General features: G+C 43.8%; 1 protein-coding gene across 1 annotated transcript; it reads left to right on the forward strand.

The window, feature by feature from the left end:
* The first annotated feature begins 19041 nt into the window (after positions 1–19041).
* Positions 19042–80040, forward strand: LOC128061243 (nuclear body protein SP140-like protein). Its single transcript, XM_052653543.1, has 21 exons — positions 19042–19203; positions 20526–20694; positions 22716–22799; positions 28852–29001; positions 29519–29602; positions 32703–32849; positions 33545–33625; positions 38605–38658; positions 39281–39364; positions 39824–39846; positions 45111–45197; positions 59174–59198; positions 59332–59379; positions 60637–60741; positions 63219–63361; positions 65878–65916; positions 71674–71789; positions 77329–77449; positions 77733–77804; positions 78314–78457; positions 79939–80040. The coding sequence occupies exons 1-21, from the start codon at positions 19042–19044 to the stop codon at positions 80038–80040; spliced, it is 2040 nt and encodes a 679-aa protein (XP_052509503.1).
* The last annotated feature ends 64139 nt before the right edge of the window (positions 80041–144179 follow it).

The raw sequence follows: 144179 nt of genomic DNA on the forward strand, positions 1-144179 counted from the left end.
CTAAGTGTAAAAAGCCTGCTGGCATCATCACAGTGGAGATTATTGTTGTCTTTTAATCACTGTTATGTCCAATTCTTTGCAACCCTATGGACTGCAGCATGCCAGGCTCCTCTCTCTATGGGATTTCACAGGCAGGAATGCTTGAGTGGGTTGCCATTTCCTGCTCCAGGGGATCTTCCGGACCTAGGGATTAAACCCACATCTCTTGTATCAGCAGGCAGATTCTTTACCACTGAGCCACCAGGAAAGCCCAAACATGCCTACTCCGTTATCAATGTTCCCCAACAGACTGGTACATTTTTTACAATTTTATGAACTTACATTGACACTTCACTGGTGCCTCAGCTGGTAAAGAATCCGCCTGCAATGTAGGAGACCTGGGTTTGACCCCTGGGTTGGGGACATCCCCTGGAGAAGGGAAAGGCTACCCGCTCCAGTATTCTTGCCTAGAGAATTCCATGGACTGTATAGTCCATGGGGTCACAAAGAGTCGGACACAACTGAGCAACTTTCACTTTCAACCTACACAGACACATCATCATCACTCAGAGTTCGTAGATTACATGAGGATTCATCCTTGTACACTGCTGTTGCTGTTCAGGCACTAAGTCATGTCCAACTCTTTGTGACCGCATGGACTGCAGCATGTCAAGCCACTCTTTTACTATCTCCCAGAGTTTGCTCAAATTCAAGTCCACTGTGCACTGTGGGCTTAGACAAATATATAATGACATGTGACCACCATCACGGTATCATAGAGAGTCATTTCTCTGCACTAAAAATGCTCTGTACTCTGCCTACTTATCCCTTCCCCGAATCCCTGGCAAGAACTGATCTTCTTACTGTCTCCCTTATTTTGCCTTTTCCAGACTATCGTATGGCTGGAATCATACAGTATGTAGCCTTTTCAGATTATCTTCTTTTACTTAATAATGTGTATTTTCTTTTGGCCTGAATAGTATTCTCTTCTCTAAATGTACCACAATTTATTTATCCATTCACTCCCTGGGGGACATTTTGGTTGCTTCCAAATTTTGGCAATTATTTATAGATTTTAAAAATTTATATATAATTGGCATATAACATTATATTAATATCAGGGGTATATCATAGCAATTTGATATTATGAAATGATCACCACAATAAGTCCACTTAACATTCAGTACCATACATAGCTACAAATATTTTTCTTGTGATGAAAACTTGAAAATATACTTTCTTAGTATTTTTAAGCATACAATACAGTATCATTATCAATAGTCCCCATGCTCTGTGCTGCAGAGCACAGAGTGCTGCAATAGTTTCAGGTCTTACAGTTAAGTTAAGTTAGGTCTTACAGTTAAGTCTTTAATGCATTTTGACTTAATTTTTGTATATGGTAAGAGAGGTCCAATTAGGTTTCTCATCCCTTCACTCTGTGAAGCTGGCTACCACCTGGGCTTCCCCAGTGAGTCAGTAGTAAAAGAATCTGCCTGAAATGCAGGAGATGCTGAGAAGACCAGGATCCAGTTCCTAGAGTGGGACGATCCCCTGGCGAAGGAAATGACAACCCACTCCAGTATTCTTGCCTGAAAAATCTCATGGACAGAGGAGCCTAGCAGGCTACAGTCCATGGGGTTTCGAAGGGTTGGACACGACTGAGTGACTTAACAACAGCAATATACATCCACACCTCATCTTCAGAAGTGTCCGCTTAACGTGTGTTCAGTGTCCTTCCTTCCTTCCATTCTCTCATCCTTGCTTTCTGCCATGTCACTTTCTGACAGATGATCTCATGTTAGAAGGACATAATGCAGGTATGTTCAATCTGCCAGGTTTAACCAAAAGCACAGAAAGATTTTCTAACCTGTCCTGTCCTAGAATTCCTGAGATGATTCTTATGTGGTCATATCACACTATGTTTTCATCTACCCTTGGACTGAGCTCACTAATATCTTATGAGGGGATTTAATAGTACATGTTTATAAGCAATATTAACCTACAGTTATCACTTATCTTGTGTTTACCTGGATTTGATAGCAGAAATGTGGCAGCCTCATGATGATTTGTGGTGATTTAAATTTTTTTTTAACTTATTTTAATGATTGAAGACAAATATGTTCTGATCTTTGAAGGATGACTGGAAATTTCTCATTAAACTCTTTGAAACCGATTTCTGGGAGGGAAATGAGGAGAGGGCAGGTTTAGGACAGGTCCGGAAGGATATTATACATTTCTCCTATTTGTTTTAGTTCTATTTATTTCTCAAGTTTTCTCAGTTTTGATCATTTCTGTTTTCTTAAAAAGTAACAATTTTTCCTAGATTGTCAATTTATTGGTAGGAAATTATATAAGAATTTCTTTTATAAAATTTTAATCTTTTCTTTAACTAAAGACATATCCCTTTCCTTATTCCTAGCATTGTTCATTTATGTCTTTTCTTTCATTCTCTTGATCAAATGTTCTATTTTGCTGTTCTTATCCAAGAACCTTTTGATTCTTTTGGTTCCATTACTCTTATTTTTTGTTTGAGATTTAATTAAATACTTTTTTAAAAACAAAATTTATAAAAAATTATATTTATATATTTTTCTCTTCTTTATTCTAGTCTTCAGATTTCTTGGGGGATTATCTTGATTTCTTATTCTAACACCTTGATTTAAAGTTTAATTTACTTTTCAATAGAGGAGAAATATCGTATGACATCCCTTGTATGTGGAATCTAAAAGAGAAGTTATACAAATGAACTACTTACAAGACAGAAAAAACTGACAGACTTAAGAACATATGGTTGCCAGGGGGAAGGGCTGGGGGAAAGGATAGTTAGGGAGTTTGGGATGGGCATGTAAACACCGCTGTATTTAAAATGGATAACCAACAAGGATCTACTGTATAGCACAGGGAAGTCTGCTCAATTTTATGTGGCAGCCTGGATGGGAATGGGGTTTGGGGGAGGATGGATATGTGTATATGTACATACGTGTATATGTATGGCGGAGTCCCTTCGCTGTTCATCTGAAACCATCACAACATTGTTAGCTGGCTACCAGTTCAGTTCAGTTGTTCAGTTGTTCAGTTCAGTAATTGGCTATACCCCAATACAAAATAAAAAGTTCAAAAAAATCAAGTTTAACTTAGTATATAGTGTTTCCTATTTTTTAATAAATGCATTTTAGGCCATGAATGTTCACCTTTGTGCCACTTTGAGTATGTTTGTGGTTTTGTATGTATTGTTTTCATCAGCGTTTATTGCTCAACCATGTGTAATCTATATATTTTTAAAATTTCATTTCATTTTGTTTATTTATTTACTTCTGTCTGCACTAAGTCATCGCTGCATGTGGGCTTTCTCTAGTTGCAATGTGCAGACTTCTCATTGCAGTGGCTTCTCTCCTTGCGGAGCACGGGCTCCGGGCACTCAGACTCAGTAGTCGTGGGGCACCGACTTATTGCCCCTTAGCATTTGGGATATTCCCGTGGCCCTTGCATTGGTAGGCGGATTCTTTAGCACTGGACCACAGAAATCCCTGTAATTTATATTTTTATTTTCTTTTTAACTTTTTTTTTAAAAAATTGGAATATGGTTGTTTTACAATGCTTTGTTAGTTTCTGCTGTACAGTGAAGTGAATCAGCTGTATGTACACATATATCCCCTTCCTCTTGGACCTCCTTCCCACCCTCCCCACATCCTACCCATCTAAATCATCACAGAGCAAAAGCTGAGCTCCCAGCTAAGGACTGTTGAGGAGGAGCTTTTTTTTAATATAAATTTATTTATTTTAATTGGAGGTTAATTACTTTACAATATTGTATTGGTGTTGCCATACATCATCATGAATCCGCCACAGGTATACACGTGTTCCCCATTCTGAACCCCCCTCCCTCCTCCCCTCCCCGCCCCCCCGTACCATCCCTCTGGGTCGTCCCAGTGCACCAGCCCCAAGCATCCAGTATCCTGTATCGAACCTGGACTGGCAATTCGTTTCATATATGATATTATACATGTTTCAGTGCCATTCTCCCAAATCATCCCACCCTCGTCCTCTCCCACAGAGTCCAAAAGCCTGTTCTATACATCTGTGTCTCTTTTGCTGTCTCGCATATATGGAATTTAGAAAGATGGTTAACGATAACCCTGTATGCGAAGAGGAGCTTTGAAATTTTCTCAGAGGAGCTTTGAAATTTTCTCAGAGGATGATTAGGAAAGGTCTTTCTTTGCCTAGTTACTTATTCTGATCTTTTCACATATGATTAAGATTTTTTCACTTAATAGTCTACTGTTATTTCTTTTGTAGTCTAATGCTCGTCATCTTTGAGGCTTCTCCGTGTTTGAAAGACAGTATTGTGTAATGATTAATAGTGTAGTGTCTAACGCCAGATAGAGGAAGGGTAGGTGAAGGGATAGGTACAAGGTTGGGAGGGATGTTTTGAACCCCAGGTCTGCCATTGTGGAGGTAGGGCAGCCTGAGTTTCCTACCTGTAGAATGTTGCTGTTCAAAAAAAGTACCCATTGCATGGAAGAGTTAAAGTGTGTTAAACCACATACAGGAGAAGGCAATAGCAACCCACTCCAGTACTCTTGCCTGGAAAATCCCATGGACGGAGGAGCCTGGTAGGCTGCAGTCCATGGGGTCGCTAAGAGTCGGACACGACTAAGCGACTTCACTTTGACTTTTCACGTTCATGCATTGGAGAAGGAAATGGCAACCCACTCCAGTGTTCTTGGCTGGAGAATCCCAGGGACGGTGGAGCCTAGTGGGCTGCCGTCTATGGGGTCGCACAGAGTCAGACACAACTGAAGCGACTCAGCAGCAGCAGCAGCAGCAGCAGCAGCAGCAAACCACATACAAAGCCCTTAGAAGAGTGCTAATAGTGAGCATTCAAAAATATCAAATGCTTACTTACAAAACAGAAACAAAGATATAGAAAACAAACTTTTGGTTACCAAAGGGAAAGAGGGGGAGGGATAAAACAGGGAGATAAGGATCCACATATAAACACTACTATACATAAAATAGACAACTAATGAGAGCCTACGGTATAGCACAGGGAACTCTGCTCAATACTCAGTGCTCCTTAGCTTTGTAATTGTTCGGTGTATCTATTCCAGTCCCTTGGGTTTGAATCCCATTGAGTGGTTTCATTCACATGTCCCTTAAAAATAGAATATAACTGGATTTTGTTTTCTACTCTACACACATATTTCTATATTTTGTCAGTTTTTACATTAAAATTTATTTTGACCATTAGTGTGTTTGTATTTATTCTTGCTATTATTAGTGCTTTGTGTGCATAAGGTACTCAAGAAAAATCGAAGGACAAAGCAGACAAAATTCCTATGCTTGTGGCATATGTATTTTGGGAGAAGATAGTCAGAGAATAAGATAATAAGCACTATTTAAAATAAATAAGTAATTTAGTATGTTAGGGAGTGATAAGGACATGGACAATAAAAATAGAGCCAGATTAAGAGGTTGTGAGTATGTAGTTTGGGTGGGAGGGCTGCGGTTGTGGTTTTGAGTAGGTTGATCAAAACGGTCCTAATTGAAGTGACACAGAATAAAGATTTTAAAAAGATGAGAGAGTCATTCATTATATAAATGTCTGGACAAAGAACATATCACATGGAGGAAAGAGCCAGCATCTCATTCCTAGAACTGTAGTATGCCTGGTATAGTCAAGAAATAACAAAAAGGATGGTGAGGTACCCCAGACAGAAGTGAGATAGAGGAGAGGAGAGAAGGGCTGGATCATTTTAGGTCCTCTGAGCACTGTAAGGACTTGGCTTTTACTCTGGGGGGAAGTATGGAGCCATTGAAAGTTGTGGAGCTTTTTATATGCATAATGGTGCTTTTATTTCCACAGGATAGGTTCCAACAGTATGATGGACTTCTGGGTCAATCTACGTGTCTTAAAATTTACTAAATATTGCTAAATCTTTTCTGAAAAGGCTATAGCAATTCTTGCTCATTCCAGCAATGCATGTATGTTTCTTTGAATCTTCTCCCACATTGCAAGGTCATTTAAGAAGTTATTTTTGCCAATCTAAGGGGTGAAAAATGGTTTCTCATTACCATTTTAGTTTGTATGTATTCATATGTTTATTGGAGGCTTTTACTGTCTCTTCTCTAAACTGTTCAAGTCCATTTTCTTTGGAATTATTTGTCATATTTTATCAACAGGCTGGAGCCTTTGTATATCATATATATTAAGCCTTTGTCATATTGGTTGAAAATATATTTATACATTGTATTTTAATGTCTATATTTTTTTTTACATTTAAACGTATTAAATCTTTTTCTACTTTCTTTTTTTAAATTGTTATTGGGATAGAGTTGATTTACAATGTTGTTAGTTTCTGCTGTATAGCAAAGGGAATCAGTGATACATATCCACATACCCACTCTGTTAAATTATTTTCCCATATACTAATAGGTCATTGCAGAGAACTGAGTAGAGTTCCCTGTGCTATACAGCAGGTCCTTCTTAGTTATCTAGGCTTCTTGGTGGCCCAGTGATAAGAATCCGCCTGCCAGTACAGGAGATGCAAGAGAAGTGGGTTTGATCCCTGGGTTGGGAAGGTCCCTTGATTTGAAAATGACAACCCACGCCAGTATTCTTGCCTGGAAAATTCCATGAACAGAGGAACCTGGTGGGATACAGTCCAGGGTGTCAGAAAGAGTCAGACACGGGCTGAGTGACCAGGCATACACACAAACACACATTAGTTTTCTACTGTATACAGTCATTTGTATACGTTAATCTCAATCTCCCACTTTATTCCTCCCCTCTTTCCTGGCATTGTGTTTGTTTTCTACATCTGTGACTCTGTTTCAGTTTTGTAAATAAGTTCATTTGTACCATTTTCTTAGATTTCACATATAACTGATATCATATAGTAGGTATCTTTGTCTGACTTACTTCACTCAGTATAGCAATCTCTAGGTCCATCTATGATGCTGCAAACGGCATTATTTTGTCCTTTTTAATGGATGGGTGATATTCCATTGTGTATATGCGCATATATGTACGTACAAATGTGTGTATATATATATGTATATATATGTATTTTCTTTATCCATTCCTCTGTTGATGGATGTTTAAGTTGCTTCCATGTCCTGGTTATTGTAAATAGTGCTGCAATGTATGTTTTCAAATTACAGTTTTCTCTGGATATATGCCCAGGGGTGGAATCACTAGATTATACGATAGCTCCATTTTTAGTTTTTTCAAGAAACCTCTGTACTGTTCTCCATAGAGGCTGTACAAATTTATATTTCCACCAAGACTTGCATCCTCCACACCCTCTCCAGCGTTTAATATTTGTAGATTTTTGATGATGGACATTCTGACCAGTGTCAGGCGATACCTCAAGGTAGTTTTGATTTGCATTTCTCTAACAGTGATGTTGAGCCTCTTTTCCTGTACCTTTAGGCCATCTGTCTGTCTTCTTAGGAGAAATGTCTATTTAAATCACATACGATTTCAATGGGATTACAAGCTGCAAGTGTACCACACTTTTACAATAATTTTGGAAGGATTGACATTTTAAAATTATTATGCTTTCCTGATTGGAAGCAAGTTATATTATCTCTATATATTTAGATCTTGTTTTAATACCTTCATTAAGATTTTATATAAATCTTATATTTTATATGAATCAATAATAAGATTTTATAGTTTTTCTTCATATTTTCAGGTGTTTATACACACATATATACTTGCTATTACATTTGAAATATTACTTTATTTCTTTTCAATTTATGGTGTTCCAAATAACACATATAAATTTTGTTCATGCACATTAACAAATTCTTTTTCTAGTTCTTATGGACTTTAGTTAGAACTCTGGGGTTTCTATGTATGTATGTTTTTAGTATTTATACCAATCACTTCATCTTCTTATCAAAACTTCTAAAAATATGTACATATATAATATACATATAACAATGATGGTAATAGTAGGCATCCCTGTCTTTTTTTCTATTAAAATTATTTCATCATTTCAATGTCTATGGTAATATTTGTTATTTTTGTAGACTTAATATTGTGTTCAGTATCTGTATATTTCATGTAGATTTTACAAAATGGCTGTTAGGTCTTAAAAAATTCCCTTTTAAAATTATTATGGATATATTTATATACTTTTTCTCCTTTTGTTTGTTGAGGTAATAAATTGCATAAAGAGATTTCCTGATGCTAAACTATTTTCACTCATTCTCAGTGTACTATTTTCCATTTTCTTCCACTTTTTAAAAAAATAACCTCTAAACCACAAAATATCATCTTTGACCCAACAGAGTAATTTTTGTTTTGTTTCATAAACCTCTGGGTGGTTTATTTTCCTTACTATGCAGTCTATTTAGCTTCTACTGCTTATAACTTTTTGTGACATCAATTTATGTTCAAGACTGTGATCTGTATTGATCTGCATTTAAAGGACACTGGAGGGAAATGTTCTGTTTTCAGGTTATAAGATTAAATAATAAAATATTTTTGCTAATTTATCCAGAGCTTATATATTTTGATCATTTTTAAATATGTGAAGAGTCAAAAGCTAGAAGTGAACTGTTTCTCAATATTCATGAAACCTTTGCCCCATTATTTGTCTTTTGAATTTTGCTTTGAATTGGTATTAATACCTTTATTTTTTGTTTTGTTTATATTTGAATACCATAACTTGCCTATCTTTGATTTAACAAATTTTGTGTCACTTTTTTTGTCTCTTGTTGGATTCTATTTTCGATCCTGTGCCTTTCAATATAATTTTTCATTTACATCTAGTGTTCTTAATGATACATTTTTCATGCTTTTTTCTTAGTTTTTAGAATTCCATTGTTTTTCTTGTTTTGTCTTCTCTAAAAATGCAAACAATATTTCCATTTTATGTTATCTTTTAGTGCTTCACAAGGCTCTGTAAGAGTCTGATTTCACTCAACCAGTGGTTACTTTCAGCTTTTCAAAATAATTTAAATCTATATTTCTATATTTTTAGTGTTGAATTTGAAATCATATATTCAGATTTTTCATATTTAAAAGAAATAATACAAATTTTCCTTTACCAGTAAAGTCAACACTGTTTGTTTATATAACTCAAAATTTTACATCAAACCAGTTACAGTTATGTTTTTATGCCAAGTTAAATTTGTCTCCTTCTAGAATAATTTTCTGTTTATTTCAATTCTGTATATATTTTGTTAGATTCATACCTAAATATTTTAAATTTCAATTAAATTAATTTTAAAAATACTTAGATATAAATCTAATAAAATACATACAGAATTGCTCCTTGGAAGGAAAGCTATGACAGATCTAGACAGCATATTTATAGGCAGAGACATCACTTTGCTGACAAAGGTCCATCTAGTCAAAGCTGTAGTTTTTCCAGTAGTTGTGTGTGGTTGTGAGAGTTGGATCATAAAGAAGGCTGAGCATTGAAGAACTGGTGCTTTCGAAGTGTGGTGTTGGAGAAGACTCTTGAAAGTCTCTTGGACTGTAAGGAGATCAAACCAGTCAATCTTCAAGGAAATCAACTCTCAATATTGATTGGAAAGACTTCCATATCAGCTTGGGAGGCCAAAGATGAAGCTCCAATACTTTGGCCACCTGATGTGAAGAGCTGACTCACTGGAAAAGACCCTGATGATGAGAAAGACTGAGCAGGAGGAGAAGCGGCAACAGAGGATGAGATGGTTGGATGGCATCACCTACTTAATTGATGTGAGTTTGAGCAAACTTAGGGAGATGGCGAAGGACAGGGAAGCCTAGCATGCTGCTGTCCATGGGATCGCAAAGAGCTGGACACGACTTAACGACTGAACAACAGCAAATACCTAAATATTTTATATTTTTGGTGCTATTGTAAATGGTGTTGTCTTCAGTTCAGTTCAGTGTTCAGTCGTGTCCGACTCTTTGCAACCCCATGAATCGCAGCACGCCAGGCCTCCCTGTCCGTCACCCACTCCCAGAGTTCTCTAACTCACGTCCATCGAGTCAGTGATGCCATCCAGCCATCCCATCCTCTGTCGTCCCCTTTTCCTCCTGCCCCCAATCCCGCCCAGCATCAGAGTCTTTTCCAATGAGTCAACTCTTCGCATAAGGTGGCCGAAGTACTGGAGTTTCAGCTTTAGCATCATTCCTTCCAAAGAAATTCCAGGGCTGATCTCCTTCAGAATGGACTGGTTGGATCTCCTTGCAGTCCGAGGGACTCTCAGGAGTCTTCTCCAACACCACAGTTCAAAAGCATCATTTCTTCGGCGCTCAGCTTTCTTCACAGCCGAACTCTCACATCCATACATGACTACTGGAAAAACCATAGCCTTGACTAGATGGACCTTTGTTGGCAAAATAATGTCTCTGCTTCTCAATATGCTGTATAGGTGTTGTCTTACTGCATTTCAAATTCCAAATTTGCAATGCTGGTATATACAAAAGCAATTGATCTTTGTCCAGCAACCTTGCTATACTTAACTATTAGTTTCAGATTTTGTGTGCATGTGAATTTTGGGGATTTTATACATAGACAAACATCTTATCTGCAAAGTTAGTTTTATTCCTTCCCTAACTCTGTACCTTGAATTTCCTTTGTTTCTTCTTCTTCTTCTTCTTCTTTTTTTTTTTTTTTGGTGCTAGCTGTCTCTTCCAGCACAGTGTTGAATAAGAATAGTGAAAGAGGGGATCTCTCCCTTATTTCTGATCCTAGGAGGAAAATGTGCAGATTTTCAGCAGTAAGTATGATACTAGCAACAGAGTTTTTATTAGATTTGCTTCCTCATTTTGAAGATGTTCCTATCTCTAGTGTTCTAGGGAATTCTACATGAAAAAGTGATAGAATTTGTCAAATGACTTTACTGCATCAATTAATAAGATCATTCAGTTTTTTTCTTTTACCTTGATTGATATCAAATGTTACATTGATTGATATCAAATATTGAACCAGCCATGCATATCTGGAATAAGTTATACTTGGTCATGCTGTAATTTGCTAATGCTTTCTTGAAAATTTTTACATCTATGTTCATGAGAGATATTGACATGTAGCTTGTCTTTATCTGCTTTGGGTATTGCAGTAGTTCTGAGCTCAGAGAAGAAATTAAGTGTTCCTTCTGCTTCTATTTTCTGCACAAGAATGTGGAAAATTGGTATCATTTCTTCCTTAAATATTTGGTAGGATTAACCAGTGAAATTCTCTGGGCCTAGTACTTAGTTTTTTCACAAGTTATTAATTACTAATTCAATTTTGTAATGAATATAGGCCTATTTAAATTATCCATTTCTCCTTGTGTGAGTTTTGGTAGTTTGTGTCTTTCTAGGGTTTGGTCAATTTTATTTATCAAATTAGTGGGAATAGATTTGTTCATACTAATCCTTTGTTATCCTCTTAATATTCATAAATCAGTTGTGAAAATCCTACTGTCATTTCTGATATTGGTAATTTGTGATTTCTTTCTCTTCTTTTCCTTAGTTAGCCTGGGTAGAAGTTTATCAATTTTATTGATCTTTTCCAAGAACAAGCTTTAGGTTTTGTGGAATTTTCTCTTTTGTTTCCTATTTCCAATTTCATTGATTTTTGCTCCTTTATTTCATTTCTTCTACTGTTTTAGGCTTAAGCTTTCTTCCCCCACATTCCAGTTGGAGAAACATATTGTTGATTTTACATCTTTCTTCTTTTCTCAATGGAATATATTTCTTTGTAGTCACTGCTTTTTCAGCATCCCACAAATATTGATAAGTTGTGGGTTTATTTTTATTCAGTTCAAAATATTTTAAAATTTCTCTTAAGACTTCTCCTTTGACTTCTGTGTTACCTGAATGTATTTTTAACTCTCCAAGTATTTGGGGGAATTTTTCATTTCTTTCTGTTATTTATTTGTAGTTTAATTTCTTTTTGTCTAAGAATGTACTTTTATGATTTCTATTCTCTTACATTTAAGATGTGTTTTATAGCCCAGAGTGGATTCTCTCTTGGTAAGGGTGATTATTCCATGTGATCTTTTTTAAAATTTATTTATTTTTTAGTTGAAGGATCATTGCTTTACTGATTTTTGCTGTTTTCTGCCAAACCTCAACATGAATCAGCCAGAGGAGTATGTATATTCTGCTATGGTTGCATGGAGTATTCTAAAAGTATCAAATAGATCAAGTTGATTGGTAATGGATGTTCAGGTCAGCTATATTCTGATGGCTTCTCTACCTGCTTGATCTATAAATTACTTTAAAGAAAAAAAAGGGGGGCTGTTTGTGTATCAAACTGAAATAGTGGATTTGTCTATTTCTGTCACTGTTCCATCAATTTTTACCATACACAATTTGATGCTATGTGTTTACCATGTGTAAATAACATATTAAGGATTGTTATGTCTTCTTGAAAAACTGATCCCTTTGTCATATGTAATGCTCTCTTTCTCTTAATTAGTATTTTTTCTTGTCCTAAAGTCTTTTTTTCCTTGGAAATAATATAGCTACTCTTTGTTTTGATTAGTGTTGACATGGTATCTCCTTCTCCATTCTTTTTTTAAGATTCTTTTTTCTAACTGTGGACTATTTTTAAAGCCTTTATTGAATTTGTTGCAACACTGTTTCTGTTTTGTGTTTCAATTTTTTGGCCATGAGACATATGGGATTTTAGCTCCCTGACCAGGAATTTAACCCCCACCCTCTACTTGGAAGGTGAAGTCTTAACCACTGGACCACCAGGGAGGTCCCTCCTTCTCCATTCTTAGCATGTGTCTTTATATTTATGGTTTTTTTTCTTATTGACAATATAAGATAAGATCTCATTTTCTCAGTCATTTTAACAATCTCTTTTTTTATGGAAATATAATTGCTTTACAATGATGTGTTCATTTCTGTGATACAATGAAGTTAATCAGCCATATGTACGCATATGTCCCCTCCCTCTGGACCTTCTTCCCACCACCTTCCCCTTCCCACCCATGTAGGTCATCACAGAGCACCAAGCTGAGCTTCCTGTGCTTTATAGACAACCTCTGCTTTTAATTGGAATATTTAGGCCATTCACTCTGAAAGTAATTATTGATATACTGGATTACATTACCATGTTTTAACTCTTCTTTATTTATTGCATTTGTTTGTTCTGTGTCTCTTTTTTCCCCGCTCTTTTTCTGCCTTCTCTAATTTTAATTAACATTTTATATGATTCCATCTTAGTCTTCTATTAACATACTAATTATACTTCTTTTAAAATATTTTTGATCGTTGTCTAGAGATTATAATACACGTTTTATAGCTCTTCCTCTGTAGCACACGTACCTTATAGCAGAGTATATGCAGTTCCCTTCTCCCTTCGCTTATGACATTGTTGTCATTCGTGGCACTTTTCTGTATTGGCCTTCCCGGTGGCACAGTGGTGTGAATGGAAAGGAAAATAATGATTGTATAGAAATTTTAGAGCATGTGTAAATTGTGCTTTTTAAATCTTAAATCTATGTATTGACATAAGCATAAAGGAAATAAAGAAAATTTTAGGAACAACACTCAAAATGGATGTTTGTAGAGTGAAATTTCTCAGCCCTGCATGGCTGGAGTTGTCCTGATTCACTCTGCATTTTGAAGGCCTAGATCTGTTACTGATGAGAGGTCTCAAGTTATTCTTGCCATCATCCTCAATAACTGACCAATTTCTTAATTCCTTCTGGAATATTTTAAGTTCTTCTCTGGTTTTTTAGGTGTTGGCATTTCATCACTATGTGCCTTGGTTTGGTTCTCTTTCTTAAAATTTTATTTATTTATTTATTTTCGACTGTGTTGGGTCTTCTCTGTGGCGTGTGGGCTTCTTGGTAGCTTCTGGTTTGGTTCTTTTAAAATTCATTTTTCTAAGTCCTTTGAAGAAATCCACGTTATTCCACTCTATAAAGATCATATCTCCTTAAATAATTCTCCTGGTACGGCCCTCCTCTGCGTTTTCGTATCTTCCCTGACCCGAAGAAGGTTGCTGTTCGGCCTCTGAAGTCATCTTGGACTCCTGTGTGCTGTGCTGTGCTTAGTCGCTCAGCTGTGTCTGCCTTTTTGTGACTCCATGGACTATAGCTCTCCACGCCTCTCTGTCCATGGGGATATTCCAGGCAGGAATACTGGGACAGGTAGACTATCCCTTCTCCAGTGGATCTTCCTGACCCAGCAATCAAACCTAGGGTCTCCTGCATTGTAGGTGGATTCTTTAAAGCTGAGTTACACTGGGAGCCCTAGACTCCTGTACTGTCTCTCAAATTTGCTCTTTTGTGTTCTTTTAATCTCTTTATTTTGGACTTCCCTGCTGGCTCAGTGGTAAAGAATCTGCCTACAATGTAGGTCGGGTCGGGAAGATCCCATGGAAAAGAAAATGGCAACCAACTCCAGTATTCTTGCCTGGGAAATCCCATGGAGAGAGGAGCCTGGCGGGCTGCAATACATGGGGTCACAAAAGGGTCAGACATGACTTAGCAACTAAACAAGAACAACAATCTATTTAATTTTCTGGGGAATTCCCCCAACTTTATTTTATAACCATTTTAGTAAATTTAGTAAATTTCTAAAAATCAATTTTTAAAAAACATCTAATACCACTGTCTCTTTCTCTGTTATTTCCTTTTTCTTTGTAAACAGAAGTACAATGTGTGTTCTCAAATCCTATAAAGATTTTAGAGGTTTTGCAAGCTTCTCCTACAATATCTCTGTTTCTCCTGGGGTAACCTTTTTCTCTTTTTAGTGTTATTATTTCTTCCTGAAGTTGAAGAATTTCCTCAAAAGTCTGCTGACCTGTGGTTATCTGTTCCTACTTAAGAGGAGGCTCTTGAAATCAATGCATCTGACTCACCAAATTAAAGAATAAAGAAGGAAAACTGTTGCAGGAACGGGGACCCCTTCCAAGGCCCAAAACTGGGCTCTTGTCTAACACCAGAAATGAATTGTCTGAGGAGACACATGTGCTGACAAAGCAAAAGATTTTATTGGGAAAGGGCACCCGGGTGGAGAGCAGTAGGGTAAGGGAACCCAGGAGAACTGCTCTGGCTCGCAGTCTTGGGTTTTATGGTGATAGGGTTAGTTTCCGGGTTGTCTTTAGCCAATTATTCTGACTCAGAGTCATTCCTGGTGGTGCATGCCTTGTTCAGCCAAGATGGATGGATGCTAGAGAGGATTCTGGGAGGTGGTCAGACCTGTGGGGTCTCCTTTTGACCTTTCCCAAACTCTTCTGGTTGGTGGAGGCTTATTAGTTCTGTGTTCCTTACCTGGACCTCCTGTCATAAAACAACTTATGTAAATGGTTACTACGGTGCCTGGCCAGGGTGGAAGGTTTCAATCAGTGTGCTTCCCCTAACAAAACCATATGAACACCTCAATAGATGCATTTCATAATAATCAACATCTGACCATGGTAAAACTCTCAGTAAACTAGTAACAAACAGAAACTTCCTCTGTCACGTGTGTGTATCTGTGTGCATATGACATCATACTTGATGCATACATTAAATGCATTTTCTCTAAGGCTAGAAACAATGTAAGGAAGAAAGAAAAAGGAAACAATTTTTGGAAAGGAAGAAGCAGAGGAGTTTTATTTTCTGATGCCATGGTTATTTTTTCTATAAAATCCAAAAGCAGTCTACAAATATATTACTAGAATATGTGAATTTAGAAAGGTCATGAATACATGGTTACTGTTTCTTAAAAATCAATTCTATGTTCATACAATTGTTAGAAATAATTTAAAAAGCAGAATCACTTAAAGTAGCCCCACAAAGAATAAAATAGCTAAGAATAAGTTTAAGGAAAGAAGTGTATGACTCCTGTGTGTGTGTGTGTGTGTATTCAGTCATGTTTGACTCTTTGCGACCCTATGGACTGCAGCCCGCCAGGCTCCTCCGTCCATGGAATTTCCCAGGCAAGAATACTGGAGTGGATTGACATTTCTTACTCCAGGAGATCTTCCTGACCCAGGGATCGAGCGCACATCTCTTGCTTCTCCTGCTTTGGCAAGCAGATCCTTTACCACTGCACCACCTGATACTGAAAGCTATAAACACTTCTGGCAAGACTAAGGAAAATTAAATAAATGGGTTGAACTCAGTGTTGTTAAGATGTCACTTTTCACCAAATGAGTCTAAAAGTTCGATGCAAACCCTATAAAACTCAAAAAGGCTTTTCTTGTAAAAACTGACAAATCAATTTTAAAAGACATGTGGAAAACCAAAAGACGTAGAAAATCCAAGGTAACATTTTCCTAATAGACTTCAAGTCTTTCTATATGCTGTAGATTCAGATCAATATACTGTTGGCACAAGGGTAGGCAAACAGACAAATGGCACAGAGTAGAAAATCTAGAAATAGAACCAGGATTACACTTTAAATTAATTTTTGAATATTTTAATTAGCTTGGGGGAGGCAAAGATTTCTCAGATAGTACCCTAAAGTTGTTAGCCACAGGGGGAAAAAAAATGATAGCTTTGGCTTTGTCAAAATTAAAAATTTCTCCTCATCAAAATACATGGTTAAGAAAATGAAGGCAAACCACAAAATGGGTGAAAATGTTCACAATACATTTCTGTTGCTGTTCAGAGGCTCAGTCGTGTCTAACTCTTTGTGACCCCATGGACTGTAGCATGCCAGGATTCCCTGTCCTTCACTATCTCCTGGAATTTGCTCAAACTCATGTCCATTGAGTCAATGATGCCATCCAACCATCTCATCTTCTGTCATCCCCTTCTCCTCCTGCCCTCAATCTTTCCCAGCATCAGGGTCTTTTCCAATCAGTTGGCTCTTCAAATCAGGTGGCTTAAGTGTTGGAGCTTCAGCTTTAGCATCAGTCCTTCCAATGAATATTCAGAGTTGATTTCCTTTAAGATTGACTGATTTGATTTCCTTGCAGCCCAAGGGACTCTCAAGAGTCTTCTCCAGCACCACAGTTCAAAGCATCAATTCTTTGATGCTCAGCCTTCTTTATGGTCCAACTCTCACCTCCATACATGACTACTGGAAAAACCGTAGTTTTGACTATACAGACCTTTGTTGGTAAAGTGATATCTCTGCTTTTTTAATACATTGTCTAAGTTTGTCATAGATTTTCTTCCAAGGAGCAAACGTCTTTTAATTTTGTAGCTGCTGTCATTGTCCGCAGTGATTTTGGCGCTCAAGAAAATAAAGTCTGTCACTGTTTCCACTGTTTCCCCATCTATTTGCCATGAAATGATGGGACTGGATGCCATGATCTTAGTTTTTGAATGTTGAGTTTTAAGCCAGCTTTTTCACTCACAGTACGTATATTAAACAAAACATTTCTTTTATAATATATACAAACTCCTACACATCAACAAATAATAAAAGACAACCCAGTAATATAAATGGGCCAAAGGCTTGAAAAGGCACTTCAAAAAAGAAGATTATGAATAGCCAATGAGCATATGGAAGTGTGCTCAATATTATCAGTCATTAAAAAAATACAGGTTAAAACTGTATGAAATACCATATTATATATTATAGACTAAAATGGCTAAAACTAGAAAGCTTATTTCTAACAGACTTTGGAATAGTTTGATAGATTCTAAAACTATTAAACATACTCCTACACAATGACCCAACAATTCCACTTCTAGTTATTTGCTAAAGGGAAATTAAAACATCTTGTCACCAAAAGCCTATACAAGAACCACAGCTTTATCCAAACGAGTCCCGAACTAGAATACACCCAAATGTCCATAAATAGGAAAATGAATAAGTAGATTGTGGTTGGTCCACACAATGGAATATCTTCAACAATAAAAGAACCAAATTTCTGTTCATCTAACATGGATGATGAGCAAAAGAAGTCAGACACAAAGCACACGTGATGTATGTTTTCATGTATACAGTGTTAAAGTGTTAGTCACTCAGTCATGTCCAACTCTGCAAACCCATGGACCAAGGCCCTCCAGGTTCCTCTGTCATGGAATTTCCTAGCCAAGAATACTGAAGTGGGTAGCCATTCCATTCTCCAGGGGATCTTCCCAACCCAGGTCTCCTGCATTGCAGACACATTCTTTATCATCTGAGCCACCAGGGAATATGAAGTCCAATCATGCCTGCATGCTCAGTCATGTCTGACTCTTTGCAACCTTGTGGATGATAGCCCATCAGGCTCCTTGGTCAATGGAATTTTCCAGGCAAGAATATTGGAGTGGGTTGCCATGCCCTTCTCCAGGGGATCTTCCCAACCCAGGGATTGAACCCACAGCTCTTGCATCTCCTGCACTGACAGACAGGTTCTTTACCACTACTGCCACCTGGGAAGACTGTGTGAAGTTCAGTAACAAGTAAAATTAACGTATGGTTACAAAAAGGATAGCACTGTTTCCCTCTGAGTGGCTGTCTGGGTACAAGTGGTCAGGATGAAAACTGAGGGTGGAAGGTGTGATGTTCTGTTCTTAATTTTTCAAATAACGCAACAGTTTTCCACAACATGTCTCCCTTGTGATCTCCACTGGGTCTCCAGGGTCCTGCAGGACTCACTGGTTGCTTTCCTGACCTCTGGGAGTATTTTCCACCTACAACAGTGGTTAGCGATCCTCTGATCACTTTTTGTCTCATAAATTTTGGTAGAACCCTCTTATCTGCTCATTGCCCCTGCCATTGCCCTTGTCATTGTGAATCCAATCCCTTTATTAGCATTTTTAGTAGGGAGGTGGTGGCAATAATAAAAAGAAGATAAATTATTTTCTTTAATTGGCAGTATTTAACCAGAAACATTTTTTACAGGATGTTGATGCAATAAAGTGATTATTTTCCAATGCATTTTGGGTACTGAAAAGTATCCAAATATACCAGACAAAGGTGGATATCTTTATGATGGTTTTGATTGGGACAGACCGGAATGGACTGCTTTAGTCCTGTGCTTCAGTCTTTCTTAACTTCCACACTTCTCTTCAATTATATCATTGTTTGTTGTTTCCATTGCTTTTATTTCTTTACTGAAACCACTTATTTTATATATGTTGGTTCTTCACAGTCTATCCTTTATATATAAAATGTTACAGCCTTCACAAGCATCTCGGAATCTTGATGACCATTTTCACATGATATTCTTCTTCCTTAGGATGTCCACAGAAAATCAGAACGTGGAAGAAAGGCTTGTCTTTGAGACTGCACTCAGGCACTTCAAAAGACATAAAGTGGAGATTTCAACTGCAATTAAAAAGACATTTCCTTTCTTAGAAGGCCTTCGTGACCGCGAACTCATCACCAATAAAATGTATGAAGTAAGTGAGGTTTCTTATGTAACCATCTGGTAAACCATCCCCAAACTAAGTTATCCTTTGATATCCTGAGCACAGCTAGCTAACTGAGGAGTGTCCTACGAATAGAAGACTTCTTACTATTGTTGCAAATGTTTAAGTATTGTTGTGAGGTAGAAAGGGAAAAAGGGTGGAAACAGGCATCATTGGAGAAAGTCCTTCCTCTGATTGAAGGGACGGTGCTCTTGGCAGCCACTGGAGTCAGGCAGGCTGGATCTAAAACAGTTGTGTTCCACAGATGTTTAATACACCACAGTACAGCATAAACTAAGAATTAAAAGTAAGTGTATAAATTCATGAATAATTTAAATGAGATGATTTAGTGAAATAATAATTAACACAGCATTCCTTTTTGAAGAACATCAATTTAAACAGTTGGGCTTCCCTCGTAGCTCAGTGGGTAAAGAATCTGCCTGCAATGCAGGAGACCTGGGTTTGATCCCTGGGTTGGGAAGATCCCCTGGAGAAGGAAATGGCTACCCACTCCAGTATTCTTGCCTGGAGAATCCCATGGACAGAGGAGCCTGGCAGGCTACAGTCCATGGGGTCACAAGAGTCGGACATGACTTAGTGACCAAAGCAACCAATTTAGATCTGAGAACATTAAAACCCACAGGGAACTGATGTATTGTTAGAACAAACTTGGGAGTAGATGCTTGCTATTCTTTCTCCGACAGTTTTCTTTTTCCAACAGGGGTTTTTCTTTTTCCATTTATTTATTTTCTTATTTATGTGTTTATCTGTACTTTCTGGAGTCTTGGACTTTGAGCTAACTTTAGTGATAGGCATTGTTGGAGATACAGGGGTGCAGGTCCTCAGCTTGTCCTCCGAACATGCTTTCCCTGTGGCCAAGTTCACAAAATGGAGCACTGTCCCCTGGCTTCCTTGAGCTCTTCCAGGCGAAGTCAGGATTGGTGAAGGGGCAGGGGCTGTCCAGTCAACAGAATAGTGGCTCATCACCTGCCAAGTCCATTCCTCCAAGAGTTGACCAGGCTCTTAGCTACATATTCATTAACTTTGAACCCACTTTTAATCTTCAGAATTGTGCCTTCTTACATCTAATGTAAGTTAGGATGAGCAGATCAGATTCACAAATGGATAGTTTTAAGAAGAGAGGATTTATCGTTTCACTTAGTAGTCATACAAATATACAGAAATGCTAAATCTCTACGTGAAAAGATACCTATGTATGGAAATCGGAATGCGTTAACTTGACATCTCTTTCTAGGGCTCTCTTGTAACCTGGAAGTCTGTATTTATACTTTTCTTCATTCATTGTTTTTAAGGACTGTCAAGATTCTTGTAGAAACCTGGTCCCTGTACCAAAAGTGGTGTACAATGTTCTCAGTAAGCTGGAGAAGACATTTAACCTGTCGCTTCTGGAAGCATTGTTCAGCGACGTCAACATGCAGGAATATCCTGATTTAAATCATGTTCGCAAAAGCTTTGAAAATGGTAATTAGCTTATTTTCTACCTTTTGATGTTCAAGGTCAATTCTGTTCAACAAGTATATATTGAGCTCCCATCACGTGCCATACCTGGTGCTGAGCAGTGGGGATATAACAGTTAACAAAGCACACTTAAGTCTTCTCAAATCAAACCTAGGTCTTCTACATTTCAGGCAGATTCTTCACCATCTGAGCCACCAAGTTCTTCTCAAAGCTCATGTTATAAAGGCTATGGTACAACACCCACCTGGAGGTCTGCTTAACTAGACACTTAGGCTCACGGGAGGACCAGAGCCACAGTGCCATCCAATTTAGATAGAAGGACAAGTGACAGGCTGGCAGTGGCCTGCACAGCAGTCCGCTGAGTTGATTACTACCCATCTGAAGCTTAGCTATGGGTATAGGATCCATCCTGGCTTAGAAACAGCAGATCAACAGGGTCAGTATCTCAACAACTCCAGAATCATAGCTTTCAGGGACCCCCTAGAGGGACAAGCCAGATTATAAGAATCACCACAGCCCAAGAATGTGGTGATTCAAAGAAGATCCAAGAACAGTCCATAAGTAGACCCTACCAGTCTCATGTAATTTTAAGCCCTCAAACCCTGGGTTGACCTGGTAACACAGAAGAAAGGCCACTTTCATCAGATTTCTAGAGTAATTAGCACAAAAGTTAACTTATATCAAATTTCCCCTTAAAGGAAAAATGGTTTTAATCATATTTTCTCCTCAAATAATCACAAAGGCTATTCTCTTCCAGGGCTTATTTTTGGTGCCACATATAACTAAATGTTGCCTTTTTCCTAAGAAGGTATAATTTATCCTTTTTAAATGCTAGTGACTCACATCTACACTTGCTGCCAACCCCTTGACCCTGGCAGAGGTCACTGCTGTCCACAAGAGCTTGGGTCAGTGACTAAACTCCAGAGGATGGGGACTGTGTTCAGGGCATGATATCTCTCCTGTTTCTAGGTTCCCCCTTCATCCCTGTCTCATGTGCTGAAGTCCTCCGGCCCTTAGGCCTCCTTCACCTTTTCTGGGCTTTGGGCCACTGTCCTCCTCATACCTGCCATCTGATTTTGCTGGAACTTGACCCATGCTCTGGGGAAGACAAAGTAGTACCCGTGGCTCCCACAGTCCTGTCCATCTCACCCCGTAGTGGGCATTTTCCCAGGAGGCGCTCCTGCCATCAGCTCTGAGGCAGCGTCCCACCATGTCTCCTTCCTAGACTCCTGGCAGTGATCTACCCACTAGGCTCCTTGGTTTATTTCCTTCCTCCTACATCTGCTAAGTTACCTACATGCAGGGTCTCTGGACTGGTGTCCTGGCCTCCTCTTGTTGGCAGCCTCTTGGGTCCGTGGTCCAGGGGTCGTGGGGATGCCCTGCAGTACCGCAATAGGCAATCCCTGCATGCAGCTTCAGAGTTTCCTTTTTTGTGGGATCTGGACCACTCTGGGAGCTCCGACTAGGAACCCCAGCATGCCCCCACCCCCTCTGGTTTGTCTCTTTGGAAACTGAGCATCCTCTCCAACACAGTTAAGCCCAAACCTCCTCTTATCTAGAGCTCTCTTTAAAGTCTTTGGGCTTTCTCTTTCACACACACACACACACACACACACACACACACACACACCTCTCTAGGATCCTAGTCATTCTCCAGAAGAAATTTGTTTCTTTCTTACATTTTGAACAGTGCAGTTAACACATTTCACTTCCCTTATTTATTTTGACATGTGTTGTCTGCATGGTGTGACATTTATTGTACATGACTGACAGCCTCAGGATGTTCCCAGGACTCCTTTGTCCTTATATTTGAGTGGCTTATTTCTATGCAGGGAACATAACTGCCCCCTTGCTGGGGTTTCTCTTTTATGTCCAAGGATGATGGGGGAACTTTACCATGAAGGTTGGGATCCACTGAGCTCTAAGTGACCCAAGAGCTGGAAATACCTAAATGTATAATTCTGAGATGATGTTCCTGGTCTCTGGTGGAGATCTCTAATTGTGTTTTCTCTTCCTCTCTTCAGCAATCCAAGAGAAACTTAGTTATGAAGAAACTGATGGAGAAGAGAGGGAGGAGAGGCCTGCCATCCAACTGAGCCTTGAGCAAGGTGATTGAGACTAAGAACAAACCAATTCTCCCTTGCTAAGAGGGAAAAGAGAAGGGGAGGTGGAGGCCCGAGTCCTGTGCAAAGATTGAGAATCAGGGAAGAAACGATGAAGGACCACGGAGAAGGCAGGCAGGGATGTTTGTATGAGCATCTAACCAGAGGCTAAGTCCTGGAAGAGCAGCTATGACAAGAGGTTTTTGCCCCAAATACCAAGACAAAGGAAGAGGAACCCAAGGTGTCAGTAACCAGATTTAAAGAGAATGACTGCCTGGAAGTCATTGTGATTTAGAAAGAATCCTATAGGAGAAGATCAATGTCAAGTTGTGATGGGCTAATCACTATGGGCCCAAGGTCAATGTAAGAGAGGAGGCCATTGATGATGGCAGAAGAAAGGACTGATTTAAATGTGGGGGAGGTGGTTCAAGAGCAGAATATTCAAGGAGAAAGGTGGTCATATGGATTCAGTGGTGAGGAATGGTAAAGATGCGGAGGAGAAAATGTGGGTATTTGAGAGAGAGGGGAGAAGAAAAAGAAGAAATGAAAGGAGAAAGGGGTCAAGGACACAACAAAAACAAGCAAATTAATAACAGCTCACTTGATTGAAAGTTTCTTCCGGCAGTTGTGGGTTTAGTGCCATTGGATGGTATTATCACTTATGTGCCCATTTTGCAGATAAGGAAGTTGAAATCTAGAAAGACCATGTATATAGTTGGCCTGGGATCAAATGAGCAAGGATGGAACCAGGCATTCTGAACCCAGAGCCTGTGTTTTCAACCCTGGATACTCCCTGGTAGCCTAATGGGACAGACAGAACCCAGAAACAAAAGGAGGGAAATACACAAAGAGGGAAGTGAAGTGAAAGTCACTCTCTCATGTCTGACTCTTTTCGACTCCATGGACTGTAGCCCACCAGGCTCCTCTATCCATGGGATTTCCCAAGCAAGAATACTGGAGTGCGTTGCCATTCTGGAGAAAGCAGAGGGGAATCAGACGTTGAATCCTCAGGGAGAGGCTAACAAGACAGATTAAACAGATTTGTACAGGGAGGGAGTGGACGAAGAGAGGGTGGGGACTTTGTAGGAAGTAAGGTAAGGTCACCAGTCAGGGCAACTCTAGGGACGAAGGCCGGTTCACCATGGCTGTGGAAGTCAAGATAAGCCATCGCTAGGTACTGAATGGCTGGTGGAGATCATGCAGTGAGATGGCCTGGCCAAAGCCCTCTCAGCCAGGAGTGCCCCTGACCTGCCTTCCACTCGAGGATTTGGGGTCAGGCTACAAGAGTTGGATGAGATCCATCAGACCCAGATGGCCTCTGTATTGTTGTCTACCGGGGGTCTCAAGCTTCTTATTTATAAAAAAAAAGAAAAAGAAAGAAAAGAAAAGGGGAATTAGGGGAGGGTGGCTCTTCATTCCCTACTTCAATTTCTGAAACAAATTTTAAATTTTCCCCCTAGGAACTTCCAGAGGCCTGACTTGGTCTGGTGGAGAATCCTCATCTTCTGATGGTCTGTTGCTGACCCTGTTGTGTGTGATGCTCTGCTGCTTGTGCCCCTTCTAGGCTGTGCTGGGGGCAGAGCGGCTGCTTCTTTGTGTCAGAAATCTGTTAGTCTTTGCACCTGCAGTTTCTCCAAGGGTCAGTACTCTGAGTTGCTGGGAGGTCGCTGCTTCTGGGCTCCTTAAATGCACTTGCTGCCAGTCCCCAGGGACTCTGGGCCTGACTGTTTTGCCCCAGCATCCGGCCTCACCATTTTCTGTTCTGTTTTTTTGATCAGGCAGTGATCTTGGTGCTTCGATGTCATGTCTGGCAGAGACCAGTGCTACAACCAGAGCGGTGGAAGAAGCAGGTGATGGGCATTCCTCGGGGCAGGGGGTGGGGGTGGGGGAGGGGGAGTCCTCCCGTAACTTCAATTAACACATAACATTCTTAATGATGTTATTATTTAAATTTTATTGCTCAGCTTTCTCATTTGTAATATAGAGATATTACACGCAGATTGTCATGAGGTTATGAAATGGAACAAGGATGGGAATGCATTCAACAGTCACTAGGTATTCACTGGGTTTCCCTGGTGGCTCAGTAGCACTGTTGACAATAGCTAGGACGTGGAAACAACCTAGATGTCCATCGGCAGATGAATGGATAAGGAAGTTGTGGTACAAATACACGATGAAATATTGCTCAACTTTAAAAAAAAGAACACATTTGAGCCAGTTTTAATGAGGTGGATGAAACTGGAGCCTATTATACAGAGTGAAGTAAGCCAGAAAGAGAAACACCAATACAGTATATTAACGCATATATATGGAATTTAGAAAGAGGGTAACGACGACCTATATGCAAGACAGCAAAAGAGACACAGATATAGAGAACAGACTTTTGGACTATGGAGGAGAAGGCAAGGGTGGGACAATATGAGAGAACAGCATTGAAACATGTATAACACCATATGTAAAATAGATGACCAGCGCAAGTTCAATGATGAAGCAGGGCACTCAAAGCTGGTGCTCTAAGACAACCCAGAGGGATGGGGTGGGGAGGAAGGTGGGGGGGGGGGTTCAGGATGGTGGGACACATGTGCACCCATGGTTGATTCATGTCAATGTATGGCAAAAACCATCGAAATATTGTAAAGTAATTAGCCTCCAATTAAAGTTAATAAGTTAATTAAAAAAAAAAAAGAAGAAGAATCTGCCTGCAATGCCGGAGACCCAGGTTCAGTCCCTGGGTCAGGAAGATCCTCTGGAGAAGGGAATGACTACCTACTCCAGTATTCTTGCCTGGTAAATCCCATGGACAGAGGAGCCTGGCAGGCTACAGTCCATGGGGTTGCAAAAGAATAGGACACACCTTAGCAACTAAACAACAACAAGGTACTCAGTACATGTTTGTTCCCTGAATAAAAAGTACTGGTACAAAAAGTATACGTAATGATTTGATTTTTTTGATCATGGTATCCCATATAGTGATGCAGCCAGTAGTTCATTTAATCTTCCCCCAAACCTGAAAAAGTGTATATATTATCCTTGTTTCTCAGATGAAAAAGAATCAGCTTAGAGAATTTGGTTATTTGTACAAGTTCACCCAGCTGAAAATTAGGATTGAGCGCTGCTCTATGCAGTGTCACAGCAGGAACTCAGGGGCCCGTAGCCTGGCTTCAGCTTCTACCTCAAGATCTTGGGGTAGTGACTAGCCCTCTTTGTTCCTCAGTTTCATCATCTGTAAAATGGACATGATAATAGCACCTATTTCAGAAAGTGATGGATTTTAAACAAGTTACATCATATAAAGCGTTCACAGTCTTGTCTGGGGCTATATCGGTGTTCCATGCATTTGTCGTTATTACTGCCTTTAATCATCATCTTTATTTGTGTCTGGTGCCAGAGTCCATGCTTTTAACTGTTACATTCATAGTACACTTTGAGATTTTTCCCTCTCATAGGTGTTCATTGGATTTACTGATTCCCCAGGCTGGGAAAGCAGTGAGAATAGCAATGCCACCTTCTGGCCCAGGAAGATAGATTGAAGGTTATAGTTTTCCCTGCTTACAGCACACTACTCTATAGCAAATTTTAAGTCTTTATTCCATGACTCACCTTAGTAAGTAAGGAACATAGAAGAGCCTTAGGAAACTACGTACAACATGAAAGGCTCTTACTATGTAGCTTCCCTTAGGGATGTATTATTTTAAAAAGAATGTTCTAAATTAGTAATATGTTTCTATAAAAGAACTTTCTAAGTGATTTTTCAAAGCACAGTGATACTTTTTTGATACTTTAGCTTTTTTGAATTGAAGGATATTTGCTTTACAGAACTTTGTGGTTTTCTGTCAAATACTAACAAGAATCAGCCATAGGTACACCCATGTCCCCTCCCTCCCATTTTCCTCCCCATCCCACTCTTCTAGATTGCCACAGAGCCCATTTGAGTTCCCTGAGTCACATAGCAAATTCCCATTGGCCATCTGTATTATATACAGTATTGTGAGTTTCCATTTTACTCTCTCCTTTATTTCATCCTTTCCCTCCTCCTCACTCCATGTCCACATGTCTGTTTCTCTCCTGCTGCCCTGAAAATTTATTGATCAGTGTAATCTTTCTAGATTCCATATGTAGGTGTCAATATACAATATTTATATTTCTCTTTCTGACTTACTTCACTCTGTATAACAGGCCCTAGGTTCATCCACCTCATTAGAACTGACTCAAATGCATTTCTTTGCATGGCCGAGTAATACTCCACTGTTATCTGTAGATGGACACCCAGATTGTTTCCATGTTCTAGCTATTGTAAAAAAATGACACAGTGGACATTAGGGTACATGTGTCTTTTTCAATTTTGGTTTCCTCAGGGTATATGCCTAGGAATGGGATTGCTGGGTCATATGATGGTTTCATTCCTAGCTTTTTCAGGAATCTCCATACCGTCTTCCATAGTGGCTGTATCAATTTACATTCCCACCAGCAATGTGAGAGGGTTCCCTTTTCTCCACACCCTCTCCAGCATTTATCATTTGTAGACTTTCTGGCGTTGGCCATTCTGACTGGTGTGAGGTGATATCTCATTGTAGTTTCAATTTGCATTTCTCTAATAATGAGCAATGTTGAGGAGCGTATTTTCATATGTTTGTTAGCTATTTGTATGTCTTCTTTGGAGAAATGTCCGTTTTGGTCTTATTCCCACTTTTTGATTGTTTTTTTTTTTTTTTTCTGGTATTGAGTTGTACTAGCTGCTTGTATATTTTGGAAATTAATTCTTTGTCAGTTGTTTCCTTTGAGATTATTTTCTCCCATTCTTGTTTATAGTTTCCTTTGCTGAAAAACACAGTAATACTTTTAACAAATCACATTTATTCAAAACGTTGAGTTAAAAATACATATGGATGAATATATATTGCCCATTCATCTGCTATTACAGCTGATGGAAACAGGGAAGGATAAGCGGATGGAATTGTGACAAGCAATGAGCAGAAGAGAAAGGATTCAGTGTGTGTGTGTGTGTGTGTGTGTGTGTGTGTGTAGGGTGTGGAGAGAGGAGGCAATGAAGTTCTCTGAAATTCACAGCATGGTCTGGGAGCACCCTTACCAGGAAATGAAATCCCAGAGCATCTTGATGTTGGGGAACAAGGAATATAAAGAGAGAAACTTCAACCTAGGACCCAAATGATACACAGCAAGTCACCAGTAAATGTGTTCGAGCGTCTGACCTGACAAGGTGGGCTGACGTGCCCAGGTGAGAGGAGCACTGTGTCTCACGCCCGCCCCCCACCCCAAGGGGAGGCTCCCAGTCCTGAGGATATGGCACAAAACAGGCACCAGGACCCACATTCCATACTAAAACTTTGGGAAATAATTTTAAATCATGCTTCATGTAAATTACTTTGTTCAGAAAAATAACACTAAGAGAGAAAAATCCAAACTGCAGTGAAAAACATGTCTGTGTGTTCACACATTATTGAGGCTGGAGGGGACAGAGTGGGAGGGGTTGATGGAATCAGTGAGGACCAGAGATGGTTGCCATGGAGGAAGGGCGTGTGTGCTGGTCCTGGGTAGTTTGCCCAGGATTCAGTCCTTCCCCTCCCCTGCTCTGCTCGGCCCTCTGTCTCTGGCCACTGGCCCCTGCGGACTTGTTTGTCAGCTCCCCTTGCTGCTGACTCCCTGCTGGGTTCCTAACATGGAGACCCTGGCAGGAGAGTGGGAGTAAGGGAGCACCCAGGTGTTTCTCCATCACTGCCTCCAGCCGCAATTCTGGCAGCAGCTGCATCTCAGCCTTGACTGCACCTTCCACAAAGCAGGCAAATCATGGTCCAGCCTCTGCCTGCCCAGTGACCTCAGCCCGTGACCTCCTCTATCCCTCCAGTAGCTTCCTGATGACTCTTCTTTATGTTGTCACATTCTTCCCCTTGATCTTCTGTGCTCTTCTGTCAGCTGTGTAGCCAATCCCTGGATTAAATATCCTCTGCTCTAAAAACTTAAGAGTGCTTTGTATTTTCCTGTTGGATTCTGCTGGACGTTGGAGGAAAATAAAATATTTATAAATCAAAATGTGGTTTAGGTACAGCCTCCCCTGAAAATAGACTCTCAGATTACCTCAGTGAAACAGAAGAGATAAATACAAAGAGGAATGATACACCCAGCAACCAGAACGATGCACTGGAAAGCCAACAAGCAAATGAACAATGTGACCAAGAATCTGAACCAGCAGGTAAGGCTGGCTGGCTTTGCCTGGGGAGTAGAGATGCTTACCACGGGGGAAGGGTACGTCCAGGACGTGCTGGTCCTGGGAGGTTTGCCCAGGGATTCAGTCCTTACCCTCTTAAAGGGGTCAGCAGGGCCTGACTGGTGGCAGAGAATGAATTCATGCACCACTTAAGGAAACATCTATTAACAAAGAAAGGGGAAATTACACGGACACTGAGGGCAGGAACTGAGCCTGATGTACTGATGGGAAAGACCTGGACGAAGAAAGGGAGAAAAGAAAAACTAGGAAGGTGAAGTGTCCCAGACCCACCGAGGAAGAGAAACAGAAACAAGAGTCAGGGAGAGACTGGCTCCAGAATCAGTGCAGCGCGGCACTTTCGTGGGGTAAAGTAGCAATAAATGCAGACAGGCTCAAAGCAAACACATAAGAAGGAAAGAGAAGTTGGGGAAGAGGCAAGAAAATGGAAATAGGGCAAAGCAAAGCTCTGCTGGATGTCAGCTGTGGTCTTCTTTATTTTCAGAGTTCTGTGAACCAGCACCTATCCAATCAAATGATGCAGATGCCGGGGAGGAGACACCCGACCCATTGCCTTCTAACAAAGAAAGTAATTATTACTTACCTTACCTATTTTCTTTCTTTTTTTAATTTTTATTTTATCCTTTTTTTTTTTTTTAATGGCCATGTTACATGCACGTGAAATCTTAGTTTCCTGAACAGGATTGAGCCCATGTCCCCTGCATTGGAAACGCAGTCTTAACCATTGAATTGCCAGGGAAGTGTCATATCTTACCAATTTTCTAATTATAGTTTTGTTTTTCTAAGAGCCTAAAAGCTTTCCTTTGCTCTCCCATATACCTCACCCCTTCCAGATCCTAACACCATCCAAGACAATGCAGCCTTACCCACAAGCTCTAGCTGATTTAGCAGGTGTAAATTGCAATGGAGAAGGAAACCTGAACTCTTTGGTGGACAGGGTGTCCCTGAGAAGATGGTGCAAAAAGGAAGAATAGGAAAAGGTGGACTGGGAGCATCAAATAACAAAGTACAAGAATGAGATAGATTTTAGATACCTTGACATGGAATCCAAATAACGCCATGTTGTGGAGTTGATGAAAAGAATTAAGTTGCAACTTCCTTTTCAGAGGTTATAGCAAAAACACAGAAATCACGTAAGATGCTGCAGGTCAGATTTGCATGAAAGGAAGCTCAGATGAAGGGCCTTCTAGAAAGACAGTGACAGGTAGAGGGATGTGGTGCTTTGGACACTGGCAAAAGAGGGAGAACTTTGGTGATGGTCTGAGAGCTTAAATGAGGAAAATATATAGAATGACATAATTGACACAGAGGAGACATACAGAGGCCATATTAATGTGATCTCTGAGAACAGGAGAATAGGAGAAAGTAGGGAACTTAATAGAGAATGGATACATTGAAAAAGCAAGTAGGGGACAGCAGGGTCAGGTCAAGGGTGAGACTCTGGGGCACACCTAAGGACTGTCCTACTGTTGGCACCTTCGTGAGTCCTGGGCACCTCCTTTGCCTCATCCTAAACACTGATAGGTCTTGGGGACAGTGATTTTGAAAATGCAGAGGAAAAGAGATGAATAGAGAAAGATATTAATGAAAAAGAATACCCCCCCCCAAAAAAACAGGAAACTGGAGGTGGCAGGGGCACAAAGAGGATAACTTGACAACAAATGAAAAACTGGTAGAGAGTGGACCATACAGAGAGAGGAGACAAACCAAGACGCTATCCCATTAGAGGAGACTGTCACCAAAGAGGAGGTGCAAGGAGTCTGTAATGATCGAAATAGCCCTGGAACCCCCTAGATAAAAACAGACCTCTCCCCAGTCACCTTCACCCTCCCCACAGTCTCCACAACACCCATGAGCTAGTGTTTCTTGGACGTACATCTTCAGCCTCCACTTGATCTCTAGACTCATTCCGCCAGGTGCCTGGAGATCTTTATTCAAAGATCTGTTGGAAGGATTTCCCTAGTAGTCCAGGGGTTAGGGCTCCGTGCTTCCACTGCAGGGGGCGAAGGTTAGATCCCTGGTTGGGGAATTGAGATCCCACATGCCACACAGCATGGCCACAAAAAAAAGGTCTGTTGGACATCTCAATTCAGAAGCCATATCTATAACTATCTATTGCTGTGTAACTAACAGTCACACAACTGAGCGGATTCAACCAATCATGGTTTTCCTTCTCACTTCCATTGATTCTAACTTTAAAATCTTTCCAGCTTGTGCAATTGTTCTCCAGTCTTTGCCGTGCCCGTGCTAAGTCGCTTCAGTCGTGTCCGACTCTGCTACCCCATGGGCTGTAGCCCACCAGACTTCTCTGTCCCTGGGATTTCCCAGGCAAGAATACTGGAGTAGGTGGTCATGCCCTCCTCCAGGGGACCTTCCCGACGCAGGGATTGATTCAGAGTCTTTACAAGTCTCGTGCATTGGCGGGCGAGTTCTTTACCACAAGGCTCGCTGTGAGCCATGTCTTGTCATTTCTCACTTCAAATAGAACAGTCTCCTGCCCGTTCCTTCCCTCCTGTCTCACTTCCTTCAGATTCACCCTCTGCATTTTAGCTCAGTAGACCTTTCCAAAATGCAGACCAGTTCATAAGGTTCTCCTGTTTAAAGCCCAATGCCATCCCTGGGTTGGGAAGATCTCCTGGGGGAGGGCATGGCAACCCACCCCAGTATTCTTGCCTGGGAAATCCCATGGACAGAGGATCCTGGCGGGCTACAGTCCATGGGATTGCCAAGAGTCAGACATGACTTGGCACGCATGCACGCACCTTCTTGTGGCCCTCAGCATGAAGTCAAAGCTGCAGGTGTGGAGTACTGACACATACCTACCAGTTGTGTATTTCCCCATTAAACTACATTCCCATCACACCAAACTCCTTCTAGTTACTTAAATGTGACAAGCTCTCTCAACCATCCCTGCCTTTTCATATGCTTTTGGAAAACAGTTTTGTATAATCTTTCAAAGTAGAAAATACAGGTAGCTTATGACTTAGCAATTACACTCTTCAACAAATCAACAGAAATGTATATTATCACCACACACACAAAAGAATGTTCACCATAGCATTATTTGTCATAGTCTAAAACTTGAGCCAGCACAAATGGAGATTTTTTAGTTTTATTTTTTAATGAATAATTTCTGTAATGGAATGTTATACAGCAGTGAGAAAATACATATAACTGGATACAGATGACTATTGCACACATAATGTTCATAAAAGAAGCTAAATCCATATCCACCCTGCCCCCAAAAGAACAGACAGAACAAGAGTGAATGATTCCACTTAAGAGTGTTAGTCACTCAGTCATGTCGGACTCTTTGCAACCACCTGGACTGTAGCCCATCAGGTTCCTCTCTCCAAGGAATTTCCTAGGAAAGAATACTAGCGTGGGCTGTCTTTCCCTTCTTCAGGGGACCTTCCTGACCCAACGATCAAACCCAGACTCCTGCATTGCAAGCAGATTCTTTACCATCTGAGCCACTAGGGAAGCTCTGATTCCACTTAGAGTTGAGAGGGGCATGAAGGAAGGGACAGAGTTGAGCAGCAAACAGGAAAAGGGTGGGGTGGAGCCTCCCTCTGTAGTAAGATGACAGGAAGAAGACTTCTTAATGCTAGTGAGCTCCTTTTGGGGGAGACAAATTAAAATTTTTCATTCGTTAAAATTTGATCTAGGAGCAAAGGCATCCAACTATGGACTACAAATCAATTCCTGTTCTGTCCATCTAGTGGATATAAAGAAGGAAAAGCCATTTTTTAACTCAGAAGTTCGACTGCGAGCCCAAGCAAGGACTGGCTATAACCGAGTATCTGACATAATAGGTAAGGCTGACAAAGAGAAAGTGGAGTTGGGGGTCACGGGAACCAGGCAAGAGGCTGGGGCATCAGGGTCCAGCCAGCCAGTCCAGGTGGCCTTGGGCAGAGGAAAGAAGGGCAGGGAACCAGCACCCTGTGCTGTGAGTTTAGCAGAAGAGATTCCCCAGGGACCCAAAAAATATCAGAAGACAGATGATGGGTAATAAATATTGATGTCCAGGAGATTATTTCCAAAGTAAGAGAGGAAAGTATGAGAAAGAAAGAAAAGGGGGGAAAAAGTAGAGAGCCAAGATATTCAAGAGAGTAGATGGAAAAGAAACACATGAAGGCAAAGTGAGGTATCAAGAGATACCGTCCCTGGAATGAGAGGCATAAGTAAGGAAAAGGGGCCAATTGCAAAGTGAAGAAGTAAAATGAGAATGGAAGAAAGAGGTAGAATGGAGTAGAGGGTCAGAGGTAGATCTAGGGTGGGGGTGAGGGGTAGCAGGAGGGTGGGGCATGGAAGTGTGGGCCCTCTGCGTGTGAGCGTCATCACTGTTCATGCAGGACCAGGGGCAACCTGCAGCTCACCCACATTCAAGCACAGACCACGTGCCTTGAATTAACTTAGCTTCTAGTTCTCCCCGGTGCTCTCATTCTGGGGTTTCCTGCTGTGTGGGCTCCACCCTGAGATCCTAAGGGGAAGTTGTTCCTCTGTGCAGTGATCAGCAGTGAGGACTCTGCAGAATCCAGTGATGGAGACGAGTTCCCAGAACCCTCCACGTCAACACCAAGGATAACTGGTAAGGAAGTGGGAGAGCAAGGCCAGGGCTGCAGGAATCTGCACAAGAGCTTCTGTTTCTGGAGCATCTTACTCGGACCCCTTTCTGAACCATGGATCCAATTTTTCTTGGAATCGTATCCTCTGAATTTTACTGTTATGGGAAATGCAGGATGATATGAAATCTCTATCTGAGGATGAGGTCTATTAACTGATGGTTGTTGCCATTTAGTCACTCAGTAGTGTCCAAAACTTTTGCGATTCCAAGGACTTTAGTCCATCAGGCTCTTCTGTCCATGGGATTTCCCAGGCAAGAATACTGGAATGGGTTGCTATTTCTTTCTCCACTATTCATTGATGGGTCCCATTAATTAATACATGTTTTCTATTTTATTACATAAAGAAATAAATTTTAAAAGTAATGGGTGTGTTTAAAACTACTAGTTGCTGTGTCTATAAAATGTTAGATTTTTTCAATGATTTTATTTATTACTTATGTCTTCCTGGCCGTGCTGGATCTCCATTGCTGCCATGGGTTTTCTCTGCTTGTAGCGAGCAGGGGCTACTCTAGTGATGGGCCTTAGGCTCTCTCATTGCAGTGGCTTCTCTTGTTGGGGAGCACAGGCTCTAGGACACGTGGACTTCAGTAATTGTGGCCCATGGGCTCAGCAGGTTAGGCTCCTCTAGAGCATGGGCTCAGCGACTGAAGCACATGGGTTCAGTTGCTCCGCTGCATTTGGGATCTTTCTGGATCAGGGATTGAACCCGAGTCTCCTGCTTGGCAGATGGATTCTTTACCACTGAGCCTCCAGGGAAGCCCCCAAATGTTGGATTTATATGGTGATTTCTACCAAGAACAGAAAGTTAAATGTGGTTGGCAATGCACGGGTTAAGTGCACCAACTCTCAGCGCAGTTGAAAATCTGCTCATCACTTATACTCAGCCTCTATATACACAGGTCCTCATCCATGTTGTTGTTGTTCAGTTACTCAGTCATGTCCGACTCTTTGCGACCCCTTGGACTGCAGCACACCAGGCTTCCCTGTCCATCACTCACTCCCAGAGCTTGCTCAAACTCATATCCATTGAGTCAGTGATGCCATCCAACCATCTCATCTTCTGTCGTCCCCTTCTCCTGCCTTCACTCTTTCCCAGCATCAGGGCCTTTTCTAACGAGTCAGCTCTTCACATCAGGTGGCCAAAGTATTCGAGTTTCCGTTTCTCAATCCATGAATTCCACCAACTGTGGATTGTCTAGTGATATAGTGTTTACTATGGAAAAAAAAAAAATCTGAGTCTCATCTGGACCTGTGTAGCTCAAATCCATATTGTTCAAGTGTGAACTGTATTCCTTTATTGGAAAGTCATATTATTATCTGGATAAGGAAACGGCAACCCACTCCAGTATTCTTGCCTAGAAAATCCCATGGACGGAGGAACCTGATAGTCCATGGGGTCGCAAAGAGTCGGACATGACTGAGCTACTTCACTTTCACTTTCATATTATTATCTGATCACAAACTTGAATCGTGTCACAAGATAACTCATCTAGCTATCTATTATTACCAGAAATAAAGACTTCTGGTATTCTGAAATCCAAAGTGTTTTTGACAATTCTTCAGCAAGTCATGGCATATATAGTGATTTTTCAAAGGACTTTTTGCAAACAATCTTACAACAACCTTAAAGGGTAAGCAGGACAGACATTGCTATCATTGTTTCTAGATGAGAAAACACAATCACATAAATGTTTCAAGCTCTCTAATAAGTCTCATGAGAGATGAAAGGGAATAACAAAGCTGGCATTCTGGATTCTACATTATTTCCTTTGTAAAACTGGAGCTCCAAATGATTATCTAAATGTTGTTTCCTCAGTCCCGGAGACAGCCAGATTTGCCATAAGATCTGTATCTCTGTAGTGTACAAACTGGTGATTTTTCTCCTCCCTTTCCACTTTCTAGACACAGACAATATTAGAAACATACCTATTTATAGAAACACACTAGGAAAAGTGCTAAAAAGAAGCAAAAATATTCCTTGATCTTGATGCTACAGAAGAGTAATATTTTAAATAAAACGTTCAATCTACTTACTCACTAGATTTACCAAGTATATGTTAGTTGCTCAGTTGTGTCCAACTCTGTGCGACTCTATGGACTGTAGCCTGCCAGGCTCCTCTGTCCATGGAATTCTGTAGGCAAGAATACTGGAGTGGGTCGCCATTCCCTTCTCCAGGGAATCTTTCCAACCCAGGGATCAAACCTGTGTCTCCCACATTGCAGGCAGAGTCTTTACCATCTGAGCCACCAGGGAAGCCCCAAGTAAAATATAAATTTGCTTCAGTTTTTGGGGAGTCCACCTTCTACTTTCATCTTAGTTGAGTAGGTAAATGGCTCTAAAAGATAGTCCCCAAACATATCTATGGGATCTATCTTCAGACACATGAGAAGATTATTTTCCAGGCTTGCAAATAGTTCAAGGGCAGCAGGTTGGCAGAGGGTAGGAGGAGGTGGGAAGAGGAGACTCAGTCTTCAACAGGTTTCCAAGGCACCCTACATGAGAAATAGCAGATGAATGACGTGTGAAAAAGACAGTAGAAGGGGTCAGAAGTAGAAGGCAGAGAAGGGTAGGATGGTTAAGTTTCAAGCAGAGCAAAGTCTCCCCTTGCATTTGAATTGTCTCTGCTGTGGGGATAAGGGATGGAGCATCACTAACCTAAATGGCAGGCGACTTAAATGAACAGACCAGACTTTCCTTGGCTTTTCAAGACTTCGTGAGTTTTCTTATTAGGGAATTTCCTGATCAGTGGGTTCCTTGGTCACACACCCAGACTCTTCAAGAAGTTCCTTTGTGCAGAGGCCAATAACCTTGAGTCTTTAGGATCAAGTGAGGGAGGAGAGGCCCAAGAAGCCACCGTCTCTCCATCCTAGATGGTTCAAGTAGGAAGATCAGGATTGCAGCCCTGGACCACAAATATCCAGAGTCTAAATCCAGAGTTCTGTTTTCCTGATGAATCTTATTCTGACCATTCTCCATATGCCTTGATTTAATTACTTCTAGGATATCATTTTCCACATTTAACTTCTCTGGCCATGTTGGGAAGTGGAAAGAGGCAAGAAGGTGTTATATATAAACTGTTGTTTAACTGGGTGAACCCAATCTGTTGCTATATTGAAACTATACTAAAAATATGTTAGTAAAATGATATTTTTAGTACACACTGTCACAGCTACTAATACTAAAGAGTGGAAATCGTATTCTCCAGCATGCTTTTATTCTATAGAGCATACTAAGCAAAGTATTCCTCTATGCATTGTTAATATTGTCTTTAGTCCCCACTTTAGAAAGTCTTCACAGAGTAATTTGTGCTTCTGTTAAATTATTGCTGCAAAATGGCTTCAGACTAAATGCTCTCAAACCCTAATTATAGTTAAACCATTGGCTAACAGTGATTTCTCATAGGGTTTTTGTAAATAAAGCTTCACCTTGTTTTTACAAAAACCTTAACAGGGAGTGAGGGTAACCAGCTTCTCCCAGGTTTATAGATGAGGAAACTGGAATTGGTCATGTTTGAGCGTCTTATGATCTTCCCAGTTGGCCCTAGTGGTAAAGAACCCACGTGCTAATGGGGGAGATGTGGGAGACTCAGGTTCAATCGCTGGGTCAGGAAAGGTCTCCTGGAGGAGGGCATGGCAACCCACTCCAGCATTCTTGCCTGGAGAATGCCATGGACAGAGGAGCCTTGTGGGCTGTGGTCCACAGGGTCCCATAGCGTCAGACAAGACTGAAGTGACTCAGCACGCATGCAAGCTCTCACGAGTATTTTTTGTGGATTCGCATGGAGAGCACAAGGCAGTCCTGGGTAGGACTCCAACACGACCTACCTGCAACATGACATGGGCCTACAGTCAATTCAAAAATATCTTCAGAAATAAAGTAGCCTTTTATGTTCATAACAGCCTAAAATGTCAGTCAGAAGACTATTGTTCCCTCATTTCACAGGTGAGAAAACTCCAGCACATGAACATTTAAGGGTCTTTTACACGTCATAGTGATAAAAGCAAAAATGTTAGTCGCTCAGTCATGTCCAACTCTTTATGAACCCAAGAACTGTAGCCCACCAGGCTCCTCACTCCATGGAATTCTCCAGGCAAGAATATTGGAGTGGGTGGCCATTTCCTTCTCCAGGGGATCTTCCCGACCTAGGGATCAAACCCAGGTCTACCACATTGCAGGCAGATTCTTTATCATCCTGAGCCACCAGGAAAGCCCCAAGAATACTGAAGTGGGTAGCCATTCGCTTCCCCAGGGGATCTTCTCAACCCAAGGCCTGAATCCACATCTCCTCCTTGGCACGTGGATTCTTTATCATCTGAGCCACCAGGGATGCCCATTACACATCATATATGGAAACTTACAGAAACTCACCAGAAGAGACAGAACTAACAATCTGGACTCTTAGGAAACATTTGTAATCCTTTATTCAAAATCTTTAACACAACATTATAAAGCAACTACACCCCAATAAAAATTGATAAAAATTTTAAAACCAGATATAAAATAATAATGCTTTATTATTTTAGAATGGCAGTGTGGTGTATATCCTATAGCTTACAAGACAACCCAATAAGTTTGGGACAGAATCTCATTCTCAAATAGACTGTGTTGGTGTTCCTGCAACAAACTGTGTGAATTCACATCAACTGTGATAAATATTTATTGAATTCATGGCCGCCAAAGTCCAAGTTCGTTGCCAAATTAGTTAGCTGCAAGCCTATGAAAAAATACTGGTTTCCAAAACTTCTTTGACTTTGCAACTAAAATTGAAGGATTGGGGGTCTTCACTCCATTTGGTAGTGATCTTTTTCCCTTAGATGAGACAAGACAGTAATGTTCATCATTGCATCTTTATAGCCTACATCCTGTCTGTAATGTGAGTAGTCATAAGTTCATAACTCTTTTTGATATAGATTGCTGGTTGTATTTTCCTTTGCTTACTAGATCCATCAGCCATTGGAAGCACGTCTATCTTCAGAACGAGCAGTAGGAAGAGACGTAAGAACAATTAAAACTCTTGCAATAACAAATATCTTTCTTTGCTACAAAACCCCCCTTCAACTTTTTGGTTATATCATTGAAAATGAAGCGATAGATTTATAAGTATTTTAGATGATTTACATTTATTTTGAATTAGGTGAGCTGGGCTAATTGATGTAACACATAGACCTCAAGAAGTTGAGTGTCGCAGTGCAATACAAGTTTACTCTTCACTCATATGAAAGGATAAAGCGGTTCCCAGGTTGGAGGGGTGCTCATTGAGGGCCCAGCTGATGGAGGTTCTGATGTTGAAATTGTTGCTTCCATGGTCTCTTTGGATAAGAGACAGAGTGGAAGAAGGAATGTTAATATGTACAGACAAGAGAAAAGGGTAAAAGCTAGAGACCAAAGGGAGTGCCTTCCATAGCAAAAGTTGTGCCCACTTCCAGCCTTGGGGGTGGTTCCTGGAGCAACTTTGACCGCCAGGTCAGATGGAGCCATAGGGTGGCCTGGTGGAAGAATTATCCTTAACCCTCTTACACAAGCTTCCCTTTTCCAAATTTCCTTTTAAAGAATTCCATGCTATATTGGTCCTAGGACACAGACTGAGATTATAAAGGACTTTTATTTCTTTCGGCAGGGATGAGCGGTGGTGACTCTTCAGACTTGAGTAACGAAGGAGAGCCTCAGGCAACATCTAGTTCAGCCCTAAGAGATGGGTCAGGTAAAGAAGATTAGGATGTCCAGCCTTGGCCTGCAGCATGTCAGGAGTCTGAATTTAAAGCTACTGCTTCCAGATGCATTTCATTCTGAGCTCCCTGACTACCTTGTATCCAGTTAATCCTGGGAACTACTTCTGGGATTTTTAAAAAATGGAAGGAGTCAGGAAATTATTATAAACTCACACTTAACAAAATGAGTATAATAATATAATATAATAATGTGTGTGTGCTCAGTCATGTCCAACTCTTTGTGACCCCATGAACTGTAGCCTGCCACGTTCCTCTGTCCATGGGATTTCCCAGGCAAGAATACTGGACTGGTTTGCCTTTTCCTACTCCAAGGGAACTTCCCCATTCAGGGATTGAACCCACAGTTCCTGCACTGGCAGGTGGATTCTTTCCCACTGCACCATCTGGGAAGCCCTAGTAACTAAATGTGTACTTTTGTATTTGTATTTTAGCAAAAACAATTACCACAATGATGGTATCTTTTTAAGCACTTACTGTCATGTCTACTAACACCGAGATCCTAGATTTCTATAGTGCTATACTGGTTGGCACTAATGCCATTTGTAATTATAAAAACATCAAAAGACAACTGGTCCTGCTGTGTAATTATAGGCAGAAATAAAAGCTTCAGATGAACCATTGTAAAACTTTAGCATAGATTTTGTCAGATACTCAATGTATTGTGTTTGGATTGTCTGGCAGTATTTTAAACTCCTTTGGCAAATAAGACCTTACTCTGTCATTGCAAAGTCTTTAAGACTTAGGCAGAATAGCTATTGCTTCCGCATTTGGGGATGAGGAAATATTAATGGATGTACAGATGTTTAAGGATAAAAACGAGTGACTATTTTATGTCACAGGAAGACAATAGCTGTGTTGTGTGATCAGAGTCCAAAGAGGAGATACAGGGATCTGGCATAGTCACAGGGGAATGTATCAGTGTCTGATGCAAGAAAGTATATTTAACAATAATAAATGCATGTCATCCAGTCCCATTACTTCATGGCAAATAGATGGGGAAACAATGGAAACAGTCAGAAACTTTATTTTCTTGGACTCCAAAATCACTGCAGATGATGACTGCAACCATGAAATTAAATGACACCTGCTTCTTGGAAGAAAAGCTATGACAAGCCTAGACAGCATATTAAAAAGCAGAGACATTAATTTGCCAGCAAAGGTCCATATAGTCAAAGCTATGGTTTTTCCAGTAGTTATGTATGTATGTGAAAGTTGGACCATAAAGAAGGCTCAGCACCGAAGGACTGATGCTTTTGAACTGTGGTGTGGGAGAAGACTCTTTGAGAGTCCTTTGGACTGCAAGGAGGTCAAACCAGTCAATCCAAAAGGAAATCAACCCTGAATGTTCATTGGAAGGACTGATGCTGAAGCTGAAGCTCTGATACTCAGGCCACCTGATGTGAAGATCTGGCTCATTAGAAAAGACTCCAATGCTGGGAAAGATTGAAGGCAGGAGGAGAAGGGGATGACAGAGGATGAGATGGTTGGATGGCATCACTGACTCGATGGACAAGAGTTTGAGCAGACTCCAGGAGTTGCTGATGAACAGGGAAGCCTGGTGTGCTGCAGTCCATGGGGTTGCAGAGTCAGACACGACTGAGCAACTGAACAACAAAAAAATGCATGTGTATATATGTATGTGTGTATATGTGACATATACACACATATATGCATATATATGTGTATATATGGATGAATATATTTAACCACCAGTATTAGTGTGAATATTGAAATATATATATCCAGATTGAGAGGGAAAAAGCAAAAGCCATAAACAAAGAGGGTGGGAATGGAACCAGCTATATGGCGCACAAAACACCTAAAAAGATAAGACGAAAAAGGATGAACAGAGAAATTTTTCAAAAGACAGATGTTAACAATGTGACTGGACTTCCCTGGTAGTCCAGTGGTTAAAAGTCTGCCTTGCAATGCAGGAGACACAGGCTTGATCCCTGATCCGGGAAGATCCCACCTGACGTGGAGCAACCAAGTCTGGGTGCTGTAACTACTGAGCCCAGGCACTCTGGAACCCATGTGCCACAGTTAACACCCAATGCAGCCAAATAAATAAACATTAAAAGTACAGGAGCTGCAATTAAATTTGAATTTCAAATAAACAATGAATAATTCTTTAAAAAAAAAAAGAGAGTATCACTGATGAAATGAGAGAAATCAACACAGAAGATAAGAGAAATCGGGGCAGAGAAGCTCACAGAATCAAAGTGATGGAGATAAATTTTCTAAGGAGACCATAAAGGGGAAGAGAAGGAGGAGGTGTGTCTAGGTAGAAAGAGAGCAAATCTCTGTTGGATATGAAGAGTGGTCATCAGAGCAGATGTATTTCTCCTCAGCCCATCTGAGGTGTGGATGTTTGAGTATGTTTCAAGTTTCACAAGACCCAAATGTCACCAGATTGGGAAGTGTTATAGAGGAAGATGGGTAATTTTCAAGGTATCTCTAGGAACTTTCCCATAAACATAATAAAGTCTGTGATTGATAGGCCTGTGATGCAGGAAACTCATAGAGAACTGGCAGAAGTAATAATAACAGAGTGGCCAGCGTCAAAAGAAGCAAATGGTGACGATGAAAGTGATATACTGTGAGATGAAGCTAAATATCACTGAAGAAAAAAACAGATAAATGCAAAGACTGTAATATTCTAAAGCCAGAAGATCAAGGTAAAATTGAAAGAAAAGAAAAATTAGAAAGGGATGTGACAGTATAGAGAGGATCACTTCAATAATAACACTAGCTCCAGAGACTGAAGCATAGAAAACCAGATGGAATAAGATACATACAGGAAGTAATCAGTGGATGGGGATAAAGATGAGGCACAGAGATGGTTGGATGGCATCACTGACTCAATGGGCATGTATCTGAGTAAGCTCCAGGAGTTGGTGATGGACAGGCAAGCCTGGTGTGCTGCAGTCCATGGGGTCGCAAAGAGTCAGACATGACTGAGTGACTGAACTGAAATGAACAGAGAGATAAATGGTTAAAAGATAAGGGGAAAAAAATGGTAGAGAGAGAAGCAGGGTAGTGCAAAAGAAAGAGAGGAGAGAAATGGAGAAGTTGTGGATCTGAGATGCTCATGAGACCAAAGCAACTTTGTTCACAGTGGCAGTAAGTTTTCAGGGTAAGGTGTCCCCAGGTATCAAAATGGCTCCTGTAACTCACCCAGTTCATAAGAGACATCGCCAATGGAGTTTCATGCACTCTTACAGTTTCAATAACCATCTACAATCAAATTGTTCCTAAACCCACATTTCCAGTCCAGCCTGACTCTGTCTTCTGTGCTTTCAAACTCAGTTATACAAATATCAGAAAGACCTGGCCAAGGTCCTAAGGTTTTAGACTTCTCCACTTAGATATCTCTCAAAGACCTTCAAACTCAACACTTTCAGAACTGAGCACATCATCTTTCCCCTGAAAACCAGAATCTGCTCCTCCAATGTTCTCTATCTCTAAAACACTTACTAACTGACTCATTCTTTAACTTGAACTTCTCAGTCATCCATGACAGAGACATCTCAATTGATATAATCCATCTGTCACCTGAGCTTCCCTAGTGGCTCAGAGATAAAGAATTCGCCTGCCAGGGCAGGAGATGCAGGTTCGATCTCTGGGTTGAGAAGATCCCCTGGAGAAGGAAATGGCAACCCACTCCAGTATTCTTGCCTGGGAAATCCCATCGACAGACAAGGCTGGTGGGCTACAGTCCATGGGGGTCACAAAACAATCAGACCTGACTTAGCAACTAAACACCAACAATCTGTCACCTAACTCTATCAGTTATTCCTTTTAAATGTCTCCAGCCTGTCCACTTGTTTCCATCTCCATGTCGGTACCCTTATCCATGTCTGTATCACTTCTCACTTGATCCAGTTCTATGGGCTCCTGTTTGTTCTCCTTCTTCTAACATTGTTCCCACCAAACACAGTCTAAGTGATTTAGCTAAGCTGATCTTTCAAAAATGTGAATGTGTTCACGCTGCTCTCCTATGTAATAGCCGAATGTCCTTTAATTTTCCTTTGGAATAAATTAATTCTTCTTTGAGGGACTTCCAAACTCCCTACCTGAGGCCCCTGCACCTTTCTCCATCCTCATCATTGCCTCTTCTTGTCTCACTCGGTGTTCAGACCCACTGAACCCTTCTTGGTTTCCTGCATTTGCTGAATCCAGACTTTGGTATGTGCACTTCCATCCATTTGGGGCTGTCATCTTAGTCACCTTGCTCCCTAATCTGTTTACCTCCTTCTTCCATGATTCTTCCGCTAGAAAAGGTCCCTCATTTCAAACCAGGCTAGTTCTTCCTGCCTTCTGCATCCCCAGAGTGGACTGTACAGTGTGTCTTAACAGTCTCCGTGTTTCAACGTGCATCCGTCTTTGTGCATCAGTTCCCTGGTTGCTCCTAAGATTGATAAGCACTGATGCGCCAGTAGTCTTCTGCCCTGCGTCGTCACCATCAGTCACCTCAGCACCTGACACGTGAGAGATGCGCAGCAACCTTGTTGAGTGAATAGAAAAAAAAAGTCTACCTTCTGTGTTTCAACATTTGGAAATTTGTCTGGCAAAAATTCATTTATTACAGTATTTATATGAGAATATCTACTAAAGTTACTTTAATAGTTGAATATGTGTATAGAGGAACTAAAAAGCCTCTTGATGAAAGTGAAAGAGGAGAGTGAAAAAGTTGGCTTAAAGCTCAACATTCAGAAAACGAAGATCATGGCATCCGGTCCCATCACTTCATGGGAAATAGATGGGCAAACAGTGGAAACAGTGGCAGACTTTATTTTTGGGGGCTCCAAAAATCACTGCAGATGGTGACTGCAGCCATGAAATTAAAAGATGCTTACTCCTTGGAAGGAAAGTTATGATCAACCTAGATAGCATATTCAAAAGCAGAGACATTACTTTGTCAACAAACGTCCATCCAGTCAAGGTTATGGTTTTTCCAGTGGTCATGTATGGATGTGAGAGTTGGACTGTAAAGAAAGCTGAGCACTGAGGAATTGAGGCGTTTGAACTGTGGTGTTGGAGAAGACTCTTGCGAGTCCCTTGGACTGCAAGGAGATCCAACCAGTCCATTCTAAAGGAGATCAGTGCTGGGTGTTCTTTGGAAGGACTGATGCTAAAGCTGAAACTCCAGTACTTTGGCCACCTCATGCGAAGAGTTGACTCATGGGAAAAGACTCTGATGCTGGGAGGGACTGGGGGCAGGAGGAGAAGGGGACGACAGAGGATGAGATGGCTGGATGGCATCACCGACTTGATGGATGTGAGTTTGAGTGAACTCCGGGAGTTGGTGATGGACAGGGGAGCCTGGCGTGCTGCAATTCATGGGGTCGCAAAGAGTCGGACACGACTGAGTGACTGAACTGAACTGAACTGAATATATATAAATGTAACAAACAGTATTTTTGGAAAAGAATAATGTCACATAAAAGTACAAATGTATGTAAAAATGTCATCAATGAGTGGATTGGAGAAGTATATAAAGAAAAAAAATAGAAAAATAAAAATGCGTATTTGGGGTGAAGAGTAAAAACAGATTAAAACGAAGGGACAAGGACAGTGAGGAGCAGCAAGAAGAGAAAGAGATGTCAGAGGCAGAGTCACCCTGTGATGTGGGAGTCAGGGAAAGAGGAGGGGAGGAGGTGTAAGTGAAAATTTCTTTACAAGCCATAACTTAGGAGCAGAGCTCCAAGGGCTTAGAAGTGCTCCTGTGTCATGTATTCTTCAAAGAGTGTTCCAAGAGGCCAAGAAGCAATGACTGAAAGTCACCAAGCATTGATAGGATGGGTAAGGCCACCCAAGGTCAGGGTAGAGGTGGTTGAATAGATACCCCAGACCCAGGAGCAGCTGTGAAAGGTGATCAGTGTTCAAGGAGAACTTCAAGCAGCTCCCAACAGGGCGTGGACCAGTTACAGAAGGTGCAGGTCACAGGACCTTGGGCTGCAGGATGTCAGGAGTCTGAAATTAGAGCTCCCAGTCCTGATGCACTTGAGTCTAAACACACTTTGACAGGGAGTGCACTCAGTTCACGTCGCAACCTTATTCTCTGCACTTACTTGACCTGACCCTTTGGGGAACTGCAGGGAGGAAAGAATTCTATTTAACAGAATGGGTCCAACTGATTATACCTGTATGATATAGTTGAAATACACTGATGAAATCAACAATATCATGGGGCAAAGAAATAAATGTGTTCTTCTGCTGGAAGATACTAGCGTCATTTTGTCACAACCTTGGAAAGACCTCAAAAGACAAACAATCCTTTACGCTATCAGAAAAAAAAGACCTCAGACAACTATTTGTAAACTCATTAGATAGTTTTGAAGGAGGCCTTTTAACATATTACTGATTTATATAGTGATTTCTCATTAGCTTTTGCAAATAAAATCTTATTTAATCTTCATAAAAGATGTAAAACCTGAGTGGCATACCTGTTGCTATCCCTGTTTCATAAATGAGGAAACTGATGCGCATAAGTAGTGAAGAGATTTTTCAGGTTTACAGTTTTTTTAAGTTTCTGACCACCACCTGTTACTTTCTAGATTCCACGGATATTGGAAGCAATTCTACTTTGGGAAAACACAGTGGGAAAAGAAGTAAGACTATATAAGAATTTACTCGATTTTCATGTTACAAATTTTTTAATTTATTTTAATTGGAGGTTAATTACTTTACAATATTGTATTGGTTTTGCCATACATCATCATGAAGTTTATTATATTTTCTGTACCTTTAATAAGAAAAAGATTAATGCCTTTTAAAGTAATTATTTTTCAAAATGCTCATATCTTCATGTGAATATCTTGCTTTTTATTCTTACTTTAAAATGTTTCTGGTAAATATTAACATATACATTTCCACAATTTTTCTATGCATGTGTTAACACCTTTTGTAATACAGTTTTATTTATCTAAATAGAGTAATTCTATGCATACTCTCTCTCTTAAAAACTATATCATCTCTAGAAAATTAAAATACATAACATTTTAAGTTGAACTACAAAAAACCTTTTTTAAAGGATGCTTTAACATGCACTCTTTCCATTTTTAGTGTGGTTGAGTATTTTCCATTTGTTATTGGTCATTTTTTTTCCTTCTTCATAGAATGCTTTGTCATGGAATGCTCGGTCAGTGTTTCCTGTTATGATCTTTTTCTTTTTCTTACTATACTGCATAACTATAGAGATCTTTGTATCAGATACATGCACACTAAATCTTGGTCCTATATGTTCCTAATATTTTGTCCCATTTGTTGTTTTTCTTTTAGGTTTGTTAACGGAATATTTTGTCTTAAAGAAGTTATAAATTTTTAGGAGGTCAAATTTGTTAGCCCTTTTCTCTCTAGTTCTTTGGTTTCCTATCATATTTATAATAGCCATTTCTAGATTTTTAAAAATATTGCTCTGTATTTGATTCTAGAATATTTGAAGTACCTGATAATTTTTATTATTTTCATAAAAATAAAGTTTTGCCATGAGTTTTGCCTATTTGTATATAGGCACTTTGATCACACAGCACCTTTACTTGTCTGAATATTAGTTTTTCTTTTATGAAAACACTGCAGGAGAAAAGGGAGAGCTCAGAAATAGCAACAGACTGATGCTAGGGGTGAATTTTAGAATTCGCTCAAGAAGATGCCCTCCCCATCTCCTTCCCAAGTTCTTTGGAAACTCTAATTAAAAATACATTGATTTTGCAGAATGATTTAGGGAGAACAGAGACATACCCATTTGTTTATGTCTTATTTAATGTTCTTCCACTAAGAATTTTCTTAACACTTAAAAAAAATTTATATACTGTACACATTTGTTTCCATCTATAAATATCTTTTTCCCATTACAAAAGAGCTGGGATAAATTTAAATGAGATAAGACTCTCGAAATCTTTTTAAGTAGGAAATCTATGGTCATTTTATTGCCTATTTGCATATGAGGAAATCAGAATGCCAGGTATCTTTTTCTGATTTAATATAAAATCTTAGGAGCATCTATATAATAGTTTAAGGATCTACCTGCCACTTAAAATATTAGGGCCAGGCCTCCAAATGATCAAGACAACCAATCAGAATTAAGTTTCTTAAGAAATTTGTAATAAGTGGCAATACTTTCTAATGAGGAGAGTATTACAAGACCCTTCCAAATAACTCTTTCAAGGCAAATTTATATCACAGAGAACAGAACAAATTGGTAATGGTTACAAACAGACATGTCTTACCTTCTTATGAAAATTCTCAATACTGTCAAGGCAATTCTTGTTTTGAATTTATTTATTTATTTTAATTGGAGGATAATTACTTTACAATATTATGATGTTTTTGCCTTACATCAATATGAATTGGCCATAGATATACATATGTCCCCTCCATTCATATGCTTTATGTGGGACATCTCCTCCATGAATTCTTTGTGTTAGTTTTATGGTAGAGAATTCTGTCTCTCCTTCTAAAGCTATGGGTTGAGAGGGCTTCCCCTTGTTCTCTTTGTGTAATTCTTTGTTAGGTACAAAGACTTACATTTAAAAAATCTGGTCTCTGGAATTTGACTAGTTAGCCCTATACAAAACACAGACCCATAGAGTTGGATTTTGTTGGCAGAAATAGAGAAAGTATTTGTAAAGAATCTTACCTAAAAACAGTAAAATATGATAAATATAGATTTTTCTACTACAGTCTCCAATCTGGTTGCTAAATCTGAACTAGTTTGAGATCCTTTATCTTTTTTCTATTCAGATTTCCTTTCTTGTCTTCACCTAAAGATATAACGTAAATGATTTGTTCAGTGATTTAAGCGAGGATATTTACAACATCCTTTTTAAGACTATCTCTCTCATATAGTATTTATAAGTATTTACTACTTATAGGTTAATTATTATTCCCAGCATTGTCAAAATATTTTCTGTAATGTTCTTTGATCTCCAAATACTGAGGACCCTTCTTTATACACCTTCTATTTATCAGACCTCATCCTTATGGGCCTCGTCCCATTTCCACACCTCTCAACTTACCCATTTCACACTCTCAACCTTTCTACAACTTCTCCTTCCTGAAAAATCAGAACACATCTCTACTAATGGCTGCTGAAACTCAGTCTTTCCTCATGGTACTCATATTGGGTGAAGATATGTAAACAGACTTCAAAAGTGAGCATTATTACTGGTGTTGTGTGGGAATTTAGCATAATTGAAGGAAAAGCCAGATTTGGGGTGTCCCCGAAAACAAAAGTATAGAAGGCTTCCAAGATTTTGAAAGACTTTGGCCAAGCTTGCACTCATGCTAAAGACCGAGTTGCTGTTGGCTGTAGATAAAATTCCCATAGCTCATCCTATAGAACATGGCAGGATAATTTATAATGATTCCCTACTTCCACAGAATAAAGAAGTGAACTCAGAGCTTCCCTTTTTAAAAAAATTCTGAGTTTCACCCAGAGGCAAAGAGTCAAGCATCTCATTTGCAACATAGCCCAGGGTCCGGTCACAATAGAGGTTCCCAGTGACAAATAAACATATTGACACAGCCTCACAATCTAGCAACCTTAGGTGCTAAATGTAAGGTGGGAACCTCCATATTTTTCCACCATGATGAAACCAAGAAGGACTAATTCCACAAGATTAAGCCAATGACATACCGCAAATACTTGGAGTGATTTATGCCTCCAACTATACTTGGCCCAGGTTAAAAGTACTAGCACCATGTGGCAGGTGAGAAGAAACTCTGCATTAGAAATAGTTAAGCTTCTGTATATTGATGCATCTAAGAATGTGTTGGAAGAGTAATTTAAATGACTCATTCTATCAGTCTGTGAAAAGTTTAATCCAAGTATATGATTGTATACTTAAATCTGGGGGAAAAATGTTGAAATAAAGGGAGGGATAAGGAAATGTTAGGAAACTACAAATTAGAAGGTTGGTCAGTTTTCATTGTTGGTTCTTTGTCATGTACAGTGATGTAATCAGTGTTGTTGGCTAAGGAAGATTCTCTGTAGATCTCATTGCAATGGTAAGGATGCCTCTACACCACATGCTCCCAAGAAGACTATACATATTGACCATAGATGAGCAGCTCTGCTGACCTCATGGGTGAGGCAGGAGTAGGCAGCAGGCGTGGGGAGCATTGAGGATGGGGAGGCAGACCTCCTCCCAGGAGCCTGGGCTTTAGACCTGAAGGGATCTCTTTCTAACAAGCTCGTTTCTCCAGTCAAGAGGATGAAGCTGGTTGGCCTATCAGAGGGAGGTCTGATCATGGTCTTTCTGACTGGGAGGTTGTTGGTTGCTTCTTGCTTCCTAACACCTGGTGGGTCTTGGCATCACTGTGATCAGGTGAGTAAGCTGGGAGAATGTGATGCATTCTCTTGTCTGCTAAAGTATCATGATCTCCTACTTGCTTATAGCTCCTTCCTGGTCATTCATTGGTAATGTTGATCAGAGAGTTGATAGTTGTGGTACTGTTGGTGGTGATGGTCCCTTAATGGCTTCCTGTATCTACATGTTGGAGTGTAGCTGAAATAGCATCCCTAGATATTTCATCCAGTCTGGTAGCTGTAAATTCTATCCATATGTTAATGACCACCAATTTTATTTCACCTCCTTTGGTCCCTCTATTGAACTGCCAAGTCATAAGTTCAACTTCTGACTCCAAACTTCCACTTGGAGTCTCAGATTTGACACATGAAACCCATTTCTTTATTTCACTCCCAAACCTGTCATCCACCACCTTTCTCTCACTAAATGGCATTATTTCTACTCAGTTTGCTTGAGTCAAAAGTATAAAATAATGTGCTTGATTCCTCTTTTTTTCCCTAGTTCCTCCACATCCATTCACAAAAATGTTTCAAAACTATATATATATATTTTTAAAAAAAGAACCAAATATACATAAAGTATAACATCTGAAATCAAAAACAATGAAAAAATTGGGCGGACTCTGAAAATACATTGTGTGTGTGTGCATGTGTATACAAATACAGCCAGTTCTCATTATTCATGGTATAGAGGTTATATGAAGTCATCCCAAACCCAAAGTAGCTAATAGCAAAACTTTGCTTCCAAAAGAAATAGAGGGTTTGGTTCCTGTGAGCCTCTGGTCCTATTTTTGTAAACCAATAAACATAGATCTTTGTTTCATGAGTGTTTCTGTTTAAAGACACTTAATTTATTATACACGTTGATTCGTTAATGTTGAACTCACATCCAACGGCGCTGTAACTCATGCCTGATTGGAGCTCGTCTAACACACGTGTTTTCTCCGTAAGACATGTCACAGTCTTAAGAACGCTAGACAGCACTTCAGCACTAGGCTTGAGGCCATTTTAAGCAGCATAATTACCAACAAAAAGCACAAAAATGAGAACAACATGGAAGTAAGTGGATGGCAAAAGGATGCTTGTTTACAAAATGAGCTGAAACGAGCAGGCAGAGCTTTGTCTTATTCAGCCTCTGCTCGGAACACATGTGTCTGGCAACACAAATTTTTCACTGCTCTGCACACCACCATGAATGACCATGGAAACGCCATGAGAACTGACTTGGGAGTTTCAGATAAATTTTAGAGAGTGGGTGACTTCACAAATTTGGAATATGTGAGTAATGAAGATTGGCTGTATATATACATATTTTCATTCTTTCTAGATTAGTTTTTTAAATTAAATAATACATAGGTTCTCACAGGCAATATTTTATTATTGTTGCTTGCCAGACAGCCTGCAATTTGGATTTATATTTACTCTCTGACCCAAGAGTTGTTTAACAGAGGGTGGGAGAAAATGTACATTCTCTATTTCCATTTTCTAGGTGTGAAGTTGAATGTATATCAGCAATATCAACCTTGTTAAAATGTATTATTTGGGTCTTTCATACCCTTCTCATTCTGTCCACTTGATCATTTGTGGACTGAGGGTGATAAAAAATAAGATTGTCTACTAGTAGAGTGTTTTTACCTCTTATGATATTTCCTGTAATTTCTATTTGCTTAAAATATTTTGTCTTGGATTATACTTTTTTTGATAATCATATCAGGATTCCCTGGTTTCTTTTCGTTGATGTATGCCGAAATTACCTTTGCCTGTACATTGATTTTCAGCATTTAAAAATGTGTTTTTATTTGAGTCTTTTGTATATGGTTAAAAGGTGGGATTTACTTTGTAATTTAATTACAAAATATATTATTTAAATAAGTGAGTTAAGTCCATGTCCTTTTATTGTTAGGACCAAAATGTTTGAACTCGTTTCTGTCATGTTAATTTGTACTGATGACTCATCTTGTTCTAGTGTCTTGGATATTAAAAATGTCAACACCCTGCATTCTGTCTTCAATGCATTTATGTGCATGTGTATACCTGTGATACTTAGGAAGGTTTGCATTTTGGTTGCAGTGGTTAAAGCTGGGCATAGGATTGCTTAGCTGAGACTAACCCTCCCAACTGGTCTTGCAGTTAGCCCTGCCACATTTCTCCTGAGTAGGAGAAACATGAGCCACTTCTTTCCTTTAAAAGAAATGAATGGTTGAGTTCTTGTTCATTTCCCATATTTCCTTTGGTTGGGAGTATATACTTTTATTTACAAAGGTTTATTCTTTTGTTGTAGTAATTACTCTCAGAAGTACCTTTATATGGCACCTTTGATCCTCTCTGAAGACAGATCCCGTGAATTTCCCACCCAGTAGATTTGCAAAATTAGCATGTATCCTATATTTCTCTGTCCAGTCTCTTTCCTCTCCCACCCAATTTAGGCCACACGTTCCCTTTATTTTTTACCTCTCATATATAAAAAGTGCTTTATATTTATCCTTTATTTATCCAAATAATACCCCTTGACTCCCAACAGTAAAACAGACAATGACCTTGCTCTACCACTCATATTTCTGCCTTCCTCTGCAATTTTTTTGGTATTACATTATATCTATATTTTCAGGACATATACACTTATCACTCTGGTCTTTCACCTCATTTACATTTTTATTTTAATCTTCTTGCCAAAATGTCTCAGTCCTGTCTTGGTTTGCTAAAGTGGACCCTCTATCAGTTTTCTCAATAAGTACTCATAGGACCAATATTTCCAAAATATCCCTATTCAAAAGTACTCGCTTTTATTATTTATACCTGAAAATTAATTGCTTGTTCTTTACTTCTAGAACTGTCTTGTAGGATTTTCCCAAAACCTTCTGTGGCATTCAGTGTTGCTATAGAAAATTCTACAGCCAAAGAGATTCCTCTCCCTTGAAAATGACTTGGTCTTTGGGCCCAGGCTGCCCATTCAATTCTTTATCTTTAAAGTCCAGTAAGTTTGCTGGAATATATTTCAGGGGTTGACTGGAATCTATTTTCTCTGCTACAGAGTGAAAATACATGTACTTACGCAAAGTATACTTGATTTTTTAAAATAATTTCGGAAAATGTTTTCTTGAACTTACCTTCAGTTATGTCTTCTCTTACTTTGGTTCTCTTCTTCAAGAACGCTAAGGATTTGTTCACTGCTTTCTGTTGATAGGTATATCACCCACATTTTTCTTCTAATGGAAAGACCCCGACTATTCTGCTCACATCCCATTGGCCCACACTTAGTCACATGGCCAGAGCTAAGTGCAAGGGGAGGCTACAGGCAGCCAAGCGTCCTATGAAAGAAAAGAGGGAATATTTATGGGTGACAAACAGCAATCTGCTTACTTGTTCTCCACATTTTCCTCCCAAGTCCCTGATTTCCTCAAAGAGTCAAAGTCAGACTCTTTGTTGGTTCAAGCCTGGCCTTGTTGTCTCCTGAGGCACTTGGGCAATAAAAGGAGCTGGAATGTGGATGCAACCTCTGAGCTTTGTGGCCAGAGACAAGTTAGCGTTGAGTGGAAAATAAGGGAGAAAGTGTTAGAAAAGTCTGTTGTAACTGATGAACACAGCTCTCAATGGAATGAGGAGAAGCAGATAAGAGAGAATTTAATCAGTTAACCAGAAGCCAGACTCCTGGTATCACATCAGATCTATGCCCAATATACACACAATTACGGAAACCAAACTCAGAGCACACACCACACTGTTGGTGTCGTAGAGACAGGTGACACCCCATTCTCTGAACTGAGTTCTGTGATTTTCATTTCTACCTCATTCCTTGTATTCTCTTCTTTATCTCTCTTCTTTTTCCTGTTCCCTTCCCATTCTACTAATATTTTTCTGCTCTACTTTATTTCTTTTGGTCATTCTTTAAAATCATATCATATAAAACACTGCTGCTGGGTTTACCTGGCGCTGTAGAGATGACAAGATTTTTCTTCTGGAGCTGAAAACATATTTGGATATACATTTCTTTCATTTGGAAGAAATCCTTTCAATTTCTTCTGATTATTTCTAATACTAGATACATATTTGAATATATTATTATTATTATATATTAAATATATTTTAAACTATAGTAGTAGTATTAGTCACTCAGTCATGTCTCTTTGTGATCCCATGGACTGCCATGCTCCTCTGTCCATGGAATTCTCCAGGCAAGAAAACTGGAGTGGGTTGTGCACGCTTCAGTAGCTGCAGCTTGTGGGCTCAGAAGCTTCAGTTCCCAGGCTCGAGAGCACAGGCTCAGTAGTTTCGATGCATGGCTTAGTGACTCCACAGCATGTGGGATCTTCTTCCCCAACCAGGGATCAAACTCATGTCTCCTGCATTGGCAGGCCTATTCTCAGCCACTGCACCACCAGGGAAGCATCCCATACTTATCTTTATCATCTTGTTTATTTCCCAGGTTATACTTACCTGTCTAAGAATTTTGTCCTCTGAGTTTTTGTGAAATCTTACTGCCATATTTGATTTAATAGTTGGAATGAGAAGTCTAAGCACAGATCACATTTTTTTCCTTCTCCTACTTCCTTCCTTATCAAACCTGTTCTCTTAAATAGTTCTTTCTATGCCACAGGATGAAGTCTTAAATAAGCCCCAGAGTTGTGTTAATCCTTTTCAGCAGCAGTGATATTCTCACTCAACATTAAAAAGACTGAGCTGATACAGTATTAAAACTTTAAAATAGGTAGGGGGGAAACTGGGTAAGACCAGCCTCCTCGACCATCTACACATCTTCTCTAATGCCGTTCAGTATCTACTGCTTTTGGCTGATTCAAGTTGGGGAGGAAGGAGAGAAGGAAGTAGTCAAGAGCAGGAATGGCCCTCTAACAATAAACCCTTCACTTCTCCCAGAAATGGCAGAGGCATGAGTCACATCCGTGGGTTCTTCAGAGATCCTCCCCCTTCAGGGAGAATTTCTCAACTGAAGTTCCTCTGATGCAGGAAATCCAACTGATGGGTTACCACTTCCTTCTTAGTCTCCCAGCTTCCAGGAGATCCACACCCCTCCTAGGGTCACCTCTTTCATCCAAAATGTCTCCTGGACACAGTATCTCTCAAGAATTAACTGAACCTCTCCCTTCCCAGGGAAGGTTCATGCCTCTTCATGGTCTTCCGACTTTCTAGGCCCCTCTCTAGACTTTCCAGGTTTGAGTCTTTAAACACCGCTGCCTCCCTTAAGCCCTTGGAGACACAGATTAATTATCTTGGAAGCTTCCTCACTTGCCTTGAGGGGAGGGGAGCACTGAACTTCTATAGCAAGTCTCTGGTGCCAATAGATAGTCTATTTGAATAGGAAACCCAAGAACAACCACTCTACTTTCTGTGGTATATTGAGAGAGAAACTTCACAAAGAACAGTTATTACCTGGACTTAAACCGCAAAGCTCCCAGTAAGAAGAACTCTTAAGCTAAATCAGACTACTTATGTATCTTTAATTTATTTGGCCTAGCAGGTTTGCCTGGTGGCTCAGACGGTAAAGCATTTGCCTACAATGCGGGAAACCCAGGTTCAGTCCCTGGGTCAGGAAGATCTCCTGGAGAAGGAACTGGCAACCCACTCCAGTACTCTTGCCCGGAAAATCCCATGGATGGAGGAACCTGGTAGGCTACAGTCCATGGGGTCACAAAGAGTCAGACATGACTGAGCGACTTCACTTCACAACAGGTTTGAAAGACGGTGAATCAAGCAGTGCCAGAGAAAAACAGGAAGAGAAAATATTTTTCGTTCGCCTAAGAACCTACGGTTAAACAGGCCCAAACTGTAGTCCAGTGCGAGAAAGAGAAAGGAACAAAGGAAGGAAGAGAGAAAAGGGGAAAGAATGAAGGGGAGAAATGCAAACAAAGAATAAAAGAAAGAAGGAAGGAGAGGTGCACATTCCATGGCCCTGCCTTGGGAATCAACATGTTTGATTGAACACGGCCTTCAAGAAATTCACCTGCACAAGTACCCTCATCTTTCCTCTCACAACCTCTTATATCTGAGAGCCTATTCACCTGAGATAGGGTTTCAATCAACCTTTTTTGATATCTCTCACCCTAAGATTTTCTGTGACTTGAAATTATATTTCTACAAATTCTACTTTGGCAATTTCTCTTGGTTAATTCTTTAGATCTTTTTTTGTCCAAACCCATGTGAACAAGCTCTTTTGTCTCTTTCATATTTTCACCCCAAAAGCCTTCATTCAGGGTTAAGATGATGGCCAATGTATTATTTGTGTAGGTCACCATCACATATCCCTGCTGCTGCTAAGTCGCTTCAGTTGTGTCCGACTCTCTGCGACCCCAGAGACAGCAGCCCACTAGGCTCCCCCATCCCTGGGATTCTGCAGGCAAGAACACTGGAGTGGGTTGCCATTTCCTTCTCCAGTGAATGAAAGTGAAAAGTGAAAGGGAAGTCGCTCAGTCGTGTCCGACTCTTAGTGACCCCATGGACTGCAGCCCACCAGGCTCCTCCATCCATGGGATTCTCCAGGCAAGAGTACTGGAGTTGGGTGCCATCACCTTCTCCGTCACATATCCCTAGATAATCCAAATTCTTGCATTACTGCATTGATTCTGCCTCTCAAGCAAAGGAAACCTGGATTGCTAAACTTAATTTTTTTAATTTCAGGATGCTTCAGTTTCTTTATAGATAATGGGGATAGTAAAACTCCCTAAGATAAATTAGTAAATGTAAGGGTCTTAATTTGTGTCTAGCATATAATAAGCACGTAACAACTGTTCAGTTCGTCGCTCAGTCACGTCCAACTCTTTGCGACCCCATGGACTGCAGCACAGCAGGCTTCCCTGTCCATCACCAACTCTCGGAGTTTGATCAAACTCATGTCCATTGAGTCAGTGATGCCATCCAACCATCTCATCCTCTGTTGTCCCCTTCTCCTCCTGCCTTCAGTCTTTCCCAGCATCAGGGTCTTTTCCAATTAGTCAACTCTTCGCATCAGGTGGCCAAAGTATGGGAGTTTCAGCTTCAGCATCAGTCCTTCCAATGAATATTCAGGACTGATTTCCTTTAGGATTGAGTGGTTTGAACTCCTTGCTGTCCAAGGGACTCTAAAGAGTCTTCTCCAAAACCACAGTTCAAAAGTATCAATTCTCTGGGACTCAGCTTTTTTTTCTAGTCCAACTCTCACATATATACATGACTACTGGAAAAACCATAGCTTTGACTAGAGGGACCTTTGCTGGCAAAATAATGTCTCTACTTTTTAATATGCCATCTGGGTTGGTCATAGCTTTTCTTCCAAGGAGCAAGCATCTTTTAATTTCATGGCTGCAGTCACCATCTGCAGTGAGTTTGGAGCCCAAAAAAATAAAGTCTCTCACTGTTTCCATTGTTTCCCCATCTATTTGCCATGAAGTAATGGGACTGGGTACCATGATTTTAGTTTTTTGAATGTGGAGTTTTAAGCCGGCTTTTTTACTCTCCTTCATTTTCAGCTTTCATTATTATCATTCTCAAAGTGTTCCTTTAGATACAAGAAATAAAACTTGCCTTAAGTTCTTTTAAATGTAGACATAAATGTATTTGGATTAGTGTGAGAGTAAACAACATGAAATCTAGGAACCCAGGTTAACCATCAAAGGCTTGGTAAGTGCAAGGCTCTGGAGCATTTATTTTTCTTTATGCAGTAGGATCTTGACAATTTACAGTAAAATGGAATTTTTTAAAAATATTATTACATGCAATGCAACTTTTCAGCAGCATCGGTTTTATATTTTTCTATTTTCTCAGAAAGAGGGGAAAGACATAGAATTGAGAATCTGAGTAACAGAGCCTCAAAGAGGCAAGCCAAGAGGAAATAAATATATAAATAATGTTTAATAACTAAACATCTAAATTCATATGTTTTATTCTACACTTTTATTAATAGACTTATTTCTCTAATTACTTTCTATAGCTACTAACCACTGAGAAATATACCAGATTTAGTCAACTTCTAAAACATGACAGAGAGACAAAGATGATACTTCAAACAAGTAGCATAGTGGTGGAATCTGCAACCAGAACCCAAGGCCCAAGGGCTTCTGCAGTGCTGAACTGATAACTTTTGAGGCTGGAAATAGTTGTAGCTATAAAACACTGTGTAACTCACAAGTGATGAAACTGTCCTGCCCCACGTCCCACCCCCGTGAGGTAGTCCTGTGGACTTGGGTCCGTCACATTGCCCCTTCTGCCTGAGTTTATTCCTCTGTAAAGTGAAATAATAATAAAGAGACTAACTGGCCAGCAAGGCCCACCTCAGCTTCATATATGAGCTGTTTTCTCCTGGAACCAGCATTACCAAATTAGGACTCTAGGATTCTAGCCGTGGGAACTGAATGATGGGCACAGACCTTTAGCTAGAAAGCATCCCTGACTTCAACGTTCAGACACTGCTGAATGATGGCACATGGACATGCCTGATCTTTTCGGATGCAATCAGCAATTGAATCAGATACTACGTTTTTCTGAAATATCTAAGTCAACATTTTGTGCTATCTCTAACCCTACCTACAACTTTAGGAACTTAGGCATCAATTTTACATTGAAAGCAAAAAGAGAAGGGGGCAGCAGAGGATGAGATGGTTAGATAATATCAATGATTCAATGGACATGATTTTGAGGAAGCTCTGGGAGATAGTGGAGGACAGAGGAGCCTGGCATGCTACAGTCCATGAGGTCACAAAGTCAGACACGACCTAGTGATGGAAAAACAGCAACAAAAACAAAAATCAATTTTATAAGCTTCCCTTCTTTGGGCCATTGAACTAGTTTGTTTGTTCGTTTTTTTGTCAGTCCTTGCTCATTTTTGCCACCATTTTTTATCAAAAAGCTTTCAAGTTTAGTTTTGTGGCAGTTATCTGAGCTACAGAATTGAGCATAAAGTTTTCCTTGAGACCTAATATTACTGCCTTTAATCACTGCCTCTTTATAAAAGTAAATATTCAGTGCTTTTATTTAATTTGTATTTTTAGCTGTGCACATCAATTTTCTCATCTGTAAGATGAGGATAGTATTAGTTCTTATTTGATAAATTTGCTCTAAGGATAAAGTAAATCAATAGAGACAGGTTCTAAGGATCGTTCCTGGCACACAATAAAGACTTGACAGATGTCCAACTTCATTACTCTGCTCACGTTGCTGCTTTGTTACTTTGGAAATGTGTAAGACATGGTTTCAGTTTTGTTTGGAATGACTGGGAAATGTTAGTAAAAGAAATACAGGATATATCTCACATCATCTTTGTAACTAAGTCTAGACCACGGTTCCCCAAACTAAGGTCCACAGGGCAAAGTCAATCCATGAACTGTTTCATTAATAAATTTTTAGTGGAACACAGCCAAAGCCACATCTTACCATTTATGAATTGTCTATGGATGCCTTCACAATAAAACAGTAGAGCTGAGTAATCACAAAAGAAATTGTGGTCCATAGCACCTTACATATTTTCTTCTCTGGCCCTTTACAGAAAAAACCCCTAACTCCTTATCAAGGTATTTGACATTTTTCTTGGTGTACTAGACAGACTCCTGAAAAGTGACATTTGAATGGTATTTTTGCAAAACACTATTTGCAACATAATGTTGTAAAAAGACACATTTATGTTATTTTTCTACTTTCTCCCAGGGATAGAAACAGTCTGCACTGAGTCTTTGAAAAGAGGCAGAAAAAGAGGTAAAAAAAATGATTAATGCATTTTTAACTAAAATAATGCAAATTTCTATTTTATAATTCATGTTTTTAGTGATCAATCAATTTTCTTAATTAATTTATAGAGCCAGTAACAAATGTTAGGATAGTTCCTGCTCCTGCTCAGTTTCAACAACATGACAGGCAACAGCTTCACTGATTAGTCAATTGATCTGTGAGAGACCCCCAGGCCTCCTGAGCAGGTCTCCCCTCACCATAGTGATAACTTTTGAGGAAGGATATATGAAGAAATGTATCTAAAGAGTATGACTCACATAGTATTTAGCTCATTCATCTCTTGCCTACATAGAGAGCCATAGGCTAGCCACCAAAGGGGACTCTGAGTGGCAACGGGACCTGTTACCAAAGAAATTCCTAAAATTTCTTTGATTGTATAACTTTGGCTTGTCACTCATTTTTTTGGCCTCAATTTCCTCCTCTGTAAATCGGTGGGTGGCAGGTCAATTTGAATGGCCTCCTACACCCACCCAACTCTAATAGAACTGACTCTGGAAGGACTGTCCACAGCCTACCCTCCCCATCAAGAGAGAAGCCCCAACATCGGTCTTTAATGGATCCCCTTCAATACTGGCCAGAAGGGCAAGAGAAAATGTTCCCACTACTGACATTCTTTCTAAGATTTTCAGCACCTGCTTCAGAGGAATCAGACCTCAGCACCCTCACCCAAGGGTATACAGAGGCCCTCTCCCTGAGCAATTTGTGGTTTCTTTTAGAGCAAGTTACATTCTAGCCACAGAGAAAGCTCACATGAAAGAGAAGTGAAGCAAAGCAGAAAGTAAGGCGGGAAGGTGGAACTGACCCGCTGGGGGCCCATTGCAATCCTGCTTTGTTGCCCCAGTTGAGCCCTCAAACAGGGAGAAAAAATGAAAAATTGAGGCTTTTTCTCCATCTGTATAACTTCAAGGCAATGATATGACTATAAATCTTCCTTCAAAACAGCAGGAAGAAAATGATTGTGCAATAGGTAGCTGGGGCTGGCAAGCTTGGGAATTCAGATCCTGCTTCAAGAGGTGTGTATTTAGGATTTCAGAGGATTGGGATATAAAGTGACATTAGGTTTATGGACCTAACCTGCCATAAAAGAAAGACCTAGATAAGTATCTAATTCATGGGAGAAATCCTCCCATTACATTTTAAGTTATAAAGAAGGATCTCAAGATGGGGGAGGAGAGGCCATTTTAGAGCAAGATGGAATGAAAAAAAACGCATGCTTCCTTGCAGGTCCAAGAGTTCCCAGAGATACAAATATGGATTTTCAACGTGATCAGCTTCCCGTGACTTGTGGTGAAGCGAAGGGAATTTTATATAAGGAGAAAATGAAAAAAGGTGGGCTTCACAATATTCTACACTTTTCAGTTAGAAAACTCCCATGTGAATGATGTATTGTACAGGTTGTGGACCCTTGTTGGGGGGAGGGACATGTTTCTAAGACTGTCCTCAGGTCTGGTGGTTCTCTAGGAAGACTGAAAGGACTCAGCATATTGTTGAACTCGTGGCTGTTATTTATTCTATTGAAAAGGCACACCAAAAAAATCAGCAAGGGGAAGAAGCACATGGTACAGATGTCAGTTTCCAAAGTCCTCTCCCAGAGGGGTCACCGTGACGCACTTAATTCTCCAGCAATGATGTGCAGTGTTGTCTGCCAAGGAAGCTGCCCTGAGCCTGAGAGTCCAGGGCTTTTACCAGGGGTTAGTTACATAAGTACCCTCTGGCTAGCACATGCCAAAATTCCAAACTCTTGGAAGGAAAGCAGGCATTCCACACACACTATATCGTTTATACCAACAGTTCAGGCACAGTGAGCCACTCTTAAGTCTGGGAATAGTGAGACCCCCCTTCCCAAGACCACGTTCCCAGATGCCAGCCAAGGGCCATCTGGGAACCAGACTTTCTGAAGAAAGCAGGCTCAATTCTTCTCTGTTGGCTCTTTTCCACATAGCATCCTAGAGAAGCTGGGGGAAAGACAGCATTTCCACACTTAATAAATTAATGAACATTAGCTAAACAGGCCATCTCCTCTCCTGCCATGGAAAGTGCCCACGGGTTCCCATCTGCACCCAATACAAGGGCAAGTGCTTCAATAACAGGATGGAAGATGTACACATTTGAGAAACCCAACAACAGCCTTCACAGTCGATTCCCTGTAATGTCTGTCTGGCCTTTGGCTCACTGAAAAAGAGCACAGCCTTTAGGCTCAGAAGACCTGGATTTGAGTTTCAGCTGTACCAAGAGTGTCTATTTTGTGTGGGTCAATGTAGTATCTCTCATACTGAACTTAGTCTTCACCCAAATGGGAATAACAGTAAAACTTGCCTCACCATATTATGAGAAAAAAGCAAGATAATAGATGTAAAAGCTTGCAAATTATAATTGTTATAGTACAAATGCTCAACTTGCTCATCTATCCTAACTGATTCCCTCCTCCCAAAATATAGTTCATTCGATACCAACAAGTATTGGGTTGGGCAAAAAGTTTGTTCAGGTTTTCCATATCTTACAGAAAACTCCAAATGAGCTTTTTGGCCAATCCAATATAAATGGGTTTTTTGCTTTCGCGTGTATGTTAGTTGCTCAGTCATGTCCGATTCTTTGCCACCCTATGGACTGGTAGCCTGACAGGTTCCACTGTCTGTGGGATTCATCAGGCAAGGTAGGTAAACCATTCCCTTCTCCACAGAATCTTCCTGACCCCGGGATCAGACCTAGGTCTCCCTCATTGCAGGCAGATTCTTTACCGTCTGAACCACCAGGGAAGTCCATATATAAATGTTTGCCTAATGACTATATCAGATCAGTTCAGTCGCTCAGTTGCATCCGACTCTTTGCGACCCCATGGACTGCAGCACGCCAGGCCTCCCTGTCCATCACCAACTCCCAGAGTTCACTCAGACTCACGTCCATTGAGTCAGTGATGCCATCCAACCATCTCATCCTCTGTTGTCCCCTTCTCCTCCCCTCTTCAATCTTTCCCAGTATCAGGGTCTTTTCCAATGAGTCAGTTCTTCATATCAGGTGGCCATAGCACATATATAATATAACTTTTCCCACTTTATAGCATTTTCTAATTTCTTTTAACATAAAATAGCTTGAGTTCAAAATATGAGAAATAGTTGCTTGCCGTGAGCTGAAATGATCAATTTTGTACAAGAGAAGGCAGATGTAGCTGTGGTGACCCCTGTGTGACCTGACTTGCCCCCTCAGAAGCTCAGCCTGGTTCTATCTCAGGTCTCAGAGAAGGGAAGAGAAAGAATCTTCCCTACTCATCTTTAGATTCATTCATTTTTTTTCTCTTTTGAACATAATACTTTTTTATGTAAATGTGGGTAGTAACTGGGGGCTTCCCAGGTGGCACTGGTGGTAAAGAACCTGCCTGCCAATGCAGAAGACATAGAGATGAGGGTTCAATCCCTGAGTCGGAAAGATCCCCTGGAGGAGGGAATGGCAACCCACTCCAGTATTCTTGCCTGGAGAATCGCATGGACAGGGGAGCTTGTCAGGCTACAGTCCATAGGTCCCAAAGAGTTGGACACGACTGAAGTGAGTTAGAACGTGCTCCTGGGTAGTAATTACTGTCCTTCTCATTGCATGAAGGTCAAAGTATGCACACTGGACAGGAAGTTGGCTCCTACCCTTGCCTTTCAGACTGCTCTGGGTCCCCAAGAGGGGACTCTGCTCTCCTGTTGCCGATTCTGAACCCAAAACGGGTGGCCCGGATTCATGTGGTGGGAGGTCAAGTCTTGGGGTTCTCACAGACCGTGTATGCCCTGGCAAGAAAGGGAGCTCACCTTGTCTTGGTCTCACAGGCTCCTCAGAAAAGTGTATAAAGGATAAAAATGGAAAGTGGTTCACCCTCAAGGAGTTTGAAGATGAAGGAGGCCACAAAGCCTCCAAGAACTGGAAGCAGAGTGTGCGCTGCGGGGGATGGCCCCTGAAAAACTTGATTCAGGTATTCTAGCATCAGAGCGCTGCAATCAAGGGTTTTGTGCCATGGGTCACTGGTTTCAAGCTTTAGCAGGACACTTCCAGAAAATCACCATGCCTAGGTCACAATGCATATATTACCCCTAATAGTTCATGTGAGTGCTATCTTCGCTGGTTTTCATTACAACTCAATTCTCTAAGTGTGTAAACTTTTACACTTAAATTTTTAAATTCTTTATTCAATTTTTAAAAGTTACTTTCCACTTCCAATTATTACAAAATATTGGCTATATTCCCTGCATTGTACAATACATCCTTGAGCCTGTCTTATACCCACTAGTTGTATCTCCCACTTCCCTACTTCTATGTTGTTCCTCTCCCCACTTCACTGTTAACCACTGGTTTGTTCTCTATATCTCTGAGTCTGCTTTTTTTATGTTATATTTACAATGTTTTATATATATATATATATATATATTTAGATTCCACATGTAAGTGATGCCATGCTTACATTTGTCTTTCTCTGTCTGACATTCGCTTACTTAGCATAATGCCCTTCAAGTCCATGTATGTGGCTGCAAATGGCAAAATTTTGTTCTTTTCTATGGCTGAGTAGTATTCAAACTCTTACAATTTTGGAGGTAGAACAGTAAAAATTGTGACCTTGGCGCTGCCACTAATAATTGCCATTGTATAATTTGGTCACAGGAAAGTAAATTAAATTTAATAAATTTAATTTGGTGGGGGAAGATCTTAGGCTTTGTCGGGGGAATGTTTAAAATAACAATAATAGAACTGTGTATCTGAAAATAATGCATTAGAATGAGTGTTTTCTAGATAGATTTATGAAGTTCATTCTTGAAAAAGGATATTTTAAAATAAAATATCTCTCTGATCCTCATATCAGCCCCTGATGTGAACAAAACAGGCCAGATCTCTGTTACAGACGAACTTGTGCCTCCTGGCTCTGTACCACATGCCCCAGATGGTCCTTCCTTGTGCCAGTCTACTGATGAGAAGATAGTTATTGAATACGTCTAAATCCACAGGGACTGTAAAGTGTGGCCCCCAGCCCCTAACCAGGAAGAAAACTACTCATTTATAAGCACAGGACGGCACAGCTCATGGGTAGGATAATGAGATTCGCTGGCAGGAAGAGACACAGTAGCTCAGGGGAGGGAAGGTCGTTTCTGTCTTTGAAGTTGAGGCCAGTTTCACGGAACAGTTTGCACTGAGCTAGGTCTTAAAAGAAGACTAGTTCCAACAAGCAGAAAGGTAGGACTGAGAAATTCTGCACAGAAAGGATGGTATGATTTGTCAAGAAGTTGTGGGTGCTAAGGCTTCCTAATGAACAGGGCTGAATGTAGAGGCCCAAGGCAGAAGACTGAGCCTTTCATTTAATCATGGGGCAGTTGTGAGGGGTTTGGGTTTGGGACTGACTGACTAAGTTGAAAGAGTGTTGTAGAGGTAAGAATCTGATCAGGGAATGCAAGATAGATTACAGGGTGGGGAACTTTAACCCACGGAGATGTCAAATGACCTCCATCACCTTTCCGCCTGATCAATCCCACTCACCCTGCAAGGCCCAGCTCAAACAGCACACTCTGCTGGAGTCCTTGGAAATTCCCTGAGCTTGCTTCCTGTTGCAGCTGTAACAATTTCCCACAAGCTCAGTGCCTTAAGACAACGTAAATCTATTATCACACAGTTCTGCTGACCAGAAGCATGAGATCCGTTTCATAGGACTCAAGTCAAGGTTCAGCAGGGCTGGTTCCTCCTGGAGCCTTCCAGGGAGAATCTGCCCCTTGCTTTTTTCAGCTCTTGGAAGCAGCCTTCATTCCTTGGCTTGCAGCCCCTTCCTCACACCACTCCAGCTCTTGTTCTGCCATCACATCTCCCACTACTGACTCTGGTCCTCCTGTCCCCTCTACTAGGGGCCAAAGTCCCTTTTACTGTATAACTTAGCACATTCATGGGTCTGGGGATTGGGATGTGAACATCTTGGTGGGGATGGGGGAGTGTGGGGAACAACAGACATTATTTAGCCTACTATAGTTATACATCTCTAGATCCTGAAATATTCTGAAAGCACAGTTAAAACTTTATCATTCTTACCAATTCTGTGCCAGCTTTTTCCCACTTGTCTCCCCAAAGAGAGTGTGTGTCCAAGGCCACTGATAAGGCCTGCCACCTGTCAATCACTCACTAGGTATGTACCAATGGAGTAGCTATAGTACTCGAGGTATAAATACATAATTTAGAGGGATACTGGGGGATGGAAAGGAAGTGGTTGTAAAGGAAATTCTGGCAAGACTTTATGAGGAGAGCAAGAGTGAGGATGCAGTTTCTAAAGCTGACTTTAAATCTGAGGCTGGGTGACAGAGAGCAGTGCGTTACAGACTTGGGGAGGGAGGTTATTTCCCATGAAGATCCCTCGAACTTGTGTTGAGAGTGGCACATGAGTGAAAGGCAGTTGGAATTACTGAGCTCACAAAGTAGAAACAAGGACCCATCGCAGCATGAATCTCATTTTTCTTTCAGAAAGGGTTCCTACCAAACCCACCAAGAAAAAGGAAAAAGGTAACTATTATCTTCTGTCTCATCTACCATATTGTTGATTTTCCATCTCTCTGGCTTTATTTCATAGTTTCTAAATTAACCAATTATGATGAAGCTTGACTTTATAGTATGGAGTCTTTGCTACTTCCAAACATTTCTGTGTGTGAAGCTGGGACTTCTTTGAGTTTTAAAATATTTGAGATAGAGGGTGGAGATAATCCTTAAAAATAGATAACAAGGCAGAACTGATCTTCTACGTTTGTTTTAGAAAAATAGATGAGTAAGTCCCCTATATATGAGCGTTAAATTTGCAAGCTTTCAAAGATGCAAACGTGCGATCGCGTGTTCAAGCACGTAAGTTAGTTTGCGTGTCTGGCTTGCATTGTCGTGTATGTGAATCCTCCACAGCTGATTGTGCCTTTGTGTACTTTACAGTACAGTGCAGTATAAAGCACAGTAGTACAGTATCTTTATTTCAAGTCCAGGATGTCTGGAAGTAACTGTAAAAGCAGCAGTGATGTAGCTGGTATGCTAAGAAACTCCAGGAATTGGAGGCCCAGAGGAAGGATGAAGAGAGACAAGAGGAAGTAGCTGCAGAACTGAAGAGATTCACGAGGCAGGACATGGCAAGGGGATTGTGTTTATCTGAAGAGGCAGCCTTAGTGTCTGAGGCACAGGACTCGGACGTAGAACGGAACATGAAGGTTGTTGCAGCCGTTCAGAGTGCAGTCCGGTGCTACCGTATCATCCATGATGGGAAAAACAGAGCCTCTACCCAGACATCACTGGATCATTTTTTAAAGCGAGTAGACAGAGTTGAATCCAGCAAAGAACTGGAACCTGTGTCATCAATGTCAGGCGTGAGTGAAATTGCAGCTTGCCCTCCGTCTCCTATTGCCGACGATCCTTCAGCTCTGCCGTCTTCCACCTCCTGTCCCTCCTCCAGTCAGTAACCCTCCTTGCCTGTTCACGCGATGCCAGCTGTTGTACTGTACTCCTGCACTTCTCAAGGTACTCTAACTGTACATTAAAAATGTTTTCTTCACTCTTTGTGTTTGTTTGCTTTTTCTGTATTATTTGTGTGAAGAGTGACAAGTTTATTACAGTCCAGTTACCATAGAGTTGATTGTGTTAGCTGGGTACCTAGGCTAACTTTGTTGGACTAACCAACAAATTGGACTTTCAGTATGCTCTCAGAGTGGAGCTCATTAGGAGGTAGGCGAGTTTCTGTACTGTTTTCTTAAAAAAGTGTTTATTGGAGTACAGTCGACTTGAAGGTTGCATTAGTTTCAGGTATACAGCAAAGTGAGTCAGTTATGTATATACATATATCCACTTTTTTTTTTTTTAATTCTTTTCCCATATAAGCCACTGCAGTGGGCATACTGTCTTAAAATTAGACATAAAAGATGGAGCTAGAGGTGGAGAAGCATGATTTGGGAAGGCACCAAAAAAGTGTGTTTAATGATGGTTGCTTTTGCAACACTGACTGTATTTTCATTGGCTTTTCTGGGTTCTGGCTTTAATGAAATAAAGATTGAGCAAAATGGAAACATCTCATGGTCACTCCAGCTGACCTAGTATAGACCTAATGTAGACATCCCCTTCAGAACGAATATACAGCCATATGTCACCTGGTAAAGCAAAAACAAAACCAAACCTCTTCTTCACATGCACACAGCCACTGACACTGAGTCCTGCCTCAGGGGTCTGTTTTCAAGGTAAATTTTACTTCCTTCATGGAGATGACACTTTAAAGAATAGAGTGATTGGGAAGCAGAGGTGCCCTGTAGAAGAGGCTGCTAACTTGGAAAATCTTTTCATTTGTGGAATTGCCCTTCAACCCCATCAGAGGGGTTAGTGCAGACCTTAGTGCCACCGATGAAGGCAAATTCTCTCCTTCAAAGTAACGTGTGACATTCATGGACCAGCACTGTCTGTGTTGTGTGGATTCTGGGGAGGGCGTCAGATAGTTGATGTCTTCCTCTCCAAGACAGTGTGTGAGAGAGAAGCTATGAGGTGAAAAAGAGGAAATAGAACAGCTTCCATTTTCCTAACTTCCAGCAGAGGTAACCTTGGCCATCTCTGCCAAACCAGGAAGTCATGACCTTCACAAAGCTGGTTTCTGGGGATACCTGCTCCACTGACTATATGCTAGAGATTCAGTAACTAGGATCTGCATCCACTGGGTTTTCTGGAGAAACAGATGCTATTTGCACTGTTCATTAAGACCAATGCTTCCACCTGGTCCTAGGGAGTGAATGCTAGGCTATGCATGCATGCTCAGTTGTGTCCGACTTGTTGCAACCCCATGGACGACAGCCCACCTGGCCTCCCTGCCCATGGGATCATCCCAGGCAAGCATACTGGGGTGGGTTGCCATTTCCTCCTCCAGGGGATCTTCCTGATCACGGGATCGAACCCGTGTCTCCTTGGCTCCTGCACTGGCCAGCAGATTCTTTACCACTAAGCCACTGGGGAAGCCCTAGTCCTAGGGGGTCAAGGGTAGTTCGGTCTGGGTTAATCCATTGGTTGATCTTCTCCCACCCTTCATCACGGATACCTTCTCTTGGTTTCCTCTGGGCTTACAGCTCAAAGGTGTCACCGCCTCAGTTCTTGAAGGGTCTCTCTACAGCATCTCTTCCCTCTCTAGCCCCTTGGCTTCTGCTGCTTGTGTCTTCTTAGCACCAAATGGCATAAGAAAGCCTGACTCAGTAGCCTAAAAATAGTGGTCAGCATCCTTGAGGGTGAGAAGAAGGAAATGCAGTTACATGGTCCCAAGTCAGGACGTCTCAAACACAGGTAGGGATGTCCCCAAGGATCTCCCTAACAGGCCATTCCTCAAGCCCTCCTATTGACAAGGAGCACGTGCTCAAGATATGCCTTGCAGCCTAGAATTTCCTATGTGTGCATTTTGTGTCTCTTTTTCTTATATTGAAATTATAGATGCAAAGAATCTACCGATCAACATGTGTTCCAATTCACCTCAGCTCATTGGGCTCAAGGATAATATTCTGACTGTTATGCTTTGGAAATATCAGGCCATTTTGCTTTGGCTCATAATACTATAAGTAGAGGCTCTGCATTCTTGTAGCAACAGACCTCACAGAAGCACTGAGAATGAGAAGTATTTAAAAATTCAGATCAGCAGGACTGGTAATGGGTTGGATGTCTGGGATGGGGTAAGGGAAGGAATCCATGTTCACTTCCAGTCTCCTGGGTTCTTAATGAGATGAAGGGCACCAGAAGAGGAGCACATTCAAGACAGAAAGACAAGCACTGTGGTCTGGGGCACAGTGGGTTTTAGACATGATGAAAGACATATAATTTTATGATAAAAAAAAAAAAGTAGCATTTGGATGCTTGGGTACTCAAAAGAAGACCAGGAGACCAGAGACACAGGTCTGAAAGCCCAGGGATGAATGTGGTAGGTCATGGGAGTAGTTGTGGTCATCTAGGATAGGAAATGGCACCCCACTCCAGTGCTCTTGCCTGGAAAATCCCATGGATGGGGGAGCCTGGTGGACTGCAGTCCATGGGGTCGCTAAGAGTCGGACACGACTGGGCGACTTCACTTTCACTTTTCACTTTCATGCATTGGAGAAGGAAATGGCAACCCACTCCAGTGTTCTTGCCTGAAGAATCCCAGGGACGGGGGAGCCTGGTGGGCTGCCGTCTATGGGGTCGCACAGAGTCGGACACGACTGAAGCGACTTAGCAGCAGCAGCAGCAGCAGCAGGAGAGGAAAATGGGCCTACAGAATTCCAACATTCCAGGTTTGGAAGCTGAAGAGAAAGAAGAAACATGTTAGAAAAATCAAAGAGAATGGAGTGTCATGGAACAAAGCATAAAGAGTGTTTCTAGAAGGAAGAGCTGAATGGCCCTCCCCACCACCTCCCCACTTCCTCAACACCCACCAGAGTCCCAGCTACCCATCACCAGGCAGGCCGGTCCCCAAATCTGTGACTGTTTTGTACCTAGACTGTCATGCAAGCACTGTCGTATGAATTTCTTCTTCTAGCCGGTGGTGTAGAAAGGGTGGCTTCATCTGAATGAAGAGCTGCTATCCACTAGATGAACTGTTTCTCACCACACGGTTATCTTTCCACTCAGGTGGCCCAGGAGAGGGACCAGGTGCCCATTCTCTGGGCATTTCTGCAGAACAGACCCATGACCCTCATACATAGAAATCATAGTATATAGAGATTCACATGTTATTGCCACATAGATTATCACCAAAAATAAAAAGGAAGAAATTTAATTCTTCTTGCCCACCAATGGGCTCCTTCCTTGATCATTCTTATTTTGGTCTATAAATTCTATAGGGTTTTTTTTTTTTTAAGATTTTTTTTTATGTGGACCATTTTTAAAGTCTTTATTGAGTTTGTTACAATATTGCTTCTGTTTTATGTTTTGGTTTTTTGACCGTGAGGCATATGGGATCTTAGTTCCTCAACCAGGGATTGAACCTGCACCCCCTGCATTGGAAGGGGAAGTCTTAACCACTAGGATGCCAGGGAAGTCCCCATAAATTCTGTAGTTTTAACATGTGCTGCTTGTTACTCCACGATACTTAGATGCACACACTGTCAATTTTTTTCTTTTAAAAAATAAATTTTATTTATTTTTAATTGAAGGATAATTGCTTTACAATATTGTGTTAGTTTCTGCCATACATCAGCATGAGTCAGTCATAGGTCTGTATATGTCAGCCGTAGGTATACACATGTCCCCTCCCTCTTGACTCTCCCTCTCACCTCCCACTCCATCCCAGCCCTTTAGTATGTCACTGAATGAAAGAAAATCTGGCTAAAGCCCCCACATATTGAGCCTGGTGAAAAGTCCCACACCAATTGACTTTGTGGGCCCTTCCATCTTCCTTACACAGGACAAAGCACCAGGTCTTCCATGGGCTCAAAAAATTAGGGTAAGACCTTGGCCTTCAACTCCACTGGTTGCCATTGCCACAGTTCCCAGCCATTGAGAGATGGCACCTCCACACTTAGATGCCAAGCTGAGTCCTGGGATGGCTTTCCCTAGGCTTCAGAACCGGAGAGGTCTGTCTGTCCTGGCATACACCTGATTATCTGTGCCCATCGTCTTTCCAACCAGAGGCATTGTTGCAGGTTCAGGGGCTCTCCAGCACAAAATCCATAGCCCAGGAATGCCTCCCCAGGCCCTTCAACTCACAGAGAACTGACAGCAAGGAAAATGGGATGCAGTGATCTCTCAGATGTTTATCCTAGCATGTAAAGTCTCAGTAGGGACTTTCCTGGCGGCCCAATGGTTATAACACTGCTACCAGTGCAGGCGGTGCAGGTTCAGGCCCTGGTCAGAGAACTAAGATTCCCACACGCCGTGCAACACGACCAAAAGACAAAAAAAAAAAAAAAAGTAAATCACTCTTCAGTGAGTCACTGTGAACGATGCAGTGTAGACAGCTGGATGAGACGCTGTATTCTTGAGACAGATTTGCCTTCAGAATAATAAATTTCTCAGATTATCTTTAATTTATCCTTTTCTGTGGTTGTTGAAAGACTTGTCAGAATATCTGTCTCTATAAAGAAAACTTTGAAAGTTTAACACACAGCCACTTCCTCCTGAACGTCACTGCAGACCAGACTGTCTTCTCCCTGACCTCTTGTAAACCATTTTGAGAATGGTTTCCAATTATCGCCTGGGTACAAGTAAAGGCTGTGTGTCTACAGTGCCAACCACAGGGTTGACTTTCCAGAGTCTCGCTGATCCCAGTGATGTCTATATCATTTCCCCTTCTAGCGAGAAGACTCAAATAAATGCGAGGTGTGCAGCAGAGAGAAAGAGCTGTTATCCTGTGATACGTGTCCAAGATTCTTTCATGGGAACTGCCACATTCCACCTAAACTTGCTACCAAGTGAGTGAGACCCGGCCCCCTCCTGCCCTTCCTTCTTATGTTTCTCCCATCATGCACACTCAGACTGAAAAGTTGTCTCTTATTGTATGTGTCTTGATTCAGAAGCAGAGTCTTTACGTATCCGGATTCAGAAAGAAGATACATAGCTATTTAACAGTGCTAGTAGCAGTAGGTTAATGAGAAGAAAACTCTTTAAGTGGTGATTAGGTATAATAGAGAAAGGAATAACCCTCACTTCCTTATCTTGATTCCCGAACCCATGCATTTTGATGGGGTGAGGACGCTCTATATTAGTTGCTGGTTTAAAACATATACGACCTGCTATGGAAATATCAATCTGAGGCTGAACTTTGCAATAAAGAACTGATAATCTGAGCCACAGTCAGCTCCAGCTCTTGCTTTTGCTGAGAATATAATAGGAGCTTCTCCATCTTTGGCTTCAAAGAACATAATCTGATTTCAGTATTGACCATCTGGTGATGTCTGGGTACAGTCATCTCCTGGGTTGTTGGAAAAGGGTGTTTGCTTTGACCAGCATGTTCTCTTGACAAAGCTGTTAGGCTTTGCTGTGCTTCATTTTGTACTCCAAGACCAAACTTGCCTGTTATTCTGGGTATCTCTTGACTTCCTGATTTTGCATTCCAATCCACTATGATGAAAAGGACACCCCTTTTTGGTGTTCATTCTAGATGTTGTAGGTCTTCATAGAACAAATCAGCTTCAGATTCTTTGGCACCAAGGGTTGGGGCATAGACTTGGATTACTATGATATTGAATGGCTTGCTTTGGAAACAAACCAAGAATATTCTGTTGTTTTTGAGATTGCACCGAATATTGTATTCTGTACCCTTTGATTGACTATGAGTCCCACTCCATTTCTTCTAAGGGAATTTTGCTCACAGTGGTAGATATAATGGTCATCTGAATAAATTTGGGCTTAAATTGAAGAAAGTAGGGAAAACCACTAGACCATTCAGGTATGACCTAAATCAAACCCCTTACAAATATACAGTGGAGGTGACAAATTGATGCAAGGGATTAGATCCAGCATGCAAAGTGCCTACTATGGACAAAGAACTACGGACAAAGGTTTGTAACACTATCCAGGAGGCAGTGACCAAAATCATCCAAAGAAAAAGAAATGCAAAAAGGCAAAATGGTTGTCTGAGGAGGTCTTACAAACAGCTGGGGAAAGAAGAGAAGTGAAAGGCAAAGGAGAAAGGGAAAGATATACCCAACTGAAAGCAGAGTTTCAGAGAATAGCAATGAGGTGAGGGCTAAGAAGGTCTTCTTCAATGAACAATGCAAAGAAATAGAGGAAAACAATAGAACGGAAAGACTAGAGATTTCTTCAAATAAACTGGAGATATTAAGGGAACATTTCATGCAAGGCTGGACACAATAAAGGACAGAAATGGTAAGGACCTAACAGAAGAGGAGAGATTAAAAAGAGGTGGCAGGAATACACAGAAGAACTATACAAAAAAGATCTTAATGACCAAATAACCGCCATGGTGTGGTCACTCATCTAGAGCCAAATATCTTAGAGTGTGAAGTCAAGTGGGCCTTAGGAAGAATTAATATGAACAAAGCTAGTGGAGGTGATGGAATTCCAGTTGAGCTATTTCAAATCCTGAAAGATGATGCTGTGAAACTGCTGCACTCAACATGGCCACAAATTTGGAAAATCCAGCAGTGGCCACAGGACTGGAAAATGTCAGTTTTCATTCCAGTGCCAAAGAATGTTCAAACTACTGTACAATTGTGCTCATTTCACATGCTAGCAAGGTAACACTCAAAATACTTCAAGCTAGGCTTCAGCAGTACATGAATCAAGAACTTCCACATGTACAAGCTGGATTTAGAAAAGGCAGAGGAAAAAGAAATCAAGTTGCCAACATTCATTGGATCATGGGAAAAGCAAGAGAGTTCCAGGAAAAAGCATTTACTTCTACTTCATTGATGACATGAAAGCCTTTGACTGTGTGGATCACACACACACACAAAAAAAAAAAAAACCAAACTGGAAAATTCTCAAAGAGATGGGAATACCAGACCACCTTACCTGTCTCCTGAGAAACCTGTATGGGAGTCAAGAAGCAACAGTTAGAACTGGACATGGAAAAATTGACTGGTTTAAAATTGGGAAAGGATTCCTACAAGGTTGTATATTGTCACTCTTTTTATTTAACTTGTATGAACAGTACATACGGAAAATGCTGGACTGGATAAACCACAAGCTGGAATCAAGATTACTAGGAGAAATATCAACAATCTCAGATATGCAGATGATACCACTCTAATGGCAGAAATCAAAGAGGAAGTAAAGAAAGAAGAGAGTGGAAAAGGTGACTTAAAACCTAACATTCATAAAACTAAGATCATGGCATCTGGTCCCATCACTTCATGTCAAATAGATGGGGGGAAAGTGGAAATAGTGACAGATTTTATTTTCTTGGGCTCCAAAATCACTATAGACAATGACTGCAGGCACAAAATTAAAAGATGCTTGCTCCTTGGAAGAAAAGCTATGACAAACCTAGACATCATATTAAAAAGCAGAGACATCTCTTTGCTGACAAAGGTCCATATAGTCAAAATTATTATTTTGCCTTTAATCATGTACGGATGTGAGAGTTGAACCGTAAAGAAAACTGAGCATCAAAGAACTGATCCTTTTGAATCATGGTGCTGGAAAAGACTCCTGAGAGTTCCTTGGACTGAAAGGAGATCAAACCAGTCAATCCTAAAGGAAATCAGTCCTGAATATTCATTGCAAGGACTGATGCTGAAGCTGAAGCTTCAATACTTTGGCCACCTGATGCAAAGAGCCAATTCATTGAAAAAGACCCTAATGCTGGGAAAGATTGAAGGCAGGAGGAGAAAGGGATGACAGAGGATGAGTTGGTTGGATGGCATCACCAACTCAATGAACATGAGTTTGAGAAAACTCCGGGAGATAGTGATGGACAGAGGAGCCTAGCATGCAACAGTCCATGGGGTCGCAAAGAGTTGGACACGACTGAGCGACTGATCAACAACAGCAAAATGGAAATATCACAAAGCTGACAAAGCTGGAACTGTTCTGAGCCTTCAGAAGATGATCATCTCAGTTTTATCAGGTCAGCTGATCTTGAATCTCAGGATTCAGGATAAGATGCCTGAATTCTGGGTGTGTGAATCCACTGCTACATTTCCTTTGTGATAAATTGTATCTTTGGTCAGAGGTGATGATATGTCAGATAACACATAGAAGGAGAAGGCATTCTAGAAGTAGTAGAATTCCTGTGGCCAAGGAGGAGAATCTCTACCAGGATTATGTCCATCCCTATGAGGATAGAGCACTTTTCCTGCAAAACGGGAGGAGTCTAACGTAGCTCATCTGCTCCCATGAATCTCCCAGAGATTGTGCCACCTCAGGAATTCAGCAAAGAGAGGCAATGCCAAAGAATGCTCAAACTACTGCACATTTGCACTCATCTCGCATGCTAGTAAAGTAATGCTGAAAATTCTCCAAGCAAGGCTTCAACAATACATGAACCATGAACTTCCAGATGTTCAAGCTGGTTTTAGAAAAGTCAGAGGAACCAGAGATCAAATTGCCAACATCTGCTGGATCATTGAAAAAGCAAAAGACTTCCAGAAAAATGTCTATTTCTGCTTTATTGATTATGCCAAAGCCTTTGACTGTATGTATCACAACAAACTGTGGAAAACTCTGAAAGAGATAGGAATACCAGACCACCTGACCTGCCTCTTGAGAAACCTATATGCAGGTCAGGAAGCAACAGTTAGAACTGGACATGGAACAACAGACTGGTTCCAAATAGGAAAAGGAGTACGTCAAGGCTGTATATTGTCACCTTGCTTGTTTAACTTATATGCAGAGTACATCATGTGAAATGCCAGGCTGGATGAAGCACAAACTGAAATCAAGATTGCCAGGAGAAATATCAATAGCCTAGACATGCAGATGACACCACCCTTATGGCAGAAAGTGAAGAAGAACTAAAAAGCCTCTTGATGAAAGTGAGAGGAGAGTGAAAATGTTGGCTTAAAGCCCAACATTCGGAAAACTAAGATCATGGCATCTGGTCCAATCACATCATGGCAAATAGATGGGGAAACAGTGGCAGACTTTATTTTCTTGGGCTCCAAAATCACTGCAGATGGTGACTGCAGCCATGAAATTAAAAGATGCTTACTCCTTGGTAGGAAAGTTATGAACAACCTAGACAGCATATTAAAAAGCAGAGACATTACTTTGCCAACAAAGGTCCGTCTAGTCAAGGCTATGGTTTTTCCAGTGGTCATGTATGGATGTGAGAGTTGAACTGTGAAGAAAGCTGAGCACTGCAGAACTGATGCTTTTTAACTGTGATGTTGGAGAAGACTCTTGAGAGTCCCTTGGACTGCAAAGAGATCCAATCTGTCCATCCTAAAGGAAATCAGTCCTGAATATTCATTGGAAAGACTGATGTTGAAGCTGAAACTCCAATACTTTGGCCACCTGATGTGAAGAACTGACTCACTGGAAAAGACTCTGATACTGGGAAAGATTGAAGGCGGGAGGAGAAGCACACAACAAAGGATGAGATGCTGGATGGCATCACCGACTCGATGGATATGAGTTTGAGTAAACTCTGGGAGTTGGTGATGGACACGGAGACCTGGCATGCTGTAGTTCATGGGGTCGCAAAGAGTAAGACACAATGAGCAACTGAACTGAACTGAACTGACAGGAATTCAGCATAAATGTCTGCAGCTGGGCATTCTGCAGAGGTAGAAGAATTCACTTTTCTGTGGAGCTCCTGTATAGTGCAGGCCACCCTTGCACCATGGGCACTGTAACGGGTCCCCTTGAGCAACCTCTGAGGAGGCCCAGGAGAGATGCTAAATGACATCTCTAGGTTGGATCACTCTCTCTTCCTCTCAGATTATCAGGAGTGCCCCGGGACAGAGAACCTTGTAGAGGAGAGTAGAGAGAAATCTAGGGGCACATGAGAAACATCTGGCCCTCTCTTGGTAGATTTCCCTCCCAAGAAGTTTCTGCAGTGTAGGTTCTAGATACAAAGATAGCAATGACTAAAAAAAATAATGCTTATGGCTTATGCTCTGTGCTTATTCAGCAAAGCTGAGAAGAAGGGCTGATTTCATTATTTTTACTGTGAGTTGATGGATCATCAAGGCCCAAGACTCCAGTGCTTAACATACCAATTTCCAGTTCTTACTTCTAAAAGGCAGAGTTCACGACCAAACTCACAGTAGCTCAGACAGGAACCCTAAGTTTTGAGGAGAATGAGAGTCCTGACCCACTGTGATACTTCACTTAGACCATCAGTCTTCTACCACTGTTGATGGGAGAGCTGTTTTTGGCAGCTCAGCCCAAATGGGGCTTCAGTGCAGAAGGGTGTCAGAGAGAAGTTGTGTACAGGTGGAAACTACCAGTTACTCCTGAACAGAGGACTTTAGCAGCTATGGAGACAATGATTGAGTCACAGAGAACCCGGCTTTGCTGACCTTATATTTGACCTCTCAGGAACCCATGGAGTTGCATCTTCTGCCAGATAAAGGATCTTAAAAAATGTTGCCCAGAAAGCCAGCCAATTTATCAGGAATCTGAGATCTTGCAGAAGCGGATGCTGCCTAGAGAGCAGTTGGTGAGTTGAAATGTAAACCTAAGCCCCCTCCTTTCTGTTTACACAAGAGAAGGAGCACCATCTTGCAGGGAGCATGAGGAAGAGTGCCCAAGGCAACTGCTGTGCCTTGATGTGTTCTGATCACACTACCTGACACCAAACTCCATAAGCCACAGAAAATTCCCATTCTGTGTTTGTTTTGGGAGGTCTGCAGGTTTGGGGGTTGTGCATTGATCTGAGCTTATGTAAGAGCTCATTCTTTCCAAGCTGCTCATCACTTAAAAATCTCATCTATCTTTGGCAGAAATGTGAGTTTCTCCTCTTGAAGGTCTATTGCTCTCCGAAAAGCTCCTTTTTTGTCTCAGAACCACATTATGTAAGTAACAGCAACAAAAACTGCAAACTGTTATTTGTCAAATTTTTGATGTGAATCAATGGGCACACGTCACCAATTTCTTCGCCTTGTTGGTGGATGTCTTAGTCAGCTCAGTGAGCCCTTAGAAGCTTAGGCTGTTATAACAAACTACCATAGACTGGGTGGCCGGAGGCTGAAAGGTCAAGATCAGGGTGCCAGCATGGTCAGGCCATAGGGAGGGCTTTCTTTCAGGTTGCAGACAGCCACTTCTCATCTTGCCCTCATATGGTGGAAAGGGAGAGAGAAGTCCCTGGGATCCCTTGTATAAAGGCACTAATCCTATTTGGAGGGCCCCATCCTCACAATTACTTAATTATCTCCCAGTGGTCTCACCTCCTAAGACCATCACAGTTGGGGGTGAGGATTTCAGCATATGAATTTGGGGGATACAAGCACTCAGTCCTTAACAGTGGAAATCGATAGAAGGGAAACTTGGAACCACGCCTACCATTTGTCACTTTTGTCAACAGACTAGAGACACTTCTCAGGACCTTGAGGAGCCCATGTGGTTAGATAAAATCAAGCACAAGCTGACGATGACCTTGTACTACCAAGTGTGGGACTTTGTGCGGGACATGCGTCTCATTTTCCAGAACCACAAGGTAGTTTACGAGGTAAGTGGCTCTTCTTGCTTCTATTCTTCTTCAGTTAAGTCACTTAGCCTTTCAACTTCTTGTATCAAGTAAATGTTACAATTTCCCTCAAGCTCACACAAGTAAAAAGTCTGGCAGTTTTCTACAAGCCCTGTGGGCAATGGTAGGGAACATAATAACAGATCAGAACGGATCGCTGGAAGCATTACCCTTGGACCTCAGAGTTGACTTCTCCATAGTTCCTTCTTCAGTTTGCCCATAAAGAACACTGGTGCTCTGCTCAATCATGTCTGACTCTTTGTGACCCCATGGACTGCAGTCTGCCAGGCTCCTCTGTCCATGGGATTTTCCAGGCAAGAATACTGGAGTGGGTTGCCATTTCCTACTCCAGGGCATCTTCCCGACCCAGGGATCAAACCCGTGACTCTTGTGTCTCCTGCATCAACAGACAGATTCTTTACCAAGGCACCACCTGGGAAGCCCAAGCAAAAGTTGACTGCAGACCCAGGACCTTCCACAGGAAATGGAAGTACTTTTTTTTTTTATTGGACCTGGCAGTACTGTGTGTGCCTCAGAAGTCCCTGCCATTGGCCTAGGCTTCTGTCCTCATTCATCCCAGACTTGGAGACCATCCCAGGGACTCTGGATGCTGAGGCATCATAGGTCCATGTGCAGTTTGCTGCTGTGCACTTGCCCTCTGGCATCTGGGCCCTCAGAAATGTGTGTACAGGGGCCTCCCCCCAACACCTGAGCATCTCCCTATTTCCAGCATTTCTGGATGGGAAACAGAACTCTCATGCCCTTGGTGCTCATATTTTGATTTTTTTTACACGGACCATTTTTAAAGTTTTTATTGAATTTGTTACAATGTTGTTTCTGTTTTGTGTTTTGATTTTTTGGCCTCAAGGCATCTAGGATCTTAATTCCCCAACCAGGGATCAAACCCACACACCCTGCATTGGAAAGCAAAGTCTTAACCACTGGACCATCAGGAATGTCCCTAGAAGCACGTTTTAAAGGCAACTTGTGCTTCTCTCCTCTAAAGGAAGATAACAGATCACTTTTCTCAAATGTAAAAATCTTGGATCTTTTTACATTCACATTTCCTACTGCTGTATCTAAAAGTTAATAAGGATTATCTCAAGGGGTGGGAATGAATAATAAAGGAAGACACCATAAACTTACCTTAGACCTTTCTGTACTTTCATACTGTCACATGAAATATGGGCTATGTTCAAAATCAAAGAGCTAGAATTTTTTTTTAATTAATCAAAAAATTTCTGATGAAGAATTAGATTGCAATACAGTGCCATTTTTGCTCCTACGTCTTCCAGATAAAGAGAAAAAATCCAGCTATCAGGGAACATAAGCTACTCTCAACTGGATCAATTCTCACTTGACATTTGGGAGTCTAAAATAAAGCTCTGGATTAACCGAAACATCAGGTGTGTAAGCTCATTAGCAGTCTATGACTATTATTATTTCTGTCTTTGCTTTTTCAGAACAATAAATTCAGCAATCTGGGACTTCAACTAGAGGCTCAATTTGAGAATGATTTCAAAGACATTTTTGGCATCCAGGAAATAAGTACAAACAGCACTTAGTTTGAGCCATTCTTTTATAATGGAGCCCGTTTCTAGTTGTCCCTTCAGAGCCTCCAGCAGCTACATAAGACCGCACCTGTGGCCTCACTGACCATCTGCCCATTTCTGTGCAAATAACACACTCCTTTTTCAAACTTGTTGTTGTTGACATTCCTGCTCATTTATTTTTCTAAATAAAATTAAAAATTTTCAGATTCTTTTACTGGGTAATAAGGGGTGAAATTCACAAAGGAAAATGTCAGGTGTTTCTATAAAGGATCATATTTTGTGCTTCCATTTACTTAAATCTTTATTAGGCTCTTAAGTAAACTTTTCTCTTTTCTCCTCCCCACACAGGACTTGTTGGTATTGTTTAGTCATCGTGTCCGACTCTTTGCTGCCCCATAGACTATAGCCCACCAGGCTCCTTCTGTGCATGGGATTTCCCAGCAAGAATACTGGAGTAGGTTGCCATTTCCTCCTCCAGGGGATCTTCCTGATCCAGGGATCGGATCTGCGTCTCGGGCACTGACAGGCAGATTCTTTACCACTGAGCCACCAGGGAAGCCCACAGAGGACTTAGTCATTTCTTATTTTCAGTTCAGTTCAGTTCAGTTCAGTTGCTCAGTCGTGTCCAACTCTTCGTGATCCCATGGACGGCAGCACACCAGGCCTCCCTGTCCATCGCCAACTCCCAGAGTTTACTCAAACTCATGTCCATTGAGTCGGTGATGATGCCATCCAACCGTCTCATCCTCTGTCATCCCCTTCTTCTCCTGCCTTCAATCTTTCCCAGTATCAGGGTCTTTTCCAATGAGTCAGTTCTTCACATCAGCTGGCCAAAGTATTGGAGTTTCAGCTTCAACATCAGTCCTTCCATTGAATATTCAGGACTGATTTCCTTTAGGATGGACTGGTTGGATCTCCTTGCAGTCCAAGGGACTCTCAAGAGTCTTCTCCAACACCACAGTTCAAAAGCATCAATTCTTCAGCACTCAGCTTTCTTTATAGTCCAACTCTCATGTCCATACATGACTACTGGAAAAACCATAGCCTTGACTAGATGGACATTTATTGGCAAAGTAATGTCTCTGATTTTTAATATGCTGTCTAGGTTGGTCCTAACTTTTCTTCCACGGAGCAAGTGTCTTTTAATTTCATGGCTGCAGCCACCATCTGCAGTGATTATGGAACCCCCAAAAATAAAACTTGTCACTGTTTCCACTGTTTCCCCATCTATTTGCCATGAAGTGATGGGACTGGATGCCATGATTTTAGTTTTCTGAATGTTGAGATTTAGGCAACTTTTTCACTCTTCTCTTTCACTTTCATCAAGTGGCTCTTTAGCTCCTCTTCACTTTCTGCCATAAGGGTAGTGTCATCTGCATATCTGAGGTTATTGATATTTCTCCCGGCAATCTTGACTCCAGCTTGTGCTTCATTGATCATTTAGGAAGGCTTTTTCATCTCTCCTTGTAATTCTTTGGAACTCTGCATTCAGATGGAAGAATCTTTCCTTGTCTCCTTTGCCTTTTGCTTCTCTTCTTTTCTCAGCTATTTGTAAGGCCTTCTCAGACAACCATTTTGCCTTTTTGCATTTCTTTTTTTGAGGGATGGTTTTGATCACAGCCTCCTGTACAACGTTGCAAACTTCCACCCATAGTCCTTCAGGCTGTGAAGAACTTTTAATTGTCTGTTTATCAGATCTAATCCCTTGAATCTATGTGTCACTTTCACTGTATAATCATAAGGGATTTGATTTAGACCATACCTGAATGGCCTAGTGGATTTCTCTACTTTCTTCAGTTTAAGTCTGAGTTTTACAATAAGAAGTTCATAATCTGAACCACAGTCAGCTCCTGATCTTGTTTTTGCTGACTGTATAGAGCTTCTCCACCTTTGGCTGCAGAGAATGTAATCAATCTGATTTCGGTGTTGACCATCTGGTGACGTCCATGTGTAGAGTCATCTCTTGTGTTGTTGGAAGAGGGTGTTTGCTATGACCAGTGCATTCTCTTGGCAAAACTCTGTAGCCTTTGCCCTGCTTCATTTCGTACTCCAAGGCCAAACGTACCTTTTACTCCAGGTATCTCTTGACTTCCTGCTTTTGCATTCCAGTCCCCTATAATGAAAAGGACACCTTTATTTTGGTGTTAGTTCTAGAAGGTCTTGTAGGTCACCACAGAATGTTCAGCTTTAGCTTTTTCTTCATTATTGGTTGGGGCATGAACTTGGATTACTGTGACATTGAATGGTTTGCCTTGGAAATGAACAGAAATCATTCTGTCATTTTTGAGATTGCACCTAAGTACTGCATTTCAGACTCTTTTGTTGACTATGAAGGCTACTCCATTTCTTTCAAAGGATTCTTGCCCACAGTAGTAGCTATAGTGGTCATCTGAATTAAATTTGCCCATTCCAGTCCATTTTAGTTCACTGATTCCTAAATGTTGACGTTCACTCTTGCCATCTCCTGTTTGACCACTTCCAGTTTACCTTGATTCATAGACCTAACATTCCAGGTTCCTATGCAATACTCTTCTTTACAGCATCGGGCTTTACTTCCATCACCAGTCACATCCACAACTGGGTGTTGTTTTCGCTTTGACTCTGTCTCTTCATTCTTTCTGGAGTGATTTCTCCACTCTTCCCCAGTAGTATATTGGGCACCTACTGACCTGGGGAGTTCATCTTTCAGTGTCATATCTTTTTGCCTTTTCATACTGTTCATGGGGTTCTCAAGGCAAGAATACTGAAGTGGTCTGTCATTCCCTTCTCCAGTGGACCACATTTTGTCAGAACTCTCCACCATGACCTGTCCACCTTGGGTGGCCCTACACGGCACGGTTCATAGTTTCACTGAGTTAGACAAGGCTGTGATCCATGCAATCAGTCTCATTAGTTTTCTGTGACTGTGATTTTCATTCTGTCTGCCCTCTGATGGTTAAGAATAAGAAGCTTGTGGAAGCTTCCTGATGGGAGAGACTGATATGGGGGAATCTGGATCTTGTTCTGATGGGCAGAGCCATGCTCAATAAATTTTTAATCCAATTTAACCCAAGCAAAAACTAGAAGAGTTAATCAATACTAAACCTACCCTAAAAGAAATTTTAAAAGGTCTTCTCTAAATATATAAAGAAAATACTACAACCTTAAGTAAAAATCTAAAGGAAAGAAAAAATCATATTAGCAAAAACTGTGGATCAACCACTCAAATGAGCTAAATAAAGATGAAAAATCCAAAAATTGTCAAATGAACTATAGCTATAATAAACAGTTAAGGGATAAACATGAAAGTGCAAAATATAACATGTAAAACATAAATGGGGATAGTAAAAAAATATAGACCTTTTAGAATGTACTGCTGTTGTTCAGTTGCTAAATTATGCCTGACTCTTTGCAACCCCATGGACTGCAGCACGCCAGGCTTCACTGTCCTTCACTATCTCCTAGAGTTTGCTCAGTTCCATGTCCATTGAGTCAGTGATGCTATCCAACCATCTCATTCTCTGCTACCATTGTCTCCTCCTGCCCTCAGTCTCTCCCAGATTCAGGGGCTTTTCCAATGAGTCAGCTCTTTGCATCAGGTGTCAAAGTATTGGAGCTTCAGCTTCAGCATCATTCCTTCCAATGAATATTCAGGGTTGATTTCCTTTAGGATTGACTGGTTTGATCTCCTTGCTATTCAAGGGGCCCTCAAGAGTCTTCTCCAGCACCATAATTTGAAAGCATCAGCCCTCTTTACAGTCCAACTCTCACATCTGTACATGACTACTGGAAAAACCATGGCTTTGACTAGACGGAGCTCTGTCAGCAAAGGGATGTCTCTGCTTTTCCGATGTCTAGGTTTGTCAAAGCTTTTCTTCCAAGGAGCAAAGGTCTTCTAATTTCATGGCTACCGTAACAGTCTGCAGTGACTTTTGGAGCCCAAGAAAATAAAATCTGTCACTGTTTCCATTGTTTCCCGATCTATTTGCCATGAAGTGGTGGGACCTGATATGCCATGATCTTAGTTTTTTGAATGTTGAGTTTTAAGCCAGCTTTTTCACTCCCCTCTTTCACCCTCATCTCAAGGCTCTTTAGTTCCTCTTCGCTTTCTGCCTTTAGAGTGGTATCATCAGCATATCTGAGGCTATTGATATTTCTCCTGGCAATCTTGATTCCAGCTTGTGATCCATCCAGCCCTGCATTTCTCATGATGTAGCCTGCATATCAGTTAAATAAGTAGGGTGATGATATACAGCCTTGATGTACTCCTTTCCAAATTTGGAACCAGTCCTTTGTTCCATGTTGGGTTCTAACTGTTGATTCTTGTTCTGCATACAGGTTTCTAAGGAGGCAGGTAAGGTGGTCTGGTATTTCTGTCTCTTCAAGAATTTTCCACAGTGTGTTGTGATCCACACAGTCAAAGCATTTAGCATAGTCAATGAAGCAGAAGTAGATTTTTGGGGAATTCCCTTGCTTTTTCTGTAATCCAACAAATGTTACCAATTTGATCTCTTTTTCATCTTCCTTTTCTAAATCCAGCTTCTACATCTGGAAGTTCTCAGTTCATGTACTGTTGAAGCCTAGTTTGAAAGACTTTGAGCATTATCTTGCTTTTAGAATGTGTTTGAACTTAAATTACTACCAATTTAAAGCAAGTAGATGTAATTACAGGTCAACACAGATGAACATCACAGTAACCACAAATAAACAGCCAACAATAGACACACAAAAAAGAGAAACACAAATACACCACTAAAGGAAATTATAAAATCACAAAAACAGAAACTAAAAGAGAAAAGAACAGAGACAAACTACAAAAACAACCAGAAAAACAAGTAAGAAAATGATAATAAGTACATATCTATTAATAATTAATTTATGTCAACGGATGTGCCAAAGGCTCCAATCAAATGACAAAGGGTATAGATATTTCACCTCTTTGGTTAAGTTTATTCTTAGGCATTTTATTCTTTTTGATTAATTTTTATTAGATCCCAAAAAAAACTAGAACTAGCATGTGACCCAGCAACTTCACTCCAGGGTATATATCCAAAGAAAATGAAAACACTAATTCAAAAAAATACATGCACCCCCATATTGAAAGCAGCATTGTTTAAAATAGCCACAATATTGAAGCAGTCTAAGTGTCCATCAACAGATGGATGAATAAAGAAGATGTGGTATGTATATAATGGAATACTGTACTCAGCCATAAAAAAGAATTTGATTCTGCCATTTGCAACAACATGGATGGATCTGAAGGGTATTAAGATTAGTGAAATAAGTCAGACAGAGAAAAAGTTTGAGTGTATGTTATCACTTATATGTTTCAATATAAAAAATAAAACAGATGAATGAGTATAACAAAACAGAAACAGACTCACAGATAAAGAGAACAAACTAGTGTTCACCAGCAGGGAGAGGAAAGGGGGGAAGCACAAGATAGGAGTAGGGTATTAAGGGATACAAACTACTATGTATAAAATAAATAAGCTACAAGTATATATTATACAGCACAGGGAATACAGCCAATATTTTACAATAACAAAGTTGAATATAATCCATAAAAATATTAAATCATTATATTGCACACTTAAAACTAATATAGTATTATAAGTCAACCATACCTCAATAAAATATTTTATATATCAGATATGTGTATTAGTCACTCAGTCGTGTCCGACTCTTTGCGACCGCACCGACCATAGCTTTCCAGGCTTCTCTGTCCATGGAATTCTCCAGGCAAGAATACTGGAGTGGATTGCCATTCCCTCCTCCAGAGAAACTTCCCAACCCAGGGATGGAACCCTGGTCTCCTTCTTCACAGGCATATTCTTAACCACTTGAGCTACAGGGAAGTCTGGCCAATTTGAGTCAAAGTTGTTGTTATTTAGTCAATAAATCGTCTCCAACTCTTTTGTGACCCTGGGAGCCTGCCAAGCTCCTCTGTCTGTGGGATTTTCCAGGTCAAAATACTGGAGGAGGTTGCCCTTTTCTTCTCCAGGGGGTCTTCCTGACTCAGGGATTGAACCCACCTCTCCTGATGGCAGGCAGATCCTTTCCTGCTGAGTCCCCTGGGAAGCCCACCTGGCTCCAGCAGTGCCTTGATCACGGCTCCCATTATGAGGGACACTCTAGGCGTCTTTTATGTCCCCTAGTCCAGTTTCTTGAGGGTTGGTTTTTTTTTTTTTTTTTTTGGCCACACCACATGGAATGTGGGATCTTAGTTCCTGGACCAGGGATGGAACCCCATGCCCCCTGCCTCGGAAGCTCATTCTTAACACTGGACCATCTGGGAATTCTGCCAATCCAGTTTTGGTTAGTACTAAAGCTGAGGTTACAATCTCCAAATGGTTGACTCTATATCTTTCCCTTAAGTGGATCTGAGCTCAAGCAAGTAAAATGTGTGTTATTGTGAAGCCTCCTCAAATCCCCTCTGAAACCAAGAGAGACACACAGCTATAGCCTTTGCTTGGAGAGGTGCCTGTCATAAATGAAGCTACCTTCCTAGACAGGTCCAACACTGATTTATCAGTGGTGTGGCCAGAGCACAGGGCTCAAAGGGCCAGTGAAAATCAACAGGTTTTAAATATCCAAGGTGGACACCACGGAGGAGAAGGGAACCACTGGAAGCCTTGGAACTGATGATGCTCTCCCTGAAAATTTACAAAGTTTACAAGACAGATGCCACCCGCTAGGGCACTCAGACAAGTAGATTTTCCCTAGCACATAGTGCCACATTTGACCTTCAGATGGAAAGTAACCCAGGTTAAAATTAAGTTCCACAATGGACTCTAGACAGTGACCAGCAATTTTTCTTCCCTCTGTGGTTTGATCTGTTTGTTGCTCACACCCCAGATAAGAGGAAGTTTTTACTCGTGTATAGCCATCGGTGTCCTGGGATCAGATTATACATTTCTAGGTTGGCTTCAAATTTTCTTGGGTTGTTTTGTTTGTTTGTTTCGATTTCTTTGTTTAATTCTGTGGGGTGGAACCAGGCTGGTGACATTCTTGTTAGTTCTGGTTACCCTCTTACTCCAGGGACTCAAGAAGCACAGGACACATAAGAGACCAAGGCATAGACGACACTGGGTTGGCAGAGCTAAAAGAACCACATCTTCCAAGAGGCATAGTTGCTGCAGCCAGGACACTGAGAATCTAATCTATACCTGGTCCTCTGCAGCTAGGTCTGAGCAGAGCAAGGACATCAGCTCGGGGCACTTTGGGCTATAACCCCTCTGGGAGCTTAACTTACAAAACAGTTCAGTTCAGTTCAGTTCAGTCTCTTAGTCGTGTCCAACTCTTTGCAACCCCATGAACCGCAGCACACCAGGCCTCCCTGTCCATCACCAACTCCCAGAGTCCACCCAGACCCATGTCCATTGAGTCAGTGATGCCATCCAACCATCTCATCCTCTATCGTCCCCTTCTCCTCCTGTCCTCAATCTTTCCCGGCATCAGGGTCTTTTCAAATGAGTCAGCTCTTCACATGAGGTGGCCAAAGTATTGGAGTTTCAGCTTCAACATCAGTCCTTCCAGTGAACACCCAGGACTGATCTTCTTTAGGATGGACTAGTTGGATCTCCTTGCAGTCCAGGGGACTCTCAAGAGTCTTCTCCAACACCACAGTTAAAAAGCATCAATTCTTCAGTGTTCAGGTTTCTTTATAGTCCAACTCTCACATCCATACATGACTACTGGAAAAACCATAGCCTTGACTAGACGGATCTTTTTTGGCAAAGTAATGTCTCTGCTTTTTAATATGCTGTCTAGGTTGGTCTTAACTTTCCTTCCAAGGAGTAAGTGTCTTTTAATTTCATGGCTGTAATCACCATCTGCAATGATTTTGGAGCCCAGAAAAATAAAGTCAGCCACTGTTTCCATTGTTTCTCCATCTATTTGCCATGAAGTGATGGGACCAGATGCCATGATCTTCGTTTTCTGAATGTTGAGCTTTAAGCCAACTTTTTCACTCTCCTCTTTCACTTTCCACAAGAGGCTCTTTAGTTCTTCTTCACTTTCTGCCATAAGAGTGGTGTCATCTTACAAAACAGGAGAGATTTTATTTGGGTCCCTGGTGACTGCAGGTATGAAATTAAAAGATGCTTGCTCCTTGGAAGAAAAGCTTTGACAAACCTGGACAGTGTATTAGAAAGCAGAGACACCACTTTGCTGACAAGGTCCGTATAGTCAGAGCTATGAGTTTTCCAGTAGTTGTGTACAGAGGTGAGAGTTGGACCATAAAGAAGGCTGAGCACCAAAGAATTGGTGCTTTTGAACTGTGGTGCTGGGAAAGACTCTTGAGAGTCCCTTAGAGTGCAAGGAGATCAAACCAGTCAATCCTAAAGGAAATCAACCCTGAATATTCATTGGGAGCACTGAGGCTGAAGCTGAAGCTTCAATACTTTGACCACCTGATGTGAAAAGCTGACTTATTGGAAAAGACCCTGATGCTGAGAAAGACTGAGGGCGGGAAGAGAAGGGGACGACTGAGGATGAGATGTTTGGATGGCATCATTGACTCAATGGACATGAGTTTGAGCAAACTCCAGGAGATAGTGAAGGACAGGGAAGCCTGGCGTGCCACAGTCCATGCAAAGAGTTGGGCACGACTGAGCAACTGAACAACAGTTTTACTATGGGGCTTAATTATGGGAGGGGGAGTCAGGAAAGATGGCAAAATGTCAAGCTCCAAACTCTGTCTCTCCACTTAGACAACAGCTGTACTAGCAGAAACTGGCCAAAGGGTGCGAGGCACCCAGCAAGGTCTCAGAGAGAGAAGAGTGAGATCCTAACAGATCACTCAGCTCTGTAGCTCAGAGCTACACCTGAGCTTCCCATTCTGCTAGTTTCAACAAACTCCAGACAAGCACCGGCAGAAAGCACTGGGTCTCCGCTTGAAGGGAGCCTTCTAGGGGCTCTCCTCCTCTTTTCCCTAAATTTCATCCTGGGGTGAACTAGGTTTGGCCAAGGTGCACTTAATGGCAAAGGTGAAGACCTTCAGGATGAGGAAGAACTCCTGTCCCCAAAGGAAGAAATCATGATCGGATCGACAAGGGACCAGAGACTGAGGCCGCGCTTGGGTAACAGACGATCAGGCAGGAGCGGTTTTCACCCAGCAAACACCGGATGTCGGGGGACGGGTCGGGACTTCCCCGCGGGCACAAGGTCGCTTACTGGAAGTCAGCTGCTGACGCAAGCTCAGCCCTCTGGGAGCCAGCCACGCACTTTCCCAAAGCACCCTCCCCTTGTGGGGCAGAAGTCAGCCAAGACGACCCTCTAAAGCGATGCACATTATCAAACGTGGTGTTGACGCAGTGGGTAAATAGCCGCTGCCCTGAGCCCCTTCAAGGGCCTCCCTCCTCTCCCTGCTGCTCTTGCCATTCATCTTAAACCTAAACACCACTACCCGCGCCACCCCACCCCAAGACCTCTCCAATCAGCAACCAATCAGTCCGGGATCCTCCAAGAACCTGCTGCAAACTGCGGCCGGTGTCAGTTTTCATCCGGAGCACACAGAGCAAGATGAAAGGAGAGGCATACCACCGGGGTCACTTTCTTAAAATTCTAATTTTAGCAAATGAAACTTCGCTTTAAATCTGCATTTTTCAGGGTAGGATGCGGGGACGTAGAAGGGATATTCAAGTGGCAGGGGGACATAGGTAGACCTATGGCTGATTCATGTTGATGTGGTAGAAACCGACACAATACTGTAAAGCAATTATCCTTCAATTTAAAAAAAATTTGTTTTTTTTCCATTTTTTAGGGTTCTTCCTCTACCCCGTTCCCGGCTCCAGAACCTTCAGAACGTCTACACTGCCCTCTGGTGGCTGAATGTTGTCATTGATCAGTCCCCTTTAGAAATGTCTTAAAACTTTTCCTCTCCTAATTCACCCTGTTGTCAGTCCTGAAAAAGTAGAACTTATTTTTTAATCCTCTAAACAAAGATCTCAAAATCAAGATTATAAGTGATATTGTTTGTTTGGTTGCAAAGCCTGTCTGAATCTTTTGCCACCCCATGGGCTGTAGCCCACCAGGCTCCTCTGTCCATGGGGTTTCCCAGGCAAGAGTGCTGGAGTGGGTTGCCATTTCTTTCTCCAGGGGATCTTCCCCACCCAGGGATGGAACCCACGTCTCCCGTGTCTCCTACTTGGCAGGTGGATTCTTTACCAGTGAGCTACCTGGGAAGCCCTAGAAGTGACATTGTGAAAGTCGCTCAGTCGTGTCAGACTCTTTGCGACCCCATGGACTATACAGTCCATGGAATTCTCCAGGCCAGAATACTGGAGAGGGTAGCCTTTCCCTTCTCCAGGGGATCTTTCCAGCCCAGGGATTGAACCCAGGTCTCCCGCACTGCAGGTGGATTCTTTACCAGCTGAGCTACAAGGGAAGCCCAAGAATACTGGAGTGGGTAGCCTATCCCTGCTTCAGCAGATCTTCCCCACCCAGGGGTCTCTCTTCCCCAGCCAGGGGTCTCCTGAATTGCAGGTGTATTCTTTACCAATTGAGCTATCAGGGGAGCCCAGAAGTGACATTATTTCCTTCTAAGTAAAAGGAAGTAAAATAATATAAGAAATTGGTGCCTGAGATAGTTTTCCTGTTTAGCAGTTCATATGCCCATAATTGGATTCATGACCTAGACAGAGAGGTCTTAGTTCAAATTGTGAGGATCCTATGTCTTTGACTCTTTTTCACTGCCACTGCTGAGCTGTCCCTGAGAATGTCCTTGGGCCTAGATGTCCTCAAGGACCAGACATCCCTGCCCTCCGGACCTCCCCCTTAGGCTGGCAATGCTACAAGGTGAGCTTCCCTCAGGGGACTCCTGCAGGGACCAAGGGCTATCTGAAGCTACAGGGCAGCGACACAGTGCTACGCATTCATCTGGACAGCCTCCTCCACCTCAGCACGCAGCCTGTTGACCTCCACTGGCTTGCCTTACAGATTTTGAATCTGAGAATGCTTCTTATAAGAGGAGTCTCACGGTGCCTTGCACAGAGAAGAAAGATCTGGGTATTAAGGTGAGCATCACCGCAGCTGACAGCTGTCTTTTAAGGGGCGACGAGAAGTGGGTTGCTGTGGGTGGACATCGTCTTGGGGAGGCCTCCATCCGTGCACCGTCATAACTGTTGCCCAGCACGAGTTCGTGTGCAGGATGTGACCTCTGGTGATGTGTGTAGAGAAGTGGCTTCACACCAGAGGTCATGTTCCAGTGGGAGCTCCTTCTGTGATGTGTGTGGTTGGCAGACGGAACCAAACTCTTCGTGCATTCATGAGGAGTCCCACACAGAGAACAGGGTGAGTTTTCTCAAACTGACAGTCATAACTAAGATGGCATCATGGCTCCAGCCCCAGGAAATTGTATCCACAAAAAGCATCAGGCAGGGGCAGCAGACACTGAAGCAGGAGCAACATGCCCGGAGATGAGTGTTTTGCAGTCTCGTGACAAGGAAAACAGTTCCCATAAGCAAAAGAGCTTCACATCACAAGTCCTGAAAGGAGAAATAAAATAAAAATAAAGTCTGTTCAACAGGATGTGAACTGAGAACTTCCAGATGTGCAAGCTGGATTTAGAAAAGGCAGAGGAACTTGATATCAAATTGCCAACATCCGATGGATCATAGAAAAAGCAAGGCAATTCCAAAAAAACATCTACTTCTGCTTCATTGACTATGCTAAAGCATTTGACTGTGTGGGTCACAACACACTGTGGAAAATTCTTAAAGAGATGGGAATACCAGGCCACCTTACCTGCCTCTGCGAAACCTGTATGCAGGACAAGAAGCAACAATTAGAACCTTACTTGGGACAAAGGATGGGTTAAATTCAGAAAGGAGTGAGTCAACACTGTATAGTCACCCTGCTTATTTAACTTATATGTAGAGTACACCATGAGAAATGCCAGGCAGGGTGAAGCACAAGCTGGAATCAAGACTGCCAGGAGAAATATCAATAAGCTCAGATATGCAGATGACACCACCCTTAAGGTAGGAAGTGAAGAGAAACTAAAGAGCCTCTTGATGAAAGTGAAAGAGGAGAGTGAAAAGGATGGCTTAAAACTCAACTTTCAAAAAACTAAAATCGTGGCATCCAGTCCCATCACTTCATGACAAATACATAGGGGGAATAATGGAAGCAGTGACAGACTTTATTTTCTTGGGCTCTAAAATCACTGCAGATGGTGACTGTAGCCATGAAATTAGAAGACATTTGCTTCTTGGTAGAAAAGCTATGACAAACCTAGACAGCATATTATAAAGCAGAGACATTACTTTGCTGACAAAGGTCTGCATATTCAAAGCTATGATTTTTCCAGTAGTCATGTATGGATGTGAGAGTTGGACCATAAAGAAGGCTGAACACCGAAGAAGTGATGCTTTTGAATTGTGGTGCTGGAGAAGACTCTTGAGAGTCCCTTGAGCAGGAAGGAGATCAAACCAGTCAATTGTAAAGGAAATCAGTCTTGAATATTCATTGGAAGGACTGATGCTGAAGCTCCAATACTTTGAACACCTGATGCAAAGAGCCGACTCACTGGAAAACACCCTGACGCTGGGAAAGATGGAAGGCAGGAGGAGAAGAGGGCAACAGAGAATGAGATGGTTGGATGGCATCACTGATCTGATGGTCATGAGTCTGAGCAAGCTCCGGGAGACAGCGAAGGACAGGAAACCCTGGAGTGCTGCAGTCCATGGGGCTGCAAAGAATCAGACATTACTGAGTGACTGAACACCAACATATGCATGTCTGTGTGTGTGTGTGTGTGTGCCCGAGCTCAGTCATATCCGATACTTCGAAACCCCATAGACTGTATCCAACCAGGCTCCTCTGTCCAGGGAATTTTCCAAGCAAGAATACTGGATCTGGTTGCCATTTCCTTCTCCAGGGGATCTTCTGGATCCAGGGATCGAACCCAATCTCTTACATCTCCTGTACCGGCAGGCAGACTTTTTACCGCTTCACCATCTGGGAAGCCAGTATGTATGTACATAACAGTTATATGTGTATATAACTGAATCATTTAGCTGTACACCTAATGCACAATATTGTAAATTATTATATGTATAATTTTATCAATTATAAAAATGATTATAAATACCTTCTACGATGCTAGCTAACTCTTGTAAATAATTCTCCATGTAAATAATTTTTAAAGAAGCAATCTCAGTGGTTGCTAATCAATGAAATAAGAGTTGTTACAGAGAACAAGGAGTAAGACTATGAAGAAAATAGAACAGAGTGATTTTATAGTCTGGGAGCTTAGGTGGCGCAGTGGAAAAGAACCTGCCTGCCAGTGCAGGAGACCCAGGAGACACGGGTTCCATCCCTGGGTCAGGAAGATCCCCTGGCGTAAGAAATGGCAACCCACTCCAGTATTCTTGCCTGGAAAAATCCTATGGACGAAAGAACCTGGCAGGCTAAAGTCCATGGGATCACAAAAGAGTCGGATACAACTGAATACACACAGCCCAGAACTGTAAGGAGGGAACACTTGTCCTGTGACCTAAATTTTCATGTACAAAATCATCCAGACACAGTGGAGTCATCCATGGAGGGAACGGTCCTGATAACCCCTTCAGTCCCTTATAGGCACTCTGTTATAGTGTCTACCATGGGGCTGTCATATGTAATACTTCTTTATCTTGCCTACAAAGTTACCGTGGATGAGTCACGTGTGCCTCAACTAAGGCTACATCCCTCACTGGCACACTGGACCCTGCTTACCTCCTCAAGGGCATCTCTTCTGCAATCCTACCCTCCACCTACTCATCGTCAGGTTTTCCACTATTTCTGGCTCTTTCCCAGCAGCATAGGAACACACTACTATCAATTCAGTTCAGTTCGGTTCAGTCACTCAGTCACAGGACAGTCACTCACTCTTTGCGACCCCATGGACGGCAGCACACCAGGCCTCCCTGTCCATCACCAGCTCCCAGAGCTTGCTCAAACTCATGTCCATCGAGTTGGTGATGCCATCCAGCCATCTCATCCTCTGTCGTCCCCTTCTCCTTTCAATCTTTCCCAGCATCACGGTCTTTTCCAAGGAGTCAGCTCTTCGCATCACGAGGCCGAAGTATTGGAGTTTCAGCTTCAGCATCAGTCTTCCAATGAACATTCAGGACTGATTTCCTTTAGGATGAACTGGTTGGATCTCCTTGCAGTCCAAGGAACTCTCACTATTATCTCTCTTCCTGAAATCACCGTTTCCTGTCCTGTTAGCCCCTCCACCCACTGCCGCATTTCTGTTTTTGCCTTTACAGCAAAATGCTCCAGAGAGGTCTCGGCTCACTCTCTCCACTTCCTCTTCTCGCTTCTCTCTTGAACCAGTGTAGCAGGGCTCTCAGTCCCACCACTCGCCAACACGGCTCATTGCCAGGGTCATGAGGCAACTTTACGTTGCTGAATCCAATGCTCAACCTTCATCCTTAATCTAACTGAAACCTCCGGCAGCATTTGACGCAACCCGCCACTCCCTCCTTGTTACACTTGCTCTTGGCTTCAGAGACTTGACTCTCTCCTGGACTTCCTCCAGGACTGCTTTCTCGCAGTCTCCTGCTGGTTTCTCCATGTCTCCCCGGCCTCTACATGAAGGCACAGCCCAGGGTTCAATTCTTGGATTTCATCCCTTTCCTAACTATTCCTCAGAGATCTCACCCAGCCTCACAGCTTTCGATACCATCTCTGAGTGGATGATTCTCAAACACATCACCTAGCCAAATGTCTCACCTCAGCTTATTTGAACATATGTGGGTATGTATGTACACGTGCGTGTAGTCACTCAGTCATGTCTGACTCTTTGAGATCCCATGGACTGTAGCCCGCCAGGCTCCTCTGTCTGAGCTCCAGGAGGAGATGTTAAACAGGCAGAGGCTTCCCCGGTGGCTCAAGTGGTAAAGAATCTGGCTGTCATGCAGGAGATGTGAGTTCAGTCCCTGGGGTGGGAAGATCCCCTGCAGGAGGAAATGGCAACCCACTCCAGTATTCTGGCCTGGGAAATCCCATGGACAGAGGAGCCTGGCAGGGTACAGTCCATGGCATCTCAAAGAGTCAGACACAACTGAGTGGGTGAGCATGCCTGGAGCTAGAATGATCCTTCAAAGGGTGAGGTGGATGCTGTCACTCCCTTGCTTAAAATTCTCCAGTCCTTGCAAGCTTGCTCAGGGTAAAAGCCAAGGTCATCAAACCAGTCGGTAGCGTCCTCTCCCTGGACTTCCACGACAGTCCTGAATTCATTCTAAGATCTGCTCGTGCTGTAAGAAATTTGGCAGAGTTGGAACCCAATGGTCAGATACTAGTTCAAGTTCCCACAGAGCAGGTGAAGGAAGTCCCCACAAAAATGCCTCTTTGCCATTAAAATTATTTTGAGCTGAAGGCAATTAAGAAGCAGCAAACACAGGAAAAGCTCTCTCTACCCTCTGCTTTTCTGCCTAAATGCATGCGTGCTAAGTTGCTTCAGTCACGTCCAACTCTGTGCGACATTATGGACTGTAACCTACCAGGCTCCTCTGTCCATGGACTTCTCCAGGCAAGGATACTGGAGTGGGTTGTCATTTCCTCCTCCAGGGGATCTTCCCGATCCAGGGATCGAACCTGTGTCTCTTGGGTCTCTTGCATTGGCAGGCAGATTCTTTACCACTAGTGCCATCTGGGAAGTCCCTTTCTGCCTAAAGATAGAATATAAATTATCCTTGGGCTGGCCACAGACTGTTAGCAGCCCCAGTGGAATCTGCAAGCAAGCTTTATACCATCAGCTTCCTCCCATGCATTTATTTACCTTATCACAGTTTGTCACCCTAGGAAACCTAAACCTGCTTTCCCCCATCCTCTCATTTCTCTGCAGGTTTTTGATCTTTGTTGAAGATGCTAATAAGCCAGGGTTGTAAGCCTGCACTTTGAGTTACTTTTTCTGGCGGTTTCTCCCACATCCTACTCGAGTTAATACACCTTTTTTCTCTTGTTAATCTGTCTTTCTATTAGATCCCCCCATTGGAAGCTTAAGACGAGTAGAGCTAAGGTTTTGTGTCCCCTCTGAGGGCCGGGAGCAGGTCATTTCTTTGAGAAGTGGACTAGGACACACACATGATGGAGGGACTGCAGAGGGGAGGGAAAGACAGAACAAATGGCCTGTTTCTGAAGTAGGGACATCAGTGGCTCTGCCCCCGACAGGACTCCCTGAGAAACTATGGCCCACGCCCTCTGAACCAGCTCATGGAGGGAGGAGGTGGCAGCTCCATGGGCTGACTCGTGTTCTCCACTCATTGATTGCTCCCAGGGACAATAACAGCTTGGAATTTCCAAGGTTTGCTGCCTGCAGCCCAGCCAGCTCCCAGTGTCGCAGAAATCCCTCAAGGAGACAAGGGAGAGGCCAGGCACTTGGGAGGAAGCTGTGAGATGCTGGACCGTCTTCCTCAGGCTCCATCAGGGAGGAAGAGGGACTCACAGGTCGGCTGTGAGCCCCCACCAGCCTCTGATGGTTGAAGGTCAAGGACATCACACATCTGGAAACTTGACTCAAATGCTATTCCTGGCCAGTTCCTTTCAAATATTCCTCTTGCCCCATATTTTCTTCTCTTTCTGTCTCTGTCCTCTGGGTCTTTTATTCTGGCCTTCGTCCCTGGGTCTGCCACTTGCTTCGGCACAAAGACCCCGCGGTAGAGACCAATATAACCGGCAGGCAGTGAAGGGGGAGCTGGTGAGGTGGCCTCAGAGAGCAGGCAGATAGAAAGATGGCAGAGGGCCTGGGAGGCTGTTTTAGGACTTTGCTTGAACGTGAAATTGATGGACTCTGTTGGATGGTTTTAAGTTGAAAAGTTTCATGTTCTGTATCATATTCACGGGAAGTAAATTTTGCTTTCACCTTCAGAATCTCTTCTATCTCTCCCTCTTTCATTTTTCATTTATTCTTTCTCTCAAGTTCTTTCCTTCTGTCTCTTCTTTCCCAGGGTGGTTCACTCCCTCCCAGCTCCTCTCTGCCTCCCTTCAACCTCAGCCTCTCTGCTCATTGCACTTTCTTCTGCTAAGTGCCCTGTAAGCCCTCTCCCATCATCCTCCTCGGTTCTCTGGCTTCTCCCTAGGTCTGGATCCCTCCCAGTCATCACTGCTCTTCTCTGCTAGTATTTACCATTCAGAGGCTTTGAGCCATGCTGCTTGCCAGCTTATGCAACAGTGAGCCTTCTGAAATATGACTCTGTCTATGACATTTTGAATCAAAAGTATCCTACCAGAAAAAAAAAAAAAATCCAGATATAAACTCCTGATGTCAAATGCATTCAGCATCTTATGCAGTTTGCAAGTTCAAGTCACGTTGTTGGTGTGACCCTGGGATCACAACACAGGGGAAAGGCATCAGCATCTGTGAGGAGTCCAGGGGGCCATGAGTTCTCTGATGACATCACACCCAGCCTGTCCCAGGCCCTGCGCCAAGAAGAAGCCTGCTTCTTGCAGAAATTGATCCAGGCAGAGGAAGGACCAGAGACTATAGTCCTGGATCCCTCCAAGTTGGGAAAATTGTGCATTGAAATTAAGAAGCATTTTTCCATCTCCCAGGAAGTAAGGTCATGCTCAGTTACTTCAGTCGTGTCTGACTCTTTGCAACCTCATGGACTGTAGCCCACCAGCCTCCTCTGTCCATGGGATTCTCCAGGCAAGAATACTGGAGTGGGTTGCCATGCCCTTCTCCAGGGGATCTTCTAGACCCAGAGATTGAACACACGTCTCCTGTGTCTCCTGCATTACAGGCAGATTCTTTACCCACTGAGCCACCTGGGAAGCCTGGAAGTAAGATCTAAACATACTTTTGGACGATGCCTGTCCTCTGGTCTGGGAAAACCTACCTCCAAGGTCACTGAGGTAGGCAGAATTTTGGCCCCTATGACCTTCACACTCTGGTATCACAACCTCAATTATTTTGCCTTACATGACAAAAGGGAATTTGTAGATGTACTCAAGGCTATTAATCAACTGCCCTTAAAATAGTGAGATAAGCTGGATTGTCCAGGTGGATCCAGTGTGACCACATGAGCCCTTGATAACAAAAGAAGAAGTCAGAGATATTTGGAATTTGAGAAGGACTCAACCCATCAACATCAGTCAACATCACTGTTGGCTTTGAGGACAGAAGAAGGGCCACAAGTCAAGGGATGCATGCAGCTTCTGGAAGCTGAGCAGCTCCTCCAGCTGACGACCAATGAGGACATGGGGACCTCAGTCTTGGAATCACAAGGAAGTACATTCTGCCCACAACCTGAATGAACCTGGAAGCAGATTCTTCCCAGAGCCTCCCAGTAGGAACATAGCTGGCCAGTATCCTCATTTCAGTCTTAAGAGGCCCTCAGCAGAGGTCCCTGTTGAGCCTGGCTGAGATTTCTGACGAACAGAACTTTGAGATAAAAAACATGCATTGTTTTAAGCCACTCGATGTGTGGTGGTCCGTCACAGCAGAGCTAGGAGACTGACACGTCCCCTCTGATTAGACCACTGTACGCTGGAGCTATCTGCCTGACCGCTGCAGCTGTGTTCCTTCTGGAGAGGTCTTTCTTTGCCAACTGTAGATTGGATCAACACTGCCCCCGAGCTCAACAGGAAAACCCTCTCCCACCATTTACTCTTGGAGACTTGACCAAGATGTTCTACTTCTCCCTTCCTTAAAGTAATATGTGTGAGGATAATATAATTTAAACTTCCCATCAGTTCTAGATGTTGTTGAGACCAGAGACATGATGTCTTAATCAGGGTTCTCTAGAGAAACAGAATAGGCTGTGTGTGTGTGTGTGTACAGAGAGAAAGAATTTATTTCAAGGAATTACTGATGCAATTATGGAACTGGCAAGTCCAAAATCTGCAGGGTGAGCAGGAGGCTGGGGACCCAGGGAAAAGCCAAAGCTGTGGTTCCAGTTCAGAGGTCATCTTCTGGCAGAACTTCTTCCTGCTTGAGAGAGGTCAGTCTTTTGTGTTATTCAGGCCTTCAACTGATTGGATGAGGCCCATTCACACTATAGGCCACACTGTGCAGCAGTGTTGGACAAATAGCTGAGGAAAGAAGAGAAGAAAAAGCAAAGGAGAAAGGGAAAGTTACACCCAACTAAATACAGGGTTCCAGAGAATAGCAAGGAGAGAAAAGAAGGCCTTCTTCAACGAACAATGCTAAAAAAAAATAGAGGAAAACAACTGAAGGGAAAAGACTAGAGATCTCTTCAAGAAAATTGGAGATATCACAGGAGCATTTCATCCAAAGATGGGCATGAACTTGAGCAAACTCCAGGAGATGACGAGGGACAGGGAGGCCTGACGTGCTGCAGCCCATGGGGTCCCACAGAGTCAGACACAACTTGGTGACTGAACAACAACAAAATGCAGCCGTATTACCTGTTCCTTAGAATGAGATGGATCCATATGTGTGGATATGGGAATTGTGCTAAGATGTGTCATTAAGCAACGAAGGCAGAGTGCACAGCGCTGCTATTGCAGAACCCAATTTGTGGTGTTTAAAGAATCCACGTGTATTGAGTTCTACATAACCACTGAGGAAGAACTTTTTTGCTTTACACAGTTCTGCGATTCTCATTTTTAACTGCATGAATGTAAAACTCTTGTTTTTTCAAGTTTATTTTTTCATGAGAAAAACGACGTGACAGCTATTAAAATGGAGTGATATGTGGAAAAGGTTGCGCAACAGGACGTATATGGTCATCCTATTTCTTCATGCATCTGTAATTATTTCCAAATGTATCTATGTGCATTTTAAAAAGTCTGGAAGAATTTGGCCAAAATGTTGATCGTAAAAATCCCCAGTAGATACTATTTTCCCATTTGTTTCTTCAAAGTTTCTATTGTTCTACAAAGGATGTTTCAAACTTGGCACTATTGACATTTGGGGCAAGACAATTCTTTATTGTGGGGGCTGTCTTGTGTCTTACAGGATGTTTAGCAACATTACTGGCCTCCACCCACTAGATGCCAATAGCACCCCCCAGCTGTGACAACCAAAAGGTCTCCAGACATTGCTCAATGTCCCTTGGGGAGAAAAATTATATCCCCACCGACCCACAGCCCCGCTGTTCTACAGTAAACATGACTTATTTAGGTAATTAATTATTTATGTAATTAAGTGGTTAAATATGTATAGATTGGACAGAAACATAGATGATAGACAAATGGATAATATGAGGGAGGAAGAGATGGATACCTACAAGACATGCAGGGTAACCACGGGGAGGCAGATATAAGTCAAGAAGCTCTTGGGAGTGTGTCACTCAGTCATGTCCTATGGCCCCTCTGGCTCCTCTGTCCATGGAGTTCTGCAGACAGGAACACTGGAGTGAGTTGTTCCCTTCTCCAGGGGATCTTCCCTACCTAGGGATTGAACCCAGGTCTCCTGTATTGCAGGCAGATTCTTTACTGTCTGAACCACCAGGCAAGCCCAAGAAGCTCTTAGTGAGCAGCTGATGAGATCACTCCACAGAGATTTTCTTCTGACCTTTTTCCAGGTTCCTTTCAGAGAGAAATAAAGACAGTGACTGATCCCCAAATTCACCAGAAGGTACTTATCCAAATGAGTGAGTGGCCACAATACCATTCTTTGAAGGCTCTGCCTATACGCTAATGATATTGTCAATGTAAAAATATTTTTGATACTCCTCTTTGGAGTTTATCTTCAGAACAGATAGCATGAACTTTTGAATAACTTCTGAGAGGGTTAATATTTCTTCTTCTTTTAAGTGAAATTGCTTATGAGAAATAAACAAATGTCATTTTGATTCAAGTGTGATGAGTAAATTATATCATCAGATTAAATACTGCTGTGTGAAAATAAGCTGTGAGAATAGTTTTACATAGAATGTCTGTTGTTATTATAAGTTGAATGGTGTCCCCAAAAAAGGTATGTTGAAGCCTTAATCCTCAATATCTCAGACGGTGACTCTACTTGGAAATAGAGTCATTGCAAGTTAAAGTGAGGCCATACACTAGTAGAGTGGGTTTTTAACCCAGTCTTACTGGTGTCTTTGTAAGAGAAGAGAGCATCTTGTAAACACAAAAACACTCAGAAAACAACATGAAGATGCACAGGAAGAGGGCGGCAATGTGACTACAGTGGCCTACCTACAAGCCAAGGGCTGTCAAGGGCTACCGGCAGACACCAGAAGCCAGAAGGATCCTCTCCTACAGTCGTCAGAGACAGCAAGGCCCGGCCAGCACATTTTTGGTCACACCACGCAGCTTGTGCGATCTTAGTTCCCCGATCAAGGACTGAACCCATGCCCTCAGCGGTGAGAACATACAGTCTTAACCACTGGACCCCCAGGCAGTTCCCCCTGCCAACCTCTTGATTCAGACTCCTAAAACTGTGAGACAGTGAATTTCTGTTGTCTTAAGCCATCCAGTTTAGAGTGCTTTGTAACAGCAGCCCTAGGAAACGAATACAGTTGACTACTTAGCACCCATCACCCTCTTTCTAACACCTAGTTTTCACTTGTGTATTCACCCCCTTTTCACACCAACCATGTACTGCAGAGGAACTGATACACCTCCGGTCCTATCACGTCAGACCCTGAGAGGCTTAGCCAATCAGCATCTTCCCTCCCCTCACCCGCAAGTCCCTGGTCCATGAACAGGTATCTTAAACTGGGCCAATCAGAATGACTCCCAGGATCCTCCTTAGAATGGTGGGACAGAGAGATCTCTGGAGAAGGAGGGAAGCTGCTCAATGTGAAGCAGAAGACAGGAAACCTAAATTGCATCTCCAATAGCCATCTTCAGACGCAGCTGAGAGGGTTAGCAGCAAAGCAGAGAAACGCAAAGCCCCTGGATCTTTGGAAAGATCTTTAAACTACAAGATCAGTCTGCCCTGAAACACTCTTATCTTGCAATTTAGAAGCGTCATCATTTAAGCCACTGTGACTTGGATTTTGCATTCCTCTCAACCCAAAGCTCCTAGCTGACAAGCTGGCATCGCAAGGCAGTACGAACCACTTCAAGCCACCGAGGGGGGCTTTAAGACAGACCTTTGGAAAGCTAGATATGAAAAGGGCTTGCATCAACATCCACAGAATCTAAAGATTGGAGGTTGTCACTGAACTCCCCCTGTGAGTCGTAGGAAGCTGGCAGCTTGCAAGAAGAGGCATAACTTGAGTGGGAATGGGAATGGCTATAACTTGGAGAGCCTGACGGGACAAAAATGGGTGTGCATCTCCCAGAGGCCAGAGCTAGACTTGAGGAAGGGAGCTGGAGCAGGTCCTCTTGAGAGAGAGTCTGCCCAGAGAACCACAGCGAAGTACAGCAGGAGATTGAAACAGAAAGCGGAGGTCAGGGGGTGGCCAGCAGGGGGAGCCATTGCCCACTTCAAGGGAACTGCAGGTGCAAGACACCTGGCAAGGTTAGAATCCCTGAAAAGCAACCCCCTCAAAAAATTGCTCCCTGAGAAAACTAGTCATAGCAACTGACATCTCTACCATGCAGAGACAGCCAGAGCCAAATTACAAGGGAGCCAGTCAGGTCACGCCTTTCCTGCCACTTTTGTCTCCTCTACTGCAGCCCTGCAGAGACCAACCAGAGCAGATAGTAGAGGCGGAAAAACATGGAGACAGAAAGGCAAACAGTCAGGTCATCTTCCTGCTGGTGTCCAGACCACGGAAGGCCTCAGCTAGTGGCATGGGAAGGATTTAAGGACAATAAAGTATCAACCATGATGAGACTATTTTTGGCCGTTGAGAGGAGTGAGTCTTCTCTTGTGATTAAAAAGGCCTAGAAAACCTGTGGCCCTTCCCTAGATCTTAACCCATTCTAGTGAACACTCACGACCATACCCCTTGGATTTCACCCTGTGCAGGAAGACCATGTTGCCAATACCTGCAACTCTGGCTGAGGGCTTTTATCCAAGCCTTGAGCAAGGCAAACCGGGCGTGCCACAGAACTCGCGTACCTGGAAGCAGTCCTCAACCAGGGAGGAGCAGGAGGCTGCTGCTTAAGTACCAAGCCCCACAGCTGGCGTGGCTCTCTGTGGGGCTTGGTACTTAAGCAGCACCCTCCTGCTCCTCCCTGGTTGAGGACGATCCCCGGCCAGAAAAGTCACTCTTCACTGGCTCACTCCCCTTCCTGTCTCACCTCCTCACTCCTCCTACCTGTGTGTTCTGGGATGGTCTCCATATGAACAGCTTGCACTCAAATTCTGCCTCAGAGTCTGTTTCTGGGGAGAGGCAAACCAAGAGACCAGAAAAAAGATAAGATGATCTCAAAGAGCAGGTTTGAGTTGTCATGAGGGGACAAATGGCGCCTTGCAGCTTATCCAGTCAACACATCAGTCACACTGGTGTTCTGGATGTCCTCATCGCTGGGCTTCCTGTCTAACACCCGGGGACGGGAGGCCTTGGGGTTTTTCCACTCCCTTCTGCATGCTCATCAGATCTTGAAACTGAATCTGAATAGAGTCAGATACTCATCACACCACTCATGACTTCTTCCTGCCTACCGAACCCTCCACTTCCTCTCCCGCTTTCCTCGGAATGGGATGGACTGTACATGGGGTGGGGCTCACATGATGCACCGTTCATCAGGTTGGACTTGGTGACTGACCAGTGTCAGGGACACCAGCTCTGATCAGCCCTGACTTACTCTGCCTTTTTATTTTCCTGTTAAAGTGTAATTTACTCACAGTAAAATGTAATCATTTTTGAGTTCTTTTACTTCTACCTTGCTTTCCAAATAAACTTTATTGTGGACTATAATTCAATGATTAGAAGAGCATAAAACACATATCTGGGTGGATGAACTGTCACGAAGTGGACAAACATATAACAAATTATACGATCATACACCACCACCAAGGTCAAGCAATGCCACCACACTTGTTTTCAGCTTTGCCATTTAGGACTGTGATCCGTCTTAAACTAATTAATATATTGTGAGAGGTAAGGGTCAGGATTATTTTTTCCCCATTCAATTGATCCACATCATTTATTGACAAAAGTCTTTCTTTACTGACTTACCATGGAGCTTTTGCCATAAATCAAGAACCATATATGTGAGGACAGTATTTTTTAAGTCCAATTTTTTTAAATATATATTTGGATTATTTATTTATTTGGTTGCACCAGTTTTTAGTTGCAGCATGAGAGATCTTAGTTCCCTGACCAGGGATCAAACACCAGACCCCTGCATTGGGAAGACTGCACGAAGTCTTAGCCACTAGACCACCAGGGAAGTCCAGGACAGTTTCTTGATTCTCTTTTCTATTCTGTCAATCTCTTTGCCTATTCTTGCACCACCACCAGACGGTCTTAATTGTTGTAGCTTCATAGTAAGTCTTGAAATCAGGTAACATGTCTTCCATCTTTGTTTTTATTCAGAATTGCCTTGCTTGTGTGCTAAGTCACTTCGGTCGTACCCAACTCTGCAACCCTATGGACTTTAGCCTGCCAGGCTCCTCTGTCCGTGGAATTCTCCAGGCAAGAATACTGGAATGGGTTGTCATTTCCTTCTCCAGGGGATCTTCCCAACCCTGGGATCAAACCCATGTCTCTTATGTCTCCTGCACTGGCAGGCAGGTTTTTACCACTAACGCCACCTGGGAAGCCCAGCATTTCCTTGGCTATTCTACATTATTTTAATTTCCACACAAATTTCAGAATCATCATCTCAATTACCACAAAGTAACCAGTTAGGATTGTTACTGGGATTGCCCTGAATCTACAGGCAGATTTAGAAAGAACTGTCATATTTAACTTTTTAAAATATTTAGTCTTCTAATCCATCACTAGGGTAGAGATCTCCACTTTTGCCCTTCTTTAAAGTCTCTCAGTAATGTTCCGTATATTTACTATGTAAATCTTAAATAACTTTCATTAGATTTTTTTCCTGGCTATTTGATATTTCTTTAAGGCGAAGACTAGAATAAGGGGAGAGATGAGAAGGAGAGTGAATTCTTCCTTATGTTTTTATCTGTTTATTCTATGGAAGTATTGTACACAGTGTTGCAGGCATACAGCGAAGTGATTCGGTAATATATGCACCTTTTCTTTTTTAGATTCTTTTCCATTATAAGCTATTACAGATACTGAAGGCAGTTCCCTGTGCTGCACAACAGAACCCTGTTGTTTGTTTTATATATAATGGGATGTCTGAGTTCATCCCGAACTCCTAACATATCCCCTCTCTTAAATTTTGCACCCTAGGTGCTGCTCTAACTTTGCCTAAAGTCCTAACCTTGGATGTTCTCAGGTCAGTTCACTTCAGTCGCTCAGTCGTGTCCAACTCTTTGCGACCCCATGAACCACAGCACGCCAGGCCTCCCTGTCCGTCACCAGCTCCCGGAGTTTACCCAAACTCATGTCCATTGAGTCGGTGATGCCATCCAACCATCTCATCCTCTGTCGTCCCCTTCTCCTCCTGCCCTCAATCTTTCCTAGCATCAGGGTCTTTTCCAAGGAGTCAGTTTTTTGCATCAGGTGGCCAAAGTATTGGACTTTCAGCTTCAACATCAGTCCTTCCAATGAACACCCAGGACTGATCTCCTTTAGGATGGACTGGTTGGATCTCCTTACAGTCCAAATAACTCTTAAGAGTCTTCTCCAACACCACAGTTTAAGAGCATCAATTCTTCAGTGCTCAGCTTTGTTTATAGTCCAACTTTCACATCCATACATGACTACTGGAAAAACCATAGCCAAAGGTCCGTCTAGTCAAGGCTAGGCTATGGCTGTTCTACATGATGCTTATTTAAAATTTTTATTTCTACTAGGTGGTTTCCAACATGTTAAAAATTTAGCTGACTCTTGGATACAGACTTTGTGTTCAGCAAGCTTTGCAGCCCCCACTCATACCTCCCAGAAAGCAGAGTGTGGCATCCAAGGCTTGACTTGGACGTTAAAGCTCCCTGATATGCAGATTCAGAAGGGGCTGCCCCACTGGCTGGAAAAGAATGGAGTTTCTGCATTTTTAGGGACCTATGGGCTGTCTTCCAAAGCTCTCCATTGTCTCCCTTGACTTCTGAGTCTCTTACCAGGCTCTCAGTATGCCACGGGCAGCTGGGAATGCAGGAAGGAGAAACAGAACTCAGAGCAGGTAAATATCGGGGTGTGGGCGGGGTGGGAGCCACGAGCAGTGGAAGGAGTCAGCTTCGTCGAGTCGACGAAAGCCAGGAGTCTACCCACCTGACTTCCTGCCTACCACCTCTTTCTTTTCCCATTCAGTTCAGTTCAGTTCAGTAGCTCTGTCGTATCCAACTCCTTGCAACCCCATGAACCGCAGCACGCCAGGCCTCCCTGTCGATCACCAACTCCCGGAGTCCGCCCAAACTCATGTCCATTGAGTTGGTGATGCCATCCAACCATCTCATCCTCTGTCGTCCCCTTCTCCTCCTGCCCTCAATATTTTCCAGCATCAGGGTCTTTTCAAATGAGCCAGCTCTTCGCATCAGGTGTCCAAAGTATTGGAGTTTCAGCTTCAACATCAGTCCTTCCAATGAACACCCAGGACTGATCTCCTTTAGGATCGGCTGTGGATCTCCTCGCAGTCCAAGGGACTGTCAAGAGTCTTCTCCGACACCACAGTTCAAAAGCATCAATTCTTCGGCCCTCAGCTTTCTTTATAGTCCAACTCTCACATCCATACGTGACCACTGGAAAAACCATAGCCTTGATTAGACGGACCTTTGTTGATAAAGTAACATCTCTGCTTTTTCATATGCTGTCTAGGTTGGTCATAACTTTCCTTCCAAGGAGTAAGAGTCTTTTAATTTCATGTCTGCAGTCACCATCTGCAGTGATTTTGGAGCCCCCCAAAATAAAGTCAGCCACTGTTTCCCACTGTTTCCCCATCTATTTGCCATGAAATGATAGGACCAGATGCCATGATCTTAGTTTTCTGAATGTTGAGTTTTAAGACAACTTTTTCACTCTCCTCTTTCACTTTCACCAAGAGGCTCTTTAGCTCTTCTTCACTTTCTGCCATAAGGGTGGTGTCATCTGCATATCTGAGGTTATGGATATTTCTCCCAGCAATCTTGATTCCAGCTTGTGCTTCCTCCAGCCCAGCATTTCTCATGATGTACTCTGCATATAAGTTAAATAAGCAGGGTGACGATATACAGCTTTGATGTACTCCTTTTCCTATTTGGAACCAATTTATAGTTCCATGTCCAGTTCTAACTGTTGCTTCCTGACCTGCATACAGGTTTCTCAAGAGGCAGGTCAGGTGGTCTGATATTGCCATCTCTCTCAGAATTTTCCACAGTTTATTGTGATCCACATAATCAAAGGCTTTGGCATAGTCAATAAAGCAAAAATAGATGTTTTTCTGGAACTCTCTTGCTTTTTTGGTGATCCGGCGGATGTTGACAATTTGATCTCGGGTTCCTCTGTCTTTTCTAAGACCAGCTTGAACATCCGAAAGGTCACGATTCACGTATTGCTGAAGACTGGCTTGGAGAATCTTGAGCATTACGTTACTTGCGTGTGAGATGAGTGCAATTTTGTGGTAGTTTGAGCATTCTTTGGCATTGCCTTTCTTTGGAATTAGAATGAACACTGACCTTTTCCAGTCCTGTGGCCACTGCTGAGTTTTCCAAATTTGCTGGCATATTGAGTGCAGTACTTTCACAGCATCATCTTCCAGGATTTGAAACAGCTCAACTGGAATTCCATCACCTCCACTAGCTTTGTTCGTAGTGATGCTTTCTAAGTCCCACTTGACTTCACATTCCAGGATGTCTGACTTTAGGCGAGTGATCACACCATCGTGATTATTTGGGTCGTGAAGATCTTTTTTGTACAGTTCTTCTGTGTATTCTTGCCACCTCTTCTTAATATCTTCTGCTTCTGTTAGGTCCCTACCATTTCTGTCCTTTATCTAGCCCATCTTTGCATGAAATATTCCCTTGGTATCTCTGATTTTCTTGAAGAGATCTCTAGTCTTTCCCATTCTATTGTTTTCCTCTATTTCTTTGCATTGATCGCTGAGGAAGGCTTTCTTATCTCTCCTTGCCATTCTTTGGAACTCTGCATTCAAATGAGTATATCTTTCCTTTTCTCCTTTGCTTTTCGCTTCCCTTCTTTTCACAGCTATTTGCAGGGCCTCCTCATTACAAAGGGGAAACAGGGGTGGTTCACAAAAACTGTCTACAATGTGGCCAGATGAAACTAACATACAAGGAAACTGAAGGGAAAATGGGGAAATGGACATAAACTGAAATCAGGAAGGGTGAGCAAAACGGTAAGCAAAAAAACAGGTCAGAGCCAGGGAGAGTCAAAGGCCAGAACCAGACTAAGACTTTAGAGCAGACCCAAGGCTCTGCCTTACAACTTAGAAAGTCAGAACTTATTTTGACCACCATCGTCTCTTATCTGGATGAGTACACTAGCCTCCTATCTGTTTCCCCAGCTTCCAGTTCTGCCCTCTCCCCACAATATACTGTCAAAATAGTAACCACAGCGCTCTTTTGAAAACACAAGTCAGCTCCATAATGGGATAAAAATATCTCCAAGTCCCATATGTGATAATGGTATTTGTTGTTTTAGTTGCTAAGTCATATCTGACTCTTTTGCAACCCCCTGGACTGTAGCCCACTAGGCCCCTCTGTTAATGGGATTATCCAGGCAATAATACTGGCATGGGTTGCCATTTCCTTCTTCAGGGGATCTTCCTGACTAGGATTAGAACCTGCATCTCCTGCATTGCAGGCAGATTCTTTACTGGTGAGCCACCAGGAAAGACCTAAAATTCGGCATATTTAAAAAATAGTTGCAACATGTCAATTTAAAAAAACAGTTTTTTTTTTTAATGGGCAAGGTTTTGAACAGAATTTTCTCCCCGAAAAAGACAAGCAAATAGCCAATAATTGCAAATCTTGCTCAACATCCCTATCCATCAGGGAAATGCAAAGCAAGACCACAGGGAAACACCAGTTCATACCCATTAGGAAGACAGTAAACAAAAAGACACCAAATAACCAGTATTGGCGTAGATGGAGAGAAATTGGAACTCTCACACTATGTTCAGGCCAGTTCAGTCACTCAGTTGTGTCCGACTCTTTGTGTCCGACCCCATGAATCGCAGCACGCCACGCCTCCCTGTCTATCACCATCTCCCGGAGTTCACTCAGACTCACATCCATCGAGTCAGTGACGCCATCTCATCCATCTCATCCTCGGTCGTCCCCTTCTCCTGCTGCCTCAATCTCTCCAAGCATCAGAGTCTTTTCCAATGAGTCAACTCTTCACATGAGGTGGCCAAAGTACTGGAGTTTCAGCTTCAGGATCATTCCTTCCAAAGAAATTCCAGGGCTGATCTTCTTCAGAATGGACTGGTTTGATCTCTTGCAGTTCAAGGGACTCTCAAGAGTCTTCTCCAACACCACAGTTCAAAAGCATCAATTCTTCAGTGCTCAGCTTTCTTCACAGTCCAACTCTCACATCCATACATGACCACTGGAAAAACCATAGCCTTGACTAGACAGACCTTTGTTGGCAAAGTAATGTCTCTGCTTTTCAATATGCTATCTAGGTTGGTCATGACTTGTCGTCTTAGTGGGAACTTAAAATGGTGTAATTGTCTTGGGAAACAGTTTAGTAGTTCCTCAAATGTTATCATAGAGCTATCACGTGGCCCAAAAATCCTATTCAGAGGTACATACTCAAGGTCACTGAAGGCAATTAAAGTGAAAAAGCCACTGCTACGTACAACAACATGGATGAATCTCACCAACCATTGCATCAAAGAAACAGACAAGGACAAATGGGTGCAAATTGTGTGATTCCATTCATACAAAGGTCAAAGATAGGCAAAACTAATTTTTTGGCCCATACCAAAAGTACTAGCCCTGGGGCCTTGGGGATGGCAAGAATCAGAGCCTCCATCACCACTTGGGCTCTAGAGCTTTCTTTGCCTCTTGTCTCAGCTTCTATTTGAGAGTCAGCTTCAGTCTCTTTGGAATTTCAAACCTGGCTGTGGCTCACTGATAACGAATCTGCCTGCCAAGTAGGAGACGCAGGAGATGTGGGTTCCATCCCTGGGTCAGGAAGATTCCCTGGAGAAGGGAATGGTTACCCACTCCAGTATTCTTGCCTGGGGAATCCCATAGACAGAGGAGCCTGGCAGGCTACAGTCCATGGGGTAATAAAGAGTCAAACACAACTGAGCAACTAACACTTCAGTCTCTCCAAATCTCTTTCTCCGTAGTGCAGAAACCATGACCCCTGGTTGACTCTAGACAAACCTATTTCCAAACCCCTCACCTAAAACAAGACTTGTCTTCCCTTGAAATGAAGTGAGAGTCACTCAGTCATGTCCCACTCTTTTCGACCCATGGACTGTAGTCCGTGGAATTCTCCAGGCCAGAATACTGGAGTGGGTAGCCTTTCCCTTCTCCAGGGGATCTTCCCAACCCAGGGATCTAACCCAGGTCTCTCGGATTGCAAGCGGTTTCTTTACCAACAGGAAAACCCTGTCTTCCCTTACTTCCCATTCAAAAAATGTTAGAGGACTTCCCCGATGGTCCATTGGCTAAGACTCCATGCTCCCAATGCAAGGGGCATGAGTTCAACCCCTGATCAGGGAATTAGATCCCATATGTTGCAACTAAGAATTCACATGCCCTAGCTAAATATTCCACATGCCACAAGTAAGACCTGGCACAGGCAAATATATAAATAAGTATATTTTTAATGTTAGGGAAAGCTTCCAGTTAGCCAGGGATTATATTTGCTGACCCTTGGCTCAGCCAGCAAACAATAGCATGGGCGGCTCCTACAAGAACCCAGTGTTTGGAACTGGGGGAGGAGGAAGGGGTCTCTCTCAAAGGGACTATGTTAGACACACAATTGCATGAATGTCCCTGTCTTTCACGCTTCAGCTTACCTGGGATTCACTCAAGTGATGACTGTCCTTTCCAGATCGACAGTTTATGCCTTGTCCTCTCCTGGGTTAGTCCTCACACACAAAGTTGCCTCAACTGTTGCAGGCAGCTGAGGAAGCACTCCCAAGTATACCCAAGTCGGACCACCACTCCTTCCCTTTGCGAGCACTGGGAAGGTATCCTGTGGCATTCCTACCATCAAGAAATCCACGAACTGAACCCTAGTCATGGTGCTTAGTCAGTTCGGCAATGCCTACTAAAATTTAAATGTTTATACCTTTGATGCAGCATTTCTGTTTCTAGAAATATATCCTGTACTCATAGAAACACTCTCACAAAAAACATATGTGCAAGGATATCCATCGCAGTATTGTTTATATAAAGTAAAAATTGGATTGGAAAGGGTCGAATCCCAAATATCTATCAACAGGAAGCTCATTAAAAATGATTACTCATGGACACAATGAAACACTGTACAATTGTTTTAAAAATGAGACCCTAATACAGAAAGAAGTTCTGCATTAAGTAAAAAAGCAAATAGCAAAATCATATCTATGGTACAATGATAAAAAAAAAAAGAAGGCGGTGATACCAATATGTATGTCAGTAGGGGCAGAGAAGAAAAATCTGAGTAATATATGCCAAAATATTTTAACTATTGCCAAAACTATTTAACAATAGTTTTCTGAAACTGGGGAGGGGGCACAGGGGGAGGTGCACATTTCTGAGGGACTTTCATCTGCCAATGTCTATATTTTTATAATATCCGAGTTTTCAAAGAGAGGTAACTGTAAAACAATGATCTTTTTTTTAAGAAAGGGTCTTGGAAGTTGGGGAGAGTGTGACAGATGTTTGATTGCCTTTGAGACAGATGTCTTGCGTTCACCAGTTTGTTTAAGAATTCAGACTTCTCTCCTTGCTCACTGACCCATAACACAGCAGACTAAATGTTTGACATGGGAAAATTCTCTGTGACAAAAGAGCTTATTCAAGCAGACTTAACAGCCATGAGCTATCTCATAATCAGCAGAGAAACAGACGTCGCTGTGCCTGTGGTGGCGGTGGGGAGAGGCCCGGTGGGGGCCGCCATGGGCTGGGAAGGCAACTAACCCTTTTCTCCCAATACCGGCTCTGGGGGCCTTGGCTTTGCTGAAACAGAGCTGGGGAGCTCCTGCTCTGGTCTTGATGGCTGGGGAGGCCGCAGGAGGAGGTCAGGAAGCTGCTGCAGGGAGGAAGGCAGCTATGCACTTCAGAGGCAGAGCAATCATAGCAAATTCAAAGTGGGGAGCTGCATGTTTGGATGGTGAGAACATGGCATGCCATTGAAAAGGCCTAGAAGAGGGACACTTGTGTAGAACCTGCATCCTACCTGAGCTTTTCTGATGTGGACCAGGTCATCTCTGAATCAGACGATAGTAATAATAAATCCCTGATTTACAAACCACCTTCTATTTTTCCAATTATGTTGCCATCTCATTCTTCTCTCTGTCGATCATCACAACATTGGAGAGAGAAAGTCAATGCAACCCTCATTTGTGCAGGCAAAGAAATCAAGGCTCCCCTTCATGGTGTACAGCCCCCTCGTCTCTCAAGGTGTGACATCCCCTCCCAGAATCTATCGGACTATGCAGGTCACTGGAAGCCTGTCGCTGAGACCCAGCTGAGACTCAAGTAGACCTTCCGTTGCTGTTGTCCAGTCGCTCAGTCGTGTCCGACTCTTTGCACACTCATGGGCTGGCAGCACGCCAGGTTTCCCTGTCATTCACTGTCTCCCAGAGTTTGCTCGAACGCATGTCCATTGAGTCATCGAGGCCATCCAACCATCTCATCCTCTGTCATCCCCTTCTCCTGCTGCCATCCGTCTTTCCCAGCATCTGGGTCTTTTCCAATTAGTCAGCCCTTCGAATCAGGTGGCCAAAGTATTGGAGCTTCAGCTTCAGCATCAGTCTTTCCAATGAACACTTAGGACTGATTTCCTTTAGGATGGACTGGTTGGATCTCCTGGCAGTCCAAGAGACTCTCAAGAGTCTTCTCCAACACCACAGTTCAAAAGCATCAATTCTTCGGTGCCCAGCCTTCTTTATTGTCTAACTCTCACATCTGTACATGACCACTGGAAAAACCATAGCTTTGACTTGACAGACTTTGTTTTTGTGTAATCGCCTCTTTGTGGGAACAACTTAGAAAGTAGAGTTTGCATGTTTCCTTAGATACACACAGGCATAGCCACTGTCCCTTCTTTCTGGGGAGGCAGCTAGGTGGGCTGGGCACTGGTTTCCCACCAGGCTTAATTCCATTAAAGTTTACCCAAAATTTGCTCCTGCCTCTTATCAGGAACGTCAATTTCTTACCAGAAGAAAATTGCTAATTCTATCATTCAAAAAACTTTTGCTCATAATCAATTTGGGTACCCTTCTTTTATAGATTATTGGCATATAATCTGTATTAAAATCATCACCCCAGGTGCTGATGAAAGAGCTGAATGTGTTCACCAGGGAAGATGGGGAGCTGACTCCACCACACCCCAGGTTCATTCAAATGACCCCCATTCTCAAAGGGGACCCCTTCCCAGAACTGTCTGTCCTCAGAGGACCACTGATCGTTTTACTGGGGTCACATCAGGAGCCCAGGCTATCTCTCCCAGAGTCTCCCTGAGGGCAAGAGGGCAGGAGTTTGAGCTTGAGACGGAAAGAGTCTCCCTTCAGTTTCCAGGGGGAGCCCTCCAATTTGGGTGCTGTCTACTTTATTGAAAGTTTGGGGAGACAAACAGGGCCCACGGCACCACAGTGACAAAGTCAGCATGCTTATTCTTACACAGTCCCCTAGCCATCCTCCACGCAGGGGCTCTACCCTCCCTTCTTACCTCCTTGACCAATCCCTGAACCCCTATCCCCAAATCCAGCTCCAGAAATATTCCTCCCCTCGTTAAGCAGAGCCATTCCCCTCCATGACCGGCTCCCACCCACTTGGGCCCCCACAGGGCTCTTTGCATATTCAGAGACTCATTACTGTGCTCTTTCAGATAGTGCAGAGACGTCTCCAAGGCTCAGGCTCACTTCCAGCCCCTCCTCACGTTGAGGAAGGAGCTGGGAGGTGGGTGGATCTTTACTCGAATCCATCCCTTCTGCTCTGAGGCCCCTTGAAAGGTAGGATCTTGAGGTTTGGGATTTGAAAGGGAATGGGTTCAATGAAGCTACTGACTCACACTCAGCGGTTGCCCCCTTTCTGTCCTCTGTGACACGTTGAGAGGCTATCTCAGCAAAGGCTGGGGGACATCTGCCTACTATGAAACAAAGGACAGAGCAGATGCCAGCCAGGCTTCAGCGTGGTCTCCCAGGACCCAACTCTTCCCCTCCAGTGTCCACACCCTTCCAAGAGCCACCCTAACTTGGATCCTGTTATGAATTTGAGCAGACTCCGGAAGATAGTGAAGGGCAGAGGAGTGGTCCTTGGGGTCGCAAAGAGTCGAAATGACTTAGCCACTGGACAGTAAAACAATAGCAACAGAAGCGAGGAAGAGAAAATGGAATAAAAAGCATAAATTGGACGGGGAGTGGGGGTCCTAGAAGGTGGATTTTCTGGAATTGGCTTAAGTATCCACCTTGAGGCAAAAAAGGGGCTCCAGCTAGAAAATGAGCTGTAGAACTCTTTAATATTTTAATTTAAAACAGTTAGACACTTAGACCTATAGCTTACACTTAGACCTATAGTTTTGAAACAGAAGATATGTAAAAATATTTTAATGAATATTATTATCAAACAATCAAAATAATTCAGGAACTGCTGGGTACTGAGGATAAAACATTGAGAAACTGACAGGCATGAACCATTATAGGTGTAACTACCTGTGTGCAGTTCAAAGTCACCAGGGAATCCAGATTGAAAGCACCCAGATGGGAAGAGAGGAAGGCACTGCGATGCAGGGACCCTGAGCAGTTACCATGCATTACGCCAATAGCCAGCAAACACTGTAGACATTTCCACTTAAAGAAAAAAAAAAATCTGCAAGTAATATAGTGACATAAACATGGAAAATAAAATTCAAGATGAGTAGATGTTAGGAGGGAGAAAAAGGTCTGGGGTGAATTAGGTATTCCAGGCAGAGGGATCAGCTACAAACGTGTATGGGTTCCAAGAAAACAAAGGTCCAGGGGTTTTAGGGGGGAGATTTCAGTGGACCTGGGCCCCCAGGTCCAAGAAATGGGTGGGCAAGAAGGAGAGGGATAAGCTGAACATAGGGAGGAGGGCTTGTTGCTAAGGAATTGGAGTTTTAGCTGGAAGGTAAGTGAAAGCCAGTAAGGGGAACTCTGGCAATGGGGTTAGCGCTTCTAAAAAGATTCTCGCTTAGCTGTTTGGAGCAGGGTCCCTGAAGGAGAACGTCTGGAGGGGGGCCAGACGCTGAAAGGCTAGTGTAATAACAGACAGCAGGCAGGAGAAGACGAGGGCCTGGGGAGGAGGGGAGGGTGAGATGAGCCCTAGTCCCTTGGATATGTGTGGGAATGGAATCCCCAGGCAGGCTGGGAGATTAAGATCTGCGTAGGTGACAGGTCTCTGCATAGGGAGCAGGTTTTGGGGCAGGGTCCTTGGAATGAGGCCCTGGCTTCTCTGAGCTGAGGTTAGGGTGGAGTTTCCTCATCTTAGTTCTGAAACACTCTCCAAGGTGCCTGGGGGCAACCCTGGGGTAACCAGAAGGATATCCGGACCCCACTTCACTCTGGGCAGTGAAAGCATAGCTCCAGAGGCTGAAGCAGCCCCAAGTTTCCCAGGAACTGGCCCCCAGCCCTGTCCCATATCACCCCCAGAGGACAGGCCCAGGCAAGGTAAAAGGACGCCTTCATCCACTGTGGAGTGGGGTTCATGTGGTTGTGTCTGGGCCGGGGGGCAGGGCAGTGGGGCTGCCATGCCACCACTCTGGGTCTCAGCTCAGAGGAGCTGAGCTATGGAGGGCTGGGTCCACCTGGGGTCCAGCCCTGACCCTGGGGGCAGGAAATAGGTTAAAGGGCAGAAAGGGTGCAAAGGGGCATCCCAAATAGTTGTTGTTCAGTTGCTAAGTCATGTCTGACTCTTTGCGACCCCAAGGACTGCAGCATGCCAGGCTTCCCTGTCCATCACCAACTCCTGGAGCTTGCTCAAACTCATGTCCATTGAGTTGGTGCCAATGGGTGCCATCCAACCATCTCATTCTCTGTCATCCCCTTCTCTTCCCGCCTTCAATCTTTCCCACCATCAGGGGTTTTTCCAGTGAGTCAGCCCTATGCATCAGGTGGCCGAAGTATTGGAGCTTGAGCTTCAGCATCAATCCTTCCAATGAATATTCAGGACTGATTTCCTTTAGGATGGACTGGTTGGATATCCTTGCTGTCCAAGGGACTTTCAAGAGTGTTCTCCAACACCGCAGTTCGAAAGCACCAATTCTTCAGCGCTCAGCCTGAAGAATTTATGGTCCAATTCTCACATCCATACATGACTACTGGAAAAACCATACCTTTGAGTTTGCAGACCTTGGCCGGCAAAGTGATGTCTCTGCTTTTTAATACAAAATAGGCTGACACTTGAAACTCAGGGCACCGGCACATTTCACAGTTTGCAGGGGGCAGTGGGGGGCAGCAGGGGGCAGGGAGTCTGGCTCCTGGTCATAGGAACAGCTGCCTTTTGCCAACTGCTCTCTCTCTGCCAAGCCTGGGGCCAGTGCCTCTTTCACACCCTTATTGACTTGACAAGTCCTACCCTCATTACCTAGCTGTTGTCATTTTAATGGTGATTGCTCAGGCCAGTTCTCACACCACCCCTTCCCTTGTGATCCTCACCCCCTGGTATCTCAATCTGAGGCCCACACTACCCTCAAGGCCTAGTCCAAGGCCACCTGCTCCATGGCCCCGGACCACCCCATGACCTCACAGGGGAACCCACATTCTGCGTCTGCTTCTTTGGATGCCTGGGCCTTTCTGCCTCTTGTTGGACTTGTCACCTTCTTCCCCAGTGTCCTGCACACATCGGAGTCTTTGTGGCATCTGGAAGGAACTACTTCATGAAGGGAAATGTCCCCCAAAAGGGAGTGATGAGTGAGTGGTAGCCAGTGCCCCTGGGCTGGGGCCGCTGACCCCTCAGTGGCCGTGTCCTAGCCACAGTTCTCGGCCCCAGTCCCGCGCTGACCGACCACACAGCGGATGCCCCACAATGACTCTTTCCTGGACGTGAGGACCATCCCTGCCCTGCCACCAGCCCCACTCTGGGGGTAGCACCCTTCATGGAGTCAAGGGCCCTGCACCCATCACGTCGTGTACAGACTCTTCCTAGAAAATTCCTCATCCGCCAGATGGAGGCTCAGGCTACCCGCTTCCTCCCAGGCCTCCAGTGACTCCTCCACAATCTTGACGGGGAGCCAACAGCAGCTGCCCTGAGCAGGCCATACAGCGATGTCCCTGGGACTCTCAGCCATGGGTCTGGGTGACCAGAACCCCTGGGACAGTCCCTGCTCCACGCCCACGCTGCCACTGAGAATGGTACTGCCCAGACTGGTGTGCCCTCAGCCTCTTCAGCCAGGCCTCTGCTGCCTTCCGGGGCTTCCCAGATCCCTCCCATACCCTCCGGCGTTGCCTGCCTGCCCAGCTCTCCGCAAGGACCCCAGTGGTCTCAGGAACCCTGATCTGCCTAGTGAGCCTAGTCCTGCTCTTCTCTTTCTGCCCTTTGAGCCGCAAGTTGCCAGAGGTGTCCTGTGGAATCATGAGGGCTGTGTTGCCCATTTCCCTGGGTGTGGGTGGGGGAGAGAGAAAGCACCTTTTTAGAATGCAGTGGGTTTTAATTTCTGGAACTTGCAGAATCATCCCGAAAATGAGAAACAGGGTGTTGGGTGTCTGCTAAGTGAAGATAGGGCTTTAGTGGTTGACAGTTTCCAAAGGAAAAGGCAAGTTATGCTACTTTTTCTAAAGAAGAGCCCAAAGCCAGCCTGTAAAGTGGGATACATGTGGTTAGGAGGGCCACGCCAGGACCCACGGGGACCCCCCTCTCCTTGTGGTGACCCTCCACCAGCCCGTGCCGGGCCCCGCCCCCTCAGAGGTGTGGCCGATGGCACTTCCCCAGCGGAGGCAGCCCTGTGGGCACCTGAAGCTGGGGCCCTGCCACTTCCTCAGGCTCAGGCGGGCGGGCGGGGCCCAGGGCAGCCTCGTCATGTCCTCTGGCTTCTCCCCAAGGCCGTCCAGTCCACCTGCCCTCTGCATCCAGCCGGGTGACACCTCTGCCCTCTTCCTGTGCCAGGCACCTTCCTGGGGGTGGGGGGCAGGGACTGTGCAGGGCAGGCTGGTCAACAGGCAAGGGCCGTGCTCCTGAGCTCCATCCCTGAGGACCCCCCAACATACACAGACAGCCCAGTCCTCACGGGGGTGGGAGGCGTGCCAGCCCCATCAGTCTGCCACACTCACGCCTGGCTCACAGGCAGCTGTCCTCGGGGAGGGGGTAAAGGAGAGCCTCCTTGGTCCACCTTGACCCAGATTCTGACCCGCAGATTGTCCAGGGCTGGGAGGCCAGCAGAGAGGACTAGTTCCCAGCAAGACTGCAGAAACCAAGCTCACACAGCAGATAGTCGGAAGATCTCAGGAGGCCCCCCCACTTAGCACTCTCAGCACAAAGGGAGCCCCTCACACTGTCGCTGAGGAGGAGAGGATGCGGGGGAGGAGTCCTAGGGAAGAGCACAGGAGGGTCTCCACCCAGGACCCACAGGCCTGGCTTCAGACCCTCTCCAGGTCGCCCTGGTCGCCCTGGGAAGGCCCGGACAATCCCCCATCAACTGATGACTGACTTGGCTGTTCCAAAGCCAGCTGCCGACCACGGAGAGCTGGCCATAAGGGTACCTCCACCTCCCAGTGACCCTGGCCAAGATGAGCACAGGGTGGCCTTGCAGGCAGGCAGGCCAGACGGGGGAGACAGCCTCAGCTCCCAGGTGGAGGCGATCCTCGGTGGGGTGGCGGGGGTCAGGCATGGGAGATTGCCAACTACCAGTTCAGACCTTTGTCACACCAGTCGTCAGAGTTTCTGTCCTTTTTTCGGTGAATTTCTTTCCTAACTCTCTAGAGCAAGGAGTTTGGGGAAAAGGCCGGACCATCTACAACCAAGGCAGCACATGTCAAGGAGAACCGTTGGTGTCGGTTCACGGTGCAGGGACCCAGGGCTGAAGTCAGCGGGATCGCAGCCCGACCTCGTGCGAAGTCGGCGTCAGTTCACGGTGCAGGGACCCAGGGCTGAAATCAGACGGGATCGCAGCCCTACCTCGTGTGAGTCACTGGAGCTTGCTGAACCTCCGCTTCCTCACCTGTAAAGTGGCGATAATATCAGTGACCCTCTCACAGGGCTGCTCAGAGGATGAAAAGAGAAACTCTCCGTCATGTCTTGAGGACAAAGCTGGGCACCTGGTGGACCTCAATGAATGCCAACCGCTGCTGTTGTCCTGACTAGAGGTGCTGTCTGAAGAACTCACACGCTTGTCTTGGGGGGTTCTGCCTCTCGGGACAGGCCTGTGGTCAGTACATCAGGACTAACTGCTTCCAGTTAGTCTGCAGAAAAATGCTTCTCCCCAAAGCTGTCTTCCTTCTTCTCCCCCCACTGGCCTCAGTGTCAGAACTATAGACACTTGTTTCTTGTACCATAGACACTTGTTTCTTTGGGTGGCTCCAGTGGCATCTCAGATTACAGGTCTGTACAAAGCTGCTGGGAGACCAGTTTGGCGGGTGAGGGGTCTAGCATAGACCGGTTCAGGGGTGGGGTTGGGAGTGGGGCAGTTGGAGGTCAGGCCTGACTGTCCACAGAACTCCAGATAGGGAGGAGGCCCCAGTGGGTCAGCAGCTGGGGCTCCCTCCCCGAAGCTCCAGGGGGCCTAGCACCCCAAGCTGTACCCCCAGCAGGCACCCCCATCATCACTTCCTGGGCTTCAGTTTCTGCATCTGAAAAGTAAGTACTTATCTCTCAGGGTTGCGGTTAAGATCAGATGAGACAACCTGTACAAGCCTTTCACACACAGCTAGGTGCTACTTGGGCTGCATAACAAAGGAGCACAGACTGGGTGGTTTAAACTAGAAAAATTTATTTTCTCACAATTCTGGAGGCCAGAAGACTGCAGTCAGAGGGTCAGCAATGTTAGTTTCTTCTGAGGTCTCTCTCCGCAGCTTGTAGGCGGACTTCACCTCTCCGTTGTCTTCACATCGGCTTCCTCCTCTGAGTGTCTGTGTCCTAGTCTCTTCTTATATGGATGCCGGTCAGACTGGATTAGGGCTCACCCTAAGGGCCTCATTTTAACTTCATTTCCTCTTCAAAGACCCTGTCTACACATACAGTCACATTCTGACATACTAGGTGTGAGGACTTCAGCATATGAATTTTAGAGGGAATACAATTCAGCCCCTACAGGTTGGTGCTCAGGAAACATCCCAATTTAATTCAGTTCAACGAATACTTTCTTTATGCCAGCATTATCCTAGGCTCTTAGAATGTATTCATGAGCAAAGCAGACCAAGACCCTTATTTCTGTGGGGTGGAGAGAGAGGTGAACAACATGGTACAGCCAACACAATAAAAGTAAATTATATACTCTGCTAGAAAGTGATACACTTTATTGAAAAAAAAAAATAGAGTAGGGTAATAACATCAAGAAATAGGAGTTTGAAATTTTTAGGAGTGGTCAGGGTAGGCCTCTTTGAGGAAACATTTACAAAGCCTTCAGAGAGGTTTTTGATCTTCTGTTTTTATTATTATTTTCCTAAGGAATCACATCAGATTCACTGACCTGTGAACACCCACCTCTCTGCCCACCCTCACCCACCCTAGTACTGGAGAAGAAATGGTGCTGAGACTGAAGATCTTATTTTGATACTTACTCTGCTCTTATTAGCTGTGTGATACAAGACAAGTCACTTAACCTCTCTGAGCTTGTGCTCCTACACTCTGCCCTTTTCTTGGCCATTGCCTCAGGGGGCTGGGCTCAGGGCAGAGGCACAGCTATCCTTGGGTGGGGCTGCTCTAGGGTTGGCTGGGGAACATGCTGAGATTTCCAAAGAAGCCACCAGAGTTTGTATAGGAAGGGCTATGTGTCAGTTAGCACTATGCCTTCCTGCAAGTACCCGAAAACTAGAGTAACAGGAGTTTAAACAAAGAGGTTTTCTTTTTAACCTCTTGCAGAAAAATAAGTTCAGAGTTGGCAGTAAAAGGGTCAGTGTTGACCCTTAGAAACATCAGCCAGATTCCTTCTATATTTCTCCTCTCCCACACTCAGCACCCGGTTTTTGTCCTCATGGGTGAAAAGTGGTTGCTGCACCTCCAGGCATCCAAATTGTCTTCCAGGAAGGTTGAAAGGGGAAAGAGTGAATCAGAGGTAAAGAGCTGACAAATGTGTCAGCTCTTGAGTCAGACCCTTTTTCAGTATCTACTTGCTGACTTCTCTTATTCTATTGGACAGAAGTAGGTCAACATGGTCACCACTAGCTAGAGAATCCTAGGGAGTATTTTAACTGGGTAGAAAGAAGGAAAACTAGACATTAGGTAGGTGCCTAGAGCACCACTCTCAGCAGAGCTCAGTACAGGGAGGGTGGGTGACGCATGAGACCCCTGGTGATGTCAGGTGTCGCCAAGAGCCTGGCCCAAGACCACGCCCACCAGCAGCACCACCGGGGCTGGCAGGAGAGTCCAGAACTGGTAGAGGTGGGGCCTAAGGCTATGGATGTAGAGGGGGTGAATTTTGCTTCTCCAACGATGTAGCCTCCTGTCTCATTCACACACGTGGGACCCCTGTGCACCAGCATCCTGCAACTTCCATTTTTACCCCTCACCCTGAGGTCTCCCCCACACTGTGAGCATGATACCCATGGCAGCTGGGCAGGGGGCAGTTGGAGGTGAGGGCAAGGAGTGGTCACCGCTTCATATCGCTGCTTCTTAAGAGTGTTTTTCCCCTTCCAGTCTGCCAAAGAAGGGATGTGAAGCTGGGGAGTGGGGCTTGTGTACCAGTTATAATATTATTTTTAGGGAATCACAGCTGATTTGCCATCTGCTGAAGTCTTTGGTGGACAGGCCATTCTAAGTGCCACCATTTCCCGAGGCCAGGATATACAAACATGGTGTTGTGCTGGGAAGGGGGTGCAGGCAGACAGGTGGAGGGAGGAACCTCAAGGTAATATTTCAGTAAATTCTGCTGCCAGGCATGTGGGATGCTTAGCAGGTCCAGGGGACATGGCAGAGCTCTGACGACTCTGCACAGAATGGCTCTTGTTATCATTAGCTTAGAGTGAGCAGTTTGCGAAGGGCCTTGAGATCATCACACCTTCTCTGGAAGCCTTCCTGGGCCCTCCAGCCTGTGCTCAGTTCTCTAGAAGTTTCCAGCACAGCTGCAGACAAGACCTCACATCCACAGATGGCATTTGCAAACTAGAGCCATGTGAAAGCTGGGGTGGGTGACTCAGGAGAGAAGATGGGAAGAAGATGAATGGACAGAAGGCACCAGGCAGAGCATTCTGGGGAGAGAGACTGCTGGTCCACCTGGGCCGCCATGATAAGCACCACAGACGAGGGGGCTTCCGCAACCAACATTTATCTTCTCATAGTCCTGAAGGCAGACGTTCAAGATGGAGTTGGCAGGGCTGGTTCCTTCCAAGGCCTCTCTCCTGGGCTTGGAGGTGGTGTCTTCTCCACATGTCCTCACGTGGTCGTCTCTGTATGTGTGTGTCTGTGTCCTGACTGCCTCTTCTTATAAGGACACTGGTCACATTGGATTGGGCTTCCCTGGTGGCTCGGTGGTAAGGAACCCACCTGCCAATGCAAGAGATGTGACTTCGATCCCTGGGTCAGGAAGATCCCCTGGAGTAGCAAATGGCAACCCGCTCCAGGACTCTTGCCTGGAGAATTCCACGGACAGAGGAGCCTGGTGTGCTACAGTCCCTGGGGTCCCAAAGCCCTGGACATGACTGAGCGACAAAGCAAACAGCACACACATTGGATTCGGGCGCACTCTCATTTTAACTGAATTACCTCTCTAAAGATCTTATCTCCCAACATCACATTCAGAGGTACTCGGCGGGGGCGTTGAGGGGTGGGGGTGCTGTATGGTCAGGGCTTCCACAGATGAACTGGGGTCGGGGTGGAGATGTAATATAAGAGGAAGCACATGGTTATGTCTGATGTGGGGGGTGGCCCTGCACGGGGCAAGGGGTAGAGGACACCAAGGAGGCTGCCCAGCTCCCCAGCCCCGACTCTGCCGGCATCCCCAGTCTGGGCCGTCTCCTTCTCACCTCCCTACCCCCCCTCCTTGCTACTCCTCACTCGCTCACACCGGCTCCAGGGCCTTCTAAGGCAAGATTAGCTTCTCAGACAGCTTCTAAGGCTTGATGACAGCACCCCGCTCTTTGCCCGACGGTGAGTAATGGAGGAAATTTCAGACAAGGTCGGAGAGGAGACTGGCACAGGGGATCTGTGTTTGAGGGGGGAGGGGCGGGGGGGGAAAGGGAGGCTTCTGGCCCTTCCTCCCCCAGCGCCCCTGGAAGTTGCCTGCCCCAGACCTCTGCCTCCGCCCCCTGGTGGGCTGGCCCCACCCCTGGTGGGGGTCGGCCCCGCCCCCGCTGAGGCTGGCCCCGCCCCCGCTGGGGCCTGCCCGCCCCCTGGCTCTGGTTTGCAGGCGGGCCGTGCTGACCCGTCGCTGGCCCCACTCAGGCCCGCAGATCAGGACGGATGGAGCACGAGGACGCCAAAGAGGAAGTGGTGTCAAGACGGAGAGGGGAAGGTGGGGGGCAGGGGCTCCCCCTTCTCTCTCATCAGGCTCTGCAGGGCTTGGAGTTCTCCCGTGGGGGCGACCACATCTCTGCCGGGAGCTGCCCACCCCCCACCCCCACACCCCGCCACTGCCCAGCCTGGCCCCGGCTACCCTGTTCTGCTTGCTGTGACCTGGGCAAAGCACGAGTGCTCCGGGCACACGTTCCTGCTCTCTGAAACCTGAGGAGGCTGCCAGGGCAGTAAGGGGGGAGTCCCACACCATCCGGACCCAGCTGGTCAGGCTAATTTTAGGTTTTTCCCAGCTTGACCAAGGCCCCCCTCGTCTCCATTCGCCCAGAGAATGCGCACTGATCAGATGGTGCCTTCACTCACGGGGCCCCCGAGCCGCCAAGAACGCACCTCCCTTTGTCTCACTTCAAGGCCTGGTTTACCTCCTCTGGTCCCCACCCTTCCGAACAAATCTGCCCTGACCCGCTACCTCCTCTCCCATCCCCTGGGGCAACTGCAGTGTGAAGGCACAGTTGAGGCCCTGTGTCCCCAGCGCTGGCGCAGTGCGGGGGTGGAGGGGGGCGGGGGGGGGGCCAAAATAAGCACTCGGTTAGTATGGGTGGAAGGAATGAATGAACACTATTCCCCAGGGTATCACGTGCTATGTAGAGGTTAGATCTAAAGTTAGCAAATAAGGTCAAAAGAGCTCAGATTCTAAATCACCCTTGAAGCGCCATCAGGAAGACATAAATCTCTCAATAAGCTCAGTGCAATGTATTTCCTGCATAAGACCTGCCCCCTACCCCAACCCCAACCAAAGGAGAGGTTCTCGATCCACTCCCCCTGCCCCAACCCCAGCCCTTTGCCCAAGACTTGAAGCTGACAGGTGCTCGCTCAGGGATTCCTGAGGTTCATACAACCTGTCCCTCAAAGAAGCCACATCTAGAAGTCTTCAAAGTAAGAGGCTCTCCGTCCTCTCTCAGCCTCCTCCAGGGTCTGCTCTGTTGCCATGGCAGCCAGGGCAGGGTCTGGCAAATCCTCAGAAAGACCAGCAGGCTGAGGATGGAGCCAGTGAGGGGCAGAGAGCAGAAATCAGAGGCCTGTGGGAATGGCCCAAGCTTTGAAGAACCCTGAAGTGTGAGGGAAACAACTCCAGGCATGTAAAGGGAAGTGCCCTAGGCTAGATCCTAAAACTACCAGCCAAGAAAGCACAGCCATTCCTCTCATTTCATTTTCCCCCCATAATTCAATGAGTTTTCTCTACCTTTTCATTTGACAATTTTCAAACACAGAGAAAAATGGAAAAATAGGACAAAGAACACTCACGAACCCTCCCATCTAGGTTCGACAATTGCTACTATTTCCCCGTTTTCTATCAATCTATCTGTCTTTGAAACATTTGGGAGTGAGTTTACACATAGTGATATATCAGCCCTAAATGTTTTAGCTGCATCTCCTAAGACTGGTCCGTTCTACACAACCACAAAACCAAGTGCACTGGGTATTTGGATTAAAAATAAAAAAGCAACCTGTAACTAATATTTTTTTCTAAATAAGGAAGCTTTGCATGACTAGAAAAATAAAGGAAGGCCAGGAATTAGAGTAAAATCATACTGAACCAAGCCTAGATTTGTTCTGAAAGACTTCTAAATTGGGTTCTCATCACAAAAAAACAAGTGAGCTTTTCAGTTCTGCCAAACATCACAACAAGTCTCCAAATCATATATTTCCCAAAATAATGTTTTGTGAAACTAAAGCTGTTCCATAAATGTATGCTTATCACATTTTTGTTGTTGCTGTTGTTTAGTAGCTAAGTTGTGTCTGCCTCTTTTGCAACGCCATGGGCTATAGCCTGCCATGGGATTCCCAGGCAAGAATATTGAATGAGTTGTCATTTCCTTCTCCAGGGGATCTTCCCAACCCAGGGATTGAACCCACATCTCCTACACTGGCAGGCAGATTCTATACCACTGAGCCACCGAGGAAGCTTATCACATACTAGGTGCTTAATAAACCCAAGGCAAACTGCCCTGGGGCAGTAGAAGTTCTTCAGAGCCTACCAGGTGGGCTGCACAGAGCTGGATCAGCCTGAATCTGCCCTAACTTCACCTTGCAAGAATGATCTTCACTTAACCAAAGATTTCTTGTGGTCCCCAAGGTGCTTCATATCTCTAATGGAATATTACTCAGACATTAAGAAGAATGAAATAGTACCATTTGCAACAATATGGATGGACCTCAAGATTGTCATACTGAGTGAAATAAGTCAGACAGAGGAGAAACATCATATGACATTCCTTATATGTGAAATCTACAAAAAAATGATACAAATGGAATTATTTGCGAAACAGAAATAGACTCACAAACTTTGAGAATGAGTTTATGGTTGCCAGGAGGAAGGATGGGGGAAGGGATAGTTAGGGAGTCTGAGATGGACAAGTACACATCACTATATTTAAAATGGAGTACCAACAAGGACCTACTGAATAGCACAGGGAACTCTTCTCAATGTTGTATGGCAGCCTGAATGGGAAGGGAGTTTGGAGGAGAATGGATACATGTATGTGTATGGCTGAGTCCCTTTTCCATCCACCTGAAACTATCACAACATTATTAATCAGCTATGTGTGCTAAGTTGCTTCATGTCCAACCCTTTGTGACACTATGGACTGTAACCCGCCAGGCTCCTCTGTCCATGAGATTCTTCAGGCAGGAATACTGGAGTGGGTTGCCATGCCCTTCTCTAGAGGATCTTCCCAACCCAGGGATCAAACCCGTGTCTCTTATGTCTCCTGCACTGGCAGGCGGGTTCTTCACCGCTAGTGCCACATGGGAAGCCCCATTAATCAGCTATATCCCAATACAAAATTAAAAGCTTTTTTTTAAAAAAAAAAAGAAAAAAGATTCCTCTGGTCCCATCAGTCAGCAGCTCTGCATGCTCTGAGACCTCCTTAACCATCCAAGTCATCCGTTATTTCAAATAAATCCTAAACTGTTTGTGGCCTGCATCACAATTTAGCTCTTAATTTGCCCTCTGTTTTCTCTCATGGACTGGTCTTATTTCCCCAACTAGAGGCACAGCCCCTCCTCTTTCTGCAGCAGCTCGGAGCTCCCAGGCAGAATTTGCTACAGGCTCCAGGCAGGTGATGAATCACAGTATCCCTGACTCCTAGCACGCCAATTCCCAACGCAATCTCATTTAATCTTCACAAAACCTTCTGATGACAGTCCTAGTTTGATCCCTAATTTACAGATGGGGAATTGAGGCTCAGAGAGATCAGCAGAAGTTACATGACTAGTAAGTAGCAGGGACAGGACCTGAACTGGTTGCTCAGAAACCAAGACCCGGGTTTTTAACCGCTGGGTACCAGAGATGGGATGCTGGCAAAGGGGCCATTAGGGTTCCCATGCAGAGTGGGGTGGAGAGGGTGAGGGAGAGGAAGATTGAGGCTGCAGGGATGGTGCCACTGAGCTGGCGCTACTGTGGTTCTATTTCCAGGGCGAGCTTTGCATCCTTCTACAGAGAGAGGCCCATGGAGCCAGGGACACAATTGTCTCTTCATGTCTAACCCTGGGATGTCACACAACAGGTGCTCCCTAAATACTCTGTAATCCCAGGCAGGTATGAAGAAATGTGACTTATTTCTCCTTTATCACCACCCTCCCCCCTCCACCGCTTCCTGAGCAAATGTCCAGACGGCAGAGTGCAAGAGGGGCCGTGACCTCCATTGGTGTCCCCTTGACAACTGCAGGTCACCCCCTCCGCTGGTCCCGTTGTGTCCTGACATCCTGCCATCGTCTCCTGGGGAACGGTTTCTCCACAACCAGAGACAGGGAGAGACCCCACATTCTTCTGAAATATGTAGGGCAGCTGTGCGGGTGACAAGGGAGGCCAGATATGGAGCCAGGATGGTGGGACTGGAGACACGAGAATAAAGCACTGCCCCCAGCCTTTTATTCATCGTTTGACTCATTCATTATCCAGAAAATATGAAACAGAAAACAAAGGGCGGATCTCAGTTCTTTTCCTCAAGCAGCCAAACAAAACTTTTCAATTAATTTATTTGGCGGGGAGCAAGAACTTTGTATGTGATGAATGGATAAGTAGAAAAGTGTGCAATGGGTTTGAAAAATATTGGTGAGACTTTGAACCTCCACCTTCATCTGTGCTCTGTCTGCCTGGGGAAATATTAAAATCTGTTACCAAAGTTAAACTAAAAAAAAAAAAATCTAGGTGCTATTCAACTTCCATAGAGAAAAGACAATAGCCTAGCGAGTTAGACTATTGCCTTGATAAAGAATTCTAAATTAGTTAATCCAGCCCCACACTCCACCCTCCCAGCCTCAGTGAGCTTTTTAGCAAAATGTTTCATGTGGAAGCAAGGGAGGAGCCAGCTCAGGAAACAGAGAAGAGCTTAGCAGAGGGCAGAGGGCAGGGGAGCAAAGCAATCCAGTGTGTACCCCAGTCTGTGGGAGGCAGATAGGATATAAAATAGAGCCAGTTCGAGGGTGAGGGGATCCTTCCTCTCCTGCCACCATCCCCCACTCCTACTCCCTGTTCAGTCTCTGGGAAGAGGCTGCTGATACCTACCTGGGATGCAGCTGTCTCCGTGTAACCTGAGGGGGCATCTCGATTAGCCCAGGCCCTCTCCACATTTGAGCTTGGCCAGAGCCACTTTCCAACTGTGGTGTTGGAGAAGCCTCTTGAGAGTCCTTTGGAGAGCAAGGAGATCAAACCAGTCAGTGCCAAAGGAAATCAACCTTGAATATTCATTGGGAGGACTGATGCTGAAGCTGAAGCTCCAACACTTAGGCCAGCTGATGCAAAGAGTCAACTCATTGGAAAAGACCCTGATGCTGGGAAAGATTGAGGGCAGGAGGAGAAGGGGACGACAGAGGATGAGATGGATGGATGGCTTCAGCGACTCAATGGACATGAGTTTGAACAAGCTCCAGGAAGAAGGACAGGGAAGGACAGGGAAGCCTGGTGTGCTGCAGTCCATGGGGGTCCCAAAGAGTTGGACACAATTTAGCAACTGAACAAGAGCCATCCTTGAATCCTGAGGTCATGGGCTGGACTTTGAAGGAGCTGTGGGTCTAGATGGGGCACTTTCTAGAGGGGCCATCACAGCAGGGGAGTTACGGTGTAAGCAAACTGCTAACTCAGAACTGAGTGCAGGCGGCAGGCTGACCTCAAAGGGGCCTCTTGCCCCAGTCGGAGCTGGGTGGGCCAACTGTGTGGTGTGACACGCCTGGGAGGGCTGCAGGCCACAGAATGGTTTCTGAGAATGTAACAGAGACAGCGTTCAGCGTCACTACCCTGTGCCCCTGTTCTGCAGAGCTGGCCTGGGGACAGCGGGCACATTTGCACAGGGCCAAGGAGCCTCCCTGAACCAGAGTAATCCTGACCCTGGCCACAGGGTCTGTTGACCTTCAGCGTTGTATAGGGCGTCTCTGATGAATTGTGTGTGTGTTCAGTCGTGTCTGACTCTTTGCAACCCTTTAGACTATAGCCCGCCGGGATCTTCTCTGTCCATGATGCCCTGAGGTTGTCCCCAACGAGACACTGGTGACAGCAAGGGCCTGAGAGGGGGAACTCACCATCAAGAGAGGGGGTGACCGATTCAGGACCCAGTTTCAACTGGAAGGCTTAGCATGTGGGGCTCAGCCTGTGGAATGGGATTAACCTCCAGAGATGGAGGCTGAGCGCGAGGCTATAAAGTGAAAATCTGTACCTCTGAAGCTGAGGGTGGGGTGCCTCTGCCGTCTGGGCTAAAAGCGGAGCGAGGGCACCGTCCCAAATGAGAACAAGGAGGCCTTCTGCAGGGAACGCTTCCCCAGCAGCATCTCCATGTGGCAGGAGCAGGGCAGCCCAGCCAAGACGAGGAGTCGGGTTGAAGTCGTCATCGTTCATTCACTGGCTCCCTGACATTCCGGGGGATTTGGAAGTGAATCCCAAGTCCCAGGAGTGCCCAGCTTAGAGACTGGCCTGGGGATGCTGTAGCTGGGAGGTGACATAGTAGATTGGAGTCAGTGCCCCATGCAAAGACGAAGCCTCCCCAGCTGGCTAGGGGAGAGTCGCACAAGTGTGCAGAGGGGTGGGGGCTGCAGGAGAGAGAGAGACAAAGAGACAGAGATGGAGAGGTAGAGAGAGGCTGGGTCTGACGGGCTGCGTTGCATGCAGTGGTGGAGGGCATGCCCACAAGACCAGCACGTGTCTCTGCCTGAAGATGCCAGACAGGCAAAGCTTCCTGGCAGAGAGGTGATGCCTAAGGTGAGCACTGAGGATGAGTTAAGAATGAGGTGGAGAAGAAAGGAGCGGAAGGGATTTTCAAGCTGCGTGTGTAAAAACTCAAAAGATGTGAGCCATCATGATGTGTACCGGCATTCCAGGGAATCTGCCGTGACTAGACAGGAAGTCAGACTCGAAGAAGGAGCAGGAGCTGAGACCTCAGGGTACACACCCCCGGGAGCTTGGACTGGGTGGTCCGCCGTCTTCATGGAGGAGAAATCCATAGACGACTGAAAAAAATGTTTCACCCTTAGAGGCAGTATCAGGACTGACGATGTGTATCAGAGAATCAGCAGCATAGAAATGATGGGAATTCTAAGACGAATGAGAAATGGCACAGAGGAGGAGAGGAAAGAGCCCCACACTGAACATAGAACTCCAAGGGGCAAGACTAGGGTCTTAACACCCTCAATCAAAGAGTCTTGGAGGAAGTGATTGACTGAGCAGAAATAACGCCAGGTGAGAGACTGTCTTGGAAGCCAAAGAAGTGAGAAGTCTGAAAAATGAGAGTATGGTCACCATGACACATTGAAGCAGCCCGGGAAGATAAGGACTGAATTGCCTCCAGTGGGCTGGATAATCTGGAAGTCCCTGGAGACTTCTGTAAATAGTCACAGTAGACTGGTCGGGACAGGACCAGAGTCAGGAATGGGAAGCGATTGAGTGGCGAAGGATAGAATCACCCAGTGATGATGGCTCTTTTACCAAGCTCAGGGCCAAAGGGAAGGAGAGAGGAAGTGCAGGGGAACAGTACTAGGTCAGAGGGAGGTGTGTGCGTGTGGGCGGGGCGTGAGTGTGCAGGGAAGCTTCAGCATATTTCCAGGTGAAAGGCAAGGAGGGAGTCGTTAAGACAGCAGAGGGAGATAGGAGTAGATGCGGCAAGTGCTAGAGGTGCCAGAGGGAACAGAACCGGCTGTGTCTGTGGGGGAGGGAGTGGCTGGACTTGACCCTGAAGAGGACTGCTTCATCCTTGGAGACACAGAGTGAGTGAATGCTCAGTCGCTTCATTTGTGTCCGGCTCTTCGTGACCCCATGGACGGTAGCTCTCCAGGCTCCTCTGTCCATGAGATCCTCCAGGCAAGAATACTGGAGTGGATTGCCATGCCCTCCCTCAGGGCGTCTTCCCAACCCAGGGAACCTGTGTCTAGGATCGAACCTGTGTCTAGGTGTGCCTCCTGCATTACAGGAGGAGACGGTAGCAGGGGGTGTCTACATGAAACACGAGGAAAAGCAGGATGCCAGAAGTTGTAGCAGTGCTCAGCCCAGGTGAACACTGGAAAGAAATCTGAATGAGAGCTTACATGTGGATCCTGACCGTTTCCAGATAGAGTCCAGAATAACTTTCCAACTCCAAAGGAACAGCACTCTTTCACAGTCACCCCAGGAACAAGAAAGGATCAGAGTTTGGTTCAGAAAAGGAGCAGTTTGTACTAGATATTTGAGACACAGAGTGTGAATAGTTCTAGGGGTCAGAGGTTCCAGGATTTGGATGTGGTATGGTACTGAAATCGAGCAGAGAGCTAAGAGTCACTGAGGTTGAGGATGTGAAAGAAATGTGAGGCTAAGCTCTTGGATAGATGTAGCAGGCAGGAACGACATTCAGTGAAAGCAAGAGAAACACACCTACAGGGCCTAAATGAGTAAAGGGTGTGCATAATAAGTCCACAAGAAGACAGCTGTTGGTGATGGTTTAATAGCCTTTAGATGACAGGGTGTCTGCTATCATTCATTACCTCGTGGTTCAAAGATGGCTGCTCCTGCTCCAACCACCACATCTGCAGTCAAACAAGGAAGAAGAAAAGGAGGTATCAGCTATTAGTGTCCCCTGTTATCAGGAAAGCAAAACCTTTTTCAAGAAACTATTCCCTCACTCCCAGCAGATTCCCAGATAGGTCTCTTTGAGAGAGCTGAATCACACAGCCTTCCCTAACTGCGAAAGAATTGAGAGAACTGGGAATGAGACCCATGACAGATTTAAATGCTGAGCCTGGGCACACTGCTGCATGCAATTAAATTCCAGGAAGAAGTAGGGACTGGATATTGGTTAGACAAAGATGAGATCTGCCTCAGTGGGTCCCCTGTGTGGTGGATGCAATCTTGTCCTGCCCAGAGGGCTGGGACCATGGTCAGGTTCAGATGAGGATAGGATTGAGAGGGGAGTAATGGAATGGTGGTCAGAGGCCAGAAATCCAGAGTCCTTGGACTCCAGGCCTCAGTTTACTTTTTGCTCAAAAAGGAGTTCTTTGCAGAGTTTTGAGCAGGTGTGTAACAGGGAGAACAGGTGTACACGCAGGGAGACGGAGACACAGTGGGGCAAGAGAGGACCACAGCACCAGTTGGGTAGAACCAGTGGCTGCCCAGACTCTCACAGCCCCTTTAGCTCACACCCCCTTTAGGCTGCTGGGTACCCTAGAAACATGAAGTGGACAACCCAGGCTGATATGTTACACAACACTCTATTCACAAGAGGAAGGAGCAGCCCCAGAGCACACAACGAGAGTGTGGCTCAGATGGGATGGGCCTCCACGGGCCTCAGTGGTCCCCACTCCCACGCCTCCTCCCCCCTGACTGTGGTCCTCACCATGGCCTCTCATTTGATGCCAGTCCTCTTGCTCAGCAACCCTCAGGCTCCTCCCATCCGGGGATGCTGGATAAGAGCTTCCCAGGACCCCATCTCCCACCTTCCTCCCCAGGGTCCTCTGTCCCCAAGAGTAGCACAGACAGGGCAACACAGAGGGGCAGACCATGGCCTAGACACTGTCCAGATGTTCACTAACTGACTGTGAGGGGCCAAGAGAAAAGGAAGGTAAAGCTGACTCCTCATTTCAAGCCTGAGTGACCCATCCTGCAGCCCCTGGCAGTTTAGGGGACTCGAGAAGCAGTGGTATCCCATGGTGCATGTCTCAGATCAGCCAGATAGTAGGTAGATGAGCACCTCAACAACACCCCTCTGTCCCCCCACCCTTGGTCCATTTCGTCAAATGAGTCCTGTACCCTCTAATCACGGGGCCTTTGCACAGGCTGTCGGTGTGTCTGAATGCTCTTTTCCCCGCATCCTTCTCCAAGTCAACTCCCACTCTTCCTTTGGACCCTGACCTAAATGTCACTTTCCTAAGGATGCCTTTCCTGGCCCTTTGCCTGCTCAGTTGTCTCCCTGCTCTCCCTTATAAGAACTGTGATTCTGTCTTAGTTAAGGCAATTACCACCAGCTACTGGGGCTTTCCCAGGTGGCACTAGTGGTAAAGAACCTGCCAGCCAATGCAGGAGTCATAAGAGATGCAGGTTTGATCCCTGAGTCAAGAAGATCTCCTGGAGGAGGGCATGGCAGCCCACTCCAATACTCTTGCCTGGAGAATCCCACAGACAAAGGAGCCTAGCAGGCTATAGTGCATAGGGTCGCAAAAAGTCAGACACGACTAAAATGACTTAGCACAGCACATCAGCTACTGAGTAAAACTAAGGTCTCAGTGAGCAAGCATAATAGGAGTTTAGTTCCCCTAAATGTAAAATTCAGTGTGATTTGGGTAGCCCTCCTTCTTCCTGTAGCTCCAGCATCTACACAGTCATGAAAACAGAACAAAGAGAGTTGAAAGAGAGGCATCAGTTCTTAAAGTCTTTCCCTGGAGGGGACACGCATCATATCCACTCATGATCCTTGGCCAGAATTCATCTCTTGGCCCCAACTGAAACAGCAAGGCAGGTTGGGGGCCGGGGGAGGGAGTTGTTGGGAGATGCAGAGGAGCACACAGAATACCCCGGGAGCACTACCTCAGCTACCGGCCTTCCTGAGAACCTTTTATCACAGTTGTCATTTTACAGTAATTTATAAGCTTCTTTGATGACAAGTGTCTCTCTCATTAGACTGCGAACCCCAAGCAAGCAGGAACTGTGTGTGCACTGGCTTATCACTCATCTTCAGAGTACTATGAAGTTGATGCTCACTAAGTATTTATTAGATCACCCAACAAATCGGCAGTGGGCTCAGCAGTTGGGGAGTTCATCTCCGGAGACACAGGACATCAATTCAGAAGGAAGAAAAAACTCTGAAGTCTAAGGGGTGATGCTGAGTTCAGGATCAGCAGGGGGGTAGCGCATTTTGCTGGGGAAGAGTGAGAAGATCTGATCAGGAGAGGCGTGGGTGGATTTGCCCTGCAGCTTCTAGCTTCCTAAATCAGCTTTTATTCATCCACTTGCAAAGGCTTTGGGTGCCCCCTCCCCTGCTGCCTCAGGGCAAGTAGAGAAGGGGGAGGGTAAGCATAACCATCACCAACACCCACTCCTTCCCCTCCCTCCATCCCCCTGCCAAAAATAATGTAGCACAATGGGCAGCCTCTATAATTAGGCAGGGCCAAGAGGGGTTGCTATCTCGGAAGAGTACTTGCTTTCTCTCTGTTAGTAAGTAGTTAAGTAGTAACCGAAAGGGGAAGCTCTTTTTTTCCGGGACAGATGGTTCTTGAAAACAGGCAGGCGAGGAAAAGGAAACCACGGGGGAGAAAAAGCCTTCAAACCTCTGGAGAGGTGGGACTCTGGCACAAATGAGCTGTGTGGTTCTGGCCACATCACACAGCCTCTCTGAGCTTCAGCTTCCCCTGCAAAATTCACCATCGAGTCTAAGATGCATTTTTTTTTCTTCCCATTTTAACATCTCTTAAATTAGGCTACACTTTGCAATCAATGTCAGGTTATAATACAGTTGATAGGGTTTTTCTCTTGTTTCCTCCTTCATGTTACATCAAGTAGGGGGATTCCCTGGTGGCTCAGGTGGTAAAGAGTCTGCCTGCAATACGGGAGATCTGGGTTCGATCCCTGGGTGGGAAGATCCCCTGGAGAAGGAAATGGCAACCCACTCCAGTATTCTTGCCTGGAGAATCCCATGGACAGAGGGGCCTGGCGGGCTACAGTCCATGGGGCCCCAAAGAGTTGGACACGACTGAGCAGCTTCACCTATACTGAGTAGCATTCAGTTCAGTTCAGTCGCTCAGTTGCATTAGATCTGATGAAATACTGCCTGTCCCTTTTTGTGTTAGGATCAGCAATCACTCTGGCACAGGACCTGTATGTTGTAGTTTCAAGAACTGTGGCTATTTTAATAATATTGCTTCAAGATATTAAAGACAGTCTTGGGACTTCTCTGGTGGTCCTAGTGGTTAAGAATCTGCTGTCCAATGCACGGGACTTAGGTTCAATCCCTGGTCTTGGAACTAAGATCCCACATGTACAATTGTCATTGAGGGCCTTATGAGGTACTGTTGCAAAGCTTCTTGTGGGAAGTGCTCTGATTTGTAGGTGGGACTGGAATACAGGGGCTTCCCTTGTGGCTCAGCAGTAAAGAATCCCCTTGCCAATGCAAGAGACATCAGTTCGATCCCTGGGTCAGGAATCTCCCATGGGAAAGGGAGTGGGAAAGAGCCCACTGATTGGAAAAGACCCTGATGCTGGTAAAGACTGAAGGCACATAGAGAAGGGGGCAGCAGAGGATGAGATGGTTAGATAGTATCACTGACTCAGTGGACATGAATTTGAGCAAACTCCGGGAGATAGTGGAGGACAGAGGAGACGCATGCTGCAGCCCATGGGGTCACAAAGAATTGGACACAACTTAGCAACTGAACAACAACAGCAACACCTAGAATACAGACTAGAAGATGAGTGGGAGTGGGCGGGGGTACAAAACAGAGAGGGATTAACAGGGGGGAAAATTAAAGGTGAAGTAATCGGCGATCATCTTGTTGGAACTTTACAGTGGCAATGGAAATGTGAGCCATGCTGGTTCCAAGCCTAGGAAAGACAAACGAGCTCGAATGAAGTGATCAAGCCTCACGGATGACTCAGCAAGGAGCAAAGAAGAACATCCAGGACAAATCTCCCTTAGCCTCAGAGAACCAGAGGCTAATTTCTGCCAGACCTGGAGGAGCTGAGAAGTCTGATTATTGTAAAGTTGGAAGCTGAAAATGTGACCTTTTCGTTCCTTTATTCTTTTCAATCAGAAGATAGAGACCGTTGTTTGGAGCAAAGCTCTCTATTAATTTTTAAAGACGTGAAGGAACGCTTACACGCTTGGGAGTAGAACTGGGAAGAATGTCTACCCCTGGCTTAGAACCCAGCTCCTTCCCTCCCGCCCTCACACCCCATGCCCAAGTGGTTTGTTCAACTTGAATTGTATCGTTTTGTTACATTTTTGTTAGTGTGTGAACATCTGAGTATTTCTACTTGAATTTAATACTTGATTGTATAGTGTACTTTTGGAAATGCGTTTTATGAAAGGATTTCATTGCTTAATGGAGCAGGGTAATGTTTAAAGTAAAATCAGGGTTTGATCTGTATCGATCTGGAGAAGTTCCACAGGATGTCAAATGTTTATGGTTTTGCAGGTCCCAATTGTAAGAATCAGGGAAAGACATTAAAACATCAAGATAAATAATGGTACAAAGAAATTTGTGTAAGGAGTGACTCAGGACATTCATTATTTTAGGAGAAGAGAATTATTAATGAATTACTTTAATGGTAGAATTGCTAATTGCTATGTTACCTTTATGGCTGAATAGAGCAAATGTGAAAATTCTGTTTCGCTTATAACTTAGCATGTAATTGTGTGAGTATGCCCAGTTCTGCTCAAAGAAAGTATAAAGTTGTAGAACAGATTTATGTTTAGAAAATATAGATTACACAAAAATGCAGAATTGAGTTTTTGATAAGATAGCTGAGCAAAAACATTATGGCAACTGAAATATGAATGATGCTTATAAATACTTTCTATGATGTAATTTATCCTTTAACATAATCAACATGACTTTTGAGATAATTTTTGTTAAAACAGTCAGTGATGGAACTTACATTTGAAATGGTGAGATAGAAATTTGGCTGTTTTCACGTAATTTTCATTAGACACATTGCATAGTGTTTATTTGCTTGGTAATTTTAATATAAGCTGCAATGATTAGTGGTGAACTTGAAGGGATTTATATTTTTTTTAGTGGTATCTCCAACCCATAACCTGGCCTGCGCTCTGAGGTGGTTTGTGGTATAATCATCATAAAACAGGCCAGGACCATTAACACTTGGGATCAATTCAGATCTACAAAGAGATTACAAACACTTTCAATGACAATGTTACATTGTTGATACCTTATATATTTTGAAAATAATTTTTATCTCTTTTCATTTGAAACTCGTGTGCTGTATAGTGGGTCCCTAGCCCTGGTCTAGGTTCCAGAAATTTACTTGCTTGATTCTGGGAGCAGCTAGTAGGGTGTTCTGTGGAATTGGTATGGCTGGATGCACTGGGGTTTGCAGAAGCCACACCAGAGACACACAGATCCTCAGCCTGGAAGAAACCAAGTTTCAGTTTGATGAATTTGCCCTGGACCCTCTCCAGCACACTTTACGTACTTTATGTACTATTCCTCAGACACTGTGGCAATACAAATAACATCATTTTGTATCCACCCTAAAATAGCTGGAGATACTGCAGCTCCTTCTTGGGGGGCCTGCTGGCAAGTGCAGGCCCGGTGCCAAGACCATCAGCTGCATCCTAGCTACCCAAGCTGGGCCTGAGCCCTGGGATGCTGTCACCCAGACTGTGCCTGGACTGGAGGGAGTCTTCTTCACCCTTCTAGGTCTGAACAATCCTTTCTGGAAGCAGTAGGACTAAACCACAGTAACTGGCAATTTCCCTGGGCTCTCTTCCACTGTAGCAGAGTCTTGGGGAGGTTGGATTCCAGCCCAGGTTACTGCTTCAGTGAGGGCTTTGGTGCCTCCCTTCCAGTCCCTGGAAGGCTCTGACCCCTGGATTCTTCTGGCAGAGGTCATCGGTCACCTTTCACTATGAGGTCAGAGAAGAAAATGGCAACTCACTCCACAGTTCTTGCCTAGAAAATTCCATGAACAGAGGAGCCTGGCAGGCTACAGCCCATGGGGCCACAAAGAGTCAGACATGACTGAGTGACTGAGCCCATGCCTGTACTGAGACTTGTCCTACCTGCCAAACTCAACCCATTTTTTTGAGGGGGGGCAGTGGGTGGGTAGGGAATTACCTGGATAGAATACAACAGGTTGATAGAACTACATCTTTTTGCCTTTCTGACAAGCCCAGCGTGCACTGCCTGGGGTAGGTCAGTGGGCTTCCTGTGTAAGTGTTATAAGCCACCTCCTGCTGTACCTCCCTGACATTTACACACAGTCACGTTCACGCTCACTTATACTCACTCACCTGTATGTACTACACACACCAGCCAAATGGACAAACCACCCAAGGGAACCATGGCACTTTCCTCAGCTTAACAGATGCTCTTTTCCAGCTATCCCCTCTCAGCCCCCAAGAATGATGTCCTTCACCAGGAATCAAGACCCAACTCTCCACCCTGAAACCCAGGACAGCCAGGATGAGGTTCCCTTTCACAGGGAACTATGATCTTCGTCATGACAAATTACAGGGTGTCAGAAAGCCTCCTGAACCCTGGTCCACAGGGCACCGTGGACCACACGGCACAGTATGGATGCGCAGCACAGGTGAGGCCCTCTACTAGGGCGCCCACGGCCACTGAGACCATACCCGCAAGCTCCTCAGCTGCCGTCTGGAAGCCGTGCTGGAAGCCGCACAGCTCCCAGCCCCACCCAGGAGCAACCGGAGCAGAATACAACAGGTTAGTTGAAGGACACCGTTGGTCTCGTATTCACCTGGGTACTTGGACATGGAGCTCCATCCAGTTCTTGCATCCAGCACTCTCCTAGGTGGGTGTCCTCCAACCAGACTATACCATGAACAGTTTAAACAGCAGTCCCCAACCTTTTTGGCACCAGGGACCAGTTCTGTGGAAGGCAGCTTTTCTACAACATCAGTTCCACCTCAGATCATCAGGCAGTAGGTCCTGGAGGTTGGGGACCCCTGGTTTCAAGGGTATATTCATCTTTTGAAGGTCAGGTCTTCCAACTAGGACAGTCTGGAAGAAACTTACCACGAGTAGTTAATAAATCCTTGACCACTCCCAGCAAGGACTTGATGTCTTTGTAAAAATTAAAAACTGGGAACTCTAGCTAAAACAGGACATCCCAGAGTCAGGGCTGGGGCCACCAAGACAGGGGCTATCAGTCTGGAAGGGAAATTAGGATCTAACTTGGTTGCATATACACACGAATCCCGCAGAAGTACTTTTAGTCATCAAATCCCTCCCTCTTTTTCTCTCACCAGGCCCTCACATGTTATGATGGCCCTAATCAGGGACGTCACAATAAAAGACTCACTTCCAATCATTTTCAATTCATGAAGTCAGTTTGGAGGAGCCAAATAGCTGGACATTCTGAGGATGAACAGTTCAGAGGTGCACCTGTGAGCGAGCAGAGAAGGCCTTCTGCATATGCTTTGACCAGACCCGGTATTTGGTGATACTCTGAGGCCTGAGCCACACCATGTGGATTCTGAGGACTCACACGTATGGTCCTCCAAGGCCTCCCAGTCAGGAGCGAAGCCCTACATGCCGGGTGTTCTGATGTACTGTTATTGCCTGGACCTGGTCTTTAACACCACATGTGGGCCAGTGTCCCCTCCCCCAATTTGATTCAAAATATTTAAGGTTGAGTTGACCAGGTTTCTACATTCAAGTAGCCAAACTCTTATACATCAGAAATAATACTTCTCTGGTTACCACAGCTATTAAAAAAACTCATTTACCATTGCATCTTGTCAACAGAATAAAAGAAATGTTCTCTGGACCCCAAAGTTAGCAAAGGCTCCTCCCTGAATCATAGACCTGATTTTTCCTGCCCTCATCCAAGCCCACCCTAACTCAGCCCACCTATGTCTGCCTGGCTTGGGAGCCTCCCAAACATGTACACAGGGCCGCCATTTTGCTAGGAAACTTTTGCTTTTGTTCCTATTTTTTAAAGAATCTAATTCTGTGAGAAGTCAACTCCCAGGACACGGATAGCATTAAACAAGGCTTTAGCGCTTGACAAGATGAACTCAACAGAAACCTACATAGTGGGCCCCAAAGGCTAACCACTGTGGCTTGAAATAGCTCAAAGAGACAAGAAAACTCAGTCCTGGCCACTTGACTTTCAATGATTGGTGTTTTCAAACAGCTAGCCTAGGCAACCACACAGCTAAATCCTTATCAAATGAGACTGAATATCAGGAGCCTGCTGAGGTCACCTAATTCAAGGAAGATCCTCCATTCTAAACACGTCATAGCTGAGCATTCCTAGAGGGCTGCCCAGGTAGCTCACGGGTAAAGAAACTGCCTGCCAATGCAGGAGATGCAGGTTCAATCTCTGGATCAGTAAGATCCCTTCCTGGAGAAGGAAATGGCAATCCATTCCAGTCTTCTTGCCTGGAAAATCCCATGGATAAAGGAGCCTGGCGGGCTACAATCCAGGGAGTTGCAGAGTTGGACACAACTGAGTGCACGCGCTCGCGCGTGCACACACACACACACAAGTACTCCTAGACCCCAGCATGATCAGACACCAGCAACAGGCCAGTGTTGCATTCAGCAGTCCCTGGACAAGGGCCTTACAATTCTGTGGGGACTTCCAGAGCGCAGAGGACAGGAGAGGCTTGCTCTGCCATTACAACTCCTCCAGCATGTTCCCTGGGGAAGAGCCAGAAGACAGGTGTGTACTGCTGCCAGGACGCCAGCCAGATGTCAGGGTTCTGGCAGAACATGCTCAGGGCAAAGCAAGGCCCAAAAAGACCCTGCAGGCTCCTTTATTTCGGATGCCAGAGGCCCCTGAAAACTGGACTCTGTAATAGTTTTGGCCTCTTGATTGTTGGTGTTCTATATGAGGTCACCAAGACAACTCACAGGACCTTCTAGACCAGAGCCCCAGATCCAGCCATCACAGCCTTAGTGGTCAAGGTTGGATTCTAAGCCACTGACTAACCAAGTGGCCTCAGTTTGCACACCAATTCTAAAAGCACTGTTCAAAGACCTATTGAGTGCCCATCCACCCCTCTGTCCCCTGATTTTGTTAAAACACTAGGTGAGCCAGACCCCAGAGAGGTCCTACCATTGCTATGCACAGAGATGATCTTTCAGCCAGAATCCATTCTGCTTTGTAGATACCTAAGTAGTTCTAGTTATTAAACATGCCTAATATGACTTTTGGCTACCTGTCATAGAATCAGCATGACACATTCCCTCATCCTGCCTCTAATGAGCTTTATAGCTTTGTCTATTTATTTTTGGCTATGCTGGGCCTTCACTGCTGCACAGGCTTTGACTAGGTGGGGTGAGCAGGGGCTTCTCTCTAGTTGCTGGGAACAGGCTTCTCATTGCTATGGCTTCTCACGGAGCACGGGCTCTAGGGCGTGCGGGCGGGCTTCAGTAGCTGCGGTTCCCAGGCTCTAGAGAACAGGCTCACTAGTTGTGGTGCCTGGGCCCAGCTGCTTCACGGCACGTGGGATCTTCCCAAACCAGAGATCGAACCCGTGTCTCCTACACTGCCAGGCGGATTCTTTACCACTGGACCACCAGGGAAGCCCTGTCAAACTTTACGACCCAGGACACACTTTGTACGGTAAGGATAGATTCTCAAGCTTCATAAACTGTCTCCTCAGTCCTAGGGACTGTGCTAGGCCTGGGGACAGCACAGAGACACCCAAGGGCCCTGAGAATTCTCAAGGGCTCCCTGGCTATCCTTGGCCCCTGGACCCGGCCTCAGACACGCTTGCTTCAAACGGGGGAAATCATATCTGATATATTAAAAACAAACAGAAAACCTACCACTGATGTCTAGATCCCTCAGGCTGCAAGAGAGACAACTTCAGGATGGAGTTCAGGCTCTTTAGCCTTCTCAGTCATGCCCTTTGAAATCTTGAAGGCCACTTTCTGATTCCTGTACAGTTGCAGAGGTAGTGAATTCTGTCGCCTGCTGCCATCAAAGACCCCTGAGAATGCACACTCTTCCCAGTGCAGCCTTCCCTGCCTGCCCCCGCTCCCCACCCAGAAGAGGGGTGAGACGCGGTCGTGCATATGTGCGTGCTCAGTCATTCAGTCGTGTGTGACTCTTCGCTACCTTGTAGACTGTAGCCCACCCGGCTCCTCTGTTCATGGGATTTTTCAGGCAAGAACACTGGAGTGAGTTGCCATTTCCTACTCCACGGGATCTTCCAAACCCAGGGATCATATGTCTCCTGCATTAGCAGGCAGATTCTTTCTCTCTTTTTTTTTTAATTTTTAAATTGAAGGATAATTGCTTTACAGAATTTTGTGGTTTTCTGTCATACATCAACAAGAATCAGCCATAGGTACACCTATGTCCCCTCCCTCCTGGACCTCCTTCCCATCGTGTTCCCCATCCTACCCTTAGCCTGTCGCAGAGCCCCTGTTTGAGTTCCCTGAGTCATACAGCAAGTTCCCATTGGTGATCTATTTTACGTACGGAATTGTAAATTTCCAAGCACTCTCTCCATACATCTCCCCTTCTCCCTGCTCTCCTCCCACTGTGTCCACAGGTCTGTTCTCTATGTCTGTTTCTCCATTGCTGCCCTAAAAATACATTTGTCAGTGACATCTCTTCAGATTCCATATATATGTATCAGTATACAACATGTATATTTCTCTTTATGACTTACTTCACTCTGTATAATAGGCTCTAGCTTCATTCACCTCATTAGAACAGATTCAAAATGCGTTCTTTTTCATGGCTGAGTAGTATTCCATTGTATGTATGTACCACAGCTTCTTTACCCATTCATCTATTGATGGGTATCTAGGTTGCTTCTATGTTCTAGCTATTGCAAATAGCGCTTCAATGAACACTGGGGTACGTGTGTCTTTCAGTTTCGATATCCTCAGGGTATATGCCTAGGAGTGGGATTTCTAGGTCATATGGTGGTTTTATTCCCAGCTTTTTAAGGAGTCTGCATACCGTCCTCCCAATGTTTCAGTTTACATTCCCACCAGCAATGCAAGAGGGTTTCCTTTCCTTCACACCCTCTCCAGCATTTATTGTTTGTAGACTTTTCGATGATGGCCATTCTGACTGGTGTGAGGTGGTATCTCACTGTAGTTTTGATTTCCATTTCTCTGATAATGAGTGATGTTGAGCATCTTTTCATGTGCTTATTAGCCATCTGCATGTCTTCTTTGGAGAAATGTCTCTTCAGGTCCCTTTCCCACTTTTTGATTGTATTGTTTGCTTTTCTGGTATTGAGTTGTATGAGCTGCTTGTATGTTTTGGAAATTAATTCTTCATCAGTTGTTTCCTTTGCTATTATTTTCTCCCATTCTGAGGACTGTCTTTTCACCCTGTTTGTAGTTTCCTTTGCTGTACAAAAGCTTTTAAGTTGAATCAGGGTTCCACTTGTTTATTTTTGATTCTATTTCCATTTCTCTACGACACGGGTCATAGAAGATCTTGCTTTGATTTATGCCATCGAGTGTTCTGCCTATGCTCTTCTCTAAGAGTTTAAGAGTTGCTGGTCTTATACTCAGGTCTTGAATCCATTTTGAGTTTATCTTTGTGTACGGCTTTAGGTAGTGATCTAATTTCACTCTTCTGCACGTAGCTCTCCAGTTTTCCCAGCACCACTTATTGAACAGGCTGTCTTTGCCCCATTGTTTATTCTGGCAGGCAGATTCTTTACCACTGAGCCACCTGGGAAGCCTCACATGGTTGGTCAGAGGCCTGTATACCTTTGACTTTCTGACCAGTCTTTTCCTGGACTTTCTCTCTTTGGGGCCTCCCTGCCCCCAGTTTTCAGGGAATGTTGCCCCTGGCATTTCTGACTTTCGGACTCACTCTTCCCCTCACACTGGTCATTCCGACAGCTCTCCAGTGACCAGCGCTTCCTGTGGTCCAGCTCGGCCTCAGCCTGTGCTCCACCCCACACCTACCCACCTCAGACCCCAGCTGCCTTGACACCCATCTCCTTTTTTCCTTCAAAGGCAATCCTGGGTGTGTTTCCCCCCAGTTCAGCTCAGAAGCATCTCAGAATGGTTCCTTGCTATCCTGCTCGGCACAGGACATGGGCATTCCCTTCCACAACTCCACCACCACCTGAGGTATCCAGGGCCATGCTGTTGCTCTCTGTTTACACACAGCCTGAATTGTCTAGGGGTGGCTGTCCACAGGGCAAAGTCACGGAAGGGGTAGACAGAGTCTCAGGGCACAGATGGTTGACATCCCAGGGGGACATTCAGGGGCTGCCATCAAAGAGAGGTCTTCTCTGGAGCTATGACAAAATTCACCTGAGAATTAAGGACATGATTTGTTCAAGCTACTGTATTAAGGAGAACATTCATTAATGAGAAAAATCTCAAAAAAAAAGGAAGAGAACCTGGGGTTTTATAGAGGCAGGTAAACAAGGGA

This window comes from Budorcas taxicolor, chromosome 2, assembly GCF_023091745.1.
Source record: "Budorcas taxicolor isolate Tak-1 chromosome 2, Takin1.1, whole genome shotgun sequence".
Lineage (NCBI taxonomy): Eukaryota > Metazoa > Chordata > Mammalia > Artiodactyla > Bovidae > Budorcas > Budorcas taxicolor.

Coding starts and splice junctions, on each gene's coding strand:
- LOC128061243 (XM_052653543.1), top strand. CDS start 19,042: ATGTCCACAGAAAATCAGAACGTGGAAGAAAGGCTTGTCTTTGAGACT. Junction 29,002..29,518: donor CCAAGAATCTGAACCAGCAG/GTAAGGCTGGCT, acceptor CTTTATTTTCAG/AGTTCTGTGAACCAGCACCT. Junction 78,458..79,938: donor ACCACAAGGTAGTTTACGAG/GTAAGTGGCTCT, acceptor TTGCTTTTTCAG/AACAATAAATTCAGCAATCT.